This window comes from Tasmannia lanceolata, unplaced genomic scaffold, assembly GCF_043159265.1.
Source record: "Tasmannia lanceolata isolate RefF3 unplaced genomic scaffold, GAP_Taslan_0.1 ptg000012l, whole genome shotgun sequence".
NCBI lineage: Eukaryota > Viridiplantae > Streptophyta > Magnoliopsida > Canellales > Winteraceae > Tasmannia > Tasmannia lanceolata.
Genome location: NW_027518689.1, coordinates 30,678,269 through 30,822,447, shown reverse-complemented (window position 1 = coordinate 30,822,447; position 144,179 = coordinate 30,678,269). Strand labels below are relative to the sequence as shown.

Genomic DNA, 144,179 nt, shown 5'->3' with positions numbered 1-144,179 from the left:
GAAGGATGCGATGGAGTCGGGCTCCTATCTCATGTAGCAGTCGTTAGCGGTCTTTCTTAACAGGGAGGCAAAGGCTCTGCACATAAATCCATCCGATGCGCCCCGGAGCGTCATTACCCTTTTGAAAGTTTGGAGGAACTCAAGAGGGTCTGTGCTCCCATCGTACAGACCGAAACGGGAGAGGTCTATTCCTGCTTCCACTGGGGTTTTTAAGACCTCCGAGGTGAACGGGGATGCTGTTTCCCTCTCCCATTCGTCGAGGATGTCGTGGGCGTAAGGCTTTTTCATTTCCAGTTTTACTTCTCGGATTTGCCTCTGCAGGTCGGCTAGCGGGTCCAGTCCGGGGGGCTGCGCCGAGGTTGCTACCTCCTCTGTCTGAGCTGGGGGTGGTTCCTGGAGACCAGTCGTCCGGACAAGGGGAGCACGGCTTAGCGTAGCTTGCTTCCCGTCGTTTCGCTGGTGTCCCCTAGCTGTGGGGGGCAAAGGGCTATTTGCCGATGGGGAGGGCGTCCGGCGGGCTGGTACTCGCCTTCGCCGGGGATGACGCTCTCCCGGCTGTTCCTCGTCACCTTCATCATAGGCTTCCGTCTGGTCATCTGTTGTCAGGGGCCTCCCCAGGGCCGGAGGTTCCGGCGGAGGTAAACGTTGGAGTAGCTCTCGGCGGAGTTCGTTGAACATTTCCATGGTGGGGACCATTTGCGGTGTGCTGGAGGAGGGCTGGTGTAGGCCTGAGAGGGGCGAGTTTGGCTCCCGGGAACTTGAGGCGTGGGTCTGCGCGTGTTGGGCCTGGCTCCTGGTCATTACCCCTATTTCTTGCTGTTGGGTGTGGTTTCTCATCACCGTAAGGCGTTCAATACTCGACGAGTCCTACGGATGGCGCCAATATGATGGCGTCGGAATCCGGGTCTGTGATCGCACGGTCGGTAGAGAGCCTCCACGGGGTCTGCAATCACAAACAAAGGGGCGGTCCGGGGTGGGTCCCGGACGACCATTTCGACACCCAAGTCAGATTCCTCAACCAATCAATATAAAGGACAGCGAGAAGAGGAGAGGGTTCGATCAGGTTTACCAAGACCAAGGTGCAAGTTCTTTTCTTGGTGTGTGGGGTGGTGGATGGGTCGGAGGGGACTAATAGGGAGAGTGGGATTAAGTTCCCGGGCTCCTCTGCTGTTGCCTCGCCTCTTTCTTTCTTGGTTGTTTTTGTGGGAGATCTGAGGGAAGTCTTCCAAAAAGACAGATCCCTCTCTTCAACCCTTCTCCCCCTTTTAAGGGGTGTCGTGCGGACCTTTTCATCATTATGGAGAGAAAACATTCCTTTGCAGGATTGGGCCGTTCTCCTGTTCCGACGGAGCGCGTGGCTTTGCCTGATAATCCCTTCCATAATTTGTGATCATGAGGCTTGGACGGTGAGAAAGTGACACGTGTCGTAATCATACGGTCTTGCCGTTTCCCAGCGCCTTTCCTCATGATGATTTAGGTTTTGTTGGTGCATGGACGACACGTGGCGAAATTTGAGAGCAGCGCCGTATTTATGTCCCATCAATAAATGCTCATTTTTGTAGACCACTGATGGCTAGGATTATTTGATTAGCATAATTTTTTTCTTTATCCGTGAGATATCGAAAATGTGCTGCCCTAGTTTTTTTCCAATGGGGCCGAGCCCAAAAAAAGCTAGAGAAATTTCTTCCTTTCCAGAGACAGTAAACCAAATAGAAGACAAAAATTCCTGAGATAATATTTGTTTTTCAAGCTTTCTAAACTAAAGATCAAGAAAATGTTTTTTTTGTTTTGTTTTTGAATTTAGATCGTGAAAATTTAAAAAAAAAGGGATTTTTTTCTGCAAAAATGTTTCCTTACAATCAAAACAGAGCCGACACTAGTTGGGTTGCAACTCGCGTAATCTTTATGGGAAAACCCAACAATCCGAGATACCCGACCCTACCCGAGATAGTTTCTCGGGTCGGGTTGGGTTTTTAGTTTAGCTTAATATAGTGATTAATTTCAAAGATGCTAGCTAATAACAAATCTTCACACCAAAATTCTCTAAGTATAAGTTGTCAGTGCATAAATTTAAGAAGGAAACTACTTTGGGAAATGATATCACCACTACTGTATTTTGATGATTGCACTCCTCACATTATTAAAAAGTTTAGTATGGACCACACCATAAGATGATCCAAACTGTTCATTAGACGGGCCACAGCCTAAATAGGTTGTGCCCCCAATGTCATTTCCATAGGTTGATCTTAACCCTCCAATAGGGAGGGTTAGGACGAAATAACCCCCCCCCCCCCCCCCCCTCTCTGCTTCTACGTCTTCACTGTACAAAGATCATGTCAACAACCGGCCATACCCGTGGAAAATCTGAGTCGAGACGTCATATCACAGTTCTGAATCCCTAACGTGATGCAAATATTCTGGCAAGGCGTAATGACTGGCGTGCATTATGCGTGCGGCTATTAAGCTGCTCTGTGTAAATGGTGTCCAGCCCAGGTACCCCCACGGCCCCACCCTCTCTCTATTGTGCAACCCAAAAATACAGTGGGCCCTATATTGTTTGGGTGATCCAAACCATTAATTTGATGGGCCCTGACGCAGAAAGAGTGTGCACTGAAAAATCTTCTCTACAGGATGATCACTAAGAATACTATGATGGTCAAAAGGTGTGTTGGGCATAGTTGCGCATTTCTTTTTTTAATCAATTTAATAAGATATCTTTTCACTGCTGTTACCATTAAGAAAGTTAGTGCATTGCTTTGTTGCTTCGTAGTTCTTCTGATGATAAACAGAAACGACAAACAAAAGGTTATGGTATCAACAAAGAGATGCTAGGAAATATTTTTATTTGGGCAAATATTTGGTATTCATATTTGCCAAAAGTATGCTAATCATTCCGACAAAATGACAAATAATATTTTCATCTGGTAAAGTTGGAAATATTAAGAAAGGCTCTTGAGGACCATCCTGAGACAAGCATATCTTCTTATCATTTTTCTTTTATAAAGACACTATTGTCTTCACTTTATACCTTTCTAATTCACTGTTAACAGCTGTTTAAATTCCCAAGAAAAAAACTCCACCCGTGCGCCTTTAATTAAATCTCTAAGATCCAATCCAACTCATATAACCCGATTTTCCAAATCAGGTTGGGTTGGCCGCAGCTAAGTTAAGACAAAAAAAAATAAAAATACAAAGAAGAACCATAACCCAAAGATTTTGAAATTTAGGGAGATGATTTTTTTTTTCACCCATGTAGGATAATGCGCCCTCCTTTTAACGTGATTCCATGTTAAAAAGGGGGCACATTTCACGTTAAAAGGGTGGTGGCGCATTATCCTACAGGGGGCGAAGAAATCATCGTCCCTAACCCAAGTCAAAGTAAATCGGATCAATTTAGGCATGTCCCATCCATAGTGGAGCCCACCAGGTCAATGGTTTGGATCATTGAACAGGAGTTCCCTGTTGGATCGTGTGGCCATCAGCCCTTGATTGAACTTTTGACTGCTTCAATAAAGGTCATACTTAATATAGTAAGACAGTCAAACTTTGTTAATTTGTCATCGAGAAAATGCTGGCTTGGGGGCCATGAGAATAATGGTTGGGATCATTCAAAAAAGCTATCTTCACCTATAATCTTGGCCGTCAGAATTATATATTCACACGACACAATACAATCAATGTTCTGGTTTCAAACCCACCAAACATTGTAGTGATTAAACTCGTGAAAGTGAGGGTTAGAGAGAAGCTACGAGCATCGATTGATAGAAACTTTTGTAGGGAAAGTGAGGTGGTCAAAGTATGCGATCGTGTGGATGAAGATGCTGAACTTTAGGAAGGCTATAATTGTTAGCTTTCAAATCATTGCCTCCCATTTTCAGTAAAAAACTAAGTTTGACTGATGGTTGGAAAGTTTCAAGAGAATCTATTGACTACACTAGTGTAATATTGCTTAAATGTATGGTTTAGGGTATCTAGTCAAGCCCCTAAGTATTGAGATTAGGCATTTCTACTTATGTTTGTCGGTTTGTCTCATATGTAGAAAGATGGTGGCAACATATACAGTCGAATCGTTTGATCGGATTGGCGAGTTCATGTTGGCTCATTTCCATTGACCTCACTTGTTGGGAAGTTGCCTTTGTTAGAGTATCTTCAGAATAAAATGTGTTTTGAAGAGGTTTTGAAAATAAAAGTGTATTTTGTTTGTAAAGTTGCGTGCTTTTGAAAAGAGGTGAAAAGTGATTTGTGAGAATAGTCCCACATTCGAAACTTAAGGTGTAGGAGAGGGGTGTAAGAAGCTTTACCTACTTCTCTCTCCTGCTTTCTTGTACAATGGTTTTGGAGTGGTGGATCTCAGTGTACGCACGGCGTGGGCAACGGGTTGTAGGGCGCTAGTGGTGCTTTTTGGCGTATTTTGAACATTGTACGAGGCCGTTGATTGGTGATCTATCGGTTACGAGTAAGGACAGAGGTTTTACACAAACCAACAGTCACTCCAGAATCGATCTAAATTATAGAATCACAGATGGGCGCGATTGTAGACACCCCATTTTGACCGGACCCAAGTTCGCTATGCTTGGGAGAAACCCCATCCGATCATTTCCGCCATGTTTCGCATTTTTCCGTGAGAGGTTGAGAGAGATTATTCATAAGAATCCAAGCGAGGGAGAATTTGGACCCGTTTGGTGGGCCCGCATTGAACATTTGTTTAAAATTCGAATCAACCGAGGGCCCACATTGTGGGGCCCACGTTGTGGGGCCCGCGTTGTGGGGCCCACATTGTGGGGCCTCAGTAGGGCCTCTTGTGAGGCCTCTTATGAAGAACAATAATGATGGATTCTCCACTAAAGAAACATGATGGGCCCTCCACTAAGAAGAATGATGATGGATTCTCCACTAAGAAACATGATGGGCCCTCCACTAAGAAGAATGATGATGGATTCTCCACTAAGAAACATGATGGGCCCTCCACTAAGAAGAATGATGATGGATTCTCCACTAAGAGGGACAACATGATGAGCTCTCCACCAACACATCTCTCTCTCTCTCTTTCTCTCCCTATATATATCTTCCTTCCCATCCATAAAAAAAAGGGGAGAAAAGGAGAGATTTATCTTCCATTATCTTTTTCTCTTCCATTATCTCTTCCAATCACTCCCTCCAATCCCTTTCCCTATATTCTTCTTCCATTATCTCTCCCAATCACCTCCCAATCCTTCCCTCTAAGAGAAAGTGAAGACGGCGGAACGGATCGGCGGCAACATTTTTTTTGGGGGTTTTCTTTGCTAATTGAAAGGGTAAGACAAAGCGTATATCCGAGGATTACTTACCCTAGAGACAAGGAGAGCTAGCAAGGTTGGTATTCCAAAACCCTCTTTCATATATCTTAAACTAGAAGCATGCTAGGATTGAATTTGTGATTTATTTTTATTTTTTCTTATTGTTATTCAAAATATGTTTTTTTCAATCTCTGAGTGTTTTGAACATTAAGAAGTGTAGAAATCTGGAATTTCGAAGAATTTTGACTTCGTTTTGACCGTAATTTGACCTTTTGAACTTTACCCTCAAAGGGGTAAAATTCTAAAGATTGAATTTAAGAAGATGTCAACATAGATCCAAAATCAATGAAAATTTAAACATAACATAATTGTAAGATTTTGAATTAGTACGAATTTCTTTATGAATTCTTGATTTGATTTAAAGGGTTTAAAAATTCATTTAACTCTAGGGGTATTTTTGGAAAAAACCAATTTTCAAAAACTCTATAATGTTTTCAAAAGTGAAATTTGGATGAGATGCAAATTAAATCTAATCTAATCTCCCGTGAATTTTTCAAGATTTGTGGTTGCTGTTGGATATTTGTTTATGATTTTTTACGTAAAATCATGCATGCTGTATTAAATCTGATAAAAATAGTAAATTGCAATGAAAACTTCTGAAAATATTTGTTTGATAATTACTACGGGAATTACATGTTTTCATAAAGTTTAAACTGATTTGGATTTGATTTACTATGTGTTTCTTTGTTAATTCATAATCTGGATGGATATTTGTAAAATCGTAAATTAATAGTAAATCATTTTTAAAATTTATGAAACTTTTACAGTAATCCTTTCTTATTGTAATAAACATACTATAGAAATTTCATATTGTTTTGAATTGATTAGCTATACGTTACTGTGTTAATTCACAATCTGGACAGAAACTTTCAACATTGAAAAACTAATAGCAAACCACATTTAAAATCTATGAAATTTTTATTATAATCTTATATAATTAAGGAGAAGTTACTGTAAAAATTTCATCTTGTTCTGAAAAGATTTGTTATATGTTGATGTGTAAATCTACAATCTGAATTGAAACCTTTTAAAATCCTTGAGTAAATTGAATTAAAATCAAATTGTTTTAAAAATTTCCAGATCATAATATTCCATCACATATTCAATCATTAAATTATCAAAATAGAAACCTTAGGAATCACTGATTTCCTTTGTAAAATCCTGATGCTGTGATTAGTTTGTATGTTTTATTTTCTCATCACATTTACTCAAACTTAATCTAACAAAACCTGAAGGCATCATAGATTGCGCGAACTTATTGCACACACTTACATCACTTGCATCTAAACCCCTGCATCTCACATGCACACACGTCCTATTTTAGGAACCCGGAGTGTTATCTAGCATGGTTGACTGGGATTTCATCACCTGGTGCCTCTGTGCTAGAGAAGCATTCCACCCTTAGCCTAGTACCTTTATGGTACGTAAACGGATCTCTTGTTCACGTACTGATACGCCGGACACTGGTACAGTATATCGAACATGGATTCGCGCTAAGGGAACTCTTGGCCTTACCCCTAGATTAACCCACACATGCATGTAGTATACGAACACATGTGCATCACGTGTGTGAGCCTAGTTTAGGATATCCTACCCATTTGTGTCTAGATTAGGCCGTAGTCCATCTTCCAATGGCTACGATCGGTCCTAGGTACACAAACAAAGTCATGAGTCGAGATCCTTTCTCCACTCCGCTAGATTAGGGTTAGGGTTGATGCCTTCAGGTAACACTGATAAAATGTGTGAAGATTAAAAAAAAACTTTTCCTTTGGGGTTAGGATGTAAATCCCATTCATTTTCAAAGATCTCATAGGATTAGTCATTCATGATCCATCCGTTGAAAGCAATCTTATGCTATCTCATCTCATCTTGATCACATATTTTCAATCTTCTATTATCTGATTCGATCGTGTTTCCATCTCTTTTAGAGAGTCTTTTGACTCATCTGTCTTTAGTTGTTGTCAGTAGAGTCTTTGAGTCATGTTCCTTTTCTTTTAGGGAGTCTTTGACTCATATATCCTTTAGTTGGTGTTAGTGGAGTCTTTGACTCGTGTTTTCATCTCTTTTAGAGAGTCTTTGACTCGTTTATCCTTTAATTGGTGTTAGTGGAGTCTTTGACTCGTGTTTCCATATCTTTTAGAGAGTCTTTTGACTCATCTGTCTTTAGCTGTTGTCAGTGGAGTCTTTGACTCGTGTTTTCTTTTCCTTTAGAGAGTCTTTGACTCATATATCCTTTAGTTGGTGTTAGTGGAGTCTTTGACTCGTGTTTCCATATCTTTTAGAGAGTCTTTTGACTCATCTGTCTTTAGCTGTTGTCAGTGGAGTCTTTGACTCGTGTTTTCTTTTCCTTTAGAGAGTCTTTGACTCATATATCCTCCGGATCGGGGTCCACAGGCTGGCGACTCTGCTGGGGAGTTCTTGAAACATTGCCTAACTCTATAAAAATGCCATTTTTGCTAACTTTGGAGAAATTTGAGCTAAAATCATTTTAAATGGGAACTCTATCGTTAGAATCTAGGGGCGCCAGGCAGGTGCGTAATTAAAACAAGGGATTCACACACTACACATCATGCATTATCATATTTGTTTTTCCTTCTTGGCTCCACGGGATAGATTCAATGCGTGCCCGACTGGGATGTCTTCACCCTGATGGTACTGTTGAATCTATTTCCAAGCTATGCGCCAACGCTGCAGCCGTAAACACTCGGTGCACTTGTGTTTACAGCAGCCGATGAGCAATGAAGCATACTATGTATAACACTCGGTGCACTTGAGTTATACATGTTAAGTATGTTTCATACGCATGGTACCCATTAGATTGAGTCCGGAGCCCTACTTTGTTTTATATATTATATATATACTTACTGACCTAGTGAAGCCCAACTAGGAAGTACCCGTGTTTATATAAGGATATTGCATTCATATAGGGTCGAACATGTGTTGCTCACACATGTGGAGCCTAGAGTTAGGAGCTTTGCCCCATTTGTAGACTAGGGTAGCTCATTTTATATGGCTACAACATGGTCCTAGCACACTCATCAGTCTGTCTTGAGTCGAGATTTTCTCGACTCCGCTAGATTAGAATTAGGGCTGGTGCCCCTGGTTAGGATTTGTGTGTATGTGTATTTACTTATATATACTGATTATGTATATTATGGTTCTCCTCTTAGTCAGAGATTCCTTATTCCTTTCAGTCGGTTATATCCATTCCGAATTTAGATCTAGATCTAGTCAGTGGATTTTGACCGTCATTACCTTGGCCGGGTTTAGCCCTTGATCTGTTGATTATAGGGTTTGACCCATTGTTGTATATTCTCACCTTTGGTTAGTCCATCTGTTGATCACCCTTCTCTAGTAACCGTTATTCATACCTTTCGATTGAGCTAGGGTGATCCCTTGTATAGTCGTTATGCTGCCGGATTTTATCCAGAACATTTTGAGCATGACGGCTACTCTTTAGAGTCAGTTTACTTAGTCTGGACCTTGACCTCCTCGTATAGCCGTTATGCTGCTGGATTTTATCCAAAAGCATGTTAAGCATGATTGCTATCCTTTGGAGTCAGTCTGCCTTATCTTGATTCTCATATATACATCACTCAGTGGGATTAGATCCTTGTCTTTGTCTACCTGTTTTATCTTGAGACCTGGCCGATGGCTCTTTTGCTGTCCTTATGACCATGGTCTATCATTTCTGATCATATTGATCGTACAGTTGTTGATATCCATCATTCAGATTTTAGATCTGGTCTTTGACCCTACTTTTGTCATTCTTATGGCCATGGTCTATTATCTGAGCCATTGATTTTTTGATCCATGTTTACCTATCATATATCTTTTACCCTTGGATCATATCGAAATCATTAATGGAAAAGTTTGATCTTACCTGTATTCTTTGAGTGCATGATCATTGCTGAGATCGAAATTTATTTTGATTATGGATGTTTATCGTTCCTGACTCTTTCATTCCCAAAAAGAAGAGCAGTTATACTCAAATGAGACTTCAAGGTGTGGATTGAGAATTCATTGAAACCCTGTTGATGTAGGTCATAATATCACTGTCTATTTCGCTTTGACCTTCATAGACAATATTTCTTTGATTTTTAGAATAAAATACCCTTTGGTGTATTTCAAGATTACTCTTTTCTCTGTTTGTTCAGAATCTTTATCCCATGACTATTGATCTAGTGTGTGTGCTTCCAAGTCAAGAGTCTATGTTTAGCGAAAGACCATTTTTTCTAAAGACTGACTATTTCTAATCATACTTGATCCAGGCAGTCTATTGTTTTACCCACATTGTCAACATAAGCCTTTTGTTGCCCCATTTAACCTAGTGTGGGCGTGGGGCGCGAGCCGCCGCGCGCTCTCTCTTGGTCTCTCGTACCCACGCAATTGGCGTGTGCATTTTAATTATTGATTTGAATTTGTCTTTCCTGTAAACTTGGGATCACTAAGGCAATCCGAATTCCACACGAAAGAGACTGACAGAGTCGCCACCTAGATGTGAGATCTAGGACCCGTAATTAACCAGAAATCTAGACTCGCTACCTGGTTACAAGAATGGAAGGTATGGGGAGTTATCCACCACATGCACCATTCCTGCCCGATAATCGGTCTTCGATTCCAAAAGCTAACTCTTTTAAATTTATTTTAAATGGCTCATTCAACTCTATGTTAATGTGCGAACTAAGTGACATGCATCCTAGAATCTAATTTCAATGTGAATCCTAGATGTGTATCTTGATTTATTAATTTGTCTGGATTCATTCTAAGTGAAAGTTCTCCTAGAATTCTAATTTCATGGAAAACCCTAACTGATTTGATTAAGTATTTACAAGAAAATTAATATACAAAACACCACAATTTGTTGTGGTGCCGACTCGCGGGTGGTATGCCATCAGACATCCAAGCTGCCTACGTACCTGTAGACACCCCATTTTGACCGGACCCAAGTTCGCTATGCTTGGGAGAAACCCCATCCGATCATTTCCGCCATGTTTCGCATTTTTCCGTGAGAGGTTGAGAGAGATTATTCATAAGAATCCAAGCGAGGGAGAATTTGGACCCGTTTGGTGGGCCCGCATTGAACATTTGTTTAAAATTCGAATCAACCGAGGGCCCACATTGTGGGGCCCACATTGTGGGGCCTCAGTAGGGCCTCTTGTGAGGCCTCTTATGAAGAACAATAATGATGGATTCTCCACTAAAGAAACATGATGGGCCCTCCACTAAGAAGAATGATGATGGATTCTCCACTAAGAAACATGATGGGCCCTCCACTAAGAAGAATGATGATGGATTCTCCACTAAGAAACATGATGGGCCCTCCACTAAGAAGAATGATGATGGATTCTCCACTAAGAAACATGATGGGCCCTCCACTAAGAAGAATGATGATGGATTCTCCACTAAGAGGGACAACATGATGAGCTCTCCACCAACACATCTCTCTCTCTCTCTTTCTCTCCCTATATATATCTTCCTTCCCATCCATAAGAAAAGAGGAGAAAAAGGAGAGATTTATCTTCCATTATCTTTTTCTCTTCCATTATCTCTTCCAATCACTCCCTCCAATCCCTTTCCCTATATTCTTCTTTCATTATCTCTCCCAATCACCTCCCAATCCTTCCCTCTAAGAGAAAGTGAAAGACGGCGGAACGGATCGGCGGCAACATTTTTTTTTTTTTGGGGTTTTCTTTGCTAATTGAAAGGGTAAGACAAAGCGTATATCCGAGGATTACTTACCCTAGAGACAAGGAGAGCTAGCAAGGTTGGTATTCCAAAACCCTCTTTCATATATCTTAAACTAGAAGCATGCTAGGATTGAATTTGTGATTTATTTTTATTTTTTCTTATTGTTATTCAAAATATGTTTTTTTCAATCTCTGAGTGTTTTGAACATTAAGAAGTGTAGAAATCTGGAATTTCGAAGAATTTTGACTTCGTTTTGACCGTAATTTGACCTTTTGAACTTTACCCTCAAAGGGGTAAAATTCTAAAGATTGAATTTAAGAAGATGTCAACATAGATCCAAAATCAATGAAAATTTAAACATAACATAATTGTAAGATTTTGAATTAGTACGAATTTCTTTATGAATTCTTGATTTGATTTAAAGGGTTTAAAAATTCATTTAACTCTAGGGGTATTTTTGGAAAAAACCAATTTTCAAAAACTCTATAATGTTTTCAAAAGTGAAATTTGGATGAGATGCAAATTAAATCTAATCTAATCTCCCGTGAATTTTTCAAGATTTTTGGTTGCTGTTGGATATTTGTTTATGATTTTGTACGTAAAATCATGCATGCTGTATTAAATCTGATAAAAATAGTAAATTGCAATGAAAACTTCTGAAAATATTTGTTTGATAATTACTACTGGAATTACATGTTTTCATAAAGTTTAAACTGATTTGGATTTGATTTACTATGTGTTTCTTTGTTAATTCATAATCTGGATGGATATTTGTAAAATCGTAAATTAATAGTAAATCATTTTTAAAATTTATGAAACTTTTACAGTAATCCTTTCTTATTGTAATACACATACTATAGAAATTTCATATTGTTTTGAATTGATTTGCTATACGTTACTGTGTTAATTCACAATCTGGACAGAAACTTTCAACATTGAAAAACTAATAGCAAACCACATTTAAAATCTATGAAATTTTTATTATAATCTTATATAATTAAGGAGAAGTTACTGTAAAAATTTCATCTTGTTCTGAAAAGATTTGTTATATGTTGATGTGTAAATCTACAATCTGAATTGAAACCTTTTAAAATCCTTGAGTAAATTGAATTAAAATCAAATTGTTTTAAAAATTTCCAGATCATAATATTCCATCACATATTCAATCATTAAATTATCAAAATAGAAACCTTAGGAATCACTGATTTCCTTTGTAAAATCCTGATGCTGTGATTAGTTTGTATGTTTTATTTTCTCATCACATTTACTCAAACTTAATCTAACAAAACCTGAAGGTATCATAGATTGCGCGAACTTATTGCACACACTTACATCACTTGCATCTAAACCCCTGCATCTCACATGCACACACGTCCTATTTTAGGAACCCGGAGTGTTATCTAGCATGGTTGACTGGGATTTCATCACCTGGTGCCTCTGTGCTAGAGAAGCATTCCACCCTTAGCCTAGTACCTTTATGGTACGTAAACGGATCTCTTGTTCACGTACTGATACGCCGGACACTGGTACAGTATATCGAACATGGATTCGCGCTAAGGGAACTCTTGGCCTTACCCCTAGATTAACCCACACATGCATGTAGTATACGAACACATGTGCATCACGTGTGTGAGCCTAGTTTAGGATATCCTACCCATTTGTGTCTAGATTAGGCCGTAGTCCATCTTCCAATGGCTACGATCGGTCCTAGGTACACAAACAAAGTCATGAGTCGAGATCCTTTCTCCACTCCGCTAGATTAGGGTTAGGGTTGATGCCTTCAGGTAACACTGATAAAATGTGTGAAGATTAAAAAACTTTTCCTTTGGGGTTAGGATGTAAATCCCATTCATTTCCAAAGATCTCATAGGATTAGTCATTCATGATCCATCCGTTGAAAGCAATCTTATGCTATCTCATCTCATCTTGATCACAGATTTTCAATCTTCTATTATATGATTCGATCGCGTTTCCATATCTTTTAGAGAGTCTTTTGACTCATCTGTCTTTAGCTGTTGTCAGTGGAGTCTTTGACTCGTGTTTTCTTTTCCTTTAGAGAGTCTTTGACTCATATATCCTTTAGTTGGTGTTAGTGGAGTCTTTGACTCGTGTTTTCATCTCTTTTAGAGAGTCTTTGACTCATTTATCCTTTAGTTGGTGTTAGTGGAGTCTTTGACTCGTGTTTCTTTTCTTTTAGAGAGTCTTTGACTCATTTATCTTTTAGTTGGTATTGTTGGAGTCTTTGACTCGTGTTTCCATTTCTTTTCGAGAGTCTTTGACTCACTTCGTTTTCTTAGTTGGTATCATTAGAGAGTCTTTGACTCATTTGTTCTTTTGTGATATTACCAGGGAGTCTTTGACTCGTTGGTTCTTCCGTTGGTGTTATTTGGGAGTCTTTGACTCATTCCTCCTTTAAGTTGTAGTATTAGAGAGCCTGTGGCTCATTTGTCTTCTTGAGTGCTGTTAGTAAGGAGTTTCTCCATAGTCTTGTTGTCATTTCTTCTTCTTTGGAGACTAGCCCAGTCTCATTATAGCTTTGCTTTTTGAGATCATAGATCATTTTTGTTGTCATCGATAGTCTAGTTTGCCTTGTTTAGGGGTTTCCCCTATTTGCCCTAAGATTTGGTCCTAGGGTTTTGCTTTGTGTTTTCCCTTAGGTCTTTGACCAAAAGGGTGAAAACTCTTTACTTTAAAAACTTTTGAAAAACTTTAAAAATATGAAAAACAACTGAAAAACCTTAAAAAGCCTAAAGTGTTGAGTGTTTTAGAATCAGTAATTAGGAGAGTTTGTTTCGAACTACGTTGGCTTGATCCTCTTCCACGAGGTACGTAGTGCAGCTTGGGATCCACATCCCAAGTCCAGCCAAACCTTTAAAAATAAAAATTTTAAATCTTTCAAAGTTACAAAAATATTCAAACCATTTTCAAAAAGATCTTCCTCTAGAGTTAGGAGTATGTCCTAGCTGTTTAGGTAGTGTTCTAGAGTTAGGAGTTTGTCTTGATTTGTATTGATATGGTATGTCCTGTCGTGTGAGTGTCCCTAGAGTTAGGAGGCCTCGAGTCGATCGGTTAGACATTTAGTCGAACCGATGGCTAGACTAGGCATATAGTCATCCCGTGGTTTTCATTAGGTTGCACGGCCTAGTTACACATAGGATTGTAGGAACCACCTGCATTAGCTTAAGGCTAATCAATCTGCATTTAGTTAGGGCATATAGGATGTCCTAAAATCCACCATTCATTGGAATTTAAATAATAGTTCAAGAAGCTTTAATAACTAGTCCGGTCTTTTAGATCGAGTCTAGGATAGAGGTCTAGGTGTCTTAGGCATCATAATTTTGAATAGGGCATCGAACTACGTGGGCTCCGATTCTTCCCGAGGCCGGGATACGTAGCACAGCTAGGATGGATGGCCATTCTGGTCCGAGTCCAGTCCTGCATTAGAGTTAGGACTTGTCTTGTCCCGTCATACATAGCATAGATTTGTGTCTCATGTTTTGATATGTTTTCTTACTTTCTTGTACTGATACTATACCTTTGGTTGTAGCTTGCATGTGCGTGTCCACCAGAAACTTAGACACCCATTAGGCATGTCACTCATAACCTAGCTTTGCTTAGGTGACACATTTTTCATTTCATTTTACGTGTTTATTTCTCCATTCTCAGGAAATGCATGCTTAGGTAGACGATTCCTGAGGATTGTTCCCATTTCACATGATTTTTACTCAAACTTCTTTGGAATTAATGAAAATGGCATAAGAGACCAAGTGCTTGCACTCGGGCGAATTGGGGGTGCTCTCAGACCTTCCCCATTCGTAACCAGGCACGAACCCATATATATTTCTGGTTATCCATTGCACAGAGGATTTGATTTTAGGGTTCCATGGCCTATCCATGGATGGCGACTCTGAGTTATTATAGGTATGTCTCGGTTTCGAACCCCGGTTCCGGATCAAGACATATCCCTTTTTTTTATATCGCCACTCGTGCTATGCTATGAGGGTGGCATCCGTTTTGAGAGTTCCTTGGCAGAGCTCTCCTTCACACGTGGATGATCCAGAGGACGGTGCAGGGGCCTGTCTCCTCACCTCATCGTGTCCTCCGGATCGGGGTCCACAGGCTGGCGACTCTGCTGGGGAGTTCTTGAAACATTGCCTAACTCTTTAAAAATGCCATTTTTATTAACTTTGGAGAAATTTGAGCTAAAATCATTTTAAATGGGAACTCTATCGTTAGAATCCAGGGGCACCAGGTAGGTGCGTAATTAAAACAAAGGATTCACACACTGCACATCATGCATTGTCATATTTTTTATTTTTTTTATTATTTTTCATTGTTTTTCATTATTGGCTCCATGGGATAGATTCAATGCGTGCCTGACTGGGATGTTATTACATCCTGATGGTACTGTTGAATCTATTTCCAAGCTATGCGCCAGCGCTGCAGCATATTAAGTATGTTTCATACGCATAGTACCCATTAGATTGAGTCCGGAGCCCTACTTTGTTTTATATATATTATATATATACTTACTGACCTAGTGAAGCCCAACTAGGGAGTACCCGTGTGTATATTGCATTCATATAGGGTCGAACATCTGTTGCTTACACATGTGGAGCCTAGAAGAGCTTTGCCCCATTTGTAGACTAGGGTAGCTCATTTTTACATTGCTACAACACTGTCCTAGTACACTCATTAGTCTGTCTTGAGTCGAGATTTTCTCGACTCCGCTAGATTAGAATTAGGGCTGGTGCCCCTGGTTAGGATTTGTGTGTATGTGTATTTACTTATATATACTGATTATGTATATTATGGTTCTCCTCTTAGTCAGAGATTCCTTATTCCTTTCAGTCGGTTATATCCATTCCGAATTTAGATCTAGATCTAGTCAGTGGATTTTGACCGTCATTACCTTGGCCGGGTTTAGCCCTTGATCTGTTGATTATAGGGTTTGACCCATTGTTGTATATTCTCACCTTTGGTTAGTCCATCTGTTGATCACCCTTCTCTAGTAACCGTTATTCATACCTTTCGATTGAGCTAGGGTGATCCCTTGTATAGTCGTTATGCTGCCGGATTTTATCCAGAACATTTTGAGCATGACGGCTACTCTTTAGAGTCAGTTTACTTAGTCTGGACCTTGACCTCCTCGTATAGCCGTTATGCTGCTGGATTTTATCCAAAAGCATGTTAAGCATGATTGCTATCCTTTGGAGTCAGTCTGCCTTATCTTGATTCTCATATATACATCACTCAGTGGGATTAGATCCTTGTCTTTGTCTACCTGTTTTATCTTGAGACCTGGCCGATGGCTCTTTTGCTGTCCTTATGACCATGGTCTACCATTTCTGATCATATTGATCGTACAGTTGTTGATATCCATCATTCAGATTTTAGATCTGGTCTTTGACCCTACTTTTGTCATTCTTATGGCCATGGTCTATTATCTGAACCATTGATTTTTCATTGATCCATGTTTACCTATCATATATCTTTTACCCTTGGATCATATCGAAATCATTAATGGGAAAGTTTGATCTTACCTGTATTCTTTGAGTGCATGATCATTGCTGAGATCGAAATTTATTTTGATTAGGGATGTTTATCGTTCCTGACTCTTTCATTCCCAAAAAGAAGAGCAGTTATACTCAAATGAGACTTCAAGGTGTGGATTGAGAATTCATTGAAACCCTGTTGATGTATGTCATATTATCACTGTCTATTTTTCCTTGACCTTTATAGACAGTATTTCTTTTATTTTCAGAATAAAATACCCTTTGGTGTATTTCAAGATTACTCTTTTCTCTATTAGTTCAGAATCTTTATCCCATGACTATTGATCTAGTGTGTGTGCTTCCAAGTCAAGAGTCTGTGTTTAGCGAAAGGCCATTCTTTCTAAAGACTGACAATTTCCAATCATACTTGATCTAGGCAGTCTATTATTTTACCCACATTGTCAACATAAGCCTTTTGTTGCCCCATTTAACCTAGACCTTGTGGAGTTGCCTTTTCTGTGATTTCTACTCCGGGATTGAACTTTATAGTTATCATTATCATGAGGAAAGGTGTATCACCTATAAGCTTTCAGTGTCAGTTCACTACCTTTGAAGAAGTGTCCTGTATCTTTAGATTTGTCTTTCATTGAGTGTACATCAACTTTCTTCTCTCTAAGTTGAAAAAGTTCAGTTACGTAGATGTTAAAAAAAAAAAAAATGAAGTCATGTCTGTCAATCTTTCTTATACAGAGTCAGTATTCTGTTTTCTATCAGGACTGATGAAGAGCCCTTCGAGGTGTGTCAAAAATCATCAATGTACTTACAGTCCTCAATTCAATAAAATTGTTGATTTCGTATCTTTGATACTCTATGATTCACTCTTAGATCTAATGTTTAAACAACTAAAGACCCCCTTCTCGGATGAGAATGCAGACGAAATTCACCTCGAGATCTGAAAGATGGTCGAACGAGAGGAAGAGCGTCGAGCATAGCCACTTAAAGAAGAAATCAAAGCCATTGATAGTGGTATCGAAATCCGAAACTCGGGATGGATGGATTGGAAAAACTTTATCTCCTAAGGAGCGCAAAGAATTGATAAACCTGTTTAGAGGGGTTTGAGGTAGTCTTGCTTGATCCTATAAGGATAAACCAGGGGAATGCCCTGTCGTTGATCAAAGCAAGACTTCATCTGCATTAGACATCCAGTTGAGGAATAAATTTTTAAAGAGATAAGCGTCAGGCATCCTGTGGAGCTGATGAGATATTGAGAGAAGATTTTCAGACAGAGTTGTGGAATCTTGAGCATAAATTCAAGATCTTCGAGATGGGAGTGGAGCACAGTGGTTGAAGTTTTGCCAGAAAACCGCCAGACTCCTCAAAAAAAAAAAAATTTTCAAAGGCTTTGAACCTTAAACAAAAGGGCTTGTACATCAAATACATCAGGAGGCCATCCTTGATCGTTTGAGCTTTTATAGCCAAAATCCTAATGTTTTAAAATCCATTTGTAAACCCTTTGGGCCAAAAGCAAAATTAAAACAACTTCTTTTCAAACACATTATAAACCCGGGGCATTTATGCACCCGAACTACGTCGGACCTGATCCCCACCTCTTCAGGGGTACGTAGGCAACTTGATTAATTCAAGTTCGGTCAAACCTTGGGATAAAATCCCCTTTGAAAATTTTGAAGCTAAATGCTAAACCATTCTTTGAAAAATCCCAAAGCGAACTACGCGGATCTGATCCTCCATCTTTGGGGTACGTAGGTAGTCTGGCTAGACCAGATTCGGTTCAAATCTTTAGAACCTTAGGTATTCAACCCTTTCGAACCCAAGCCCACCTAGAAAGTCCTTCTGGTGAAACAAGCAAAGGTTCGAGGCGAATGAAAAGAAAAACAGAAAGAAAATAATGAGAGTCTGAAGACCCACTAGGTTGAAAACCCGAAAGGGCGGCCTAGAGATATACATTTGCTAAGTTAACAGCCAAAAGAGTTAGCTTATGCAAAAAGTCAGGGTAGTGGTCTGCTGGATTGAAAACTTGAAGAGGTAATCCAGTCAAGGGCAAAGACTTCCCATGAATAGTTGAGTTGAATAGAAGCAGAAGGAGTTCCTCAGTTACGTAGAATTCCCAAGTTTGAGTACAAGCAAAAGTTGAGATAAGTGGTCTTTCAGACTGAAAGCTTGGAAAGCAAAAGTTATGACTTCTTTTGAAGAGAGAAATCAGGGAGACGGAGAAGCCACCTCTGCACAGGGCAGAATCCTGGAATCCGAGTAGTGTCAGCGAGACTTATTTTGACACCTTTTTAAACTAGGGGCATTAAGACCGAGCAATCCGAAAGGGGTAACAACCATGACGGAGATCCCGATGGAGGAAATTAGGTCATCTTGACATAGTTTTTGAGACTACTCTAAGAGTGGCTGACCTTACCATTTAAAAAAATAACACATTTTATCTAAGGATGAATCAGAATTTAGTCAAGTCCCTTTAATATTGTAAGTCTTCTTTGAAAGAGTCCTCAGGAGTCTGTTCCTTGTTTATCATTATTTTCTTTTAGAATCAAAAGTGTTTGGCACTGAAGAGAATGGGTGTACACCTTCCAAAATGTAAAGAAAAATCTAGAGTAGATCCTGGTTTAAGAATCAAAGAAGGGCAAGAGATTTTTTATTCTGACCTGCCTGAAACATCAAAGCCTCAAACACTGAGCAAAATGAAGAATTCTTACGTTCAGCCTTTGTAGAGTTGGTTTTACCACTATACCAAAGAAAGAACCCATGCAAACTCAAATTTTTTCTACTTACCTTGGTTCTGCCTTCTTAAGACTTTGTCATGGAAGCACATCATACTAGGGGCATCTTTTATGACTTACGTCATAAAAGATATTACACAATGATAACTGGGATATCTATTCTTAGCAAATAGAAAGCAGAGAAGCTTGAACATGCTCTTTGAGTTGAATTCCTTGATCCAATTGTTTCTTTTGGAGTCAGTTTCAGAAACTTTAATTCCCAGCGGAGTATAAAATCTACTCCTGCATCCTTCAAACCTCATCAAAATGCTTCTCACCTGTTAAAGAGAGTCAGCACCTGAAAATCTCATCAATCTATTTGAGTTTTGCTTTCAGCAAAGATCATGCGCTCCTAGTTATTCTTGGTAAGAGATGACTGGCCCATTAGTGAAATCGATCAAAGATGGTAAATTCTTCATTCCTTTTGAAAGATTTTAACAGAGTTTGAAATTACCGAACTTGCGTTACGCGGTTTGGTCTTTTTGAAAGATTTTAACAGAGTTTGAAATTACCGAACCTGTGTTACACAGTTTGGTCGTTTTGAAAGTTTTTAACAGAGATAGAAATTACCGAACCTGTGTTACACGGTTTGGTCCTTTTGAAAGATTTTAATAGAGATGGAAATTATCGAACCTGTGTTACACGGTTTGGTCTTTTTGAAATGTTTTAATAAGGAAAATATTTCCGATCCTGTGTTACACGGATTGGTCTTTTCTTCCTTCTCCCGGGTATTTAGTACCCCGATGATTAGTAGTGTAATGTCAAGTAGTGACTTACCTAATCATCGTTCCGCAATGTGCAGCTTCTTAACGAGTTAGGAGTCATGTGTATCTGCGAAGAGGTTTGTAGGGGACTGTTTAGCAGGACCTACGAATTTGGGTTTATGTGGAACTGTTTAGCAGAACCGCGTGATCCAGAGTGATTCGCTACCTTGAAAGAGAGGAGTCAGAGTTACTCGGATAGTTAAACAGATTTATTTTCAGTAATGATCTGTATAACTATCGCTAGGCTTGAGACTTAGTCTCGCCTCTGGTACTTAGTACCCAGATGATTAGTAGTGTAATGTCAAGTGGTGACTTACCTAATCATCGTCCCGCAATGTGCAGCTTCCTAACGTGTTAGGAGTCATGTGTATCTGCGAAGAGGTTTGTAGGGGACTGTTTAGCAGGACCTACGAATTTGGATTTACGTGGAACTGTTTAGCAGAACCGCATGATCCGGAGTGATTCGCTACCTTGAAAGAGAGGAGTCAGAGTTACTCGGATAGTTACACAGATTTATTTTCAGCAATGATCTGTATAACTATCGCTGGGCTTGAGACTTAGTCTCGCCTCGGGTATTAGAAGTTTGAGTTTAGCTTGAATATTCGATTACCCTAATAATTGGTCGAGTCTTTGACTGATCGGCATGATTTAAAAAAAAAAAAAAAAAAAAAACTCTTTGAGTGTTTGGTTTTGAACTTGTTTTGGACGAGTTTCAATACATTGGTCTTTGGCCTATTTTTGTAGGTTTCTAAAAAGAAAAAAAACTCTTTGAGTGTTTGGTTTTGAACTTGTTTTGGACGAGTTTCAATACATTGGTCTTTGGCCTTTTTTTGCAGGTTTCTAAAAAGGAAAAACTGTTTGAGTGTTTGGTTTTGAACTTGTTTTGGACGAGTTTCAATACATTGGTCTTTGGCCTATTTTTGCAGGTTTCTAAAAAGGAAAAACTCTTTGAGTGTTTGGTTTTGAACTTGTTTTGGACGAGTTTCAATACATTGGTCTTTGGCCTATTTTTGCAGGTTTCTAAAAAGGAAAAACTCTTTAAGTGTTTGAGTTTGTGCTTGTCTTAGACAAATTGCAACGTGGTTTCTAAGAAAAAAAAAAATGAAAGCTCTTTGAGTAATTGAAGTGATTGGTTTGTTTGTTTGGTTTGTGCTCTTTGAGCAATTGTTATGTGTACTTTGGCTTAGCCTGATATATAAAAAAAAAAGAAAAAGAAAAAAATGTTTGTGTTTTTGTAATCGTTCGTTCGTTTTTTATTAATTAGTCGAGTCATGAGTATTAGGGAGAGACTATCTCTTTGAGATGTCTTAGTTGCCGAGTTAAGAGTCGGTGAGAGACTATCTCCCTATTGTTAGTAGAGTTTTATCTTTGTTAATATCGTTTTAAAACTGAAAACCCAAAAATTTGCTTTGTTTTGGTTTCGGGTCAGTCAAAATGTGTCGTCTGTTCAGCTTTGCCATTCGCGTGTTACACACGCTCTGCCAAAGAGGGGCATCTGTAGACACCCCATTTTGACCGGACCCAAGTTCGCTATGCTTGGGAGAAACCCCATCCGATCATTTCCGCCATGTTTCGCATTTTTCCGTGAGAGGTTGAGAGAGATTATTCATAAGAATCCAAGCGAGGGAGAATTTGGACCCGTTTGGTGGGCCCGCATTGAACATTTGTTTAAAATTCGAATCAACCGAGGGCCCACATTGTGGGGCCCACATTGTGGGGCCTCAGTAGGGCCTCTTGTGAGGCCTCTTATGAAGAACAATAATGATGGATTCTCCACTAAAGAAACATGATGGGCCCTCCACTAAGAAGAATGATGATGGATTCTCCACTAAGAAACATGATGGGCCCTCCACTAAGAAGAATGATGATGGATTCTCCACTAAGAAACATGATGGGCCCTCCACTAAGAAGAATGATGATGGATTCTCCACTAAGAAACATGATGGGCCCTCCACTAAGAAGAATGATGATGGATTCTCCACTAAGAAACATGATGGGCCCTCCACTAAGAAGAATGATGATGGATTCTCCACTAAGAGGGACAACATGATGAGCTCTCCACCAACACATCTCTCTCTCTCTCTTTCTCTCCGTATATATATCTTCCTTCCCATCCATAAGAAAAGAGGAGAAAAAGGAGAGATTTATCTTCCATTATCTTTTTCTCTTCCATTATCTCTTCCAATCACTCCCTCCAATCCCTTTCCCTATATTCTTCTTTCATTATCTCTCCCAATCACCTCCCAATCCTTCCCTCTAAGAGAAAGTGAAAGACGGCGGAACGGATCGGCGGCAACATTTTTTTTTTTTTGGGGTTTTCTTTGCTAATTGAAAGGGTAAGACAAAGCGTATATCCGAGGATTACTTACCCTAGAGACAAGGAGAGCTAGCAAGGTTGGTATTCCAAAACCCTCTTTCATATATCTTAAACTAGAAGCATGCTAGGATTGAATTTGTGATTTATTTTTATTTTTTCTTATTGTTATTCAAAATATGTTTTTTTCAATCTCTGAGTGTTTTGAACATTAAGAAGTGTAGAAATCTGGAATTTCGAAGAATTTTGACTTCGTTTTGACCGTAATTTGACCTTTTGAACTTTACCCTCAAAGGGGTAAAATTCTAAAGATTGAATTTAAGAAGATGTCAACATAGATCCAAAATCAATGAAAATTTAAACATAACATAATTGTAAGATTTTGAATTAGTACGAATTTCTTTATGAATTCTTGATTTGATTTAAAGGGTTTAAAAATTCATTTAACTCTAGGGGTATTTTTGGAAAAAACCAATTTTCAAAAACTCTATAATGTTTTCAAAAGTGAAATTTGGATGAGATGCAAATTAAATCTAATCTAATCTCCCGTGAATTTTTCAAGATTTTTGGTTGCTGTTGGATATTTGTTTATGATTTTGTACGTAAAATCATGCATGCTGTATTAAATCTGATAAAAATAGTAAATTGCAATGAAAACTTCTGAAAATATTTGTTTGATAATTACTACTGGAATTACATGTTTTCATAAAGTTTAAACTGATTTGGATTTGATTTACTATGTGTTTCTTTGTTAATTCATAATCTGGATGGATATTTGTAAAATCGTAAATTAATAGTAAATCATTTTTAAAATTTATGAAACTTTTACAGTAATCCTTTCTTATTGTAATACACATACTATAGAAATTTCATATTGTTTTGAATTGATTTGCTATACGTTACTGTGTTAATTCACAATCTGGACAGAAACTTTCAACATTGAAAAACTAATAGCAAACCACATTTAAAATCTATGAAATTTTTATTATAATCTTATATAATTAAGGAGAAGTTACTGTAAAAATTTCATCTTGTTCTGAAAAGATTTGTTATATGTTGATGTGTAAATCTACAATCTGAATTGAAACCTTTTAAAATCCTTGAGTAAATTGAATTAAAATCAAATTGTTTTAAAAATTTCCAGATCATAATATTCCATCACATATTCAATCATTAAATTATCAAAATAGAAACCTTAGGAATCACTGATTTCCTTTGTAAAATCCTGATGCTGTGATTAGTTTGTATGTTTTATTTTCTCATCACATTTACTCAAACTTAATCTAACAAAACCTGAAGGTATCATAGATTGCGCGAACTTATTGCACACACTTACATCACTTGCATCTAAACCCCTGCATCTCACATGCACACACGTCCTATTTTAGGAACCCGGAGTGTTATCTAGCATGGTTGACTGGGATTTCATCACCTGGTGCCTCTGTGCTAGAGAAGCATTCCACCCTTAGCCTAGTACCTTTATGGTACGTAAACGGATCTCTTGTTCACGTACTGATACGCCGGACACTGGTACAGTATATCGAACATGGATTCGCGCTAAGGGAACTCTTGGCCTTACCCCTAGATTAACCCACACATGCATGTAGTATACGAACACATGTGCATCACGTGTGTGAGCCTAGTTTAGGATATCTGATTGAAATATTAAATAACCGCAAGTGCACGGATCGTGTAAATACGGGTCGAACTCAAGGAAGAGAAATCTAGTTGTCAATCCTATTCTTTTACCGATTAGAATACTAACTATGATATAATGTTGCCTGGAATGGACTCAGGATTTCCGTGGACTTAGACCTCGGAGCCAACACTATATATAAGCTTATATTCTATTCAATCTAAGAATCAAATTCAACTATGATCTTGATTTGGAAATCTTAATTTAGGCAAAGTGTACCAAAATTCTAATGATCTTGATTAACTACTTATCTAATCTAATTAGAAAACTAAAATTCTAAAGGCCTAAGTTAATTGAAAAATTGCAAAAGTAATTTAGAATAGTGTAAAAACCTTAATTCAATATAAAAGATTACTTAGGGTTAGAATCCACCATGGGTTTGGATTAAATTGATTAATTAAAACAACTCTTGAATTGGGTTGAAAATTCGATTAACTAGTCAATAAGGAATAAGATCAAAGGGATGTCATTCCTTATAAGTAATTAATCAAATCCACTCTCCAATTTACATTGATTATATAGAACTTTATATTTGTTAATCAACAATCATTCATACGAAAGGGGAAAGCCAATGGCATGAATGATTGGGATTTTCCAAACACAAACTCCTACACAATTTTTTCAATTGAGTAGATTGATTTAATTGTAAATATTTCTCCTTCCCCATGGTTTCAACTAAACCCTAAGTAAATAGGATTTAGTTACTCATGAAGAAGGGAAGAAAAACAAAAATAAACGAGATAGATGGGAGAAGAATTGCCATATAGAACTTGAAAGAAAATTAAACAAAAACTAATTACTTCTTCACTAACTTGAATTGAAACAAAATTACATGAAATTGAACTTAAAATAAATAACAAAAATTAAATAGAACTTAGTCTTTTTCTCCTCCAACTTTGGTTGCATCTTCCTCCTTCAAGCTTTAATGTCACCTTGAGTTTGAATGGTGGTGATGATGCCTTGGATTGAGAGTTGAAAAGAAAAAGAAAAAGAAAAGAACAAGAAAACCTAAGGGAGAGAGCTTGAGAGTAGTGGAGAGAAAAAGAGAAAAAAATAGAGTCAAAAGAATGTCTTCTTTTTTCCCATATGTAGCTTTCTTCCCCTTCTATTTTTATCTCCAAGAAAAGACACAATCTTGGCATCTTTTGTATTTTTGGCAACCCCACCTGTCTTTGGCAATTTCTGAAACTTTTAGTATTTGTTGGTAAGAGCAAACTTACTCTTTTCTTTCTTCACAATTTCAGCAACTTAGCACCCATTTTTGGTAAGTTGTCTCTTCCTTTTTGACCTTCCAACGTAGGAATATGGGTTAAGATTTTTGCTACAAGACGAAATAGAATGATTATGCATATATTATACACCATATAAAATCTCATACATAAAGGGAATGAATTTTAGCAAATGCAAGTGGGTCCCACATAATTGAATATATATAAATTACATGCAATTAGAAAATACGTGGGAAAGGTGGAGAATTTGGCAACTCTTTGTTTCCTTCTTTGGTGGGTTCCACTTATATTATATAATATATATTGCAAGCCAAAAACCAAAAACGTGGGATGCTTTCCCAATCCAATAGAGAGAGCCACACGTGGGTCCCACCATTGCATGTAGAAAATTGCAAAGTATTTCTTTTCTTACAAATTCAAAAACGTGGGCTGCATGCATGCTATATTTTTACCCATGTCCAAGTGGGTCCCACGTGAGTATGCATGTGTAGCAATTAGGAAATATTGCCTTCCAAAAAGTGGCTGCATGTGATTTCTTGAAGCAAGAATAGAACAAGAAAATTCTATACATGGCATCTTGCTCACTGCCATGGTCAACAATTCCAAAGTTTTTAGAATTTTCAAATTAGTAACCACAACCCCTTTTTCCCAACGTTTTCTGAATTGAGGCAAACCTCAAGTGGGCCCAAATTATAAAAGTGAAGCTTCTATTTATCAAAGAATAGATATGCTATTTTCCATGTTCGAGAATGTTTACTTTTTCTTGATCCATCACTTTCTAAAAATTCCATCACTTTCTAAAAATGCTAATGTAGTTCCCTCTTTTAGAGAAAGTGAATTGCGCATCATGGCATGATCCAAACCACCAATATGAAAGTCTCCATAGTGGTTTTCATAGAGCAATCTAACCGTCCAAATAGTGGGCGATAATGTAAATTGGTTGTACTCCTCTAATTCATCTCCATAACTTGATCCGAACCATCAATTTTAATGAATGTTAGTAAAACCCCTCAAATCATTTCCCACGGCCGATCCAAACCATTCACTTTATTGGGACATTACAATTCCAATAATATGATCTTGTCCGGATATATCAACAAATCCAACAGTTGGGTTGCCCAACAAATGGTCTGGATCATCATATATAGTCAAAATTTCCACCCTCTTGGTCTCTTGTGAAATTCAGCCAACATTGGAAATTGGTTATTTCTCTTCAATATTTCATCTTTTAGCTTCAATTCCTTCAAAAATCCACTTAGAACCCTGAAACACCAAAAACAAGAAAATACCTTAGTAGCACTGCTTTAAAGGACAAAATATGTGTGTTTCCTATCACTACCATTCACACATAAATGTGTTCATCAAATTCCCCCATACTTGAGCTTTGCTTGTCCTCAAGCAAACAAAAAGAAAAACTAAAACAAAATAGGAATAAAATAAAATCCTAACTCACTTTCGTAGGAATCACGATTGCACTTAGCAGGTGCAATAAGCCTTTAAACCCCTAGGTTACCCTAGTGGACGAGTTTTGTCTCGTGAGTGTTTGCAGTGAATATACACCCAAAATTCTAAAAATAAACTTTTCTTTCAAATCCCACTATAGAGTAAAGCCAAAAAAAAATTTCAATCCTTTTTCTTTGATAAATTGCTCAAAATAGAAGAACAAGAATACCCCCATACTTAAACTTTGCATCCTATCCCAAGTTGAAAAAATTAGAAAAATATTTTAATCAAGGAATCCTCTTTTGAATTTGTCATACTTTGCTCCCTTAAACTTGCCTCTAATGTAATCGTACCATAAAAGAAATTTGATTCGGAAACTTCGTAGAAAACTTACAAATTTATATGGTCCACCATACTTTCAACTTTTCCCATAGTTTCTAAGAATAGAACTCTTTTTTTTTTTTTTTGTAATCCTCTACTGCTTTTGGCGTGAATGACATGCAGGGCATGCACCAGACACCCAGGCTACTAAGCAGTGTCCGACTAATCTTTGATTTGCATATGTCATAGACATTGATGCATATGAGTTCAAGCTTTACTTTTGATTACGTGCAATGCTTTGATTTATTAAGCTTTCTAATTGACCCATGTATGGAGTTTTCAGTCAGTTGCTCTGAAGCCAGTTGGCTTTAAGGAACTAGGCATAAAAACCCTTCAGACTTAATAGCTCAAGTCAACAAGGCTACAAATCAAAACTATAATCAAGAAGCAAACTTTCTAAAAATCATTCATTCTTTCTTTGTTTCAACCTTTCTTTCCTTTTTATCCATACCATATAAAAAGCAAGTTTCTATTTCTATTTCTTATTCAAATCCTTTTAAAAAGAAAGATTCCAAAAGAAAACAAAACTAAGAAAGGAAAGTATTCTTTCTAATTTTTCAAATTCCAAAATTAAAATATCCACTAACTTTATTTCTTAAAATAAGAGAACAACTTTCTTTCTAAGAATACCAAGTTCTTTCTAATTTGCGAAAAATTACCAAAAATAAAAAGAAAGGAAATTTTCTAACTTTAACTATAGAAAAGATTAGAAAAGAAAGTTTCTAAAAGCTACCCCCCCATACTTGAATCATGCAGTGTCCTCAATGCATGCAAAAATAGAAACAAGGACAATAAAGAGAAGAGAGGGGCATACCTTTTTCTTTTAAGAGAGATTTGAATAAAGAGGCTCATGAAGATCCATGACCTCTTCTAAATTAGATCTTGGTAACTCAACAAAGGACTTCAATCTGAGTAAATGAAACTTGTCCTTCCAAGTAGAGTCCTTATTTTCTTTTAAAAAATTAATTAACTCTTCTTCTTGGGTCGAGTTTAAGTCCATTTTGATTCTCACAGGAGATGTGCAAGTCTTACCCAAATATGCTTTTCTTAAATTTGAATGCAAAGGCGGCAAATTTAACTGTGGGGCCTTTTTGGGTGGAGGCTTGGGAAGGGGCGGAAATAGGGATGCTCCAAATTCTATTTGTTGGATGCTAAGGTCATCAGAAAAGGAGTCCCCTATATCTCTTACATTCTCCAAGCCTTCTTCATCCAGAGCTTCTTCAAATCCTGCATTCAAAATATTTTCACAATTAGTCTCAGGAGAGGAGTGCAACATATTAATTTCTTCTTGTAAATTAGGTTGCTTACCTAATCTAAAAACATTAAAGTCCATGGAAGCATTCCCAAAAGTTAATTTCATTAAACCATTTCTACAATCAATTAAGGCGTTGCTCGTAGCAAGGAAAGGCCTACCAAGAATTATAGGAATTTGATCCTTGATATTAGCAACGGGCTCAGTTTCTAGCACAATGAAATCTACAGGAAATAAGAACTCTCCTACTTTAACTAAGACATCCTCAACCATCCCTTTCGGTTTCTTCATTGATCTATCCGCCAACTGAAGAGTGACGGTGGTGGGTTTGAGTTCTCCTAATCCTAATTGTTTAAAAACAGAAAGAGGTAATAAATTCACACTGGCCCCTAAATCTAAAAGAGCATGATTAATATGAGTATTTCCAATAGTGCATGCAATGGTAGGACATCCCGGGTCCTTGTACTTAGCCACCATCTGTTGAGACAAGATGGAACTAATGTTTGCAGCCAAGAATGCCTTCTTGGGTACATTAGACTTGCGCTTTTGTGTGCACAAGTCTTTTAAAACTTTGGCATAAGTCGGGACTTCGGAAATCGCATCTAACAATGGAATATTAATTTGCACTTGTTTAAACATATTTAAAATTTTCTCCTTAGCAGCCACATTTTTATTATTAGCAAGTCTCCTTGGAAAAGGAGCTTTAGGCACATACTCTTTTTCAGGTGGAGAAACTGCCTGCTCTGTACTTACCTGTTCGGGCTCTTCTTCTGAACCAATGGAGGATGACTCTTTACTTACCTTAATTGGAGATTCTTGAGCATCTTTAGAAGGTTCGGATCTGCCCTCCTCCCTTTGATATTCTCTGCCACTCCTTAAAGCAAATACAGCGTTACAGTGATCGGAGGGCTCCTGCTGCGGCAAGTTTGGTTGCATGGCATTCAACTGATTTACCTGTGGTTGTTGATTCCCATTTATGGCCACATTCCTTGGATTAGGAACTGGTTGACTTGGCATCTTCCCCTTTTCCCTTTCATGCAAGGCCATGGCAAGTTGGGAGATTTGTTTCTCCATATTGTGTTGGCTTGTCATGAAAGTGCTAGTGAGAAGTTCTATGCTCTTTTCTAAGGAAGTTATGCGTGCCGACTCCCCTTGTTTTGGAAAACCCGGTGGTTGCTGATTTGAAACATTATTTAAAATTGGGTTTTGAAAAGGTGGAGGTGTGGTTAGGGGTGGTCGAACATTCATAGAAGGGAAGGTGGGCCTAGGTTGGCCAAATTGGCCTTGACCTTGGAAATTTGATGGCCCTCCTTGATAATTCCCTTGATTCCAAGAAAAGTTGGGATGATTCCTCCATCCCGGATTATATGTGCTACTATATGGATTATTTAAAAACATGGCACTTGCATTTTCATTAGAATTACCAAATTTAGCAAGAGTTGGGCACTCTTCCATGACATGGTCCGTGGCTTGACACCAATTGCACATAGGAACACTATGTGCAATTTGATGGACCTGTGAAGGTCCTTTGACAACTATTGCTTCTAGCCTTTTGATTAGGCTATCAAGATGGGCCTCCTTAGCCACGGCACCCTCTATTAGAAATCCCTTACCTGTGTTGGCTCTCTCACCTTCTTGAGTGGATTCCCACTCTCTTGTTTTTTCCGCCAAATCAAGTAAGAAGTTCCATGCCGCGGCCTCATCTGTGAAAGATGTAAAACCGTTAGGACACATGGACTCAAGAAGTTGCTTTGTTTGGTAATCTATGCCCTCATAAATAATTTGGCATAAATGCCACACATCAATTCCATGGTGAGGACACTCTTGGAGTAGGTCCTTGAACCTCTCCATAAACTTAGAAAATGACTCTAATGGCTTTTGTTTGAATTGTAAAATATCATTCCTAAGCTTATTAGTTTTATGTAATGGAAAAAACTTTTTTAGGAAAGCGACGGCGAACTCCTCCCAAGTGGTGATGGAGTTCGTTGGTAAGCCATAGAGCCACTTTTTAGCTCCCTCCTTGAGTGAAAACGTAATAAACCGCAACTTTACCGCATCATCGGTAAGTTGTTGCATCTTAATTAAAGCACATACATCTTCAAACTCACGCAAAAATAAATAAGCATCCTCCGAAGGGAGGCCATGAAAATGAGGAAGCAAAGAAATAAATTGCGATTTTAGCTCAAAATTATTGCCCTGCGCAACTGGCAATCTAATGCAAGAAGGTTGCGCGGTTCGGGCCGGATAGAAGCGATCGCGTAAACTTTTTGGCGGCTCTTGTTCTTCCGCCATGGCTACTTGATTTGGATTTGGTTCGATGTCTTCCTCCGTCTCTAACTGGTTTGCTCTTTCTAGTCGATTGGCCGAGTTCCGCACCCAACCTTCACTCATAAACACAGGAAAACCAAGTAAGAGAGATGGATAGCCAAGAAACAAAAAAAATATAACTAAAATAAAAATAACTACTAATCTAACACTTCGAATAATTAAGATTCTAATGCAACTCTCTTCCCCGGCAGCGGCGCCAAAAACTTGGTTGAAATATTAAATAACCGCAAGTGCACGGATCGTGTAAATACGGGTCGAACTCAAGGAAGAGAAATCTAGTTGTCAATCCTATTCTTTTACCGATTAGAATACTAACTATGATATAATGTTGCCTGGAATGGACTCAGGATTTCCGTGGACTTAGACCTCGGAGCCAACACTATATATAAGCTTATATTCTATTCAATCTAAGAATCAAATTCAACTATGATCTTGATTTGGAAATCTTAATTTAGGCAAAGTGTACCAAAATTCTAATGATCTTGATTAACTACTTATCTAATCTAATTAGAAAACTAAAATTCTAAAGGCCTAAGTTAATTGAAAAATTGCAAAAGTAATTTAGAATAGTGTAAAAACCTTAATTCAATATAAAAGATTACTTAGGGTTAGAATCCACCATGGGTTTGGATTAAATTGATTAATTAAAACAACTCTTGAATTGGGTTGAAAATTCGATTAACTAGTCAATAAGGAATAAGATCAAAGGGATGTCATTCCTTATAAGTAATTAATCAAATCCACTCTCCAATTTACATTGATTATATAGAACTTTATATTTGTTAATCAACAATCATTCATACGAAAGGGGAAAGCCAATGGCATGAATGATTGGGATTTTCCAAACACAAACTCCTACACAATTTTTTCAATTGAGTAGATTGATTTAATTGTAAATATTTCTCCTTCCCCATGGTTTCAACTAAACCCTAAGTAAATAGGATTTAGTTACTCATGAAGAAGGGAAGAAAAACAAAAATAAACGAGATAGATGGGAGAAGAATTGCCATATAGAACTTGAAAGAAAATTAAACAAAAACTAATTACTTCTTCACTAACTTGAATTGAAACAAAATTACATGAAATTGAACTTAAAATAAATAACAAAAATTAAATAGAACTTAGTCTTTTTCTCCTCCAACTTTGGTTGCATCTTCCTCCTTCAAGCTTTAATGTCACCTTGAGTTTGAATGGTGGTGATGATGCCTTGGATTGAGAGTTGAAAAGAAAAAGAAAAAGAAAAGAACAAGAAAACCTAAGGGAGAGAGCTTGAGAGTAGTGGAGAGAAAAAGAGAAAAAAATAGAGTCAAAAGAATGTCTTCTTTTTTCCCATATGTAGCTTTCTTCCCCTTCTATTTTTATCTCCAAGAAAAGACACAATCTTGGCATCTTTTGTATTTTTGGCAACCCCACCTGTCTTTGGCAATTTCTGAAACTTTTAGTATTTGTTGGTAAGAGCAAACTTACTCTTTTCTTTCTTCACAATTTCAGCAACTTAGCACCCATTTTTGGTAAGTTGTCTCTTCCTTTTTGACCTTCCAACGTAGGAATATGGGTTAAGATTTTTGCTACAAGACGAAATAGAATGATTATGCATATATTATACACCATATAAAATCTCATACATAAAGGGAATGAATTTTAGCAAATGCAAGTGGGTCCCACATAATTGAATATATATAAATTACATGCAATTAGAAAATACGTGGGAAAGGTGGAGAATTTGGCAACTCTTTGTTTCCTTCTTTGGTGGGTTCCACTTATATTATATAATATATATTGCAAGCCAAAAACCAAAAACGTGGGATGCTTTCCCAATCCAATAGAGAGAGCCACACGTGGGTCCCACCATTGCATGTAGAAAATTGCAAAGTATTTCTTTTCTTACAAATTCAAAAACGTGGGCTGCATGCATGCTATATTTTTACCCATGTCCAAGTGGGTCCCACGTGAGTATGCATGTGTAGCAATTAGGAAATATTGCCTTCCAAAAAGTGGCTGCATGTGATTTCTTGAAGCAAGAATAGAACAAGAAAATTCTATACATGGCATCTTGCTCACTGCCATGGTCAACAATTCCAAAGTTTTTAGAATTTTCAAATTAGTAACCACAACCCCTTTTTCCCAACGTTTTCTGAATTGAGGCAAACCTCAAGTGGGCCCAAATTATAAAAGTGAAGCTTCTATTTATCAAAGAATAGATATGCTATTTTCCATGTTCGAGAATGTTTACTTTTTCTTGATCCATCACTTTCTAAAAATTCCATCACTTTCTAAAAATGCTAATGTAGTTCCCTCTTTTAGAGAAAGTGAATTGCGCATCATGGCATGATCCAAACCACCAATATGAAAGTCTCCATAGTGGTTTTCATAGAGCAATCTAACCGTCCAAATAGTGGGCGATAATGTAAATTGGTTGTACTCCTCTAATTCATCTCCATAACTTGATCCGAACCATCAATTTTAATGAATGTTAGTAAAACCCCTCAAATCATTTCCCACGGCCGATCCAAACCATTCACTTTATTGGGACATTACAATTCCAATAATATGATCTTGTCCGGATATATCAACAAATCCAACAGTTGGGTTGCCCAACAAATGGTCTGGATCATCATATATAGTCAAAATTTCCACCCTCTTGGTCTCTTGTGAAATTCAGCCAACATTGGAAATTGGTTATTTCTCTTCAATATTTCATCTTTTAGCTTCAATTCCTTCAAAAATCCACTTAGAACCCTGAAACACCAAAAACAAGAAAATACCTTAGTAGCACTGCTTTAAAGGACAAAATATGTGTGTTTCCTATCACTACCATTCACACATAAATGTGTTCATCAATATCCTACCCATTTGTGTCTAGATTAGGCCGTAGTCCATCTTCCAATGGCTACGATCGGTCCTAGGTACACAAACAAAGTCATGAGTCGAGATCCTTTCTCCACTCCGCTAGATTAGGGTTAGGGTTGATGCCTTCAGGTAACACTGATAAAATGTGTGAAGATTAAAAAACTTTTCCTTTGGGGTTAGGATGTAAATCCCATTCATTTCCAAAGATCTCATAGGATTAGTCATTCATGATCCATCCGTTGAAAGCAATCTTATGCTATCTCATCTCATCTTGATCACAGATTTTCAATCTTCTATTATATGATTCGATCGCGTTTCCATATCTTTTAGAGAGTCTTTTGACTCATCTGTCTTTAGCTGTTGTCAGTGGAGTCTTTGACTCGTGTTTTCTTTTCCTTTAGAGAGTCTTTGACTCATATATCCTTTAGTTGGTGTTAGTGGAGTCTTTGACTCGTGTTTTCATCTCTTTTAGAGAGTCTTTGACTCATTTATCCTTTAGTTGGTGTTAGTGGAGTCTTTGACTCGTGTTTCTTTTCTTTTAGAGAGTCTTTGACTCATTTATCTTTTAGTTGGTATTGTTGGAGTCTTTGACTCGTGTTTCCATTTCTTTTCGAGAGTCTTTGACTCACTTCGTTTTCTTAGTTGGTATCATTAGAGAGTCTTTGACTCATTTGTTCTTTTGTGATATTACCAGGGAGTCTTTGACTCGTTGGTTCTTCCGTTGGTGTTATTTGGGAGTCTTTGACTCATTCCTCCTTTAAGTTGTAGTATTAGAGAGCCTGTGGCTCATTTGTCTTCTTGAGTGCTGTTAGTAAGGAGTTTCTCCATAGTCTTGTTGTCATTTCTTCTTCTTTGGAGACTAGCCCAGTCTCATTATAGCTTTGCTTTTTGAGATCATAGATCATTTTTGTTGTCATCGATAGTCTAGTTTGCCTTGTTTAGGGGTTTCCCCTATTTGCCCTAAGATTTGGTCCTAGGGTTTTGCTTTGTGTTTTCCCTTAGGTCTTTGACCAAAAGGGTGAAAACTCTTTACTTTAAAAACTTTTGAAAAACTTTAAAAATATGAAAAACAACTGAAAAACCTTAAAAAGCCTAAAGTGTTGAGTGTTTTAGAATCAGTAATTAGGAGAGTTTGTTTCGAACTACGTTGGCTTGATCCTCTTCCACGAGGTACGTAGTGCAGCTTGGGATCCACATCCCAAGTCCAGCCAAACCTTTAAAAATAAAAATTTTAAATCTTTCAAAGTTACAAAAATATTCAAACCATTTTCAAAAAGATCTTCCTCTAGAGTTAGGAGTATGTCCTAGCTGTTTAGGTAGTGTTCTAGAGTTAGGAGTTTGTCTTGATTTGTATTGATATGGTATGTCCTGTCGTGTGAGTGTCCCTAGAGTTAGGAGGCCTCGAGTCGATCGGTTAGACATTTAGTCGAACCGATGGCTAGACTAGGCATATAGTCATCCCGTGGTTTTCATTAGGTTGCACGGCCTAGTTACACATAGGATTGTAGGAACCACCTGCATTAGCTTAAGGCTAATCAATCTGCATTTAGTTAGGGCATATAGGATGTCCTAAAATCCACCATTCATTGGAATTTAAATAATAGTTCAAGAAGCTTTAATAACTAGTCCGGTCTTTTAGATCGAGTCTAGGATAGAGGTCTAGGTGTCTTAGGCATCATAATTTTGAATAGGGCATCGAACTACGTGGGCTCCGATTCTTCCCGAGGCCGGGATACGTAGCGCAGCTAGGATGGATGGCCATTCTGGTCCGAGTCCAGTCCTGCATTAGAGTTAGGACTTGTCTTGTCCCGTCATACATAGCATAGATTTGTGTCTCATGTTTTGATATGTTTTCTTACTTTCTTGTACTGATACTATACCTTTGGTTGTAGCTTGCATGTGCGTGTCCACCAGAAACTTAGACACCCATTAGGCATGTCACTCATAACCTAGCTTTGCTTAGGTGACACATTTTTCATTTCATTTTACGTGTTTATTTCTCCATTCTCAGGAAATGCATGCTTAGGTAGACGATTCCTGAGGATTGTTCCCATTTCACATGATTTTTACTCAAACTTCTTTGGAATTAATGAAAATGGCATAAGAGACCAAGTGCTTGCACTCGGGCGAATTGGGGGTGCTCTCAGACCTTCCCCATTCGTAACCAGGCACGAACCCATATATATTTCTGGTTATCCATTGCACAGAGGATTTGATTTTAGGGTTCCATGGCCTATCCATGGATGGCGACTCTGAGTTATTATAGGTATGTCTCGGTTTCGAACCCCGGTTCCGGATCAAGACATATCCCTTTTTTTTATATCGCCACTCGTGCTATGCTATGAGGGTGGCATCCGTTTTGAGAGTTCCTTGGCAGAGCTCTCCTTCACACGTGGATGATCCAGAGGACGGTGCAGGGGCCTGTCTCCTCACCTCATCGTGTCCTCCGGATCGGGGTCCACAGTACCCAAGCCTCACTGGGATCAGAGTCGACGTAGTTCGGTGCACCTAAGCTAAGCTACTTATGCCTAACTCAACTAGGACACCGACTTAAACGGATTTGACTGTTTCAACAGTTTTAAAAGTAGTTATTTAATTCAAGTTGAGGATTTTATTATCTTAGGATTTCATCTAAGATGCTGTATGATTCTTATCTAAATGCAAGTTGTTCCTTAGACTAATGCAGGTTTGCCTACATCCTAGTTTACTAGGCTTGTCTTAAGGAAAGATTGGGTGACTAGTGTAACTAGACCTATGGTACGGTTGCTATTCATAGCAAGCGTCCGTGATGAGGCTGGACTCCTAACTCTAGGACTCCCTAAAACCTAGGACACGGCACGACACCAGTGTTCCTAAATTGGGCTCTAATGGTTCTTAGATTGGAAACCATAATCCAATGGTTCCGAAAGACACAAGATAAATCGATTTAAGTTCTCGAGGTTAATGAGTTTCAGATTTCGAAGATTTTCAGTTTCTAGACATTTAAGGATTACCAATGGTTCTAGGGTTCACCAATTTCGGCCTTGAATGGCATCCAAAGGAGGGAATCGTGCGCTCTTTCCTTGTGCAATTTAATACTTAGGTTATAGCATCTTATTGCCTGGCAGAATCTCAGGATTTCCGTGGACACTAACCTCGGAGCCAACAACATGCTATAACTTAAATATTCAAATTGTCAAAGATCAAGTTGCAATTGGGATACGATTATGGATGCACGGGCCATTTTTCCAGGAAAATCTAAAGATCCTAAAATTTCTGTTTCAATGGATTAAGGAGTGAACATGTGACAGAATTTTAAAGTTCTTTAGGAATTTTTATATGATTTTCAATTAATTTCGAATTTTCCATGGATTTTATCAATTTTAAGCATATGAGCGGTTTTACAAGTGAAATTGTTGCAAATAAATTCGAAATGATTTGAAATTTCTACAGCAGCAAGATGAAAATGTATGTAGCTTACAGGATGAGTTTTGCATATTTTTACATTAAATTCACATTTAATCTTGATTAAACCATTAAATGTCCAGATTGCACAATTAACACATAAACTAGTAGAAATATAACTCTAAATTCTATGAAATTTCTACAGAAATACTATATGAATCAAAATAGCATGCAGTGAGATTTTCATGAATTTTAGAAATTATTTACTACCAATTTCGGATTTTACAATTTCCAGACCAGATTATAAATTAACACTACATCCCATATTAAAACAGATCCAAATCACACGACAATTTTACAGTAACAAGTAATATGGAGGATAAGACTACGGTAAAAATTTTATGAATTTTAATGATGATCTGATGTTAGTAAAAATTCTCCTAAAATCTGATAAGTTTCAAAGAAAATATTAAATAATATACCAAATAAACTCCAAAAATCTTTACAAATTCATGGTAAAATGAATCAGTAACATATTATTTTCCCACGAAATGTCATTAATTTTAGAATCTGTTTGGTATATAATTTAATTTTTCTTCGTCAAAAGATGTTTTTTGAAGAGTTTTCCATTTTTAAAACACAATTTGCGGAAAAAATCAGAAAAATTCGGAAAAATACAGAAATATTTTGAGAACAATGCACCTACCTGTGGTGAAGATCTCCGCCCAATCCAAAAAAATATAAAAAATCCTGCCGCCGCCGATCCGCTCCGCCGTCTTTCGCTTTCTCTGGAGTGTTTAGAGGGAGTGATTGAGGGAGTGAAGAGATAATGGAAGAAGAATATTAGGGAGAGGGATGGAAGACTATATTGAGGAAAGGGATTGGAGGGAGTGATTAGAAGAGATAATGGAAGAGAAAGAGATAATGGGAGATAAATTTCTTTTTTTTTTCTCCCCCTCTTATGGATGGGAAGGGAGATATATATAGGGAGAGAAAGAGAGAGAGAGATATATGTTGGTGGAGAGCTCATCATGTTGTCCCTCTTAGTGGAGAATCCATCATTATTGTTCTTAGTGGAGGGTGTAGACACCCCATTTTGTTTTGTTTTAATCAACAAAGAAATTAGTGTGTTAAATCCATGTGAGAACCCCCTCTATCATTGATTTATATGTTTTAGGTCATTAATATCTTGATCTGACTTTACGAATCATCAATCAGGACAAAATAAGCTAGGGTCACTTCATAGCCCGGACCCTGATTCCATTCCGAGACCCGATTTCCGTAAATCGTTAGATCAATGGCAGATCTTGACCTGGGTCTAACCATCCAAAACCACCTAACCTCTCCTCTCATCCTAACCATCCAAACCTCACCTAACCTCACATAACCTCTCCTCTCATCCTAACCATCCAAACCTCACCTAACCTCACCTAACCTCACCTAACCTTACCTAACCCCACCTAACCTTACCTAACCTCATCCTCTCATCCTAACCATCCAAAACCACCTAACCTCACCTAACCTCCTATCCCATTCTCCTATAAATACCCTCTCATCCCACCATCCAAGAGAAGAAAAAAAGAACCCCTCTCTTAGAAAATTCATCCCTCTCCCTCATCTCTTCAAGGGTTCGGCCATCCTTGCCGGATCGGGTGATTTTATACGTTGGGTGATATATATCAAAAGCAGTCATTATCAAGCAAGGAATCATCTTCAAGGAATTAACATCAAAGAAAAATCAAACACAAAGTGGGTTTCCAAAGAGGTAGGCATTTATTTCAATTCTATGTAGGGTCTGTTTTCATGCATATCTTTTACTTTAAAAGAAAAACCATGTTAGGAAGCATGTAGGGTCCGTTTTCCCCCTGGTTAGCCTCTGGTTAGACCCTGGTTGCACCCAGGTTCGCTGCTGGTTGCACCCAGGTTCGATGCTGGTTGCACCCTGGTTCCCTACTGATTCGCACCCTGGTTCCCCTGCTGGTTGCACCCTGGTTCCCTACTGGTTGCACCCTGGTTCCCTGCTGGTTGCACCCTGGTTCCCTACTGGTTCGCACCCTGGTTCGATATTGGTTCGCACCCTGGTTCCCTGCTGGTTCGCACCCAGGTTCGCTGCTGGTTGCACCCAGGTTCCCTGCTGGTTGCACCCTGGTTCCCCTGCTGGTTCGCACCCTGGTTCCCTGCTGGTTCGCACCCTGGTGCACCCTGGTCCGCACCCTGGTTTGTACCCTGCTTCCTCCTAGTTAGACCATGGCTAGTCTCGGGTTTGCTCCTAACTTAGACCCGACTCACTTGACCCTAACCATTAACCCAATCCAACCAAGTAATATCCCAACACAATCCGAGTCGCATGTCTGAATCCATTTGGCCGAATCTCATAAGCCCGCCCACTTTGAATTCCGAAAATTCAAACCCTTGATGATTCCTATATGCTCAATTCTTTGATGCAAATTCCCAATTCTAAAATCCCATTGCTAGATCAATGTTTCTGAATCTCAAGTCCAATGCTCAAATGCAAACCTGATTCCAGATACAAATACCAATTCTGTCTTCCAAAATCCAAGCAACCTCGCCAGTGGAACTACGTGTGGCTTGATCCCCATCACGGGGTACGTAGGCAATTTGGCACTCCCAAGTTCAGTCGCACCTTTCTCTATCTTTCCCATTCCCTCACACTATTCATCATCTCGATTCATCTCGTGTCTCTCGGAACCATTGGATTATGGTTTCCGTCGTAAGGACCCTTAGAGCCCAATTTAGGAACACCGGTGTCGTGTCGTGTCCTAAGTTTTAGGGAGTCTTAGGTTTTAAGGAGTCCTAGAGTTAGGAGTCCAGCCTCATCACGGACGTTTGCTATGTATAGCAACCGTGCCATAGGTCTAGTTACACTAGTCACCCAATCTTTCCCTAGGACAAGCCTAGTAAACTAGGATGTAGGCAAACCTGCATTAGTCTAAGGGACCATTTGCATTTAGATGAGAATCATATAGCATCTTAGATGAAATCTTAAGATAATAAAATCCTCAACTTGAATTAAATAACTTCTCCTAAAACTGTTGAAACAGTCAATCCCGTCTAGGTCGGTGTCCTAGTTGAGTTAGGCATAAGTAGCTTAGCTTAGGTGCACCGAACTACGTCGACTCTGATCCCAGTAAGGCTTGGGTATGTAGGCAGCTTGGATGTCTGATGGCATACCACCCGCGAGTCGGCACCACAAACAAATTGTGGTGTTTTGTATATTAATTTTCTTGTAAATGCTTAATCAAATCACTTAGGATTTTCCATGAAATTAGAATTCTAGGAGAACTTTCACTTAGAATGAATCCAGACAAATTAATAAATCAAGATACACATCTAGGATTCACATTAAAATTAGATCATAGGATGCATGTCACTTAGTTCGCACATTAACATAGAGTTGAATGAGCCATTTAAAATAAATTTAAAAGAATTAGCTTTTGGAATCGAAGACCGATTATCGGGCAGGAATGGTGCATGTGGCGGATAACTCCCCATACCTTCCATTCTTGTAACCAGGTAGCGAGTCTAGATTTTTGGTTAATTTCGGGTCCTAGATCCCACATCTAGGTGGCGACTCTGTCAGTCTCTTTCGTGTGGAATTCGGATTGCCTTAGTGATCCCAAGTTCACATGAAAGACGAATTCAAATCAATAATTAAATGCACACGCCAATCGCGTGGGTACGGGAGACCAAGAGAGAGAGAGCGGCGGCTCGCGCCCCACCCCTCTCGCGGGATCAGGTACCACAGTCTGGCGACTCTGCTGGGGTAAATGGTCTCGTCTGTGAACGGTGCCTCTTTTCTCGAGTCCATTTGTAAATGGTCTCGTCTTCTCCTTGAACCCGTTTGTGAACGGTGTCTCCTTTTTCCGAGTCCATTTGTGAATGGTCTCATGTTCTCCTTGAGCCCGTTTGTGAACGGCGCCTCATTTCTCGAGTTCATTTGTGAATGGTCTCGTCTTCTCCTTGAACCCGTTTGTAAACGGTGTCCCATTTTCTGAGTCCATTTGTGAATGGTCTCGTGTTCTCCTTGAGCCCGTTTGTGAACGGTGCCTCATTTCTCGAGTCCATTTGTGAATGGTCTCGTGTTCTCCTTGAGCCCGTTTGTGAACGGCGCCTCATTTCTCGAGTTCATTTGTGAATGGTCTCGTCTTCTCCTTGAACCCGTTTGTAAACGGTGTCCCATTTTCTGAGTCCATTTGTGAATGGTCTCGTGTTCTCCTTGAGCCCGTTTGTGAACGGCGCCTCATTTCTCGAGTTCATTTGTGAATGGTCTCGTGTTCTCCTTGAGCCCGTTTGTGAACGGCGCCTCATTTCTCGAGTTCATTTGTGAATGGTCTCGTGTTCTCCTTGAGCCCGTTTGTGAACGGCGCCTCATTTCTCGAGTTCATTTGTGAATGGTTTCGTCTTCTCCTTGAACCCGTTTGTGAACGGTGTCTCATTTTTCTGAGTCCATTTACGGTCTCATGTCCTCCTTGAGCCCGTTTGTGGACGGTGCCTTATTTCTGAAAAATCAAAAATTCATCAAATCCAATCCTATGTCAAATTCAAGTTCATGAAAAAACTCTAAATTCTTCGTTGTTGAGTTCATCAATCAAAGCTATCTTGTTTCTTTGAGCCCGTTTGTGAACGGTGCCTCATTTCTCGAGTCCATTTGTAAATGGTCCTGTCTTCTCCTTAAGCCCGTTTGTGAACGGTACTTCATTTTCTGAGTCTATTTGTGAATGGTCTCATGTCCTCCTTGAGCCCGTTTGTGGACGGTGCCTTATTTCTGAAAAATCAAAAATTCATCAAATCCAATCCTATGTCAAATTCAAGTTCATGAAAAAACTCTAAATTCTTCGTTGTTGAGTTCATCAATCAAAGCTATCTTGTTTCTTTGAGCCCGTTTGTGAACGGTGCCTCATTTCTCGAGTCCATTTGTAAATGGTCCCGTCTTCTCCTTAAGCCCGTTTGTGAACGGTACTTCATTCTCGAGGCCATTTGTGAATGGTCTCGTCTTCTCCTTGAGCTCGTTTACGGACGGTACCTCATTTCCCAAAAATAAAAATTTAGCAAATCCAAATCCTTACTTAAAAAAAAAAAAATCCAATCCTACGAAAAATCTCATGTCCTCTTTGAGCCCGTTTGTGAACGGTGCCTCTTTTCTCGAGGCCATTTGTGAATGGTCTCGTCTTCTCCTTGAGCTCGTTTACGGACGGTACCTCATTTCCCAAAAATAAAAAATTTAGCAAATCCAAATCCTTACTTCAAAAAAAAAATCCAATCCTACGAAAAATCTCATGTCCTCTTTGAGCCCTTTTGTGAAAGGTGCCCCATTTCTCGAGTCCATTTGTGAATGGTCTCGTCTTCTCCTTGAGCCCGTTTACGGACGGTACCTCATTTCCCAAAAATAAAAAATTTATCAAATCCAAATCCTTAATTCAAAAAAATCCAATCCTACGACAAATTCAAGTTCATAAAAATTCTCTTGTTTCTTTGAGCCCGTTTGTGAACGGTGCCTCTTTTCTCGAGTCCATTTGTAAATGGTCTCGTCTTCTCCTTGAACCCGTTTGTGAACGGTGTCTCCTTTTTCCGAGTCCATCTGTGAATGGTCTCATGTTCTCCTTGAGCCCGTTTGTGAACGGCGCCTCATTTCTCGAGTTCATTTGTGAATGGTCTCGTCTTCTCCTTGAACCCGTTTGTAAACGGTGTCCCATTTTCTGAGTCCATTTGTGAATGGTCTCGTGTTCTCCTTGAGCCCGTTTGTGAACGGTGCCTCACTTCTCGAGTCCATTTGTGAATGGTCTCGTGTTCTCCTTGAGCCCATTTGTGAACGGCGCCTCATTTCTCGAGTTCATTTGTGAATGGTCTCGTCTTCTCCTTGAACCCGTTTGTAAACGGTGTCCCATTTTCTGAGTCCATTTGTGAATGGTCTCGTGTTCTCCTTGAGCCCGTTTGTGAACGGCGCCTCATTTCTCGAGTTCATTTGTGAATGGTCTCGTGTTCTCCTTGAGCCCGTTTGTGAACGGCGCCTCATTTCTCGAGTTCATTTGTGAATGGTCTCGTGTTCTCCTTGAGCCCGTTTGTGAACGGCGCCTCATTTCTCGAGTCCATTTGTGAATGGTCTCTTATCCTCCTTGAGACCGTTTGTGAACGATACCTCATTGTCCGAATCCATTTGTGAATGGCCTCCTATCCTCTTTGAGCCCGTTTCTGAACGGTATCTCATTTTCTGAATCCATTTGTGAATGGTCTCATCTTCTCTCGTTGCCCGTTTGTGAGCGGCACCGCAGCGGGATTTTTTTTTTGCATTCCAAATTCCAGGATTTCATCTAGGGTATTGCATTATGTGAAGGTTGCATTATGTTAAGGTACATTGTGTCTAGAGAGTTCTTTGTCGATTAAAGCTACGCAAAATGGTTTTGTCATTTTTTGCTTTGGTATTCAATGACTACGTCATCTCTACCAAAGAGGGGCATCTGTAGACACCCCATTTTGTTTTGTTTTAATCAACAAAGAAATTAGTGTGTTAAATCCATGTGAGAACCCCCTCTATCATTGATTTATATGTTTTAGGTCATTAATATCTTGATCTGACTTTACGAATCATCAATCAGGACAAAATAAGCTAGGGTCACTTCATAGCCCGGACCCTGATTCCATTCCGAGACCCGATTTCCGTAAATCATTAGATCAATGGCAGATCTTGACCTGGGTCTAACCATCCAAAACCACCTAACCTCTCCTCTCATCCTAACCATCCAAACCTCACCTAACCTCACATAACCTCTCCTCTCATCCTAACCATCCAAACCTCACCTAACCTCACCTAACCTCACCTAACCTTACCTAACCCCACCTAACCTTACCTAACCTCATCCTCTCATCCTAACCATCCAAAACCACCTAACCTCACCTAACCTCCTATCCCATTCTCCTATAAATACCCTCTCATCCCACCATCCAAGAGAAGAAAAAAAGAACCCCTCTCTTAGAAAATTCATCCCTCTCCCTCATCTCTTCAAGGGTTCGGCCATCCTTGCCGGATCGGGTGATTTTATACGTTGGGTGATATATATCAAAAGCAGTCATTATCAAGCAAGGAATCATCTTCAAGGAATTAACATCAAAGAAAAATCAAACACAAAGTGGGTTTCCAAAGAGGTAGGCATTTATTTCAATTCTATGTAGGGTCTGTTTTCATGCATATCTTTTACTTTAAAAGAAAAACCATGTTAGGAAGCATGTAGGGTCCGTTTTCCCCCTGGTTAGCCTCTGGTTAGACCCTGGTTGCACCCAGGTTCGCTGCTGGTTGCACCCAGGTTCGATGCTGGTTGCACCCTGGTTCCCTACTGATTCGCACCCTGGTTCCCCTGCTGGTTGCACCCTGGTTCCCTGCTGGTTGCACCCTGGTTCCCTACTGGTTCGCACCCTGGTTCGATATTGGTTCGCACCCTGGTTCCCTGCTGGTTCGCACCCAGGTTCGCTGCTGGTTGCACCCAGGTTCCCTGCTGGTTGCACCCTGGTTCCCCTGCTGGTTCGCACCCTGGTTCCCTGCTGGTTCGCACCCTGGTGCACCCTGGTCCGCACCCTGGTTTGTACCCTGCTTCCTCCTAGTTAGACCATGGCTAGTCTCGGGTTTGCTCCTAACTTAGACCCGACTCACTTGACCCTAACCATTAACCCAATCCAACCAAGTAATATCCCAACACAATCCGAGTCGCATGTCTGAATCCATTTGGCCGAATCTCATAAGCCCGCCCACTTTGAATTCCGAAAATTCAAACCCTTGATGATTCCTATATGCTCAATTCTTTGATGCAAATTCCCAATTCCAAAATCCCATTGCTAGATCAATGTTTCTGAATCTCAAGTCCAATGCTCAAATGCAAACCTGATTCCAGATACAAATACCAATTCTGTCTTCCAAAATCCAAGCAACCTCGCCAGTGGAACTACGTGTGGCTTGATCCCCATCACGGGGTACGTAGGCAATTTGGCACTCCCAAGTTCAGTCGCACCTTTCTCTATCTTTCCCATTCCCTCACACTATTCATCATCTCGATTCATCTCGTGTCTCTCGGAACCATTGGATTATGGTTTCCGTCGTAAGGACCCTTAGAGCCCAATTTAGGAACACCGGTGTCGTGTCGTGTCCTAAGTTTTAGGGAGTCTTAGGTTTTAGGGAGTCCTAGAGTTAGGAGTCCAGCCTCATCACGGACGTTTGCTATGTATAGCAACCGTGCCATAGGTCTAGTTACACTAGTCACCCAATCTTTCCCTAGGACAAGCCTAGTAAACTAGGATGTAGGCAAACCTGCATTAGTCTAAGGGACCATTTGCATTTAGATGAGAATCATATAGCATCTTAGATGAAATCTTAAGATAATAAAATCCTCAACTTGAATTAAATAACTTCTCCTAAAACTGTTGAAACAGTCAATCCCGTCTAGGTCGGTGTCCTAGTTGAGTTAGGCATAAGTAGCTTAGCTTAGGTGCACCGAACTACGTCGACTCTGATCCCAGTAAGGCTTGGGTACGTAGGCAGCTTGGATGTCTGATGGCATACCACCCGCGAGTCGGCACCACAAACAAATTGTGGTGTTTTGTATATTAATTTTCTTGTAAATGCTTAATCAAATCACTTAGGATTTTCCATGAAATTAGAATTCTAGGAGAACTTTCACTTAGAATGAATCCAGACAAATTAATAAATCAAGATACACATCTAGGATTCACATTAAAATTAGATCATAGGATGCATGTCACTTAGTTCGCACATTAACATAGAGTTGAATGAGCCATTTAAAATAAATTTAAAAGAATTAGCTTTTGGAATCGAAGACCGATTATCGGGCAGGAATGGTGCATGTGGCGGATAACTCCCCATACCTTCCATTCTCGTAACCAGGTAGCGAGTCTAGATTTCTGGTTAATTTCGGGTCCTAGATCCCACATCTAGGTGGCGACTCTGTCAGTCTCTTTCGTGTGGAATTCGGATTGCCTTAGTGATCCCAAGTTCACATGAAAGACGAATTCAAATCAATAATTAAGTGCACACGCCAATCGCGTGGGTACGGGAGACCAAGAGAGAGAGAGCGGCGGCTCGCGCCCCACCCCTCTCGCGGGATCAGGTACCACAGAGGGCCCATCATGTTTCTTAGTGGAGAGTCCATCATTATTGCTCTTAGTGGAGGGCCCATCATGTTTCTTAGTGGAGAGTCCATCATTATTGCTCTTAGTGGAGGGCCCATCATGTTTCTTAGTGGAGAGTCCATCATTATTGCTCTTAGTGGAGGGCCCATCATGTTTCTTAGTGGAGAGTCCATCATTATTGCTCTTAGTGGAGGGCCCATCATGTTGTCTTAGTGGAGAGCTACCATCATTGCTCTTCATAAGAGGCCTCACAAGAGGCCCCACTGAGGCCCCACAACGCGGGCCCCACAATGTGGGCCCTCGGTTGATTCGATTTTAAACAAATGTTCAATGCGGGCCCACCAAACGGGTACAAATTCTCCCTTGCTCGGATTCTCACGAATAACCGTTCTCCGCACTTTAGCGGAAAAAATCAGAACATTGCAGAAACGACCAGAAAGATTTGAGAAAGCGTAAGGGACGAACACCGGAATAGAAAACACTGAAAAATTGACAGCGAAACCCTAATTTCTTTTTTTAATCAAAGCAGAGCAAAATGGGGTGTCTACACCTAGACCTTGTGGAGTTGCCTTTTCTGTGATTTCTACTCCGGGATTGAACTTTATAGTTATCATTATCATGAGGAAAGGTGTATCACCTATAAGCTTTCAGTGTCAGTTCACTACCTTTGAAGAAGTGTCCTGTATCTTTAGATTTGTCTTTCATTGAGTGTACATCAACTTTCTTCTCTCTAAGTTGAAAAAGTTCAGTTACGTAGATGTTAAAAAAAAAAAAATGAAGTCATGTCTGTCAATCTTTCTTATACAGAGTCAGTATTCTGTTTTCTATCAGAACTGTTGAAGAGCCCATTGAGGTGTGTCAAAAATCATCAATGTACTTACAGTCCTCAATTCAATAAAATTGTTGATTTCGTATCTTTGATACTCTATGATTCACTCTTAGATCTAATGTTTAAACAACTAAAGACCCCCTTCTCGGATGAGAATGCAGACGAAATTCACCTCGAGATCTGAAAGATGGTCGAACGAGAGGAAGAGCGTCGAGCATAGCCACTTAAAGAAGAAATCAAAGCCATTGATAGTGGTATCGAAATCCGAAACTCGGGATGGATGGATTGGAAAAACTTTATCTCCTAAGGAGCGCAAAGAATTGATAAACCTGTTTAGAGGGGTTTGAGGTAGTTTTGCTTGATCCTATAAGGATAAACCAGGGGAATGCCCTGTCGTTGATCAAAGCAAGACTTCATCTGCTTTAGACATCCAGTTGAGGAATAAAATTTTAAAGAGATAAGCGTCAGGCATCCTGTGGAGCTGATGAGATATTGAGAGAAGATTTTCAGACAGAGTTGTGGAATCTTGAGCATAAATTCAAGATCTTTGAGACGGGAGTGGAGCACAGTGGTTGAAGTTTTGCCAGAAAACCACCAGACTCCTCAAAAAAAAAAAAAAAAAAATTTCAAAGGCTTTGAACCTTAAACAAAAGGGCTTGTACATCAAATACATCAGGAGGCCATCCTTGATCGTTTGAGCTTTTATAGCCAAAATCCTAATGTTTTAAAATCCATTTGTAAACCCTTTGGGCCAAAAGCAAAATTAAAACAACTTCTTTTCAAACACATTATAAACCCGGGGCATTTATGCACCCGAACTACGTCGGACCTGATCCCCACCTCTTCAGGGGTACGTAGGCAACTTGATTAATTCAAGTTCGGTCAAACCTTGGGATAAAATCCCCTTTGAAAATTTTGAAGCTAAATGCTAAACCATTCTTTGAAAAATCCCAAAGCGAACTACGCGGATCTGATCCTCCATCTTTGGGGTATGTAGGTAGTCTGGCTAGACCAGATTCGGTTCAAATCTTTAGAACCTTAGGTATTCAACCCTTTCGAACCCAAGCCCACCTAGAAAGTCCTTCTGGTGAAACAAGCAAAGGTTCGAGGCGAATGAAAAGAAAAACAGAAAGAAAAGAATGAGAGTCTGAAGACCCACTAGGTTGAAAACCCGAAAGGGCGGCCTAGAGATATACATTTGCTAAGTTAACAGCCAAAAGAGTTAGCTTATGCAAAAAGTCAGGGTAGTGGTCTGCTGGATTGAAAACTTGAAGAGGTAATCCAGTCAAGGGCAAAGACTTCCCATGAACAGTTGAGTTGAATAGAAGCAGAAGGAGTTCCTCAGTTACGTAGAATTCCCAAGTTTGAGTACAAGCAAAAGTTGAGATAAGTGGTCTTTCAGACTGAAAGCTTGGAAAGCAAAAGTTATGACTTCTTTTGAAGAGAGAAATCAGGGAGACGGAGAAGCCACCTCTGCACAGGGCAGAATCCTGGAATCCGAGTAGTGTCAGCGAGACTTATTTTGACACCTTTTTAAACTAGGGGCATTAAGACCGAGCAATCCGAAAGGGGTAACAACCATGACGGAGATCCCGATGGAGGAAATTAGGTCATCTTGACATAGTTTTTGAGAGTGCTCTAAGAGTGGCTAACCTTACCATAACAAAATAACACATTTTATCTAAGGGTGAATCAAAATTTAGTCAAGTCCCTTGAATATTGTAAGTCTTCTTTGAAAGAGTCATCAGAAGTCTGTTTCTGGTTTATCATTGTTTTTCTTTTAGAATCAAAAGTGTTTGGCACTGGAGAAAATGGGTGTATACCTTCCAAAGTGAAAAGAAAATTCAAAGTAGATCCTGGTTTAAGAATCAAAGAAGGGCAAGAGATTTGTTATTCAGACCTGCCAGAAACATCAAAGCCTCAAGCACTGAGCAAAATGAAGAATTCTTACATTCAGCCTTTGTGGAGATGGTTTTACCACTATACCAAAGAAAGAACCCATGCAAACTCAAATTTTTTCTACTTACCTTGCTTTTGCCTTCTTAAGACTTTGTCATGGAAGCACATCATACTAGGGGCATCTTTTATGACTTACGTCATAAAAGATATTACACAATGATAACTGGGATATCTATTCTTAGCAAATAGAAAGCAGAGAAGCTTGAACATGCTCTTTGAGTTGAATTCCTTGATCCAATTGTTTCTTTTGGAGTCAGTTTCAGAAACTTTAATTCCCAGCGGAGTATAAAATCTACTCCTGCATCCTTCAAACCTCATCAAAATGCTTCTCACCTGTTAAAGAGAGTCAGCACCTGAAAATCTCATCAATCTATTTGAGTTTTGCTTTCAGCAAAGATCATGCGCTCCTAGTTATTCTTGACAAGAGATGACTGGCCCATTAGTGAAATCGATCAAAGATGGTAAATTCTTCATTCCTTTTGAAAGATTTTAACAGAGTTTGAAATTACCGAACTTGCGTTACGCGGTTTGGTCTTTTTGAAAGATTTTAACAGAGTTTGAAATTACCGAACCTGTGTTACACAGTTTGGTCGTTTTGAAAGTTTTTAACAGAGATAGAAATTACCGAACCTGTGTTACACGGTTTGGTCTTTTTGAAAGATTTTAATAAAGATGGAAATTACCGAACCTGTGTTACACGGTTTGGTCTTTTTGAAATGTTTTAATAGGGAAAATATTTCCGATCCTGTGTTACACGGATTGGTCTTTTCTTCCTTCTCCCGGGTATTTAGTACCCTGATGATTAGTATTGTAATGTCAAGTAGTGACTTACCTAATCATCGTTCCGCAATGTGCAGCTTCCTAACGTGTTAGGAGCCATGTGTATCTGCGAAGAGGTTTGTATGGGACTGTTTAGCAGGACCTACGAATTTGGGTTTACATAGAACTGTTTAGCAGAACTGCGTGATCCGGAGTGATTCGCTACCTTGAAAGAGAGGAGTCAGAATTACTCGGATAGTTAAACAGATTTATTTTCAGCAACGATCTGTATAACTATCGTTAGGCTTGAGACTTAGTCTCGCCCCAGGTACTTAGTACCCAGATGATTAGTATTGTAATGTCAAGTAGTGACTTACCTAATCATCGTTCCGCAATGTGTAGCTTCCTAACGTGTTAGGAGTCATGTGTATCTGCGAAGAGGTTTGTATGGGACTGTTTAGCAGGACATACGAATTTGGGTTTACGTGGAACTGTTTAGCAGAACCGCGTGATCCGGAGTGATTCGCTACCTTGAAGAGAGGAGTCAGAGTTACTCGGATAATTAAATAAATTTATTTTCAACAATGATCTGTATAACTATCGCCTGGCTTGAGACTTAGTCTCGCCTCGGTATTAGAAGTTTGAGTTTAGCTCAAATATTAGAGTACCTCGATGATTAGTAGTGTAATGTCAAGTAGTGACTTACCTAATCATCGTTCCGCAATCTACAGCTTCCTAACGTGTTAGGAGTCATGTGTATCTGCGAAGAGATTTGTATGGGACTGTTTAGCAGGACATACGAATTTGGATTTACATGGAACTGTTTAGCAGAACCGCGTGATCCGGAGTGATTCGCTACCTTGAAAGAGAGGAGTCAGAGTTACTCGGATAGTTAAACAGATTTATTTTCAGTAATGATCTGTATAACTATCGCTAGGCTTGAGACTTAGTCTCGCCTCTGGTACTTAGTACCCAGATGATTAGTAGTGTAATGTCAAGTGGTGACTTACCTAATCATCGTCCCGCAATGTGCAGCTTCCTAACGTGTTAGGAGTCATGTGTATCTGCGAAGAGGTTTGTAGGGGACTGTTTAGCAGGACCTACGAATTTGGATTTACGTGGAACTGTTTAGCAGAACCGCGTGATCCGGAGTGATTCGCTACCTTGAAAGAGAGGAGTCAGAGTTACTCGGATAGTTAAACAGATTTATTTTCAGTAATGATCTGTATAACTATCGCTAGGCTTGAGACTTAGTCTCGCCTCTGGTACTTAGTACCCAGATGATTAGTAGTGTAATGTCAAGTGGTGACTTACCTAATCATCGTCCCGCAATGTGCAGCTTCCTAACGTGTTAGGAGTCATGTGTATCTGCGAAGAGGTTTGTAGGGGACTGTTTAGCAGGACCTACGAATTTGGATGTACGTGGAACTGTTTAGCAGAACCGCATGATCCGGAGTGATTCGCTACCTTGAAAGAGAGGAGTCAGAGTTACTCGGATAGTTACACAGATTTATTTTCAGCAATGATCTGTATAACTATCGCTGGGCTTGAGACTTAGTCTCGCCTCGGGTATTAGAAGTTTGAGTTTAGCTTGAATATTCGATTACCCTAATAATTGGTCGAGTCTTTGACTGATCGGCATGATTTAAAAAAAAAAAAAAAAAAAAAAAAAAAAAACTCTTTGAGTGTTTCGAATTATACTTGTCTTGGACAAATTGCAATGTGGTTTCTAAAAAATTAAAAAAGAAAATGGAAGCTCTTTGAGTGATTGAAGTGATTAACTTGTTTCTTTGGTTGGTGCTCTTGGAGCAATTGTTATGTTTACTTTGGCTTAGCCTGATATATAAAAAAAAAAGAAAAAGAAAAAATGTTTGTGTTTTTGTAATCGTTCGTTCGTTTTTTATTAATTAGTCGAGTCATGAGTATTAGGGAGAGACTATCTCTTTGAGATGTCTTAGTTGCCGAGTTAAGAGTCGGTGAGAGGCTATCTCCCTATTGTTGGTAGAGTTTTATCTTTGTGAATATCGTTTTAAAACTGAAAACCCAAAAATTTGCTTTGTTTTGGTTTCGGGTCAGTCAAAATGTGTCGTCTGTTCAGCTTTGCCATTCGCGTATTACACACGCTCTGCCAAAGAGGGGCATCTGTAGACACCCCATTTTGACCGGACCCAAGTTCGCTATGCTTGGGAGAAACCCCATCCGATCATTTCCGCCATGTTTCGCATTTTTCCGTGAGAGGTTGAGAGAGATTATTCATAAGAATCCAAGCGAGGGAGAATTTGGACCCGTTTGGTGGGCCCGCATTGAACATTTGTTTAAAATTCGAATCAACCGAGGGCCCACATTGTGGGGCCCACGTTGTGGGGCCCGCGTTGTGGGGCCCACATTGTGGGGCCTCAGTAGGGCCTCTTGTGAGGCCTCTTATGAAGAACAATAATGATGGATTCTCCACTAAAGAAACATGATGGGCCCTCCACTAAGAAGAATGATGATGGATTCTCCACTAAGAAACATGATGGGCCCTCCACTAAGAAGAATGATGATGGATTCTCCACTAAGAAACATGATGGGCCCTCCACTAAGAAGAATGATGATGGATTCTCCACTAAGAAACATGATGGGCCCTCCACTAAGAAGAATGATGATGGATTCTCCACTAAGAGGGACAACATGATGAGCTCTCCACCAACACATCTCTCTCTCTCTCTTTCTCTCCCTATATATATCTTCCTTCCCATCCATAAAAAAAAGGGGAGAAAAGGAGAGATTTATCTTCCATTATCTTTTTCTCTTCCATTATCTCTTCCAATCACTCACTCCAATCCCTTTCTCTATATTCTTCTTCCATTATCTCTCCCAATCACCTCCCAATCCTTCCCTCTAAGAGAAAGTGAAGACGGCGGAACGGATCGGCGGCAACATTTTTTTTTGGGGGTTTTCTTTGCTAATTGAAAGGGTAAGACAAAGCGTATATCCGAGGATTACTTACCCTAGAGACAAGGAGAGCTAGCAAGGTTGGTATTCCAAAACCCTCTTTCATATATCTTAAACTAGAAGCATGCTAGGATTGAATTTGTGATTTATTTTTATTTTTTCTTATTGTTATTCAAAATATGTTTTTTTCAATCTCTGAGTGTTTTGAACATTAAGAAGTGTAGAAATCTGGAATTTCGAAGAATTTTGACTTCGTTTTGACCGTAATTTGACCTTTTGAACTTTACCCTCAAAGGGGTAAAATTCTAAAGATTGAATTTAAGAAGATGTCAACATAGATCCAAAATCAATGAAAATTTAAACATAACATAATTGTAAGATTTTGAATTAGTACGAATTTCTTTATGAATTCTTGATTTGATTTAAAGGGTTTAAAAATTCATTTAACTCTAGGGGTATTTTTGGAAAAAACCAATTTTCAAAAACTCTATAATGTTTTCAAAAGTGAAATTTGGATGAGATGCAAATTAAATCTAATCTAATCTCCCGTGAATTTTTCAAGATTTGTGGTTGCTGTTGGATATTTGTTTATGATTTTTTACGTAAAATCATGCATGCTGTATTAAATCTGATAAAAATAGTAAATTGCAATGAAAACTTCTGAAAATATTTGTTTGATAATTACTACTGGAATTACATGTTTTCATAAAGTTTAAACTGATTTGGATTTGATTTACTATGTGTTTCTTTGTTAATTCATAATCTGGATGGATATTTGTAAAATCGTAAATTAATAGTAAATCATTTTTAAAATTTATGAAACTTTTACAGTAATCCTTTCTTATTGTAATAAACATACTATAGAAATTTCATATTGTTTTGAATTGATTAGCTATACGTTACTGTGTTAATTCACAATCTGGACAGAAACTTTCAACATTGAAAAACTAATAGCAAACCACATTTAAAATCTATGAAATTTTTATTATAATCTTATATAATTAAGGAGAAGTTACTGTAAAAATTTCATCTTGTTCTGAAAAGATTTGTTATATGTTGATGTGTAAATCTACAATCTGAATTGAAACCTTTTAAAATCCTTGAGTAAATTGAATTAAAATCAAATTGTTTTAAAAATTTCCAGATCATAATATTCCATCACATATTCAATCATTAAATTATCAAAATAGAAACCTTAGGAATCACTGATTTCCTTTGTAAAATCCTGATGCTGTGATTAGTTTGTATGTTTTATTTTCTCATCACATTTACTCAAACTTAATCTAACAAAACCTGAAGGCATCATAGATTGCGCGAACTTATTGCACACACTTACATCACTTGCATCTAAACCCCTGCATCTCACATGCACACACGTCCTATTTTAGGAACCCGGAGTGTTATCTAGCATGGTTGACTGGGATTTCATCACCTGGTGCCTCTGTGCTAGAGAAGCATTCCACCCTTAGCCTAGTACCTTTATGGTACGTAAACGGATCTCTTGTTCACGTACTGATACGCCGGACACTGGTACAGTATATCGAACATGGATTCGCGCTAAGGGAACTCTTGGCCTTACCCCTAGATTAACCCACACATGCATGTAGTATACGAACACATGTGCATCACGTGTGTGAGCCTAGTTTAGGATATCCTACCCATTTGTGTCTAGATTAGGCCGTAGTCCATCTTCCAATGGCTACGATCGGTCCTAGGTACACAAACAAAGTCATGAGTCGAGATCCTTTCTCCACTCCGCTAGATTAGGGTTAGGGTTGATGCCTTCAGGTAACACTGATAAAATGTGTGAAGATTAAAAAAAAACTTTTCCTTTGGGGTTAGGATGTAAATCCCATTCATTTTCAAAGATCTCATAGGATTAGTCATTCATGATCCATCCGTTGAAAGCAATCTTATGCTATCTCATCTCATCTTGATCACATATTTTCAATCTTCTATTATCTGATTCGATCGTGTTTCCATCTCTTTTAGAGAGTCTTTTGACTCATCTGTCTTTAGTTGTTGTCAGTAGAGTCTTTGAGTCATGTTCCTTTTCTTTTAGGGAGTCTTTGACTCATATATCCTTTAGTTGGTGTTAGTGGAGTCTTTGACTCGTGTTTTCATCTCTTTTAGAGAGTCTTTGACTCGTTTATCCTTTAATTGGTGTTAGTGGAGTCTTTGACTCGTGTTTCCATATCTTTTAGAGAGTCTTTTGACTCATCTGTCTTTAGCTGTTGTCAGTGGAGTCTTTGACTCGTGTTTTCTTTTCCTTTAGAGAGTCTTTGACTCATATATCCTTTAGTTGGTGTTAGTGGAGTCTTTGACTCGTGTTTTCATCTCTTTTAGAGAGTCTTTGACTCATTTATCCTTTAGTTGGTGTTAGTGGAGTCTTTGACTCGTGTTTCTTTTCTTTTAGAGAGTCTTTGACTCATTTATCTTTTAGTTGGTATTGTTGGAGTCTTTGACTCGTGTTTCCATTTCTTTTCGAGAGTCTTTGACTCACTTCGTTTTCTTAGTTGGTATCATTAGAGAGTCTTTGACTCATTTGTTCTTTTGTGATATTACCAGGGAGTCTTTGACTCGTTGGTTCTTCCGTTGGTGTTATTTGGGAGTCTTTGACTCATTCCTCCTTTAAGTTGTAGTATTAGAGAGCCTGTGGCTCATTTGTCTTCTTGAGTGCTGTTAGTAAGGAGTTTCTCCATAGTCTTGTTGTCATTTCTTCTTCTTTGGAGACTAGCCCAGTCTCATTATAGCTTTGCTTTTTGAGATCATAGATCATTTTTGTTGTCATCGATAGTCTAGTTTGCCTTGTTTAGGGGTTTCCCCTATTTGCCCTAAGGTTTGGTCCTAGGGTTTTGCTTTGTGTTTTCCCTTAGGTCTTTGACCAAAAGGGTGAAAACTCTTTACTTTAAAAACTTTTGAAAAACTTTAAAAATATGAAAAACAACTGAAAAACCTTAAAAAGCCTAAAGTGTTGAGTGTTTTAGAATCAGTAATTAGGAGAGTTTGTTTCGAACTACGTTGGCTTGATCCTCTTCCACGAGGTACGTAGTGCAGCTTGGGATCCACATCCCAAGTCCAGCCAAACCTTTAAAAATAAAAATTTTAAATCTTTCAAAGTTACAAAAATATTCAAACCATTTTCAAAAAGATCTTCCTCTAGAGTTAGGAGTATGTCCTAGCTGTTTAGGTTGTGTTCTAGAGTTAGGAGTTTGTCTTGATTTGTATTGATATGGTATGTCCTGTCGTGTGAGTGTCCCTAGAGTTAGGAGGCCTCAAGTCGATCGGTTAGACATTTAGTCGAACCGATGGGTAGACTAGGCATATAGTCATCCCGTGGTTTTCATTAGGTTGCACGGCCTAGTTACACATAGGATTGTAGGAACTACCTGCATTAGCCTAAGGCTAATCAACTTGCATTAGTTAGGGCATATAGGGTGTCCTAAAATCCATAATTCACTGGAATTTTAATAATCATACAAGAAGCTTTAATAATTGGTTCGGTCTTTTAGATCGAGTCTAGGATAGAGGGCTAGATGTCTTAGGCATCATAATTTAGAATAGGGCATCGAACTACGTGGGCTCCGATTCTTCCCGAGGCCGGGATACGTAGCGCAGCTAGGATGGATGGCCATTCTGGTCCGAGTCCAGTCCTGCATTAGAGTTAGGACTTGTCTTGTCCCGTCATACATAGCATAGATTTGTGTCTCATGTTTTGATATGTTTTCTTACTTTCTTGTACTGATACTATACCTTTGGTTGTAGCTTGCATGTGCGTGTCCACCAGAAACTTAGACACCCATTAGGCATGTCACTCATAACCTAGCTTTGCTTAGGTGACACATTTTTCATTTCATTTTACGTGTTTATTTCTCCATTCTCAGGAAATGCATGCTTAGGTAGACGATTCCTGAGGATTGTTCCCATTTCACATGATTTTTACTCAAACTTCTTTGGAATTAATGAAAATGGCATAAGAGACCAAGTGCTTGCACTCGGGCGAATTGGGGGTGCTCTCAGACCTTCCCCATTCGTAACCAGGCACGAACCCATATATATTTCTGGTTATCCATTGCACAGAGGATTTGATTTTAGGGTTCCATGGCCTATCCATGGATGGCGACTCTGAGTTCTTTTTAGGTACATCTCGGTTTCGAGCCCTGGCTCCTGATCAGGATGTATCTCATTGTTTTGTATCGCCACTCGTGCTATGCTGTGAGGGTGGCATCCGTTTCGAGAGTTCCTTGGCAGAGCTCTCCTTCACATTGTGGAGATCTTAGAGGATTGCTGTGGGGACCTCGCGTCCCTCGCCGCACTCGTCCTCTCCGGATCGGGGTCCACAGCGATCTAACGGCCAGATGTACTGTCGCTATTGAAAGGTGCCCTATAGGGGTGCAATTTAAATAGAAAATACATCAGTAGCTCTATAAAAAGAGCAAATTTTACCCATTTACAAAAACATATGAAAATTCACTTTGGGAATTTGAATTCCAGTTATTCCAAAGCAATTTAACACTCTTGAAAGCCTTTCAAACTTGTTCTTTACATTTTTTTAGAAGTTTTGTTCTAATGTAATGTTTTCTGCAGAAACATACACTAGTGTCTCAAATACTTGTATTCCAACGGAGATTCGGGATTTGATTCCTCTCAGTGCAAAACGCCATCAAACGTTTGGTGAAGGATTCACCGGGCTTCATTGTATCTTGGAGGCAAATTCGTGGTTCCCCTTGCACACTAATTGGTGGGGGCGAATATCATCTCAAGGAAAGCCACTATGCGCCTTGAAGCATCTCATTCTATTTCTTTTCCCACCATCTCCATCGTCCATTTTCTCTAACAGCCATGTTTCCCAAGACTCATTGCTGATTATAACTAGGTTTCTAGTTATTCTATTTTGTGAGGACTCTAAAAAAAAGAAACTTGTGATTATGATTTCCGTAAAAGAGAAGAAAAACGTATGACATTTTGTGCCTCTTGAAACATACATTGAAGAGAAGAAAATCCTAAGGCATTGTGCCTTTTGCAAATTAAGAGACAGCAATGGAAAGGAGGACTTGCGAAGGTATTCTTCAAGGGAACTTCATGATTTCGGCAATATATTTTTCAGAGCAGTTGGAGGAGGAGGAGGACCCAAAGGCAGAGGTAATGGAAAAGAGGGGGAACCAACATGATCAGGTAAAACATGAAGATGAGTAGGAATCTGAGGGTTGGATACAATGTGACTGCTCTCGGCACGAGCAGTAAAGAAGGAGACTGACTCAAAGGAGGTGAAATCGGCGGAAATATAGTGGCAACGCAACGGAAGGCTATAACAACGATAACCCTTCTTGGTGCGAGAATACCTCAAACAGACACATTGCTCCGCCCGAGGATTCAATTTATCCGGATCTGATGAGAGGTTGTGAACCAAACAGACACAACCAAAGACCTGTAGAGTGATGGGAAAGGGGTCCCCTTTAGGATGAAGGATTGAGAAAGGGAAAGAACCATCTAAAATAGAAGTGGAGCTGATTAGCCAGGAAACATGCGGTAAGAATGGCATCGCTCCAATAGGGTTTCAAAACCCGCCTCTGAAAGGGAAGAGTGTCAACATTATCAAGGAAATATCAGAGTTTCCTCTTGGCTACACCATTTTGCTAAGAGGTGTATGCGCAAGAGGGCAGATGAACAATTCAGTGGGTGGATAAAAAGGTGCGGAAGTCAGAGAAGTACTCCCTAGCATTATAAGTGCACAAACATTTAATATTACAATTACATTAGTTAGTAATCTCAGCATGAAATGTGTGAAAGGCATGAAAAACCTCTGTAACAAGAAAGAGACATGGCCCTCTAGGGACCCCATACAGCTGAATGTACTAAATCAAAAGGACGCGATACTTTGGAACAGCCTTAGAGGGAAAAGACACACAGCAATGTTTCCCAAGTTTATAGGGCTCGTTGTGAAAAGACTGAAGAGAAGAAGAAATAATAGGTGATTATCGAAGCTTCTAGAGAGATGGGTAGCCAAGACGGCAGTGGCACATATATGGATTGATGTAGCTATGAAAAATAGCACGCAGAGGTCAAAGGCTAGGCGATAGAGTCCATCCACCTCATGACTTGAGCCAATCGTCTTCCCAGTCGAGAGATCCTGAAATACACAATAAGAAGGAAAGAATGAGATTGAGCAGTTAAGATTCTTAGTTATCTGACTAGCAGAGATCAAATTGAAGGGAGACTTAGGGACACACAGTACTGAAGATAAAGTAAGGCTAGAATGGGATGAGAGAGTGGCAATATCAGAGATGGGAATAGTGGTTCCATCGGCAAGAGTAACAGAGTGAGAAGTAGAAGGGCTAAAAGAACTAAGTAGAATTACTGGTCAAGTGGTTCGAGGTCCCAAAATCAGTAATCCAAGAACTAGAGCTAATGAGGAAGGAGGCAGCTGAATTACCTAAACTACCTGGCTGTGCAAAACCTGTAGCCGAGGGTGGCTACTGAGTCATAGGCACTGAAGCTCCTAATAGTCTGCCCCAGAGAGAGTAAAAGTATTACTGGGGGCTGCGGCTGGAATGGTAGAGGGGGCATCGAAGCATCAGGGAGATCAACATCAATGGGTTGGGCAGAGCGTGATAGACAAAATTCGGGATGGAGAGCATAACAAGTATGAATATGATGGCCCTCCCCCCTACAAAGAGTATAGTACAGGCGACCACAACCACCACCACCCTAGCCACCACCATAATCGCGGCCACCACCACTCTACCACGACCAAAAGAATCACTGCCATGACCAGACCGGTCAACACCATCATATGCCGCAAGGGCCGAGCCATCGACTAGTATGGCAAAAAAGGAATCGCCCAAGAGACACTGTTAGGCATAGGAATAAACCTCCGTGAGGGAGGGAAGAGAGCCGAAGCCAAGGATCTGCTGTCAGAGATGAATGAAGTCAAGACCCAAGGTGTCCAGGAGGTAAACCACGTGGAGCTGGTCTCGTTGTCATTCTAGAGTAACCAAGTCAGATGTGAGAGGCATGAAGACATCAAGCTGCTGGCAAAGAGAGAAAAACTGACTATAATATGCAGTGAGAGGGGTGTCACCATGTCGAAGGTACATCCACTCCGAGTATATAGAACAAATGCGGGTGAGGTTGTCAACCCAAGAGTAAAGGATAGAAATATGGTCCTAGATTTGCTTGGATGTTGGAAGGCACATCATGGTGCCAGCGATATGAGGAGCCAGACTTTGCCAGAGGAGGGTGCGGATTAGAACATCCTCCTGTTCCCACCGAGCATAGGAGGAATCATCGTAAGAGAGTGGATTATGCCGCATGAAATGGACATTGCCTCAAGCTAGGAGGTAGGTCTCGAGTGTCATTTTCCAATGCAGATAATTGGTCCCGTCTAATTTGACGGTAGTCTTCTGTGGGAATGACACGTACACAGAAAGAGAATAATTAGAAGATGGAGCCGAGGGTGAAGGATTCGAGCTAACTGGAGGATCCATGATGATAGAGGGATCAATGACGAAAGAGAAAAAAGAAGACTCCCAACCACCACAACGGAATGTGAATAAGAGGAAAAGGATAACTAATAGGTGGATGCCGCGGCTCCGAAGGGGAGAAAGGGAAGATGTAGACATGGTACAATGACCAAGGAGAAGAATTGAAAGAGATCAGAGCCACAGGACAGAAGTAAAAAAAAGACCAAAGTTGACTTAGGCCATGGAAAAGAGGGGTTTTAGAAGCCCGAGAAGCAGGAGTAAGAGAGGTTAACTAGAGGGTTAGATTGGGGTTTAGATTAGGGCCTAGGTTAGGGTGTGAGGTTGTAGGATTTTAGTGGTTTGGGTGGTGTAGGTTAGGGTTTCAGGGCCACGGAAGGGAAAGAAAGAGATGTGTGGGGGTGCAGTGTGGCGGGTGGGTGGAGAAGGTAGGGGACAACAAGGGACTGGGAGGCGAGGGAGGTGGGATGCGAGGGACTGAGCGGCGAGGCGAGGTGGGACAATGAGGTGGAGACAAGAGGAGATAGCAAGGGGGTGAGGTGGGAGAGGGTCAAGAGGAGAGGGATCGGCGAGCGAGGAGAGATAGGTGGAGGCGAGGTGGGGAAGAGAGGGGAAGAAGATGGGTGTCTTGCAATGGTGGTCCCTAGGATACCACAACCCTAGGGCTCTGATACCATGTTAGAAGAGAAGAAGGAAGAAGAGAATGTGAAATTAGTGAGTTGCAGAGATCTCCCCCTCACTTATGTATTTCTAAAAAGGAAGAAAGTGCAAACACAAAATTGCCCATTAGGCATATTACACACTTCTAACAAATTTAATTCGACTTCCAGGTTGCTTGGCTCATCGTTCCTCCTGCATGGATGAAGATGAGGAAAAAGAACAGGATGAGGAAGGAGAAAAGGACAAGGAACCATAGAAAACCGACTTTCTTAAGGATCATGTGCAAAAAGATGGATCTTAAGCGGATCCTCGAAGGGATGCCTTCTTGTTTGGCAATTATTTTTCAACAATGGAGATATGGGGCGAAGGTGGGTAAGTGGCTATGGAGATATGGGGAGAAACAATCTCAACAGTGGGCGAAAGTCATTGATAGTAAGTGTGGGACGAAGGTTCGTCATTGGGAATATGAGGATCTTTATGGAAAACAAGGTGTCACGGTGTGGCGTGATATTTTAAAAATGAGGCACCATTTCATTTTGGGTACTAGATTCAGGGTCTACTCTGGGACCGCATTAGATTATGGGAGGATGTATGGTGTTCGGCTACTCTGTTGAAACAGGTCTTTCTAGCCTTGTCTGTAGCAGCTAATCTAAATACGCCCTTGTGAAAGACTGTTTTGAAAGGAATGGGGAAAATTTGGTTGAGACTCCGAGATTCAGACGAAATTTTTACGATTGGGAATTAGATTTGATTGCATTTCTCTTTTAGATATTAGAGGGGTGCTACATCAAAAGTTCGGGGACTAATAAGAGGATTTAGATATGGGAGTCTACTGGGATTTTCTATGTTAAATCTTTCTATAATTATATGTTGCCTCTTTCTGCTTTCTCATTCTTGCAAAAGTATGGAAAATTGAGGCTCTTCCAAGAGTTTGCCGTTTTCATTGGCGGCTCTTAAAGGCCGGATTCAGACGATTGACTTTCTATGGAAAAGGGGGATGTTTTTGGCTGTTCACTGCCCTCTATGTAGTGAAGCGGAGAATCGATTCACCATATGTTCATTCATTGTAAAGTAGCTAGAGTGCTATGGAGTAGTGTTTTATCCATATTTGCTATTGAGTGTGTGTTTCCATCCAAGCTGACGGATCTTTTTGAAGGGTGGTAGGCGGCACCTTGGAAGATTAGAGGCTAGGTGCTTTGGAATACCTATTTGCTAGCTTCCTTATGGGTATTATGGAAAGAAAGGAATGATAGAAATTTTCAAGGTGTATCCAAATCTCTGTACTTCTTATTCAGTAAAGTTATTGCATTGGTTATTGAATCGGTGAGAAGCACCCCCTATTCAGATTTACTTCAGCATATGACCATTGGGAGGGTTGGAAGGAGGTTTGTAATAGTGTGGAGAGAAAGGAATCTTGCGCTCCATGTTGAAAAGCCCCTCCGGAAGGTTTGATGAAGTTAAATTTGGATGGTTCGAGCTTGGGTAATCCTGGTCCGGTAGGAATAGGGGGAGTTCTTAGGGATTCCAGTGGCATTGTCAATTGGATGTTTTCAAGTGCGGAAGACAACAGATGCTAATGAGGCACAAGTTAGCGCAGTACATCAAGGATTAAAATGCTTAGAGAGAGCTCTTATGGATAAGACAATTGTGGAAGGTGATTATTTGAATGTAATCCAATGACTATTTCTCTCTCTCTCTCTCTCTCTCACTTCATCTCCTTCTCTCTATTTCTCTCTCATCCATCATGTAGAACATCAACATGGAATCAGAGCTGATGGTGTGAGAGATCCACATCAACAAAAAGGTTCAATATTCCCTTCGTTGTCTTCGTTTTTCAATTTTTTTGGGCTTTTTTTTTTCAACCCTAATCATTTAGCCACACTAACCCAAACCGTCGTCAAACCCCATCCCTCTACCTCTCTTGGATTTTCTCCCTTCTTTTTTTTTTGTCTTACTCGAAAACCCTATTTTTTTGTATTTTGCCTCTTTTTTTTGGGTTTTCTCTTCCCATCTCCGTCAGTCGTCTTAACCTATCCCTAACCTTAGCCTCACTTTTCCCCTACCCCACCCTTTATTTTCGCTCATTTCTCTCTTCCCCATCTTGTGTTGTTCCCTCATTCCATACCCTACAAAATTTGAGTAAAACTCTAATGCTAGCTTCTCTGTGTAGTTATTTGAGACCTCTACACTCGAGGTGGGTGATTACCTTCTATCATCACTTTGCTTCTTTAAAAATTAGCACCTTCCATACCTTTTCTTTATGATTTAGACCCCTTTTTCGCATGAGTTCTTGGTTCGTGCTTATTATGATCACTGTGCTGGTGGGGTTGTAATTGGTCGTAGATGATTATTGGAGGGTACATGTATCGCCTGTGTGGTTGGTTGTTGTTGGTGTTGTTGGCGCAGTTGTGGTGATTGTCTTGTGGATGGCTTGCTACATATGTTCTGCCCTCTGTGTGGTTGCTTGTGATAGGGATTGTGATACTTATTGGTGGTGTTAGTGTGGCTGTTGCGGTAGGTTGTTGAGTGCGGTGTTGGAGGCTCTCTTTTTGTGTTGTGGTTGGATTATATTTGTTAGATGTGCTGTTGTGTTGCTCTTGGTATGGAGTCTGTGGACCCCTCCGCTCGGCAACTGTCTACTCTTAAGGTTGATGAGACTCGTCCTTCGTCATATGATGCTCAGTCTACTTTCATGTCGAGCCTCCTCTTTTGATGACGTCCATTAAATTGGATGGAACAAATTATCCCCCGTGGAAGATGGCTATCTCTACTTATCTACTTGGCCATAGGAAGATACATTTTCTCGAGCGCCCTCCTCCGGCTAGTACTGACAAGTCATATGAACTGTGGTGTGAAGATGATGCTTTGGTTCGCTCATTTCTATGGGGTTGTATGGAACCCCATATAACTACTTGCATGATGTATCTTCAGTCCTCGAAAGAAATCTGGGAGCAGGCATCTACGATGTATTCAGGGGTGGATAATCTGATCCGTATCTGTGATTGTTTTTCAGATTGGTTTGGTCTTCAGCGAGGAGACAAACCGGTAGCATTACATTGATTACCTTGCTCTCTGTCAGGAGCTTGGCTTATTGTATCCCTTTATTGTTGATCCTGAGGTTCTTAAAAAGCGTCAAGAAGAGATGAGAGTTATTCGGTTTCTTGATTTTTTGGGGTCTGACTATCTTCAACTTCGTCAGCATCTTGTTAGTTCTGGTTCACTTCCCACCCTGGTAGATGTCTTCTCCCGTGTGCAGCGTATGCGAGTGGTTCAACATGGTGACCCTATGGTGGATGGGTAGGCTGATGTGACATATATTGGGGCCGATCGTGGTCGTGGTGGTGGTCGTTTTGGGCGCGACCGCGACGGTGGTGGACGTGGTCGTAGCCGTGGCGGTAGTGGTGGCCGAGAGATAGGACGAGGCCGGGATGGTGGTGGCCGTGGACTTGGGTCCCGTTTTTGCACTCATTGTCGTATGGATGGACATACCATTGATTATTGCTACGATTTACACCCTAAGCTTCGTCCCTACAGAACCATGAATGCTCTTGCTGCTGTTTCTGATGGTATTTCTTCTTCTAATGCTCCATCTATGACGCCTGATACTCTGGTTGTCCCTCGTGCGAAATATGAGGAATTTCTCCGTATTCGGGACAAAGGAAAGCAGCCCACTGCCACGTTTGCGCATCAAGGTAGCCCCTCATGTTTTCTCTCTGGTAGTTCTTCTAGTCCATGGCTCATTGATTCAGGAGCCTCACACCATATGACTGGTAATCCTAACATTCTCTATTCTTTCCAGTCTGTTCGTCTATGGGTCCTCATACTGTTAGGACTACATCTTCTGTTTCTGGCATGGATGTAGTCTCCATCTCGACGGGTCTTTACTTGTCTTCCATTCTATATGTCCCATCTTTTCCTGTTAATTTATTATTTGTTCGTCAATTAACACAGTCTCTTAACCGTTCTGTTTCCTTTTTTTCTTCTCATTGTGTTTTTCAGGACATGAAGGCTGGGACGAGGATTGGCTTGGGCCGTGAGATTGATGGCCTTTACTTCCTTGATCAGGCTAGTGCTGGTGTTGCTCTTCGTACTTCGGTGGATGTCTATCAGTGGCATTGTTGTTTGGGACATCCATCTGTGGATATGCTTCAAAAGTCTTCGTTTGTTTCAACTCCAATTCCATCTTTTCATTACGAGTCCTGTGAGTTGGGAAAACACCATCGTGTGTCCTTCCCTTCTCGAGTTAGTAGTCGAGTGTCTCGTCCATTTGAGCTTATACATTTGTTTGAGGTCCAGCTAGAACTACTTCGTTACATGGACATAAATATTTTATCATATTTGTGTGGACCTCGATCCGAGAGAGGCGAGGGACGATCCCCCGAAAGTATCTAGATCATCCATGTGAAGGAGAGCTCTACCAAAGAAGTCTCGAAAGAATGTCCCTCACAGCATGAGTGGCGATGTAAGGTGAGATACCTCTCGATTCGGGGACCAGCCCAGATTCGAGACGTACCTTAAACAAAGAAGAGTCGCCATCCAAGGAAGTCGGCCCTAGATCCCATACTATGCTCTATTGCTCTGGATAACCAGAGATACAAATGATTCGTGCCTGGTTACAAATTTGGAAGGTCCTAAGAGCACCTCATCCATCCAAGTGCGAGCACCTGGTCTCTTATGCCATTTATTTATTAACTTTGAAGGGTCTTGGGCAAAAATCATGTGAAATTGGAACATATATCTCCGAGAAGACGTCTACCTAATCATGCATGTCTCGGAGATGAATAATAAGCACATACGAAATAAAGGAAAAAAATGTCACCTAAGAATAGCTAGGTCATGACTGTTATGCCTAAATGATGTCTAGGTTCTGGTGTGCAAACACATGCATGCTACAGCTAAAGGTATAAGGTCTGTACAAGATATAACAACATGATAAGCTAGAAAGATAAATGAGCTACAGCTAAGCATATGATCAAAATAAGCAAGCAGGTAAATGCTACAGCTAAGCATGTTAGTAGGTAAAAAAATTATCACACACTATCATAATCCTATGCAAGAAATCATAATCAATATACAAACATAAGCCCTAAAGTATTAACAACAAATCCTAAGACGCTAATGCCTAAACCCGAGTCTTTAGATGATCTAATGTTCATCCAAAGAAGCCTACGTATCCCCACCTCTACAAGAATCAGAGTCACGTAGTTCTTCGCACCTATTCTAGGCTATGATGTCTAAAACATCTAGACCTCTATCCTAGACTCGACCTAAAAGACCGGACTAGTTATTAAAGCTTCTTGTGCGATTATTTGAATTCCAGTGAATTGTGAATTTTAGGACACCCTATATGCCATAACTAAATGCATGTTAGCCCTAAGCTAATGCAAGTGGTTCCTACAACCTATGTGTAACTAGGCTATGTGTCCTAAGAAAAATAATGGGATCACTAACGCATCCTGGACCTAGTCATCAGTCGGCAATGTGAATCGCTAACTGATCGGACGGAGGCGTAACCTACTCCTAGCTAGGACAGACTCCAAACTCTAAAACAAACACAATCAGGACAGACTCCTAATTCTAAGACCCTAAACATCAAGGACAGATTCCTAACTCTAGGGGAAGATATTTTTGAAAGGGTTTTGAAGAATTTTTGTATTTTTGGAAGGTTTGAAATGTTTATTTTTAAAGGTTTGATTGGACTTGGGATAAGAATCCCAAGCTGCCTACGTATCCTGTGGAAAGGGATCAAGCCAACGTAGTTCGGAAACAGACTTTTCCTAACTACTCTCCTAATGACTCAAAACTTTGAAATGATTCAATGTTTTTGGGTTTTAAAATATTTCCAAAGTTTTTGATGTTTTTGACTCAAGATGACAGAATCCTATCATCATAAGGGTAGGACAGACTCCTATATGATGTAAAAGTTAGACTGAATCCTATACTTTGCAGGGATTGGACAATAGTCCATGATTTGGGTGAGAGGTAAGACAAAATCCTAACTCTGAAAGGGTTGGACAGAATCCTATGACTTTAAGAAATGGTGGACAGAATGCTAGCGCCCTATGATGATAGGACAGACTCCTGAAAGATAGACTCTCTAACTAAGGACAAACTCCTATAGCCATGACCCTAAGGAGGACTAACTACACTAAAGCAAGTCTCCTAGAAGAAGAGGAGACTAAGGAGGGTGCTAGTGAGACTGGGCAAGTCTCTTAGACACAGAGGTGGGCTCCAAGTATCTTTATCATTGCCCTTGCAATGATAAATGAAATTGCCAATTAATAGACTAAGTTGATGTTCAATTAGTAGAAGATGTTCTATTTGAGACTAGGACAGTCTCCTATGGGCAGACTCACTAATGAGATAAAGCCTGTCTCCAAAGGATGGATGACTTTTCTACCGAGACATAGCTTGTCTCTTAAAAGGGTTGGGCTCTAGATGACTCTTCCATTGTCCGTGTAATGAATAGGAAAACCTAATGTCTTAAGTGATACACATCTAAAAGACTGGGCAAGTCTTTTAAATGAAGGAGGGGAGTGCTATTTGGACTCAGCAAGTTCCCTAATGATGGGCTTGGGATGACTCCTTCATCGTCGTAATCCTTCTTTAAATCCTCTATATCAAGAAAAATTCTAAGATTTGAATGTTATATTATGCTACTCTGATGAACATATGCGGGTCCTAAACCCAAGAGATATGACTCAAAATAGGTAAAAAGAGATAAGGGTAATCCTAATTAATGACCAAAATTCATTCTTTCATGTAATGCATACTTCTAGTGAACAACAGTGCATCAATATTTAAGAATTCCAACGAGTCGACTGACATTTAAGAATCATTACATTCTATTTATTTATTTCCTTTAGCAAAACCATCATAATTACAGGATACAGATTAACGACAATACTAAAATATTTATCTATAAACACTTTTACTTATCTTTGCATTAGATATGAATACCGTACTTCATAAATTCCATTAATAAATTTGGATATACCGAATCTGATAATTGTGTAAGAAATAATTTCAAGCACAGATACCATGTATTCAATATGAGGGATCACAAATTCCTAAAATTACATGCAAATAAAGAATAATGGTGTCATTACCTTACTATTTATGCTAAAAAAATTCATATCCCAATAGTTAGACGAATAAAATGGGAGTTATAATGTGTCATGGATAAAATAAGATGAAATCATGTACACAATATATCATCACCTTACCCTAACAGTAGTTCACTAAAATAATCCTAAAGCAAAACTCTAAACAAATAGATAGAACATCTAACCGAAGTGATCAATCATTGAGAAACAAGAGTGTTGGCAAAATAGTCACTAGAGTTACTTAGGATCAACCACCAAGAGAAAAGCAACACCAAAACATTTTTTTTAAGTCCCTAAAGCATCTCAAATCTATTTGGAAGGCCCAATATAATAGATGCACTCATCAAATCAGTAAGAAGCCTAAAACTAAATTATGAGACTCTTCCCAGAAGATAAAACCAATGGTTACTTGATATGTTAAAAAAAAGCACAACACTTATTAAGAGTCACTAGAGTTACTTAGGATCAACCTCCAAGAGAAAATTAATTGAATTGGATAACAAAGAATAACTCCTGCATCCCTACAAAATGATGTGAAACTAAAGACAAGGGAGAACAAACTGTCTACTTGACATATTGGACAGGTGTGGACCCCGATACGAGAACGAGGTGAGAGGAACGGGTCCCTATTACCCTCTGGATCATCCACGTGTGAAGGAGAGCTTTGCCAAGGAACTCTCGAAATGGATGCCACCCTCATAGCATAGCACGAGTGGCGATATAAAAAGAAAGAGATATGTCTCGATCCGGAGCCAAGGCTCGAAACCGAGACATACCTAAAATAAACTCAGAGTCGCCATCCATGGATATGCCATGGAACCCTAAAATCAAATCCTCTGTGCAATGGATAAACAGAAATATATATGGGTTCGTGCCTGGTTACGAATGGAGAAGGTCTGAGAGCACCCCCAATTCGTCCGACTGCAAGCACTTGGTCTCTTATGCCATTTATTATTAACTCCAAAGAAGTTTGGGTAAAAATCATGTGAAAGAGAACAATCCTCGGGAGTCGTCTACCTAAGCATGCATTTTCTGAGAATAAAGATAATAAGCACACATAAAATAAAATGAAAGATGTGTCACCTAAGCATAGCTAGGTTATGAGTGACATGCCTAATGGGTGTCTAAGTTCTGATGTGCAAACGCATGCAAGCTATAGCTAAAGGTATAGGATCAGTACGAGAAAGTAAGAAAACACATCAAAACATGTAATAACAACACAATAAATCCTAAGAATCTAAAACATTAGCCTGAGTCCTCGGATGGTCTGGTATTCATCCAAAGAAGCCTACGTATCCCTGCCTCCACGAGAATCAAGGCAACGTAGTTCTTCACGCCTATTCTAAGCTATGATGCCTAAGACACCTAGCCCTCTATCCTAGACTCGATCTAAAAGACCGGACTAGTTATTAAAGCTTCTTGTACGATTATTTAAATTCCAGTGAATTTTGGATTTTAGGACACCCTATATGCCCTAACTAAATGCAGATTAGCCCTAAGCTAATGCAGGTGGTTCCTACAACCTATGTGTAACTAGGCTGTATTTCCTAAGGAAAACCAAAGGTGGACTAGCATATCCTACTCTAGTCATCACTCGGCGATGTGGATCGTCGACTGATCGGACGGAGGCGCTCCTATAACTCTAAAACAGACCCCTAACTCTAAAACAAGCACATAACAAACAAACAAACAAACAACCTATCAAAAGAAACTCCTAACTCTGAAACTCTCTATCTAGGAGAAACTCCTAACTCTAGAGGAAGATCTTTTGAAAACAAGGTTTTAAAGGTTGCCTATTCAAAAGATTTTAAAAAATGCTATTTACAAAAGTTTGGCTGGACTTGGGATATAAATCCCAAGCTGCACTACGTACCTCGGAAGAGGATCAAGCCAACGTAGTTCGAAACGAACTCTCCTAATTAATACTTAACAATCCAAAATATTTAAGGTTTTTAATGTTTTCAAATGTTTTTGACATTTTTAAAGTTTTCAAATGTTTTTGACATTTTTAAAGTTTTCCAATATTTTTGAAGCTTAAAGAGTTTTCACCCTTTTGGTCAAAGACCTAAGGGAATATACAAAGCAAAACCCTAGGGCCAAACCCTAGGGCAAATAGGGGAAACCCCTAAACAAGGCAAACTAAAGCAAAGACGAGGGAATGATCTAAGATCACAAATAAGAAAAAACTCTAATGAGACTGTGCTAGTCTCTAACAAAGAAGAACGACAACAACACTAAAGAGAAAAACCTAACTAAAAACACTACCAAAAGCAAAGGTAAATGAGTCAAAGACTCTCGAATAACACTCCTAAACACAAATGAGTCGAGGACTCTCTAATAGCACCATTAAAAAGGATAAATGAGCCAAAGACTCTCGAATAACACTCCTAAAAGAACAAATGAGTCAAAGGCTCTCTAATAATACCAACTAAAAGATGAGTGAGTCAAAGAGTCTCTAATAAAAAAAAACACTAAAGAAGACAAATGAGCCAAAGGCTCTCTAATACTACAACTTAAAGCAGGAATGAGTCAAAGACTCTCTAAAATGAGCTACTCTAATATAAGGCTGGGTAAGCCTTCTAAAAAATGAAAACCCTCTAAATGAGACAAGCTTTGTCTCCAAATAGGAGCTCTGTAAATGAGGCAAGGCATGCCTCCTATGGGTACACTATCTGTCAAAATCAAGACAACCTCCCAAAGGGTAGGCTCAAAATGAGGCTCGTCTCCAAGGGAACAAGGCCTAATGAGACAAAGCGCATCTCCTAGAATCATTTTACGCCACATACCGACAGAAGGATTTCATTTGCAACCTTAACTTGATTTGCATTTGCATATTATCAACTTAAAAGGAATCATTCGACAAAAGAAAGGCAATTAGCCCTGTTGTGAATCCTTTTTTATGATCTGATGGAATTAAAATCAATCACCCAAACACCCATTACCTGTAAATTTTATTACTATATCGAATTAACAACCAATTACACAGGTATTTTTTTTCTATTTCTTCGATGAACGAAATCACCATGATGAGACAATCTAACAAACCAACATATTCAAAGTAAAAAGATGCATGTCCTCCTATTTGGATGTAATTCACACCCCAAGGATTATCCTATTTAAAACGTGCATATCTTATGTCTTTGTCAACACAAATAATATGGCTATCGATAAATGCTATGCAACAGATCTTGTACCATCCTTAAACAAATTTTACATCATCAGCCACAACCAAACATCATTGTTAATCAAAATAAAACCAAACCTTGTTTTCCTCTACAAAACAAGTAGATTTAATGCCACAATCAACAAGATGGAATTTTTGATCAACAACCAGACAAGTAGACTTGATGCTTTTATCAAAAATAGAATCTCATTTTCAAATCTAAAAGTTTGCTGTAAAACACTAGAACCTATTGACCATTCTCCTCCAAAAGCAATTTAAAGACTTTGTGAGCTCATTAACAGCTGATTGCTAATATCCCAAATACAGAATTAATGCCTCCCCTATAACATTTCATTGGCATCACAACTGTACCAATGTGCAAACATCAGAATGAGATAGCACAAGTATTAACAAATATCAACTAATGTATGTTCTACATCATTTTCCAATTAAAAGATGAAGATGAGAATCCTCAATATACAGGCCTCAATTTAAGCCACTCAACAAGGAATGTGATCAAAGCTATGAAGTGACCCTTATAGGCATTCAATCAAACAAATTGCAAGCATGAGTACCACATCTCCATCATTTGCAATCCAAACCAAATATCATGAAACGAAAGGAATAAAAATAAATAAATCAAGAGAATGCAAGTAACCGGATGAGTAAAGAGTGTTGAGAATAAATTAAAGAAAAAAAAAACAAGAAAATTACCTGAGATTCAAACCTTGTAAACCCTACCTCTTGTCTTTCTCGGTACTTTATCTCCTCTAGCTTTGAACCTGCGCAGCCCTCAACACTTGGATTTCAAGGTGATAAGATGATCGGAGCATGGCCGGAGGATGATCGGAGGAAAAATTAATGCCGCAAACACCTCAGATGAAGAGCACGCTTGTAATCAGAGTTTTCAATTCTCAGATCAAGGAGAAAATAGAGAAAAAGTTATGGGATCTGTGACCGGAAATGACGACAGATCTCCCCGGAGAATAACGATTTGCCGGAGAAGAAACCTTGAAACGGCATTTGGAGAAAGAGGAGGTCAGATCCCAACCGTGGCAACGGAGGTAGCTAGATCTGAAGAAAGCAAAGGAATGGCTGGGACTCAGGCGAGATTGATCGGAGGATAAGAAAAAAATGAGAGTTAGAGTTTCAGACGAGGGTTTCTAGTCCAGATCTACTCTCTCTCTTCTCAGATCTGTGACAAAAAAACAATAGAAAAAAGTTCCGAGTCTAGGGTTTCATTGAAAGCTTTTAAGTAGAATTTGAAGGCGGGAGAGATAGATCGGATCTAAGCCGTGGTAGTGGAGATGGGAATATGACCGGAGCCTTGGGGGAGATGATCGAAAATCTACCGGAATATAGCCGGAGAAGAAGACTAAAGTTAGGGTTTCGGTGGGGAAAAGAAAAGGGGTTTTTCTCTCTCGTTTTCACTCTCTCCCTTTCTCTGCAATCTGCAAGAATAATGAGCCTCCTCTCTTTCTCTTTTCTCAGATCTGAGATCTGAGATCTGAGATCTGAGATCTGAGATCTGAGACTTCTCTGCTAGCCGGAGCTCCGTTGGGTTGCCGGAGAAGAAGATATTTGATTAGAAGGACTTTAGACAGAGCACCCGGCGATTGGAGCTCTGATTCCAGCCGGTAGATCCGCCGGAGAAGATGAAACCAGATGAGATCTACTCTCTCTCTCCTCTCTCTCTCTCTCTCACGAAAAATGAGAATCCCTCTCCCTCTGTTCTTCGTATTTTTTTATATTAAAAATCTGGATGCTGATATCCGCACTACCCATTTGATGGACGCACAAATGTTGATGGGCGCGCGAATCAAGCGCCGTCCGGACGGGATCATGTACCCCCTTTTACATATAACTGATATATTTACCTCTTTTTTCCATTGGACAACCTTCTTTTCAGATGAATTCACTCCCCTTTTTGGTCTGCATTGCACTCACTCTCCTGGCTCGTTCACTGAGCAAACGCGCTCGGATCTCGACGAAATTTTATGGAGACCTACGGGGGACCTTAAGCTATGCTGGGGTTAAATTTGGGACACCCATTCACTCTTTGGACGGGGTTTCGCACAGGTGACGCGAACTCGGGTCCGGTCAAAATGGGGTGTCTACAGATGCCCCTCTTTGGCAGAGCGTGCTTGTCACGCGAATGGCAAAGCTAAATAGACGACCCATTTTGATTGACCCGAAAACAGAACAAAGCAAATTTTTTGGGTTTTTTTTGTTCTAAGAACGGTATTCACAAAGGTAAGACTCTACTAAGAATAGGGAGATAGCCTCTCACCGACTCTTAACTCGGCAACTACGACATCTCAAAGAGATAGCCTCTCCCTAATACTCACGACTCAACTATTTAAACTAACTATCAAAGATGAACGAATAGTGATAAAAACACAAACACACTTTTTCTTTTTCTCTTTTTTTTTATATCAGGCTAAACCGAAGTAAACATAACAATTGCTCAAAGAGCACCAACCAAACAAACAAACAAATCATTTCAATCACTCAAAGAGTTTTCATTTTTTTTTTAATTTTTTAGAAACCACGTTGCAATTTGTCTAAGACAAGTATAACTCCAAACACTCAAAGAGTTTTTCCTTTTTAGAAACCTGCAAAAAATAAGCCAAAGACCACTATAGTGAAACTCGTCCAAAACAAGTTCAAAACCAAACACTCAAAGAGTTAAATTTTTTTTATGCCGATCAGTCTAAAACTTGACCAATTATTAGGGTATTCGAATATTTGAGCTAAACTCATACATCTAATACCGAGGCGAAATTAAGTCTTAAGCCTAGCGATAGATATACAGATCATTGCTGAAAATACATCTGTTTAATTATCCGAGTAACTCTGACTCCTCTCTTTCAAGGTAGCGAATCACTCCGGATCACGCGGTTCTGTTAAACAGTTCCACATAAACCCAAATTCATATGCCCTGCTAAACAGTCCCATACAAACCTCTTCGCAGATACACATGACTCCTAACACGTTAGGAAGCTGCACATTGCGGAACGATGATTAGGTAAGTCACTACTTGACATTACAATACTAATAACCAGGGTACTAAATACCCGGGCGAAAGAAAGAAAAATCAATCTGCGTAACGCAAGATCGGAAATATTTTCCTTATTGCAACCCTCAAAATGATCGAAGAAAAGACCAAACCGTGTAACACAGGTTTAGCGAGTTTCTCCATTAAAAATCTTTCAAAAAGACCAAACCGTGTAACACAGGTTCGATAATTTTCTATCTTTGCTAAAAATCTTTCAAAAAGACCAAACCGTGTAACACAGGTTTGGTAATTTTCATTTCTGTTAAAAATCTTTCAAAAAGACTAAACCGTGTAACACAGGTTCGGTAATTTTTCATTTCTGTTAAAAATCCTTCAAAAAGACCAAACTGTGTAACACACATTCGGTAATTACTATTTCTGTTAAAATCTTTCAAAAAGACCAAACCGTGTTACACAGGTTCGGTAATTTATCTCGTCGATCAGTCTAAAACTTATTCGACCATTTATTAGGGTACTCGAATATTCGAGCTAAACTCAAACTTGTAATGCCCGAGGCGAGACTAAGTCTCAAGCCAAGCGATAGATATACAAATCATTGCTGAAAATAAATCTGTTTATCTATCCGAGTAATTCTGACTCCTCTATTTCAAGGTAGTGAATAACTCTGGATTACGCGGTTCTGTTAAACAGTTCCACATAAACCCAAATTCGTATGTCCTGCTAAACAGTCTCATACAAACCTCTTCGCAGATACGCATGACTCCTAACTCGTTAGGAAGCTGCACATTGCGGAACGATGATTAGGTAAGTCACTACTTGACATTACACTACTAATCATCGGGGTACTCGAATATTTGAGCTAAACTCAAACTTCTAATACCCAAGGCGAGACTAAGTCTCATGCCTAGCGATAGTTATACAGATCATTACTGAAAATGAATTTGTTTAACTATCAGAGTAATTCTGACTCCTCTCTTTCAAGGTAGCGAATCACTCCAGGTCACGCGGTTCTGCTAAACAGTTCCACGTAAACCCAAATTCGTATGTCCTGCTAAACAGTCCCATACAAACCTCTTCGCAGATACGCATGACTCCTAACTCGTTAGGAAGCTGCACATTGCGGAACGATGATTAGGTAAGTCACTACTTGACATTACACTACTAATCATCGGGGTACTAAATACCCGGGAGAAGGAAGAAAAGACCAATCCGTATAACACAGGATCAGAAAATTTTCCCTATTAAAACCCTCAAAAAGACCAAACCGTGTAATACAAGTTCGGTAATTTTCATACTTCTTAAAAACACTGAAAGAGTTTTTGTCATTGAATTAAAACTTTGTCAAAGCAAACAAAAACCAAACTCTCAAAGAGTACAAATCAGATAAGTACACACTAATCACCCAAAGAGATTTTTTTTTTTTTTACATTTTGTCAAAACAAGTGCAAACCAAAGGTTTTTTTTTTTTTTTATAACGGAAGAAAATATCAAATCGTGTAACACAGAATATAGTAATTTCTTCCTTTATTGAAAACTTTCTAAAACCATGGAAGAAAAACCAAACCGTGGAACAAGGAACCATCAATTTCTATCCTTATTAAAAACCTTAAAAAAGAATGAAGAATTTATCATCTTTGATTGATTTCACTAATGGGCCAGTTATCTCTTACCGAGAATAACTAGGAGCGCACGATCTTTGCTGAAAGCAAAACTCAATTAGATTGATGAGATTTTCAGGTGCTGACTCTCTTTAACAGGTGAAAAGCATTCTGATGAGGTTTGAAGGATGCAGGAGTAGATTCTATACTCCGCTGAGAATTGAAGTTTTTGAAACTGACTCCAAAAGAAACAATTTGATCAAGGAATTCAACTCAAAGAGTATGCTCAAGCTTCTCTGGTTTCTATTTGCTAAGAATAGATATCCCAGTTGTCATTGTGTAATATCTTTTATGACGCAAGTCATAAAAGATGCCCCTAGTATGATGTGCTTCCATGACAAGGTCTTAAGAAAGCAGAACCAAGGTTAGTAGGAAAATTTTGAATTTGCATGGGTTCTTTCTTTGGTATAGTGGTAAGACCATCTTCACAAAGGCTGAACGTAAGAATTCTTCATTTTGCTAAGTGCTAGAGGATTTGATGTTTCAGGCAGGTCTGAATAACAAATCTCTTGCCCTTCTTTGATTTCTTAAACCAGGATCTACTTTAGATTTTTCTTCACATTTCGGAAGATGTACATCCATTCTCTCCAGTGCCAAACACTTTTGATTCTAAAAGAAAATAATGATAAACAAGGAACAGACTCCTAAGGACTCTTTCAAAGAAGACGCAGATTATTCAAGGGACCTGACTAAATTTTGATTCACCCTTAGATAAAATGTGTTATTTTTAAATGGTAAGGTCAGCCACTCTCAGAGTAGTCTCAAAAACCAAGTCAAAAGACTCTAATTTCCTCCATCGGGATTTCTGTCATGGTTATTACCCCCTTCGGATTGCTCAGTCTAAATGCCCCTAGTTTAAAAGGATATCAAAGTGAGTCTTGTCGACACTGCTCGGATTCCAGGATCCTGCCCTACGTAGAGATTGCTTCTCCGTGTCCCTGATTTCTCTCTTCAAAAGAAGTCACAACTTTTGCTTTCCAAGTCCTCAGTCTAAAAGACCACTTGCTTCAACTTTTGCTCTCCAAGTTTTCAGTTTAAAAGACTACTTGTCTCAACCTTTGCTTTCCAAGTCTTCAGTCTAAAAGACTACTTGTCTCAACTTTTGCTTGCACTCAAACTTGGGAATTCTACGTAACTGAGGAACTCCTTCTGCTTCTATTCAACTCAACTTTTCATGGGAAGTATTTACCTCTGACTAGATTGCCTTTTCAAGTTTTCAATCCAGCAGACCACTACCCTGACTTTTGCATAAGCCAACTCCTTTGGCTGTTAACTTAGCAAATGCATATCTCTAGGCCGCCCTTTCAGGTTTTCAACCTAGTGGGTCTTCAGACTCTCGTTCTTTTCTTTCTGTTTTTCTTTTCATTCGCCTCAAACCTTTGCTTGTTTCACCAGAAGGACTTTCTAGGTGAGCTTAGGTTCAAAAGGGTTGAATACCTAAGGTTCTAAGGATTTGGACCGAATCTGGTCTAGCCAGACTACCTACGTACCCCAAAAATGGAGGATCAGATCCGCGTAGTTCGCTTTGGGATTTTTCAAAGAATGGTTTAGCATTAAGCTTCAAAATTTTGAAAAGGGATTTTATCCCAAGGTTTGACCGAACTTGAATTAATCAAGTTGCCTACGCACCTCTGAAGAAATGGGGATCAGGTCCGACGCAGTTCGGGTGCATAAATGCCCCGAGTTTATAATGTGGTTGAAAGAAACATTGGCTTTAAATTGTTGGCCCAAAGGGTTCTCAAAAGGATTTTAAAACGTTAGGATTTTGGCTATTAAGGCTCAAACATCCAATGATGGCCTCCTGATGTATTTGATGTACAAGCTCTTTTGCTTAAGATTCAAAGACTTTGAATTATTTTTTTTTTCAGGGAGTCTGACGGCATGCGGGGCAAAACTTCAACCACTGTGCTCCACTCTCATCTTGCCTCGAAATCATAATGAAAATACACAGCCCAATTTTTTCTTTTTAGGGCTCAAATTTACAATACAACTTCCTTGCCTGAAAATCTTCTCTTAATATCTCATCAGCTCCACAGGATATCTGATGCTTATCTCTTTAAAACTTCACTCTTCAACTGGATGTCTAAAGCAGATGAAGTCTTGCTTTGCTCAACAACAGGGCATTCCCCTGGTTTATCCTTAGAGGATCAAGCAAGACTACCTCAAACCCCTATAAACAGGTTTACCAATTCTTTGCGCTCCTCGGGAGATAAAGTTTTGCCAATCCACCTTTCCCGAGTTTCGGATTTCGATACCACTATCAATGGCGCTTTGATTTCTTCTTTAAGTGGCTATGCTCGACGCTCTTCCTCTCATTTGACCATCTTTCAGATCTCGAGTTGAATTTCGTCTGCATTCTCATCCGAGAAGGGGGTCTTTAGTTGTTTAAACATTAGATCTAAGAGTGAATCATAGAGTATCAAAGATACGAAATCAACCATTTTATTGAATTGAAGATTGTAAGTACATTGATGATTTTTGACACACCTCAATGGGCTCTTCACCAGTTCTGATAGAAAACAGAACGCTGACTCTATATAAAAAAGACTGACAGATATGACACTTCTCTCTTCTTCTTCTTCTTTTTTTTTACATCTACATAACTGAACTTTTTCAACTTAGAGAGAAGAAAGTTGATGTACACTCAATGAATGACAAATCTAAAAACACAGGACACTTCTTCAAAGGTAGTAGATTGGCACTGAAAGTTTATAGATGATACACCTTTCCTCATGATAATGATAACTATAAAGTTCGATCCCGGAGTAGGAATCCCAGAAAAGGCAATTCCACAAGGTCCAGGTTAAATGGGACAACAAAAGGCTTATGTTGACAATGTGGGTAAAGCAATAGACTGCTGTATCGAATGAGTTCAGAAATGGTCAGTCTTTTGAAAGAATGGTCTTTCGCTAAACACAGACTGTTGACTTAGAAGCACACACACTAGATCAATAGTCATGGGATAAAGATTCTGAACAAATAGAGATATGAGTACTCTTGAACACATCAACGGGTATTTTATTCTGAAAATCAAAGAAATACTGTCTACGAAGGCCAAGGAAAAATAGACAGTGATAATATGACCTACATCAACAGAGTCCCAATGAATTCTTAACCCACACCTTTAAGTCTCATTTGAGTATAACTGCTCCTCTTTTGGGAATGAAAGAGTCAGGAACGCTAAACATCCCTGATCTAAATAAATTTCGATCTCAGCGATAATCATGCACTCAAAGAATACAGGTAAGATCAAACTTTCCAATTAATGATTTCGATATGATCCAAGGGTAAAAGATATATGATAGGTAAACATGGATCAATGAAAATCAATGGCTCAGATAATAGACCATGGCCATAAGAATGACAAAAGTAGGGTCAAAGACTAGATCTAAAATCTGAATGATGGATATCAACAACTGTACGATCAATATGATCAAAATGGTAGATCATGGTCATAGGGACAGCGAATGAGCTATCGGCCAGATCTCAAGACAAAATAGGTAAGGATCTAATCCTACTGAGCAATGTATATATGGGAATCAAGACAAGGTAGACTGACTCCAAAAGATAGCAATCATGCTTAACATGTTTTTGGATAAAATCCAGCAGCATAAAAGCTATACGAGGAGGTCAAGGTAAGACAAACTCATGGTTTTCCTAATTCTAAGAAATAGCGGTTATGCTCAAAATGTTCAGGACCAAATCCGGCAGCATAACGGCGCTAAACAAGGAAGTAAGGTAAGGTAAACTCATGGGTTTCTAACTCTAAGAGATAGCGGTCATGCTCAAAATATTCTGGATAAAATCCGGCAGCATAACGGCTAGACAAAGGATTCCCACAGCTCAACCAAAGGTATGTGAATAACGGTTACCAGAAAAAGGTAATCAACTAAAGGACTAACCAAAGGTGAGAATATACAAAAATGGGTCAAACCCTATAATCAACAGATCAAGGGCTAAACCTGGCCAAGGTAATGGAGGTCAAAATCCAATGACTAGATCTAGATCTGAATAAAGAATGGATATAACCAATTGAAATGAATAAGGAACTCTAACTAAGAGGAGAACCCTAATATATATAATCAGTATATATAGGTATATATATATATATATACACATAAATCCTAACCAGGGGCACCAGCCCTAATTCTAATCTAGCCGAGTCAAGAAAATCTCGACTCAAGACAGACTGATAAGTGCACTAGGACCGTGTTGTAGCCATATAAAATGAGCTACCCTAGTCTACTAAATGGGTCAAAGATCCTAACTCTAGGCTCCACATGTGTAAGCCACACATGTTCGACCCTATATGAATGTAATATAATTATATAAACACGGGTACTTCTTAGTTGGATTTCACTAGGTCGGTAAGTATATACATAATATATAAAACAAAGTAGGGCTTCGAACTCAATCTACTGGGTACTATGCGTATGAACCATACTTAATATGTATAACTCAAGTGCACCGAGTGTTATACATAGTATGCTTCATTGCTCATCGGCTGCTGTAAACACAAGTGCACCGAGTGTTTACGGCTGCAGCGCTGGCGCATAGCTTGGAAATAGATTCAACAGTACCATCAGGGTAAAGACATCCCAGTCGGGCACGCATTGAATCTATCCCGTGGAGCCAATAATAAAAAATAAGAAAAAACAATGAAAGAAATAACAAATATGATAATGCATGATGTGTAGTGTGTGAATCCCTCGTTTTAATTATGCACCTATCTGGTGCCCCTGCATTCTAACGATAGAGTTCCCATTTAAAATGATTTTAACCCAAATTTCTCCAAAGTTAGTAAAAATGGCATTTTTATAGAGTTAGGCAATATTTCAAAAAAAATCCCCAGCAGAGTCGCCAGCCTGTGGACCCCGATCCGAGAATGAGGTGAGAGGAACGGGTCCCTATCACCCTCTGGATCATTCACGTGTGAAGGAGAGCTCTGCCAAGGAACTCTTGAAACGGATGCCACCCTCATAGCATAGCACGAGTGGCGATATAAAAAGAAAGAGATATGTCTCGATCCGGAGCCAAGGCTCGAAACCGAGACATACCTAAAATAAACTCAGAGTCGCCATCCATGGATATGCCATGGAACCCTAAAATCAAATCCTCTGTGCAATGGATAGCCAGAAATATATATGGGTTCGTGCCTGGTTACGAATGGAGGAGGTCTGAGAGCACCCCCAATTCGTCCGAGTGCAAGCACTTGGTCTCTTATGCCATTTATTATTAACTCCAAAGAAGTTTGGGTAAAAATCATGTGAAATGGGAACAATCCTCGGGAGTCGTCTACCTAAGCATGCATTTCCTGAGAATAAAGATAATAAGCACACATAAAATAAAATGAAAGATGTGTCACCTAAGCATAGCTAGGTTATGAGTGACATGCCTAATGGGTGTCTAAGTTCTGATGTGCAAACGCATGCAAGCTATAGCTAAAGGTATAGGATTAGTACGAGAAAGTAAGAAAACACATCAAAACATGTAATAACAACACAATAAATCCTAAGACTCTAAAATATTAGCCCGAGTCCTCGGATGGTCTGGTATTCATCCAAAAAAGCCTACGTATCCCCGCCTCCACGAGAATCAAGGCAACGTAGTTCTTCACGCCTATTCTAAGCTATGATGCCTAAGACACCTAGCCCTCTATCCTAGACTCGATCTAAAAGACCGAACTAGTTATTAAAGCTTCTTGTACGATTATTTAAATTCTAGTGAATTTTGAATTTTAGGACACCCTATATGCCCTAACTAAATGCAGATTAGCCCTAAGCTAATGCAGGTGGTTCCTACAACCTATGTGTAACTAGGCTGTATTTCCTAAGAAAAACCAAAGGTGGACTAGCATATCCTACTCTAGTCCTCACTCGGCGATGTGGATCGTCGACTGATCGGACGGAGGCGCTCCTATAACTCTAAAACAGACCCCTAACTCTAAAACAAACACATAACAAACAAACAAACAAACAACCTATCAAAAGAAACTCCTAACTCTGAAACTCTCTATCTAGGAGAAACTCCTAACTCTAGAGGAAGATCTTTTGAAAACAAGGTTTTAAAGGTTGCCTATTCAAAAGATTTTAAAAAATGCTATTTACAAAAGTTTGGCTGGACTTGGGATATAAATCCCAAGCTGCACTACGTACCTCGGAAGAGGATCAAGCCAACGTAGTTCGAAACGAACTCTCCTAATTAATACTTAACAATCCAAAATATTTAAGGTTTTTAATGTTTTCAAATGTTTTTGACATTTTTAAAGTTTTCAAATGTTTTTGACATTTTTAAAGTTTTCCAATGTTTTTGAAGCTTAAAGAGTTTTCACCCTTTTGGTCAAAGACCTAAGGGAATATACAAAGCAAAACCCTAGGGCCAAACCCTAGGGCAAATAGGGGAAACTCCTAAACAAGGCAAACTAAAGCAAAGACGAGGGAATGATCTAAGATCACAAATAAGAAAAAACTCTAATGAGACTGTGCTAGTCTCTAACAAAGAAGAAGGACAACAACATTAAAGAGAAAACCTAACTAAAAACACTACCAAAAGCAAAGGTAAATGAGTCAAAGACTCTCGAATAACACTCCTAAACACAAATGAGTCGAGGACTCTCTAATAGCATCATTAAAAAGGATAAATGAGCCAAAAACTCTCGAATAACACTCCTAAAAGAACAAATGAGTCAAAGACTCTCTAATAATACCAACTAAAAGATGAGTGAGTCAAAGACTCTCTAATATAAAAAAAACACTAAAGAAGAGAAATGAGCCAAAGGCTCTCTAATACTACAACTTAAAGGAGAAATGAGTCAAAGACTCTCTAAAAGGAGCCACTCTAATATAAGGCTGGGTAAGCCTTCTAAAAAATGAAAACCCTCTAAATGAGACAAGCTTTGTCTCCAAATAGGAGCTCTGTAAATGAGGCAAGCCATGCCTCCTATGGGTACACTATCTGTCAAAATCAAGACAACCTTCCAAAGGGTAGGCTCAAAATGAGGCTCTTCTCCAAGGGAACAAGGCTAACGAGACAAAGCGCGTCTCCTAGAATCATTTTACGCCACATACCGACAAAATGATTTCATTTGCAACCTTCACTTGATTTGCATTTGCATATTATCAACTTAAAAGGAATCATTCGACAAAAGAAAGGCAATTAGCCCTGTTGTGAATCCTTTTTTATGATCTGATGGAATTAAAATCAATCACCCAAACACCCATTACCTGTAAATTTTATTACTATATCGAATTAACAACCAATTACACAGGTATTTTTTTTCTATTTCTTCGATGAACGAAATCACCATGATGAGACAATCTGACAAACCAACATATTCAAAGTAAAAAGATGCAAGTCCTCCTATTTGGATGTAATTCACACCCCAAGGATGATCCTATTTAAAACGTGCATATCTTATGTCTTTGTCAACACAAATAATATGGCTATCGATAAATGCTATACAACAGATCTTGTACCATCCTTAAACAAATTTTACATCATCAGCCACAACCAAACATCATTGTTAATCAAAATAAAACCAAACCTTGTTTTCCTCTACAAAACAAGTAGATTTAATGCCACAATCAACAAGATGGAATTTTTGATCAACAACCAGACAAGTAGACTTGATGCTTTTATCAAAAATAGAATCTCATTTTCAAATCTAAAAGTTTGCTGTAAAACACTAGAACCTATTGACCATTCTCCTCCAAAAGCAATTTAAAGACTTTGTGAGCTCATTAACAGCTGATTGCTAATATCCCAAATACAGAATTAATGCCTCCCCTATAACATTTCATTGGCATCACAACTGCACCAATGTGCAAACATCAGAATGAGATGGCACAAGTATTAACAAATATCAACTAATGTATGTTCTACATCATTTTCCAATTAAAAGATGAAGATGAGAATCCTCAATATACAGGCCTCAATTTAAGCCACTCAACAAGGAATGTGATCAAAGCTATGAAGTGACCCTCATAGGCATTCAATCAAACAAATTGCAAGCATGAGTACCACATCTCCATCATTTGCAATCCTAACCAAATATCATGAAACGAAAGGAATAAAAATAAATAAATCAAGAGAATGCAAGTAACCGGATGAGTAAAGAGTGTTGAGAATAAATTAAAGAAAAAAAAACAAGAAAATTACCTGAGATTCAAACCTTGTAAACCCTACCTCTTGTCTTTCTCGGCACTTTATCTCCTCTAGCTTTGAACCTGCGCAGCCCTCAACACTTGGATTTCAAGGTGATAAGATGATCGGAGCATGGCCGGAGGATGATCGGAGGAAAAATTAATGCCGCAAACACCTCAGATGAAGAGCACGCTTGTAATCGGAGTTTCCAATTCTCAGATCAAGGAGAAAATAGAGAAAAAGTTATGGGATCTGTGACCGGAAATGGCGACAGATCTCCCCGGAGAATAACGATTTGCCGAAGAAGAAACCTTGAAACGGCATTTGGAGAAAGAGGAGGTCAGATCCCAACCGTGGCAACGGAGGTAGCTAGATCTGAAGAAAGCAAAGGAATGGCCGGGACTCAGGCGAGATGGATCGGAGGATAAGAAAAAAATGAGAGTTAGAGTTTCAGACGAGGGTTTCTAGTCCATATCTACTCTCTCTCTTCTCAGATCTGTGACAAAAAAAACAATAGAAAAAAGCTCCGAGTCTAGGGTTTCATTGAAATCTTTTAAGTAGAATTTGAAGGCGGGAGAGATAGATCGGATCTAAGCCGTGGTAGTGGAGATGGGAATATGACCGGAGCCTTGGGGGAGATGATCGAAAATTTACCAGAATATAGCCGGAGAAGAAGACTAAAGTTAGGGTTTACAAGGTTTGAATCTTAGGTAATTTTCTTGTTTTTTTTTTCTTTAATTTATTCTCAACACTCTTTACTCATCCGGTTACTTGCGTTCTCTTGATTTATTTATTTTTATTCCTTTCGTTTCATGATATTTGGTTAGGATTGCAAATGTTGGAGATGTGGTACTCATGCTTGCAATTTGTTTGATTGAATGCCTATAAGGGTCACTTCATAGCTTTGATCACATTCCTTGTTGAGTGGCTTAAATTGAGGCCTGTATATTGAGGATTCTCATCTTCATCTTTTAATTGGAAAATGATGTAGAACATACATTAGTTGATATTTGTTAATACTTGTGCCATCTCATTCTGATGTTTGCATATTGGTACAGTTGTGATGCCAATGAAATGTTATAGGGGAGGCATTAATTCTGTATTTGGGATATTAGCAATCAGCTGTTAATGAGCTCACAAAGTCTTTAAATTTCTTTTGGAGGAGAATGGTCAATAGGTTCTAGTGTTTTACAACAAACTTTTAGATTTGAAAATGAGATTCTATTTTTGATAAAAGCATCAAGTCTACTTGTCTGGTTGTTGATCAAAAATTCCATCTTGTTGATAGTAGCATTATATCTACTTGTTTTGTAGAGGACAACAAGGTTTGGTTTTATTTTGATTAACAATGATGTTTGGTTGTGGCTGATGATGTAAAATTTGTTTAAGGATGGTACAAGATCTGTTGCATAGCATTTATCGATAGCCATATTATTTGTGTTGACAAAGACATCAGATATGCATGTTTTAAATAGGATCATCCTTGGGGTGTGAATTACATCCAAATAGGAGGACTTGCATCTTTTTACTTTGAATATGTTGGTTTGTCAGATTGTCTCATCATGGTGATTTCATTCATCGAAGAAATAGAAAAAAAATACCTGTGTAATTGGTTGTTAATTCGATATAGTAATAAAATTTACATGTAATGGGTGTTTGGGTGATTGATTTTAATTCCATCAGATCATACAAAAGGATTCACAACAGGGCTAATTGCCTTTCTTTTGTCGAATGATTCCTTTTAAGTTGATAATATGCAAATGCAAATCAGGTGAAGGTTGCAAATGAAATCCTTCTGTCGGTAAGTGGCGTAAAATGATTCTAGGAGACGCGCTTTGTCTCGTTAGGCCTTGTTCCCTTGGAGACGAGCCTCATTTTGAGCCTACCCTTTGGGAGGTTGTCTTGATTTTGACAGATAGTGTACCCATAGGAGGCATGCCTTGCCTCATTTACAGAGCTCCTATTTGGAGACAAAGCTTGTCTCATTTAGAGGGTTTTCATTTTTTAGAAGGCTTACCCAGCCTTATATTAGAGTAGCTCCTTTTAGAGAGTCTTTGACTCATTCCTCCTTTAAGTTGTAGTATTAGAGAGCCTTTGGCTCATTTGTCTTCTTTAGTGTTTTTTTTATTAGAGAGTCTTTGACCCACTCATCTTTTAGTTGGTATTATTAGAGAGTCTTTGACTCATTTGTTCTTTTAGGAGTGTTATTCGAGAGTCTTTGGCTCATTTATCATTTTTAATGGTGCTATTAGAGAGTCCTCGACTCATTTGTGTTTAGGAGTGTTATTCGAGAGTCTTTGACTCATTTACCTTTGCTTTTGGTAGTGTTTTTAGTTAGGTTTTTCTCTTTAGTGTTGTTGTCGTTCTTCTTTGTTAGAGACTAGCACAGTCTCATTAGAGTTTTTTCTTATTTGTGATCTTAGATCATTCCCTCTTTTTTGCTTTAGTTTGCCTTGTTTAGGGGTTTCCCCTATTTGCCCTAGGGTTTGGCCCTAGGGTTTTGCTTTGTATATTCCCTTAGGTCTTTGACCAAAAGGGTGAAAACTCTTTAAGCTTCAAAAACATTGGAAAACTTTAAAAATGTCAAAAACATTTGAAAACTTTAAAAATGTCAAAAACATTTGAAAACATTAAAAACCTTAAATCTTTTGGATTGTTAAGTATTAATTAGGAGAGTTCGTTTCGAACTACGTTGGCTTGATCCTCTTCCGAGGTACGTAGTGCAGCTTGGGATATATATCCCAAGTCCAGCCAAACTTTTGTAAATAGCATTTTTTTAAATCTTTTGAATAGGCAACCTTTAAAACCTTGTTTTCAAAAGATCTTCCTCTAGAGTTAGGAGTTTCTCCTAGATAGAGAGTTTCAGAGTTAGGAGTTTCTTTTGATAGGTTGTTTGTTTGTTTGTTTGTTTGTTATGTGCTTGTTTTAGAGTTAGGGGTCTGTCCTAGAGTTATAGGAGTGCCTCCGTCCGATCAGTCGGTGATCCACATCGCCGAGTGATGACTAGAGTAGGATATGCTAGTCCACCTTTGGTTTTCCTTAGGAAATACAGTCTAGTTACACATAGGTTGTAGGAACCACCTGCATTAGCTTAGGGCTAATCTGCATTTAGTTAGGGCATATAGGGTGTCCTAAAATCCAAAATTCACTGGAATTTAAATAATCGTACAAGAAGCTTTAATAACTAGTCCGGTCTTTTAGATCGAGTCTAGGATAGAGGGCTAGGTGTCTTAGGCATCATAGCTTAGAATAGGCGCGAAGAACTACGTTGCCTTGATTCTCATGGAGGCGGGAATACGTAGGCTTTTTTGGATGAATACCAGACCATCCGAGGACTCGGGCTAATGTTTTAGAGTCTTAGGATTTATTGTGTTGTTATTACATGTTTTGATGTGTTTTCTTACTTTCTCGTACTGATCCTATACCTTTAGCTATAGCTTGCATGCGTTTGCACATCAGAACTTAGACACCCATTAGGCATGTCACTCATAACCTAGCTATGCTTAGGTGACACATCTTTCATTTTATTTTATGTGTGCTTATTATCTTTATCCTCAGGAAATGCATGCTTAGGTAGACGACTCCCGAGGATTGTTCCCATTTCACATGATTTTTACCCAAACTTCTTTGGAGTTAATAATAAATGCATAAGAGACCAAGTGCTTGTACTCGGACGAATTGGGGGTGCTCTCAGACCTTCTCCATTCGTAACCAGGCATGACCCCATATATATTTCTGGTTATCCATTGCACAGAGGATTTGATTTTAGGGTTCCATGGCATATCCATGGATGGGGACTCTGAGTTTATTTTAGGTATGTCTCGGTTTCGAGCCTTGGCTCTGGATCGAGACATATCTCTTTCTTTTTATATCGCCACTCGTGCTATGCTATGAGGGTGGCATCCGTTTTGAGAGTTCCTTGGCAGAGCTCTCCTTCACACGTGGATGATCCAGAGGGTGATAAGGACCCGTTCCTCTCACCTCGTTCTCAGATCGGGGTCCACAACAGGAAACCGACAAGGTTGAGGTAAAAACCGAAAGCAAAGCCATACAAATTTACCCAGACCATCTAAACATGAGATGTACGACCTTTTCCATTTTCTAGCAATCAGGAAAATCAAGCTTATTACGAAACCATTCAATTCATTGGCACCCGCACAACCTTAACTCTATCATCATATTTGAAGGACTTTATTGGGAGGGTGAGGTTTAATAAAGAAAAGGCTTGAGGTTTGCAAATTTTGACCGAACCTGAACGAGCAGGTTGCCTATGTATCCCGGTGTAGGAATCAGGTCGCGCATAGTTCAGGGCAGATGCCCCTAGTATAAAGGTAAAATGGATTGATTTTTTTTTTTGAACTTTCTTTCTTCTCTCTTTTTATTGATTGATTTTTTATTGCTCTTTTTTTTTGGGAATTTTTTTGAGTGACCGCACTTGGATCAACGAAGTTGCTTACGTACCCCAGTGAAGGGATCAGGTCTCGCGTAGTTCATGGCAGATGCCCCTAGTATAATGGCTTTGAAAGGAAGATTTAGGCTCAAAGGGTTTGCAAATAGGGTTTTTCTTTATGCTTTTGGGTTATGAATTTTGGGGTTTTGTTTGGCCAAAGGAGGCCTTCCGGTGCTCAGGCTAAAAAAATTTCAATTTTAATGAGGTTCATCAGTTCTTATAATATTTTCCTCTCGGAGTTTGAGGGCTTTTCCAGGTAAGATTGATTCACACTGTAAGAGCTCGAACTTGTCCCTTTGGATTGAAAATGAGTGGTAAATATTCACTAAGTCTCCTTCCTTCAGGATTTGGATTGCACACTTTCTTGTTAAAGGCTTACTCTGATCTTGATGTCTTTAAATCGTTTACTCGAATTCCAACATCATGATTTGGATTTGACATCTACTTTGATATTTCACTAGTTGGTTCCACTAATTGATAGCCTTCTTGAACTTCTTTGTATAGAATTCATATCTGCATGACGAACTTGACAACCGAAACCGAGAATTGAAAATATAAAAGGCAGGCTCCACCCATGCCCCTTGTATAATGTATGTGTCATACATTCTTATTCCCTTGATCTTTTATTTCTCAGACCTTATCCTTCGTGTGAATTTATGTTGGACGATCTCTTCTATCGTGAATTCTCGAAGTAGGTTTACTAGTTCTTTGCACTCCTTGGAGGATAAGATATTTTCAATTAGTATTTCCTGAGCTAAGGTTTCAGTGCCCATATTTACTACTTCAATTTCTTCTTTGAAAGGCTGGGCTCGACGCTCCTCCCCTTGTTTGAGTAATCATTTTATTTCAAGGGGAGTTTCGTCGGCCTCCTCATCTGAGGAAGGATTGTTAATTTATGTCATTTTATCAAAAGCATACACAAGAATATACTCGAAACTGAAACTTTTATTAATTGATCAGAGAAATTACATCGACCATAGCATAGATCAAAGACTTGTCCTGAACAGGCCGAGGAACAAATGACTCGGACTGTAGAAATAAAACTAGCAACTGACACTTCTTACTTGTAAAGAAAAAAAAAAGACTCATAAGACTGACTGACTTTATTTGGACTTGACACCAATACCTGAGAAACCATGAAGGATGAGGCTTCAACTGAAAAAAATTTCTTCAACTGCAACACTCTGGCTCTGAGGAGCAACAACTGCTTCTTCTCTAACTGTTGCGACTTCTAGCTCAAGATATTCTGGCAAATTCTTCTCTGGCTCTGAACCTTCTATCAATGTCACAGACACTCCCTCCTTTCCCCCTTTCCCTGGATGAGAATAGTATGGTGGGTCAAAGGCCTGAATGGTGGTTATGAGGGTGGATGGATCAAACTCTAGGTGAACAAAGGAAATGCTGCCGACATGGGTGAAGGTTGTATCTGAATGGTTGGGTAGAGGATTCTGAATAACATCAGGTTTAGGTAGGAAAATAAGTTTCTTCTTATTAAGGAGATCTTGGATAGTATGCTTCAAGGACAAGCATCGATTGGTGGTATGGCCACGACCTTGGTGATACTGGCAATACTTGTTCTCATTGTAGGTTTTAGGAAGTGGATTAGGAGGAGGTTTAGGAGGAAGTAAGGTAAGGTGACCAATAGCTAGACATTGCTTCAATACAGCTGACGGTGAAACAGGGAGATAAGTGAATTCTCTTTTAGCCTTCTCCTGAGGCTTAGCACCCTCTTGATTGTAATTGAACACTATGGTTTTCTGAGGCTGACTAGTAGTGGAAACATTATTGACTTCCTTGGCAGGAGGAGAAGGCTTCTTGTAATCCTTTTGAAATGAAACATTCTTGGCCAGAATGCCTTTAGCTATGGCATCTTCGATCTGAATTCCCGCATTAATGAAGAGATCGAAAGTTGGGCAATACTGGAGCAACATATGTTGAAGCATTGTTGGGGTCAGATTGTTTAACATGATCTTGCATTGTTCCTTCTCTATAGGGCGGTCCATCATGGAAGCAGCAAGTTTCCTCCACCTTTTTACAAAAGTGGCAAATGTCTCATTGGGCTCTTGTTTAGTTGCCTCTAGATCACGGATTGTCACCTCAAATCCATCATCATAAGTAAACTGTTTAATGAACTGCTCAATAATCTCATTCCAGGTTCTGACCTTTGTCTTATCCAAACTCAGATACCATTTCCGTGCAGTGTCAGTCAAAGAAATGGGAAACAACTGAGCTATCTGCTCCGAATTCAACCCTTGGGACTGCAGCCGTATGATGAACATTTGTAAATGAGCAGTAGGACAACCTGTACCATTGTATTTATCAAAGTATGGAATCTGGAAGTTTGGAGGGAGACGAACATTCAGAAACAGAGTCACGTCATCAAGATTAAAACTGCTTGACTCTCGGCTCTTAATGCCCTTAACTTCTTGAAGCAACAGTTCAAATTTCTTAGCAAGGGATTTCTCTTCAGGATAAGAAATTGGAGTGCAATTTTCCTTACCATATTGCTCTTGATCTTCAATGGTGAGTGGATACAACTTGGGTTGTAGGTGAACCTCAGATATGGCTGCTATAGATTTTCCTTTTGAAGTGGGAGTATCGAATTTTTCCTTCCATTGAGCCTTCATGATCTTATTGAAATTCCAAGGGTGGTCCCGAGTACGGCAACTATGAGGAGTGAAAATTATTAGGTTGCTAGCAAGTTTTAGCCTTTTGAAAAACTCAAACCTAATTTGGAAATTAAGAGATCAACAATGAAATTCAAGCACACAAGTTAAATCTAAAGGTGAATGCAAATAAAGAGAAAAAGTTCAAGAGAGAGTGCACCCGAGATTTAAAGTGGTTAGGTCCTCAAAATGCGAGGCCTACTCCACTCCACAAACCAACCCGTTGGTGGCTTCACTATGTGATCTTCTTAACTTCGGCGAAGATCGGTGCCGATTATAATTCCGATTACCTTTAACCTTGGTGGCAATCTTCACCACGGAGAGTGGGCTACGCTTCTCAGAACACTCGCCCGATACAAAGTTCTTAATAAGAAAGAAAGAACAAAAAACAATCCCTCACAAGGGTTTACAAAAATGTAGAAGATGTACAAATTGAGCCTATGATTCAAATCCTAATATTTAGAGGATGATAGGCATAATCAAGTTTGATTCACTCTTTTGATGTTCAAATGAATTTTTAGAGTGTTAGGATTCTTTCTTGAAGTTTAGAATGCCCATATATATAGGAAAACCAAAATATGACCGTTCAGTGGCATTGTGGTAATTCCTGGAAAATTCTCAACGGCTAAAAATTCGACCGTCATAGTGTTCTCGGAGTTCCGGGAATACAAACAGAAGTGAGAAAAATGTTACTAGACCATTTCTCGAAGCTCCGAGGAATCTCTCGGAGTTCCGAGAAGCCTATGTCAAGCAGATTTTCACTTCTTGTTTTTGGGCTTCCAACTTTACACCAATTTAGGATTGTTATGAGGGTTCCACATTGTTGGAACACCACAAGGATAATCTTTTATACATTTAGGGTGTGTGAGATTAACTTAATTATGCCTCTTAAAATCTAAAACTAAGATTGGATCTTATACATTCAAATATGACTTTGATCTTCAATGGATTCTTCAAGTCTTCATTTGTCTTGGACTTCGATGTCTTTAGCCTTCATGATGTGGTCCAATGAGATCTTCTTGGCCTCAATCCAAGCAATGTTGTCTTAGCACCAATGTGATCTACAACTTAGACAATCAAACACATTAGTGATCATAAATCACTTGTGTATTGGAATCATCAAAATAAGATGGGAATGCCAAGGTGGAAGCCATTGGGCTTACACTTATTTTCTTCGCGAAGTAGGCTCATTTGACGGGTGGGTTCGACCAACATATCATCAATGCAAGGAGGCTGAGAGTTTTCAGTTGGTTCAGACATTGAGAGGACAGTGGGAGAAGATGGAGGTGGAATTCTCACAAGACGATTGGAAAGTCGAGTCCAAGTTGCTTTTGGATGATCAATGGTGAATACAAGAACTCCTGAAAAAGTAAAGATTGGAAGTTTAGACACAGTAGTGTTCTTGATTGAAAACGTGTATTGGCTAGAAGGACTAAGTTCCCACACACATTTGAGACCGATAAATTTTTCATTGAAAAAGATGGTCTTATTTATTTAAAAATTGAAAGAATGGGACCAACGGATGGGTGAGGCATGAACCTAATAGGGGGTGACATTTTAGGAGTTTTAAGGATACACTCGAAGAAGATGCCCCTAGTTTCAGGGGAGAAAAATCCTAGGCTAGAGTTATGAGATGAGTCCTTAAAAGGGAACCCTAACCTAAAGGATATCAACCCACGATAAATGAATCGTTGATCAATGAGAGATGTGATTTCCTAGATCTAAGAGTAACGAGATTATTATCCCAACCTCAAAGGGATTTTCTTTTTGTGATTTACTTGGAGGACGCAATTCCTAACCCTTAATTTAGCGGAACCAGGTGGTTTGATTCGTGACTTTGTTCGTGTTCCTAAGACCGATCGTAGCCATTGGAAGATGGACTACGGCCTAATCTAGACACAGACGGGTAAGATATCCTAATCTAGGCTCACACACGTGATGTACGCATGTTTGTGCAATATGCATGTGTGGGGTAAACTAGGGGTAAGGCTAAGAGTTTCCTTAGCGCGAATCCGTGTTCGATATACTCTACCGGTGTCCAGAGCAACAGTACATGAACCAACAGATCCATTTACGCACCTTAAAGGTACTAGGCTAAGGGTGGAATGCTTCTCTAACACAGAGGCACCGGGTCATGACCTCCCAGTCAACCATGCTAGATAACACTCCGGGTTCCTAAATAGGACGTGTGTGAATGTGATATGCAAGGGTGTAGATGTAAGTGTGTGCAATTTGGGGATTCTCATCTAATGCCCTCAAGTCCTTTAATTAATTTTTTTGAAGGTTTGGGTGATGGCTTATTGTTCTCACTTTTTGTTTTCATTCAAGTAAGCACATAACATCTTTTTTTGTTCTTTTTTTGGCTTCTTTTTTTGAATTTTTGAGTTTTTGAATTTTGTGTGTGTTTTGTTTCACATTTTCCCCCTTTAGTGAAAATCTAAATGACTAAAGCTTTTAAAAGTTATAAAGTTAGGTAATTTAGTCCCCAGCAGAGTCGCCAGTCTGTGGATCCCGTCCCGGAGGGGGTGGCCCACGAGTGTGTCTCTTTATGTATGGATCCCGTCCCGGACGGGGTGGCCCACGAGTGTGTCTTTTTATAATGATAGAGCATTTTTCCATTGGATTTGAATATGGTTGCCTTTTCCATAAATTTAGGATAAAAGTCCTACCTTTACGAAAGAAGCAACTGACCAGATTCGCCACCTAGATTAGGGATCTAGGACCCATGATTAACTCCGTATATTTGGTCTACGATTTAAATTCTGGGTAAGTTATCTGGTTATGAGATCGGAAGGTGTACCGTACGAAGTATACAGCATCGATCTTGCCTGACGAAAGTCAAACTTCACATTTTAAATGCTTTAGTTGTTTAAGTTTTAAACAAAGAGGGTAAATGTGAGTTTTATATGGAAAATCTAAATATTACGAATGATTTGGCCGTTCACAGTTTAGACTCATGCGGGGCAGGAGTGCATCCTACATGCAACTAGATGCCTATGTGCCTATGTGATTGTTTTGAGATTGATGAGATTTGACTTGAGTTGAATTTGATTAATTGATTTGAGGTGAAGTGACCTATGCTATATGAACCTAGATCTAATGCACTGGACCTAAGTTGGATTTTTAGTATTTTTGTGAAGTTTGGGCTCTAAAAGTTCTATGGTGAAACCTAGAGTGAAATTTTTAAGTTTTGGAACCTAAGGTATTTATGTTCTTGGAATATAAAATTTTGGAATAGTGATTTTCCAATGAATGTGAGTTCTTAGGTTCTTTTAGATTTTTTAATTCTTTTAGAGTTTCAACAGCACAAATAACTAAGCATACAAACAATTATTCTAACAGAAACAAACAACCTAGCATGCGAATTCTAAGCATAACAAGCAAGCAACATATTATTTCTAGCATAGGATGAGAACAATTATCAAACAAAGAAATCTAAACATTCAATTACTCATGCGACTAGAATATAAAAATAAACATCTAGCATGCAAAAAGGTTTAGGGAAAAGGAAAGGGTGAAAAGGGGAATGAAAGAGATGAGGAAGGGTGTAGGAGAACGAGAAGGATGGAGAAGGGTGCGACTGAACTTGGGAGTGCCAAGTTGCCTACGTACCCCATGGTGGGGATCAAGCCACACGCATGGTGGGGATCAAGCCACACGTAGTTCCATTGGAGGAGTGTGGATTTGGAAAAGGGCTATGACTCGGTTGGAGTCATAAGGGCACAACTCAGGTTTAGGACTAGGGATACAACTCGACTGGAGTCATAAGGATGTAACTTGGGTGAGTTAGACATGTGAATCGGTCTAGTTGAGGAAAGGGTGACTCAGTTAAGTTGAAGGTGACTCAGTTTGGATCGAGTTGGTGTAGGTTAGTTGAATCCATTAGGCGAGTTGGGTTGGACCCGACGCTTCCGATTTGGGTTGACTCGGATTGTGCGAATTGGGTTCAGGTGGGTCGGGTGCGTGACGAGCATGCACAAGTGGGGAGAGTTGAGTGTATGCATTGCTAGGTGCTAGCTTGTGTACAGATAGGGTATATGATTATGCAATCATGGGGAACAAGATTTTGAGCATGAGGTAAGTGATTGGTCTGATGGAGGATGAGGCTAATTGGGATGGCCGAATGAATATTTGGGTATTGGTGGGATATGGCTTTGGTATATGGCATCGATGGTGAGAATGTATGGGTGTATGGAGTGTGTGTGGCTGGGATATGAGATGTGGGGTATGTAAAATATAGATGTAAAAGGGGATGTGAGTTGTGATGTGAGTATGGAAAATATGGATGGGCATGGCTATAGGTACAGGGTTGCTCAACTATGGCTCGACCAATGGGATTTGGGTAATTATTCAACCAAAATATGGGTCAAAGTGTGTCCAACTTTGGGTTGGGTTGGGTTGGGTTGAATTGAGTCAGGTTAGGCTCGGGTTAGACCCGGGTTGGCTCGGGTTGAGCTGAGTCAAACCCGGTCGGGCCGGGTGGGCTGGGTTGATAACTTGACTCGGGTTAGCTTGGACTGGACCTGGGTACATGGAACCGGCATGGGTTTGGGTGGAAATAGTTCTGTTGGGATGGCGTTGATTGTGCACATTACATGCATGATTAACATCCCATGATTTGATTTCCGACTTCAGTTCGGTTGGGATGAATCCAAGCATGTTTGAGGTCAGCCTAAGCTCAGTTAGGGGTGGAACCCATATGGGTTTGGTTGTGCTGGGCCAATTAGGTCCGGTTGAAATAGTTTGGGTTGGGTTTAATTCTTATTCGGCGGTGAGATGGGATACTAACTATGGGTATAGGGGTAATAGGTCTACGGCCATGGGGATGGGGTAATGGACCTGTAGTTAGATGATTTACTGTTGAGGATGGAGGGGGAGAGCATATGTATCATGAATGGGTATACGAATTACAAGGGTGCTGCATGGGTTTGATGAAGTACACGGACGGGTGTTGGGTCATTGGATGAGAGATAGGGCTGTAGGTAGATGACCATGGGATGTTATGATGATCATGTGGTGGTGGGGTGCGAGCTGCAAATTCCGAGTTCGGGGTCGGGTTAACCTTGGACCGGGTGGGTTAAATCGAGTTTGGGGGGCTGGTCTGGGCTGGGTTGGGTTGAACCCGGTTGGTTCGAATTGAGTCCGGGTTGAACCGGGATGACTCGGATTGGTTCCGAATTGGACCGGGCTAACTTGGATTGAGTCCGGATTATACAGGCTGAACCGAGTTGACTTGGATTGGACCGAGGTAGTGGGCGAGGTGAGGCCGATTAGGGCTATGGATGACGTACTACGGGATGGGGATGGGCTATGTGGCTGTAAAATATATGGCTGTGGAATATGGGATGGGGATGAGGGCTGCTCGGTTGGGGTTGAGATTGGGTTCCGGGTCTGGGTTGAACCGGGTTGGGGCTGAACCGGGTTCGTTCAGGTTGGCTTGGGCTGGACCGGGTTGGGGCTGAACCGGGTTTGTTCAGGTTGGCTTGGGCTGGACCGGGTTGGGTCCGGGATAACTCTGGTTGGGTTGGATTGGCTTGGTTGAGGGATTGAGTTTTGGTTTGGTGTAACTTGGATCCGGTTGGGAGCAGCTCGGGTTAGACTCAGCTTGGGTGCAGCTTGGGTAAGACCGAGTTGGGATTGGCTGGTTGAACCGGGGTGAGTCGGGGTTGGATGTGTGTGACTCGGGTTGAGTAGGGATTAGACCGGTTGGATTCAATTGGGATTTTTGGTGGTTAAATGTGCACAGCACATGTAATTTGGGGAATCACACGGTGTGCTTGAATATTTCAGTTTGGTTTGCTTGGGTTTGGATAGGGTCGGGTGGGTGCAGTGCTAGAATTAATGGGTGGGGGGCATGTGAATTATGGATGTATGGATATGGGTGTGGATATTAGGATTAATGGTCGCGAGTGTGGATGTGTTCTGATGGAATTAATGGGTAGGTAATAGATGTGGAGGTGGGAATAGATAATGGATGTAGATTGATGTTCGGCTATGGATATAGAGGACGGGGGATGATGGGATTAATAGACATGGCATAGTCTGATGGGGTAGGCGTTGGGGTTGGGTTGATAACCATAGGCCAGTTGTTGGACGAGACCACTAGGATGGCAAGTTTGGTGGCTTATGGCTATGGGGGGTAGGGCGCATACTCGAATTGGTTGCTACAGGGATGTGACGTTAATGAAGGAGTGCATGTGCTGTTTGGTTATGGGTGGGAGACATGGGGTATGATTTAAATGATAAGAGGGCTGATGGCACATGGTTAGGTGGTATGGTGCTATGGATGGGCTGATGGTATGAATGGGATGAGAACATGGGCCATGGGATGTAACATTTGGGATTTATGCCATGGGTGAATGAGGTAGCTGAAGTTAGCTATGAGGTTATAGCTACAGGCATGTGATGGTTATGGGATTGGACGATGGAGATTGTGTGGGGTTGGGATTTAATCTAAGCCGAGGGGGCTGTTGGGTTGGATGTGGGACCCTAAAGCATAATCGAATGGGGATGGGACCCTAAGAGGTTTTGGATTTGGTTTGGCTCGGGTTTAACTCGAGTTGGGGTGCGGTTTACGGGTGCGGGTTAGGGGTGCAGCCTAGGAGTGTAGTCTTAGGGTGTGGCTTTGGGGTGCGGCATACGGTGTGGGTTGGGGTTGGGTTTAAGGTGCGGGTGAGGGGTGCGAGGTAGGGGTGCGGCTTAAAGTACAAATTTGATGTATATGGAATTTATTTGCAGGAACAACCATCATATGTACACAATGCATAGGTTAGAATTTGAGATACATGGCCATTTGACTATTGCACTGTCTTTGGGATTTTAGAAATATGAGTTTCATAGCTCTATGACCTTTCACAAGTGGGTTTTGGGATTTTGAAGTTATGAACATTGGGTTTTGGGCTTGGGCAACATGTCCGAAAGGTTGGGGTTGGGAAATCTAAGAACACTATTCCAAAGTTACAAAATCATGTAAACCCTTTCCATCAAAATCTTATAATTTCTAGATTAATTCTTCATTGGAACTTGACTAACTATCTCTTGGTTTAAGAATTTTGATTTTATGAACTTTCCTACTTAGAGATTAGGAACTTTCACAAAGTCAAAAATCTTCAAAAAATTAGAAGAGTTTACATGCTTTTCACAAATAAGATAAAAAATTGAACTTTGGATGGCCTACCTCACTATGATGCTAATTCGATCCTCGCCTTTTGATGTAATCCGACGGAACCCGATCCTTTGATGAAATTTTGCCGAGTTGGCCAAGGTGTGCGGGGTGGGGGTATGGAGGTTTGCTTATGGAGAAAGAGAGAGAGAGAGAGAGAGAGAGAGAGGGGCAAAGAGGATTGCACGAATTTGGGAGAAGGTGAAGAGAAAAATCGTGGGCTCTTGGAGTATTCAGTTGTCGAGAGAAGAAGAGAGCATGGGCATTTATAGGTGAAGGGTGAGCTAGGTTGCCTTCTTAGGAGCCTAAAGGTGTAAGGTAGAGATTGAGTGATGGAAAAAGGAAGGGGAAAGAATGGCCAAGATGGAATTTTTCTAGAATATTCTCCCTCTTCTTTGGCATCTTCCATTTAAGCCATGGCCATGTTTAACATGGCAAGCATTTGTGCGGCCAGGATCGAGCACTAAAGATTCCTAATCAATTCAAGGCCCAGGATGATGCCATTTATCCTTGGAATCTTTTTGAATATGGAAGCAAATTTTAGGACAAGGAAAATGTCTAATTTGGTTGCCTTTGAAGAGAATGGCAACGATTTGGATGGCTGCGATTAACTGCAATCTCCATGTGATCGAAAGAACGGGCGAGATGGGGTCTCCAAATATCCTGAAATCTTTGCAAAGATATGGACTAAGATTGAGTGGTTGAGATCAATTGCAATCCTTAGGGGATCAAAAGAATGGATGAGATGATGCCTCCAAATCTCCTAGAATCTTTGTGAAAGATTTTTCGAATATTTTGAATGTGAAAATCGAAAAACGTTGTTTTCAGGAGATTTTGAAGTCTGATTTCGATAATTCTTTCGCCGTTGGAATCGTTGATTTTTTTCTCTTTTAAGCCAAATATTGCCGTAGAAATACTGATTTTGAAATTTTCGACCAGTGAGGGCCCCCGATCTCCGCCTGTAGATCGTTTTTCCCAAGATCAAGCAAATCGGCGATCTAAACAAACCAACCGATTTGATCAACTTTGGGTCAACGGTTAAAAGCATGATATTGACAATGATTGAGACATCAAAAAGTTCTGCTATCAATGATTAAATGGGATGATTTTGACGGATCTCGCTTTCCCGCCTTGATCCGTGACTTTTCACTAGTTTTTTTTCTTAGTTAAGTAACCCAATGTTGAATCCGAATTTGAGATTAAGCTTGATTGATATTATTTTGACTAAATGATCACAAATCCTTAGTAAAGAAAGACACTCAGGTCAAGATCTGCCCTCGATCTGAAGATTTACGGAAATCGGGTCTTGGAATGAAATCAGGGCCCGGATTGTGAAGTAATCCAAGCTTATTTTGTCCTGATTGATGATCTGTAAAGTCAGATCGAGATATTAATGCCCTAAAACATATAAATCCATGATAGAGGGACTCTTATATGGATTTAACACTCTAAAGTCACCAATCAGAGTATTTTTCTAATTTTTCGGATCAAATCATCTTACCAGGCTCTTTATCATTTTGATTTCCAGGGAATGTGAGGATGCATATTTTACTAGTGAAATTTCACGGATCAATATAGTAGGCTATTGTTGGTTAAAGTGTAGCAAAATGAGGGTGTCTACAATACCCCACATAGCGAAGGGGATCAGATTCATCATGGGGGTAAATTGAATGGCCGGCTGATGCGGTACCGAGGAGAACTTCTAGCACTTCTGAAATTCTTTACAAAGTCCTAGGAGTCCTTCCTAATGGTCGGTAGAAAAATTCGGGCCTTAAAATCTTCTGTGTGAGGACCTTGCCGCACGACTGATCACAACGGATACCTTCGTTTGGTTGTTTGCTGCCCTCTGTGTAGTGAAGCGGAGAATCGATTGACCATATGTTCATTCATTGTAAAGTAGCTAGACTGCTATGGAGTAGTGTTTTATCTAGATTTGGTATTGAGTGGGTGTTTTCATCCAAGCTCACGGATCTTTTAGAAGGCTGGTCAGCGTGACCTTGGAAGATGAGAGGCAGGGTGCTTTGGAATACCTGTTTGCTAACTTCCCTATGGGTATTATAGAAAGAAAGGAATGATAGAGCTTTTCAAGGTGTATCCAAACTTCTGTACTTCTTATTCATTAAAGTTCTTGCATTGGTTATCGCATCGTTGAGAAGCCCCCCCTATTCAGATTTACTTTGGCATACGACCTTTGGGAGGGCTGGAAGGAGGTTTGTAATAGTATGGAGAGAAAGGAATCTTGTGCTCCATGTTGGAAAGCCCTCCGAAAGGTTTGATGAAGTTAAATTTCGAGGGTTCGAGCTTGGGTAATCCTGGTCCGGCAAGAATAGGGGGAGTTCTTAGAGATTCTAGTGGCACTGTCAATTGGATGTTTTCAGGTGCGGCAGACAACAGACGCTAATGAGGCACAAGTTAGGGCAGTACATCAAGGATTAAAATGCTTAGAGAGAGCTCTTATGGATAAGACAATTGTGGAAGGTGATTCTTTTAGTGTAATCCAATGACTAAGAGGCTTAGTCGTCCCTCCTTGGAGATTTGCCCATTTCTTTGACGAGATTCAAGATAGAGTAGGGGGTCCTCAATCATCTTCAACCATGTTAAGATGTCGGCGAATAGTGTGGCGGATAGCCTTGCTCGGCAAGGCGTAGTGAAACCTGGATTGGAGATATTTGATTTTCTCCCTCGAATTTTAGCCTTTTCTTGTTGTATCCTCTGGTTTCCCTTCTTTTCTTCTTCTGTTTGTTCTTTGCAGTTGACCATCTATGTCTTCTCTTTTTTTTATTAATGAAATTGCTATCGTTCAAAAAAAAATATTTTTCAACAATGACCCTCAGAACTGTGCCGAACAAGTGGGTTTCCTTGTCGGTTAACAAAACTTCCAATCTTATTCCTTAGTTTCGATACTTCCTCGGATCAGAGAGCATTATAATTTTGAAGCTACGTCGTGGGCATGAGTTGAAGCTTAGAGCAATAGCTAGAAAAGGGATTGGAGAAGACCGTGCCAACTGATCGTTTGCGACAACTGTTACATTTATGTGCGAATCAAACATTCATATCAATAGTTAGCTACTATATTGTATTTTGGAAAGGCTCGATTCGTGATGAGCCCATCTTTTGTATATGGCCTCGAAGCCCTTCATTGTATGTAATATCCCGAAAATACCCCTTTACTGGGGCGGCATTTTTGCCAAAAATAATTAAAGTTTAATTAGGGCTTTTCTTTTTAGACCTATAAATATAAGTTTTGGGGGAATAGGGAAACTAAAGGCAACCCTAATTCTTGCTGCACTGGAGAGAGAGAGAGAGAGAGAGAGAGAGAGAGAGAGAGAGAGAGAGAGATCTACATGGAGAAAGAGGAGAGGATCAAGAACAAGTGCTTTCCGACACAAATCGAGGTAAGAATCTTATTTCGATTGATCGTATGTTTGCTCAGGATTCTAAAACAAGGGTTGGGTTGATTAAAACTGAGTTTTCATTTCGATTACGAACCCTACGTCTGATCTTTTGTTTTTTCGAAGGATCCATCTTGTTTTAGTAATCATCATCGTATCCAAGACCTAGATCATATGTTTTGGAAAAGTAGGTTTTGATAATAAAAAAAAACCCAAATATATTTTACATCTTTGATCTGATAAGATTTGAGTCGCGAGATTGAGTTTTGTGGATTCATCTCATCGTCATGAATCCATCGGATCCAACATTGCGCAAATCGGAGTTGAATGGAAGGAGTTACAAATTTTTGAAGACTATCGATTTAGAACTTTAAGGCCCTTCTAGGGAAACCATAGAAACGATGTATGAGTAGGGTCTGAATCATTTAGAGTAAAAAAATGACATTGATTTTCTGAACCTCATATGTAGGTGATTGAACGACCGATCGAAAGACAGCTTTAGAATCTGATCGAGGTAAGTAACACGGTTTATACTAACGGGTTATATTGTAAGAAACTTTTGGAGCTTTGCTATTTGTTCAATTGAATTTGAATATGAACCAATTTTGACATCTATTGAGTACAGCCTTAGTTTATACTCTTTATTGGACACAACCTTGAGCGTTGTGCTTTTGAACTCCTATTGAACTATTGAACTATCGAATTTATTTTCGATCCTTAAATTATTGAATTCGTTGATTCTTCGGGATCCCTGGACCATTGAATCATTGAACTCTACGCCATGATTATTGAACTATTGATTATTGAATTCTTGGAATGCTAGCTCATTCTTGGACCCTTATGCCTTCGGGGAATGCATAATATGTTGGCAGCTAGATACCATTTGGCCAAATTTTGGACCCCTAGTGGGGAAAGCATAATACACTGGAACTTCCGATTTATCGCAATTAATAAACTAAGCAACTGTGCATCCAAGAATTATCAAATCCACCCATTTCGATTTTTGAACCATAAGAACTCTGCTTGAATATGCATGATGTTTTGGAGCCATGCTTATTTGTATATGGATCATGCCTTGATCTTATTATTATTTCGGTCACTTGCTTTATCATCTGTTAGTGTAGTCTTTATTATTCACAATCGAGCTTTAGTTCACCCGGGTTTAACAAATTTCAGGTCAAGAAGATTGACTCCAACCTGAAGCGGAGTACCAAGAAATGCACGATTAGAGCCTTCTTTTATTTCGTTTCATATCTAGTTGTTTAGGTAAGCAAGTGGTGGACTGATTATACTTCAATCTTTTATTATTATTTATTGTGGGCTGTGAGTGAGAGAGAGAGTTTGATACTCAATATTTATGTTGTTTAATGGTTGACTTGAATGGATGGAATGGAATTTAGTTGTTGAGTTTAGTTAAGCTTGGTTTTGTTATTGCTAGCCTTGCATGCATGTAGAGTAACCCTCTATTAGCATGTGGCGTTGTACTGTTCCAACCCACGATTGTGGGGGTGGTTTGGGGCGTGACATTGTAAAACTTGTTATTTATAAGGAAGTACTTCGTTTCTTTTCACTTCCATGTATATGGATTTCCTTGTTTATGCTAAGTATTAGCGTGGTTTAACAAACTTCGTTCCTTAGCTTACTTAAAAGTAAGCAGGGTGATGCTATGTTGGAGAAATCCCTGGATGAACTGTGCTCTGGCTCTTCAATCTTAAGAAGTTGATGCCGAGCTCACCCTTTAGTTTTGGCTCAGTAGAAAGGAGGAGGGCGTCCTCTATTGACCTTGGCCAATGTATAGGCATTTCGCTCCGCGTTTGTGTGCGTGAGCTGGTCGTTCTCTGAGTGATCAAATTGGAGATGGCCAACTCCCTTTGTCCTTAAGATGATCAGGTTTTGATTCCAGAACTGTCTAGTGAAGGTTTCCGGGTGATCAACCTTTGATCTCAATACATACTTTTGGGTTCAGATCCGTAAATCCTTTTGCATTGGAAGTCCAGTCAGGTCGACATAAAGGTTCAGGCCAGACAGTTTACCATCGCGTACCCTGCTAGATCAGCTTAAAAGATTGGTTAGGTGGGTTCTAACTTGAAGAAGTCTTCCATGGTCCGTGACCTTTACCTCTTGGGTGTATGGTCGATCCTCTCACCTCTGGTCATCCAGAGGAATGAAGATTGTCAGGGAAGAGCAAGTTCACATTCAATTTGGAGAAAAATCTAACTTTCATTCATTGATAAAAGGATGAGAACAAACTACACTCATGGAGATGGGCTAACCGTGCAAAAAAAAAATAGCATAAAGGAAAAGAAACTATACCTAGGGAATGAAAGAGAAACAAACTACTTCACTGATAGAATTTCTTCAGATTTTACAGGTTCCAAGTTCTGGGGATCGGATCTCCTGAGAGAGTCTCTAGTTCATAGGTGCTTGGTTTGATAAACCTAGAGACTCTGTATGGTCCTTCACAGCTGAGGGCGAGCTTCACTGAGTTTCTTGGATCGGATACCTAGGCCCGACTAAGAACAAGATCGCCAATCCATAAGGCCCTTTCCTTCATCTGGCAGTTGTAGTATTTGGCGACCCTAAGTTGATAGGCGGCGATCCGAACTCGAGCTTGTTCTCTTGTTTCCTCAAGCAAATGAGATTGTTTCTTATGAGATAGGCATTCTCTTATTCGTTGAAACTTTGAATTCTTGGAGAAGGGAGCCAAATTTCTACTAGGATCAAAGCCTCAGCGACGAACACTAAGTTGAATGGAGATTCACTAGATGCCGTAAGTGAGTGGTACGGTAGGCCCAGAGGATGTTTGGTAGCTCATCAGCCCATGGAACCCTCAATGCACTTCTTAAGACTTTGAAGAAGAATTCGGTTGGTGACTTCAACATGTCCATTTGCTTGGGCATACCTGACCTAAGTAAATTGGTGGTCAATGCGTAGCCCTTCACCAAATTCTTTGAACTGCGTGCTGGCAAAATGTGGGATGTTGTAAGTAATTATTATACGAATGTGCTTACTGTCATACAACTTAGTTGTAGAAGAACTTCTCAGTGGGTTTATAGTCTGTCTTTCCTACAGCTTCAGCCTCAACCCATTTGGTGAAATTGTTAATAGAGACGAACAACATTGTGCACTGCCTGCTGGCATGAGGGAACAGGCCGAGAAGAGCCATACCCCACATAGCGAAGAGGATCAGATTCGTCATGGGGGTAAATTGAGTGGCCGGCTGATGCGGTACTGAGGAGAATTTCTAGCACTTCTCAAAATTCCTGACAAAGTCCTACGAGTCCTTCCAAATGGTCGGCTAGAAAATTTTGGGCCTTAAATCTTTTGTGTGAGGACCTTGCCGCACGAGTGATCGCAACAGGTACCTTCGTTTGGTTGTTCACCGCCCTCTGTGTAGTGAAGCGGAGAATCGATTGACCATATGTTCATTCAATGTAAAGTAGCTAGAGTGCTATGGAGTAGTGTTTTATCCAGATTTGGTATTGAGTGGGTATTCTAATCCAAGCCCACATATCGTTTTGAACGGTGGTTGGCGACACGTTGGAAGATGAGAGGCAAGGTGTGTTGGAATACCTGTCTGCTAGCTTCCCTATGTGTATTATGGAAAGAAAGGAATGATAGAGCTTTTCAAGTTGTATCCAAATCTCCGTACTTCTTATTCATTAAAGTTATTGCATTGGTTATCGCATTGGTGAGAAGCCCCCCTTATTCAGATTTACTTCGGCATATGGCCATTGGGAGGGCTGGAAGGAGGTTTGTAATAGTGTGGAGAGAAAGGAATCTTGCCCTCCATGTTGGAAAGCCCTCCAGAAGGTTTGATGAAGTTAAATTTGGATGGTTCGAGCTTGGGTAATTCTGGTCCTGCAGGAATAGGGGGAGTTCTTAGGGATTCTAGTGGCATTGTCAATTGGATGTTTTCAGGCGCGGCAGACAACATATGCTAATGAGGTACAAGTTCAGGCAGTACATCAAGGATTAAAATGCTTGGAGAGAGCTCTTATGGATAAGACAATTGTGGAAGGTGATTCTTTGAATGTAATCCAATGACTAAGTGGCTCAGTAGTCCCTCCTTGGAGATTTGCTCATTTCTTTGACGGGATTCAAGATAGAGTAGGGGGTCGTCAATCATCTTCAACCATGTTAACAGGTCGGCGAATAGTATGGCAGATAGCCTTGCTCGGTAAGGCGTGGTGAAACCAGGATTAGAGTTGTTTGATTTTCTTCCTCCGTGATTTTTAGCGTTTTCCTGTTGTGTCTTCTGGTTTTCCTTCTTTTCTTCTTCTGTTTGTTCTTTGCAGTTGACCATCTATGTCTTCTCATTTTTTCTTAATGAAATTGCTACCATTCGAAAAAAAAAATTTTTTCAACAATGACCCTCAGAACTGTGCCGAACAAGTGGGTTTCCTTTCGGTTAACAAAACTTCCAATCTTAATCCTTAGTATCGATACTTCCTTTGATCAGAGGGGCATAATAATTTTGAGGCTACGTCGTGGGCATGAGTTGAAACTTACATCAATAGCTAGAAAAGGGATTGGAGAAGACCGTGCTAGCTGATCATTTTCAACAACTGTTACATTTATGTACGAATCGAACATTCATACCAATAGTCAGCTACTATATTGTATTTTGGTGAGGCTCGATTCATGATGAGCCCATCTTTTGTATATGGCCTCAAAGCCCTTCATTGTAAAACTTGTTATTTATAATCAAGTACTTCGTTTCTTTCCACTTCCATGTATATGGATTTCCATGTTTATGCTAAGTATTAGGGTGGTTTGACAAACTTTGTTCCTTTGCTTACTTAAAATTAACCAGGGTGATGTTTTGTTGGAGAAATCCGTGGAGGAACTGTGCTCCGGCTCTTCGACCTTAAGAAGTCAAGGCCGAGCTCACCCTTTAGTTTTGGCTTAGTAGAAAGGAGGAGGACATCCTCTATTGACCTTGGTCAATGTATAGGCGTTTCGCTCTGTGCTTTGTGTACGTAAGTTGGTTGTCCTCTGAGTGATCAACTCGGAGATGGCCAACTCCCTTTGTCCTTAAGATGATCAAGTTTTATTGTAGAACTGTCTAGTGAAGCTTTCCGAGTGATCAACCTCCGATCTCAATACTTACTTTTGGGTTCGGGTCCGCAAATCTTTTTTGCACCGGCAATCTAGTCTGGTGGACATAAAGGCTCGAGCCAGACAGTTTACCATCGCTTACCCTACTAGATCTACTTAAAAGATTGGTTAGGTGGGTGCTAACTTGAAGAAGTCATCCATGGTCCATGACCTTTACCTCTTGGGTGTATGTTCGATCTGCCCACCTCTGGTCATCCCGAGGTATGGAGATGGTCGGTGAAGAGCAAGATCACATGCACTTTGGAGAAAAATCTAACTTTTATTCATTGATAAAAGGATGAGAACAAACTACATTCATGGAGATGGGCTAACCATGCAAAAACAAAAACAACAGAAAGGAAAAGAAACTATACCTAGGGAATGAAAAAGAAACAAACTGCTTCACTAATAGAAATTCTTCAGATTTTCCAGGTTCCATGTTCGGGGGATTGGATCTCCGGAGAGAGTCTCTAGTTCATAGGTGCTTGGTTTGATAAACCTAAAGACTCTGTATGGTCTTTCACAGCTGAGGGCGAGCTTCACTGAGTTTCTTGGATTGGATAACTCGGCCCGACAAAGAACAAGATCGCCAACCCATAAGGCCCTTTCCTTCATCTGGCAGTTGTAGTATTTGGCGACCCTCTGTTGATAGGCGACGATCCAAACTCGAGCTCGTTCTCTTGTTTCCTCAAGAAAATTGAGATTGACTCTTATGAGATTGGCATTCTCTTATTCGTTGAAACGTTGAATTCTTGGAGAAGGCAGCCCAATTTATACCAGGATCAAAGCCTCAGCGTCGAACGCTAGGTTGAATGGAGATTCACTAGATACCGTAAGTGAGTGGTGCGGCAGGCCTAGAGAATGATTGTAGCTCATCGGCCCATGGCACCCTCAAGGCACTTCTTAAGATTTTGAAGAAGAATTCGGTTGGTGACTTCGACATGTCCATTTGCTCGGGCATACCTGACCTAAGTAAATCGGTGGTCAATGCTTCGCGCTTCACAAAATTCTTTGAACTGCGTGCTGGCAAAATGTGGGCCGTTGTAAGTAATTAGTATACGAATGTCCTTACCGTCATACAACTTAGTTGTAGAAGAACTTCTCGGTGGCTTTATAGTCTGTCTTTCTCATAGCTTCAGCCTCAACCCGTTTGGTGAAATAGTTAATAGCGACAAACAACATTGTGCACTGCCTGCTGGCATGAGGGAACAGGCCGAGAAGATCCATACCCCACATAGCAAAGGGGATCAGATTCGTCATGGGGATAAATTGAGTGTCCAGCTGATGCAGTACGTAGGAGAACTTCTAGTACTTCTCAAAATTCTTGACAAAGTCTTAGGAGACCTTCCAAATGGTCGGCTAGAAAAAGTCAGGCCTTAAAATCTTCTGTGTGTGGACCTTGCAGGAGTGATCACAATAGATACCCTCGCGAACCTCACTGAGTGCGTAGCTGGCTTCTGAAGCACTGAGGCATCTCAAATAGGGCCACGTATAAGATCGCTTGCAATGATCGTCTTCGATGAGTGCATGTTTGGCGGCCCGGGCGATCAGTCTCTGGGCTTCCTTCCTATTTTGGGGGTGAGTACTATTCCCGAGGTACTCTAGGAAGCGGTCCATTCAACTCGGCTCATGGTGGACTTGCATTATTTGTTCTTCGCAATGAGAATTTTGTTATAAATCATACCCAGGTCTGGGCTTTTAGAGGATGCCAATTCGTGAGAAGGCATCAGCCTGGAAATTTTTCGATCTTGTAATTTGAACGATCACAAAAACTTCAAACTTAGAAGTATTTTCTTGTACCATTTCTAGGTACTTCAACATCCTCGGATCTTTAACTTCATAAAGATTGTTGACATGCCCAATGATAACCTAGGAGTCACTATGAGATTTTAATCGGTCAACATTCATCTCGATCATGTGGTTCAGGCTGGCAAGGAGTGCTTCATACTCAGCTTCGTTGTTGGAGGTTTTGAATTTGAAGCGAAGGGCATATTCTAGTAGGAGTTCATCGGGACCAACCAACATTAGCCCGGCATTGCTCCCACTTGCGTTGGCTGAACCGTCAACGAATAACATCCAGGAAGGCTTCTTGTTGGTTATCAGTGGGAGCCTCCTGCCCCCCTATGGAGTCTTCGATCGGTACTGTACTTTCCACAATGAAGTCAGCTAGAACATGTGACTTTATGGCTGGACATGGCTTGAAGTGTGGATCAAATTCACCTAATTCGACTGACCAGTTAATTAGCCGTTCGAAAGTGTCCGGCTTCTCGAGAATCTTTCAAAGTGGTTGGTCAGTCGATACAATAATGGAGTTAGTCTAGAAGTAAGGGCAGAGTTTTCGAGTAGTGGTGACTACGGCAAATACGAACTTCTTTATCTTCTGATACCTTGTTTCGTCGTCGTGGAGGACTCTGACGTAGTAGATTGGTTGGCCGTTTCTTCCCTCTTAGTGAACTAATACGGCACTAACAACAACCAGACTTATGGAAAGGTATAAGAGATCTTCTGGTTCCGGCTTTGTAGGCAAAAGTAGTGAACTGAGGTAGGTTTTGAGTTGATCAAAGGAAATCTGACATTCCTCGGTCCATACGAATTTCTTCACGTCCCGCAGTATTTAAAGAATGGCAAGCACTTTTCCACATATTTGGACATAAATTTTCGTAGAGCAGCAACCCATTTGGTGACCGTTTACATGTTCGATATGTTCTTCAAAGGGGTAATGTTAAGGACGGCTTTGATCTTTCCGGATTAGCCTTGATTCTTTGTTGGCTAACCATGAAGCCGAGGTTACCCCAAAGGCACAATTGGACTGGTTGAGCTTCATCTCGAACTGATGTAGAACAAAGAGCATTTCTTCTAGATCAAAGATGTGACGTTCAGCTTTGAGGCTTTTGACGTGCATGTCGTCGGCATAGACCTCCATATTTCTACCATTCTGGTGTTTGAAGAGTTTATTGTTGACTCTCCTTTGATATGTTCCTCCTGCATCCTTCTGCCCAAAAGGCATTACTCTGTAGCAGAATAGTCCTTGCTCGGTGATGAAGGACATTTTGGGGAAAACAGGGCCGTACATTTGAATATCGTTATATTTGGAGAAGGAGTCCATGAAGCTCAACATCTTGTGGCTAGAAGTGGCGTCGATAAGGAGATCTATGCGGGGAAGAGGGTAGTCATCTTTGGGCAGGTGTAGTTAAGGTTGGTAAAGTCAATACAAATATGCCACGTCCCGTTAGCCTTCTTGACCATTACCACGTTTGCGAGCCATTGTGGGTAATATATTTTGTATATGAATCTAGTGCGAAGGAGCTTGTCAACCTCTTCCTTGATGTGCATCTACCTCTCTAGGGAAAAAGTCTGCTTCTTTTGCTTCACTGGTTTGAAGCATAGATTAACACTGAGCTTGTGAACGACAACCTCGGTGGGATGCCCGCCATGTCCACTACTGACCAAGCTAAGCCATCTGCATTTGCTCTCATGAAATTAATGAGATCGGTTTGTGGCTTACCTCTGAGCAGAGAGACGATCTAAACTGTTCGATCATCGTCTTCCTTGAAGAGACACCTCTGCAAGTTCTTCAGAAGGTTTTTTTAATGGTAGTTCTTAGCAGGTTCTCCTCGGATAATCCGAGGCTCGTCTCTGAGGTCTGCACTTTGATAGAGAAGGGCTCTTTAGCCTTATTAGTGCCCTTGAGGGCATCGACATATCATAAACAAGATGTCTCTTGATCATCTTTAACCTCGCCTATACCGTTATCCATGGGTAACTTCATCTTAAGACGACTGGTGGAGACTATGGCCTTTAGAGTTTCGAGCGCAGGTCGACCGATGATGGTGTTATAATCCGAAGGCACTTGAACAACCAGAAAGGTTTTCATGATCATTCTTTAGAGAGGGTCAGTGCCGACAATAACAGGAATCTCAATCAATCCTTCAACTTTTCCTGCGCCTCCTGAGAACCCATAGAGGCACCAATCCACGGGAGTGAGTCGGTCCAATCCGAGCATCATCTCCTTGAATGCATCATGGTATAAGACATTGACCAAACTTCCATAATTGACAAGGATTTTTTTAACATGGAAGTATCACATTTACAATTTGTAGATGACACTTTAATTTTTAGTAAGACGACGGACGATAACATTATAAAGCTTAAGTTCAAGGGAATCCTCTGTTTATCAACTTTTCAATCTCCTCTTTCTGGCGCCTGTAAGCCCAATGGTTCCCACCTTGGCATTCCCATCTTCTTTTGATGATTCCAATACACAAGTGATTTAAGATCACTAATGTGTTTGATTGTCTAAGTTGTAGATTATAATTGTGATAAGAAAAGATTGCTTGGATTGAGGCTAAGAAGCTCTCATTGGACCACATACGGAAGGCCAAAGACATCGGAGATCCAAGACGAATGAAGACTTGAAGAATCGCATTGAAGATCGAAGTCTATGTAGAATGTAAAGATCCAATCTTAGTTTAGATTTTAAGAGGCATAAATTAAGTTAATCTCACACACCCTAAATGTATAAGAGATTGTCCTTGTGGTGTTCCAACACTTTGGAACCCTCATAGCAATCCCAACTTGGTGTAGAGTTGGAAGCCCAAAGAATAAGAAACATGGAATTGAAAATCTGCTTGACATAGGCTTCTCGGAACTCTGAGAGAATTCTCGGAGCTCCGAGCTCGGAGTTCCAAAAAATGATCCAGTAGCTTTTTTTCAATTTCTGTTTGTATTCCCGGAACTCCGAGACCACTATAACGGGAAGAAATAGAGTCGTTGGTAACTTTGCCAAATTTACGACAATGCCACCAAACGGTCATATTTGGATTTTTCTATATATATGGGTATTCCCACCTTCCCAATCATCAATCCTAACACTCAAAAACTCTACTTGAATATCCTAAGAGTGAATCAAAGCTTGTTTGTGCCTCTCATCCTCTAAGATTAGGATTTGGATCATTGGCTCAAAGTTGTACATCTTCTACAAATCTTATAAACCCTTAAGAGGGATTGTTTTTAGTTCTTTCTTTCTTTATCAAGATTGTATTTGGGCAAGTGTTCAGAGAAGCGGAGCCCACTCTCCGTGGTGAGGATTGCCACCAAGGTTAAAGGCGATCGGAATTGTAATCGGCATTGATTTTCACCGAAGTTAAGAAGATCAAATAGTGAAGCCATCAACGGGTTTGGTTGGTGGAGTGGAGTGGGCCTCGTGTTTTGAGGACCGAACCACTTTAAATCTCTGGTGCACTCTCTCTTAAACTCTTGCTCTTTATTTGCATTGCACTTAGGATTTAACTTGTGTGCTTATTTTTCATTCTTGATCTCTTAATCTTCATAATTAGGTTAGAAGTTTTCAAAAGGTTAAAACTTGTTAGGAACCTAATTTTTCCTCTTAAGTTGTCGTACTCGGGACCACCCTTGGAATTTCACTTGGTAGTACTCATCCGTCGTGTGGCCCTGATCTTGGTGAAAATGACAATACTTGCTTGTATCATGTTTCTTGTTGTTATTGTTTCTCATCTTCTTCATCCACTAGATAATATTTTGACGAGCCACCTCTAAGAGAATGCTAGAAATAAAAGTATTGAGAGGAGTGTACCTTTCAAACCTTGAAACTGAGCTTTTGTTACTGGTCGAAGATCGGTTGTCCTGATGGGATTGCTTGTTCTAGCCATTGCCTGGCTTAGATTCATCCTACCCCTTTCACTTTTTGCTAGTTCGAGCAATCTCAACCCCTTTCTCCATAGTGAGGGCTTCCTTTGCTTGAGTGTGCTTGTCTGCTCGAGCCAACAAATCTCGGATAGTTTTAGGCAGATATAAGGCTAGGGAGGGCTTCAGATTGTGGTTACGTACTCCCATCTTCATGGACTACATCTTGATTGACATCCGTGATCTTGGATAGCTCAACGTTAAATCCGCTCAAGGTCTCTTAAGGATTCCCCTTTTGCTTGCTTGAGGGTATTAGAGAATTAGTGATTGTGTCTGGGCCGGTTGCTGGCGAAGTAAGCTATGAACTCCCGACCAAGTTCTTGAAAAGAAGAGAACGAGGCCGAACGTAGCCTAGAGTACCATCTATTTGCAAACTTTTTTAACATGGATGAGAAGGCCTTGCAAATGAACCCATCTAATGCGCCATGGAAGGTCATGGTTTCGCAGAAAGTTCGGAGATACTCAAGAGGATCCACCGTACCGTCGTAAAAATCTAGGTGCTGCATCTTAAAGTTTGTGGCATTTGCATGGCCATGACTTCTGCAGTGAATGAGGAATCAGTTTCAGCTTCCCATTTATCGAGAAGATCTTTATCTTTAGGCTCATTGATCTTCCGCTGCATCTCCTTGATTTGGCGTTGAAGATCGACGATAGCCGGATTAACAGGAGCCGTATCCATGGTAACTCGGTGCATAGCGGCGGGGCCAGCGATTGTGTCCTGATTCTGCGGTTGGGTTACAACGGGACTGGACGCAGATGCCAAAGGGTAGTCTCAAACTTCTCGGATTTCTTCCTGGGGGTGCTTGATCCTCAAGATCTTGCATGATGGTTCTAGCCTGAACATCAGCTACTCATGGTGTAGGTTGAACGACGGGTGCAACTGGAGAGACGGTTGTGTTGGAGATGAGGATTTGTAAAATCCTCGTTATATCCATAAACGGGTAGGGCAACTCGTTAAACTGATCGAGGGTAGGTCCAGCCAGAAGAGGTGTGTAGTCGAAGGTGGAGATTCCTCAACGTGAGGGAGGTGACCTTCTCCCGCCAGAGGAGCTCTCTTAGAACCAGAGTTCTAGTGGGCTTATTGACTCCTAGTGACCATCTGTGGGACCCGATCCCGCGAGAGGGGTGGTGGCGCGAGATTGGCGTGTGCCTTTTATTATTAATTTTAATTCATCTTTTATGTGAACTTGGGATCACTAAGGCAATCCGAATTCCACACAAAAGAGACTGACAGAGTCGCCACCTAGATGTGGGATCTAGGACCTATAATTAACCAGAAATCTAGACTCGCTACCTGGTTACAAGAATGGAAGGTATGGGGATTTATCCACCACATGCACCATTCCTGCCCGATAATCGGTCTTCAATTCCAAAAGTTAACTCTTTTAAATTCATTTTTAATGGCTCATTCAACTCTCTGTTAATGTGCTATCTATGTGACATGCATCCTATGATCTAATTTCAATGTGAATCCTAAATGTGTATCTTGATTTCTTAATTGGTTTGGATTCAATCTAAGTGAAAGTTCTCCTAAAATTCTAATTTCATGGAAAATCCTAAGTGATTTGATTGTTTCAACAGTTTTAAAAGTGATTAGCCCGAGTCCTCAGATGATCTGGTATTCATCCAAAGAAGCCTACGTATCCCCGCCTCCACGAGAATCAAGGCAACGTAGTTCTTCGCGCCTATTCTAAGCTAGGATGCCTAAGACACCTAGACTTCTATCCTAGACTCGATCTAAAAGACCGAACCGGTTATTAAAGTTTCTTGTACGATTATTTAAATTTCAGTGAATTGTGGATTTTATGACACCCTATATGCCCTAACTAAATGCAGATTAGCCCTAAGCTAATGCAGGTGGTTCTTACAACCTATGTGTGACTAGGCTGTATTTCCTAAGGAAAACCAAGGGTGGACTAGCGTATCCTACTCTAGTCATCACTCGGCGATATGGATCGCCGACTGACCGGACGGAGGCGCTCCTATAACTCTAGGACAGACCCCTAACTCTAAAAACAAGCACACAACAAACAAACAATCAAACTACCTATCAAAAGAAAAACCCTAACTCTAAAACTCTCTATCTAGGAGAAACTCCTAACTCTAGAGGAAGATCTTTTGAAAATAAGATTTTAAAGGTTTTTGAAGAAAGTTTAAGATATTATTTACAAAAAAGGTTTGGCTGGACTTGGGATATAAATCCCAAGCTGCACTACGTACCTCGGAAGAGGATCAAGCCAACGTAGTTCGAAAACGAACTCTCAAACTACGCTTCTAAAAGAAACACTCACACTTCAGATTTTTTAAGGTTTTTTTTTTATATTTTCAAATGTTTTTGATATTTTTAAAGTTTTCAAATGTTTTTGAGTTTTAAATTTCTAATGTTTTTGGATTTTAAAGCTTTTCCAATGCTCAGGACCTTTAGATGAATTCACTCTTACAGAGAACAAACAAGCATAACCATAAACTAGGGCAAAGCCCTAAAGCAAAAAGGGGAAACCCCAAACAAGCAACTAACGCCTCAAAGAGACGAACCACAACAAGAAAGATAGCGTCCCAAGAAGAGAGAAAACGATCCAAGATCCCAAGCAAGCAAAGCTTTAATAAGACTGAGTTAGCCTCTAATCAAAGCGAAGTAATCAACAACTCTAAAGGAGAAACTCCGAACTAACAACACTAAAGAGGGGAACAAATGAGTCACAGACTCTCTAATACTACAACTTAGAGGAGGAATGAGCCAAAGACTCCCAAAAAACGCCAACAGAAGAACCAATGAGTCAAAGACTCCCTAGTAATACCACAAAAGAACGAATGAGTCAAAGACTCTCTAATAATACCTACTAAGAAAACGAAGTGAATCAAAGACTCTCTAAAAGAAAAGGAAACACGAGTCAGAGACTCCACTAACACCCACTAAAGGATAGATGAGTCAAAGACTCTCTAAAAGAAATGGAAACATGAGTCAAAGACTCCACTAACACCAACTAAAGATAAATGAGTCAAAGACTCTCTAAGAGAAAAGGAAACACGAATTTGAACATTTGGCAGAGGTAAAACACCCAGCCGGGCCGGACAGCTACCTAGCCCTAGGGTGCAACAAATGTGCAACCCAATACCCATAAGGGTAGGGGTATGAAGCCAAGCCGAGTAGGGTGTTCTCCCAAAACCAAACGGCGCACAAAGAGGACTAACGAGAGAATGAGACCTGGCGGGTCTCCCAAACACACACAAAGATGGGCTCCAAGTAACCTTATCATTGCCCTTGCAAGGGGGAAGCAAGGCTAAGACAACTAATTGACCAAATTGATCTCTAATTAACAGAGGCACAAATTGAGGTGCAACCTCAGAGAGGATTTTACAAATGAGGCAAAGCAGACCTTCTTAAGGAATTAAGATGTGACAGAATTTAAGGTCCTTTAGAGATTTTAAGATGATTTTCAATTAATTTCGGATTTTCAATGAATTTTATCAATTTTAATCATATGAGTGATTTTACAAGTGAAGTTGTTGCAAACGAACTCAAAATGAGTTGAAACTTCTCCAGCAACAAGATATGATGAGATGTAACTTACTGGAATATTTTTACAGATTATTACATTAAACTCATATTTAATTTGGATTTAAAAATTAATTGACCAGATTGCAAAAATAACACAAAAACTACTAGAAATAGAAATCTAAATTCCATGAAATTTCTACAGTAGTAAGATATAAGTGAAAATAGCATGCTGTGAGATTTTCATGAATTTAGAAAACTATTTACTATCAGTTTCGGATTTTTCAAATGTCAAACCAGATTATGAATTAAGACTACAGCTCATATGAAACAAGATCAAAATCACTTGAAACCTTTACAGAAGCAAGAAGTATAGAATTTAAGACTACTGTAAAAATTTGGAGAATTGTATCTGTGATTTGACATCAGTAACAATTCTCCCAAAATCTGATAATTTTCAAAGAATGCGTAAAATAATATACCAAACAAAATCCAAAAATGCTCACAAATTCATGGTAGAATGTATCATTATCATATTATTTTCCCACGAAATTTCATTATTTGTGGAATCTGTTTAGTATATCTTTTAGTTTTCTTCGTTAAAAATCATGCAAAAATCCGAAAATATACCAAATAATTCTAAAAAATTCCGAAAACAGTGTACCTACCTGTGATGAGTTCCTCGCCGAATCCAAGAGCCGAAGAAATCCAAAAATCCGGCCGACGTGCGATCCGCTCCGCTTCCTTCTTTGTTTTTATATTTTCCTCTCTCTCTTTCTCTCTTATTTTCTCTCCCTCTCTTCTTTTTTTTTTCCCTTCTCCTCTTTTTTTTTTCTCTTCTTTTTTTTTTCTCCTCTTCCTTCTCTCCTTTTCTTTTTTCTCTTATTCTCATCACCTCTCTTTATATAGTGAAAAACTTAGTTGAGAGGTGGAAATAAATAATGAGAATGGTGGGTGTGGTGGAGAATAATGGAATATATAATGGTAATGGTGGGAATGGTGGTGGGAATAATGGAATATATAATGGTAATGGTGGGAATGGTGGTGGGGATAATGGAATATATAATGGTAATGGTGGGAATGGTGGTGGGAATAATGGAATATATAATGGTAATGGAGATAATGGTGTTATTTTAAAGGGAAAATGAAGTTAGTGGAAATGGTAGAGAAAGTTAAGTCATGCTAGTGGTGAGTCCCACTTTTGTGGGTTCCGCACAAGCGGGTCCCACATCAGCGGGTCCCACACAAACGGGTCCCACACCAGCGGGTCCCATATCAGCGGGTCCCACACAAACGGGTCCCACACTAGCGGGTCCCACACAAACGGGTCCCACACCAGCGGGTCCCACATTCTCTTTTGCTCGGATTCTCATGAATAACCCTTCTCAATATTCAACAGAAAAATACGAAACATGGCGGAAACGACCAAAAATATTTAGAAATGTAACAAACGGACGTGGAAAGGAAAGACATTGGAAAACCGATGGAAAAACCCTAATTTCTTAAGGCAGAGCAAAATGGGGTGTCTACACGTCCAAGCATAGCGAACTTGGGTCCGGTCAAAATGGGGTGTCTACAGATGCCCCTCTTTGGCAAAGCGTGTGTAACACGCGAATGGCAAAGCTGAACAGACGACACATTTTGACTGACCCGAAAGCAAAGCAAATTTTTGGGTTTTCAGTTTTAAAACGATATTCACAGAGATAAAACTCTACCAACAATAGGGAGATAGCCTCTCACCGACTCTTAACTCGGCAACGACAACTCAAAGAGATAGTCTCTCCCTAATACTCATGACTCAACTGTTTAAATCAATACGCAAAGACTCTATTAAAGCAAACACAAACATACTCTGTTAAAACAAAGCTTTTAAGAAAACGAACCCAATAAAATTACCTCAAAGAAAGCAGACCACTATCGATGCAGACGTAAATCAACCCTTCAAAGAATATCAAATCAAATTACTCAAAGAGTATGTAACACTCATAGAGTCTCAAATCAAACACTCAGAGAGCTTCAAACACATAGAAATCTTTATACTCAAAGAGCCTCAACCACCCGAAGAGTCTGTAATACTCAAAGGGCCTTAACTACTCAAAGAGTCTCAAATTAACGCGAAACATTTATACTCAAAGAGTCTCAACTACCCGAAGAGTCTGTAACACTCGAAGGGTCTCAACTACTCAAAGAGTCTCAAATCAACACAAAACATTTATACTCAAAGAGTCTCAACTACTCGAAGAGTCTGCAACACTCGAAGGGTCTCAACTACTCAAAGAGTCTCAAATCAACACAAAACACATTTATACTCAAAGAGCCTCAACTACCCGAAGAGTCTGCAACACTCGAAGGGTCTCAACTACTCAAAGAGTCTCAAATCAACACAAAACACATTTATACTCAAAGAGCCTCAACTACCCGAAGAGTCTGCAACACTCGAAGGGTCTCAACTACTCAAAGAGTCTCAAATCAACACAAAACATTTATACTCAAAGAGTCTCAACTACCCGAAGAATCTGTAACACTCGAAGGGTCTCAACTACTCAAAGAGTCTCAAATCAACACCAAACATTTATACTCAAAGAGTCTCAATTACCCGAAGAGTCTGCAACACTCGAAGGGTCTCAACTACTCAAAGAGTCTCAAATCAACACAAAACATTTATACTCAAAGAGTCTCAACTACCCGAAGAATCTGTAACACTCGAAGGGTCTCAACTACTCAAAGAGTCTCAAATCAACACCAAACATTTATACTCAAAGAGTCTCAATTACCCGAAGAGTCTGTAACACTCGAAGGGTCTCAACTACTCAAAGAGTCTCAAATCAACACAAAACATTTAATACTCAAAGAGTCTCAACTACCCGAAGAGTCTGTAACACTCGAAGGGTCTCAACTACTCAAAGAGTCTCAAATCAACACAAAACATTTATACTCAAAGAGTCTCAACTACCCGAAGAGTCTGTAACACTCAAAGGGTCTCAACTACTCAAAGAGTCTCAAATCAACACAAAACATTTATACTCAAAGAGTCTCAACTACCCGAAGAGTCTGTAACACTCAAAGGGTCTCAACTACTCAAAGAGTCTCAAAACAAATCAAAATATTTATACTCAGAGAGTCTCAACTACCCGAAGAGTCTGTAACACTCAAAGGGCCTTAACTACTCAAAGAGTCTCAAATCAACACAAAAATATTTATCGATCTTATATCGAGTTCATTGATAGCATAGCGATCTCCTGCCGAGAATAAATGGGAGTGCATGATCTTTGCTGAAAGCAAAACTCAAGTAGATTGATGAGATTTTTAGGTGCTGACTCTCTTTAACAGATGAAAAGCATTCTAATGAGGTTTGAAGGATGCAGGAGTAGATTATATACCCCGCTGGGAATTGAAGTTTATGAAACTTTGACTCCAAAAGAAACAACTTGATCAAGGGAATTCAACTCAAAGAGTATGTTCAAGCTTCTCTGGTTTCTATTTGCTAAGAATAGATATCCCAGTTATCATTGTGTAATATCTTTTATGACGCAAGTCATAAAAGATGCCCCTAGTATGATGTGCTTCCATGACAAGGTTTTAAGAAAGCAGAACCAAGGTAAGTAGGAAAAATTTGAGTTTGCATGGGTTCTTTCTTTGGTATAATGGTAAGACCACCTTCACAAAGGCTGAACGTAAGAGTTCTTCATTTTGCTCAGTGCTTGAGGCTTTGATGTTTCAGGCAGGTCTGAATAACAAATCTCTTGCCCTTCTTTGATTCTTAAACCAGGATCTACTCTAGATTTTTCTTTACATTTCGGAAGGTGTACACCCATTCTCTCCAGTGCCAAACACTTTTGATTCTAAAAGAAAACAATGAGAAACAAGGAACAGACTCCTGAGGACTCTTTCAAAGAAGACTTATAATATTCATGGGACTTGACTAAATTTTGATTCACTCTTAAATCAAATGTGTTATTTTTAAATGGTAAGGTCAGCCACTCTTAGAGTAGTCTCAAAAACCATGCCAAAAGGCTCTAGTTTCCTCCATCAGGACATCCGTCATGGTTATACCCCTTCGGATTGCTCGGTTTTAATGCCCCTAGTTTAAAAAGGTGTCAAAGTAAGCCTTGCTGACACTATTCGGATTCCAGGATCCTGCCCTATAGAGGTTGCTTCTCAGTCTCCTTGATTTGTCTTTTCGGAAGAAGTCAAAATTAATGTCTTCCAAGTTTTCAGTCTAAAAGACCACTTATCTCAACTTTTGCTTTCCAAGCTTTCAGTCTAAAAGACTACTTATCTCAATTTTTGCTTGTACTCAAACTTGGGAATTCTACGTAACTGAGGAACTCCTTCTGCTTCTATTCAACTCAACTTTTCATGGGAAGTATTTGCCTCTGACTAGATTGTCTCTTCAAGTTTTCAATCCAGCATACCACTACCCTTACCTTCTGATAAGTCAATCATTTTGCTTGTTGACTTAGCAAGAAAAACGACTTTCACCTTTCTCTAGGCCACCCTTTCGGGTTTTCAACCTAGCGGATCTTCAGACTCTCATTCTTTTCTTTCTGTTTTTCTTTTCATTCGCCTCGAACCTTTACTTGTTTCACCAGAAGGACTTTCTAGGTGGGCTCGGGTTCAAAAGGGTTGAATACCTAAGGTTCTAAGGATTTGGACCGAATCTGGTCTAGCCAGACTACCTACGTACCCCAAAAATGGAGGATCAGGTCCGCGTAGTTCGCTTAAGGATTTTTCAAAGAATGGTTTAGCATTTAGCTTCAAAATTTTGAAAAGGGATTTTATCCCAAGGTTTGACCGAACCTGAATTAATCAAGTTGCCTACGTACCCCTGAAGAAATGGGGATCAGGTCCGACGTAGTTCGGGTGCATAAATGCCCCGGGTTTATAATGTGTTTGAAAAGAAACATTGGCTTTAAATTGTTGGCCCAAAGGGTTCTCAAAAGGATTTTAAAACGTTAGGATTTTGGCTATAAAAGTTCAAACGCCCAAGGATGGCCTCCTGATGTATTTGATGTACAAGCTCTTTTGTTTAAGGTTCAAAGCCTTTGAAAAATTTTATTCGAGGAGTCTGGCGGTTTTCTGGCAAAACTTTAACCATTGTGCTTCACTCCCATCTTGCCTTGAAATCATAATGAAAATACACAGCCCAATTTTTCTTTTAGGGCTCAAATCTATGACTTCATTTCGAGAAAGTCTTCTCTCACTTCTTCATCAGCTCCACAGGATATCTGAGACTTATCTCTTTAAAATTGTACTCTTCAACTGAATGCCTAAAGCAGATGAAGTCTTGCTTTGCTCAACGACAGGGCATTCCCCTGGTTTATCCTTATAAGATCAAGCAAGACTACCTCAAACCCCTCTAAACAGGTTTATCAATTCTTTGCATTCCTCGGGAGATAAAGTTTTGCCACTCCATCTTTCTTGAGTTTCGAATTTTGATACCACTATCAATGGCTTCGATTTCTTCTTCAAGTGGCTATGATCGACGCTCTTCCTCTCGTTTGACCATCTTTCAGATCTCGAGGGGAATTTCGTCTGTATTCTCATCCGAGAAGGGGGTCTTGTAGTTGTTTTAAACATTTAATCCAAGAGTGAATCATAAAAATTTGAAGATACAGACTCAAATGCTTTATTGAATTGAAATACTTTGAAGTACATAGATGACTTTGAACGCGCCTCAGTAGGCTCTACATTGAATTTAATCAAAAAGCTAAACACCGACTCTGAACGAGAAAGACTGATTGACATGACACATTTTCTTTTCTTTTTTTAACATCAACATAACTGAACTTTTTCAACTTCGAGAGAAGAAAGTTGATGTACACTCAATGAAAGACAAATCTAAAGACACAGGACACTTCTTCAAAGGTAGTGAACCGGCACTGAAAGTTTATAGGTGATACACCTTTCTTCATGATAATGATAATTACAAAGTTCGATCCCGAAGTAGGAATCCCAGAAAAGGCAACTCCACAAGGTCTAGGTTAAATGGGGCAACAAAAGGCTTATGCTGACAATGTGGGTAAAGCAATAGACTGATGTATCGAATGAATTCAGAAATGGTCAGTCTTTTGGAAGAGGGGCTTTTTGTTGAACACAGACTTTTGACTTAGAAGCAATCACACTATCTCAATAGTCATGGGATAAAAATTCTAAACAAATAGAGAAAAGAGTAATCTTGAAATACATCAACGGGTATGTTAATTTGGAAAGAATCCTCAATCTATTCCTTAAGGTGTTCTTTGGATATAACCGTTCTTCTTTTGGGAATGAAAGAGTCAGGAACGATAAACATCCCTAATCAAAATAAGTTTCGATCTCAGCAACGATCATGCACTCAAAGAATACAGGTAAGATCAAACTTCTCCATCAATGATTTCGATATGATCCAAGGGTAAAAGATATATGATAGGTAAACATTGATCAATGAAAAATCAATGGCTCAGATAATAGACCATGGCCATAAGAATGACAAAAGTAGAGTCAAGGGCCAGATCTAAAATCTGAATGATGGATATCAACAACTATAGATTAATATGATTAGATCAAGATGAGATGAGATAGCATAAGATTGCTTTCAACGGATGGATCATGAATGACTAATCCTATGAGATCTTTGGAAATGAAAGGAAAAGTTTTTTTTTTAATCTTCGCACATTTTATCAGTGTTACCTGAAGGCATCAACCCTAACCCTAATCTAACGGAGTGGAGAGAGGATCTCGACTCATGACTTTGTTTGTGTACCTAGGACCGATCGTAGCCATTGGAAGATGGACTACGGCTTAATCTAGACACAAATGGGTTGGATATCCTAAACTAGGCTCACACACGTGATGCACATGTGTTCGTATACTACATGCATGTGTGGGTTAATCTAGGGGTAAGGCCAAGAGTTCCCTTAGCGCGAATCCATGTTCGATATACTGTACCAGTGTCCGGCGTATCAGTACGTGAACAAGAGATCCGTTTACGTACCATAAAAGTACTAGGCTAAGGGTGGAATGCTTCTCTAGCACAGAGGCACCAGGTGATGAAATCCCAGTCAACCATGCTAGATAACACTCCGGGTTCCTAAAATAGGACGTGTGTGCATGTGAGATGCAGGGGTTTAGATGTAAGTGTGTGCAATAAGTTTGCGCAATCTATGATGCCTTCAGGTTTTGTTAGATTAAGTTTGAGTAAATGTGATGAGAAAATAAAGCATACAAACTAATCTAACAAGCATAAAAGAGATAGAGTTTTCATGAGCCAGTTGAAATAGATTCAAATGAGTTATCCTTTGGAATTGTAATGAAGTTAGGTTGTCCCCAGCAGAGTCGCCAGTATGTGGGACCCGATCCCGCGAGAGGGGTGGTGGCGCGAGAGCCGCCACGCACTATCTCTTGGTCTCTCGTACCCACGCGATTGGCGTGTGCCTTTTATTATTAATTTTAATTCATCTTTTATGTGAACTTGGGATCACTAAGGCAATCCGAATTCCACACAAAAGAGACTGACAGAGTCGCCACCTAGATGTGGGATCTAGGACCTATAATTAACCAGAAATCTAGACTCGCTACCTGGTTACAAGAATGGAAGGTATGGGGATTTATCCACCACATGCACCATTCCTGCCCGATAATCGGTCTTCAATTCCAAAAGTTAACTCTTTTAAATTCATTTTTAATGGCTCATTCAACTCTCTGTTAATGTGCTATCTATGTGACATGCATCCTATGATCTAATTTCAATGTGAATCCTAAATGTGTATCTTGATTTCTTAATTGGTTTGGATTCAATCTAAGTGAAAGTTCTCCTAAAATTCTAATTTCATGGAAAATCCTAAGTGATTTGATTGTTTCAACAGTTTTAAAAGTGATTAGCCCGAGTCCTCAGATGATCTGGTATTCATCCAAAGAAGCCTACGTATCCCCGCCTCCACGAGAATCAAGGCAACGTAGTTCTTCGCGCCTATTCTAAGCTAGGATGCCTAAGACACCTAGACTTCTATCCTAGACTCGATCTAAAAGACCGAACCGGTTATTAAAGTTTCTTGTACGATTATTTAAATTTCAGTGAATTGTGGATTTTATGACACCCTATATGCCCTAACTAAATGCAGATTAGCCCTAAGCTAATGCAGGTGGTTCTTACAACCTATGTGTGACTAGGCTGTATTTCCTAAGGAAAACCAAGGGTGGACTAGCGTATCCTACTCTAGTCATCACTCGGCGATATGGATCGCCGACTGACCGGACGGAGGCGCTCCTATAACTCTAGGACAGACCCCTAACTCTAAAAACAAGCACACAACAAACAAACAATCAAACTACCTATCAAAAGAAAAACCCTAACTCTAAAACTCTCTATCTAGGAGAAACTCCTAACTCTAGAGGAAGATCTTTTGAAAATAAGATTTTAAAGGTTTTTGAAGAAAGTTTAAGATATTATTTACAAAAAAGGTTTGGCTGGACTTGGGATATAAATCCCAAGCTGCACTACGTACCTCGGAAGAGGATCAAGCCAACGTAGTTCGAAAACGAACTCTCAAACTACGCTTCTAAAAGAAACACTCACACTTCAGATTTTTTAAGGTTTTTTTTTTATATTTTCAAATGTTTTTGATATTTTTAAAGTTTTCAAATGTTTTTGAGTTTTAAATTTCTAATGTATTTGGATTTTAAAGCTTTTCCAATGCTCAGGACCTTTAGATGAATTCACTCTTACAGAGAACAAACAAGCATAACCATAAACTAGGGCAAAGCCCTAAAGCAAAAAGGGGAAACCCCAAACAAGCAACTAACGCCTCAAAGAGACAAACCACAACAAGAAAGATAGCGTCCCAAGAAGAGAGAAAACGATCCAAGATCCCAAGCAAGCAAAGCTTTAATAAGACTGAGTTAGCCTCTAATCAAAGCGAAGTAATCAACAACTCTAAAGGAGAAACTCCGAACTAACAACACTAAAGAGGGGAACAAATGAGTCAGAGACTCTCTAATACTACAACTTAGAGGAGGAATGAGTCAAAGACTCCCAAAAAACGCCAACAGAAGAACCAATGAGTCAAAGACTCCCTAGTAATACCACAAAAGAACGAATGAGTCAAAGACTCTCTAATAATACCTACTAAGAAAACGAAGTGAATCAAAGACTCTCTAAAAGAAAAGGAAACACGAGTCAGAGACTCCACTAACACCCACTAAAGGATAGATGAGTCAAAGACTCTCTAAAAGAAATGGAAACATGAGTCAAAGACTCCACTAACACCAACTAAAGATAAATGAGTCAAAGACTCTCTAAGAGAAAAGGAAACACGAATTTGAACATTTGGCAGAGGTAAAACACCCAGCCGGGCCGGACAGCTACCTAGCCCTAGGGTGCAACAAATGTGCAACCCAATACCCATAAGGGTAGGGGTATGAAGCCAAGCCGAGTAGGGTGTTCTCCTAAAACCAAACGGCGCACAAAGAGGACTAACGAGAGAATGAGACCTGGCGGGTCTCCCAAACACACACAAAGATGGGCTCCAAGTAACCTTATCATTGCCCTTGCAAGGGGGAAGCAAGGCTAAGACAACTAATTGACCAAATTGGTCTCTAATTAACAGAGGCACAAATTGAGGTGCAACCTCAGAGAGGATTCTACAAATGAGGCAAAGCAGACCTTCTTAAGGAATTAAGATGTGACAGAATTTAAGGTCCTTTAGAGATTTTAAGATGATTTTCAATTAATTTCGGATTTTCAATGAATTTTATCAATTTTAATCATATGAGTGATTTTACAAGTGAAGTTGTTGCAAACGAACTCAAAATGAGTTGAAACTTCTCCAGCAACAAGATATGATGAGATGTAACTTACTGGAATATTTTTACAGATTATTACATTAAACTCATATTTAATTTGGATTTAAAAATTAATTGACCAGATTGCAAAAATAACACAGAAACTACTAGAAATAGAAATCTAAATTCCATGAAATTTCTACAGTAGTAAGATATAAGTGAAAATAGCATGCTGTGAGATTTTCATGAATTTAGAAAACTATTTACTATCAGTTTCGGATTTTTCAAATGTCAAACCAGATTATGAATTAAGACTACAGCTCATATGAAACAAGATCAAAATCACTTGAAACTTTTACAGAAGCAAGAAGTATAGAATTTAAGACTACTGTAAAAATTTGGAGAATTGTATCTGTGATTTGACATCAGTAACAATTCTCCCAAAATCTGATAATTTTCAAAGAATGCGTAAAATAATATACCAAACAAAATCCAAAAATGCTCACAAATTCATGGTAGAATGTATCATTATCATATTATTTTCCCACGAAATTTCATTATTTGTGGAATCTGTTTAGTATATCTTTTAGTTTTCTTCGTTAAAAATCATGCAAAAATCCGAAAATATACCAAATAATTCTAAAAAATTCCGAAAACAGTGTACCTACCTGTGATGAGTTCCTCGCCGAATCCAAGAGCCGAAGAAATCCAAAAATCCGGCCGACGTGCGATCCGCTCCGCTTCCTTCTTTGTTTTTATATTTTCCTCTCTCTCTTTCTCTCTTATTTTCTCTCCCTCTCTTCTTTTTTTTTCCCTTCTCCTCTTTTTTTTTCTCTTCTTTTTTTTTTCTCCTCTTCCTTCTCTCCTTTTCTTTTTTCTCTTATTCTCATCACCTCTCTTTATATAGTGAAAAACTTAGTGGAGAGGTGGAAATAAATAATGAGAATGGTGGGTGTGGTGGAGAATAATGGAATATATAATGGTAATGGTGGGAATGGTGGTGGGAATAATGGAATATATAATGGTAATGGTGGGAATGGTGGTGGGGATAATGGAATATATAATGGTAATGGTGGGAATGGTGGTGGGAATAATGGAATATATAATGGTAATGGAGATAATGGTGTTATTTTAAAGGGAAAAATGAAGTTAGTGGAAATGGTAGAGAAAGTTAAGTCATGCTAGTGGTGAGTCCCACTTTTGTGGGTTCCGCACAAGCGGGTCCCACATCAGCGGGTCCCACACAAACGGGTCCCACACCAGCGGGTCCCATATCAGCGGGTCCCACACAAACGGGTCCCACACTAGCGGGTCCCACACAAACGGGTCCCACACCAGCGGGTCCCACATTCTCTTTTGCTCGGATTCTCATGAATAACCCTTCTCAATATTCAACAGAAAAATACGAAACATGGCGGAAACGACCAAAAATATTTAGAAATGTAACAAACAGACGTGGAAAGGAAAGACATTGGAAAACCGATGGAAAAACCCTAATTTCTTAAGGCAGAGCAAAATGGGGTGTCTACACGTCCAAGCATAGCGAACTTGGGTCCGGTCAAAATGGGGTGTCTACACCATCATGCTACTTGCACATGAATATTTAGACTCTTCAAATTAAGTCTTGAAGGTCCCACGAACGTCGCTAATCTGTTAGTGCTGAAATCCGCTCTTAGAGATGATGCTTTGGAAGAGTTTTGATTTGTGCTCGTTCTGCGCACAAAGAACACACATTAGGGGTCCTGGAGTTTGGAATCTGAGAGACCACTCTGACGCTAAAGTAATAAATCGGTAACAAGTAGGAAATCCAATCAGTAATGGAGAAGAGTAACAGAGCTAGTGAATTATAAAACACTGAAGAAGATGCGTACCTTTGAGCATATGGGTCTATTTATAGGAGAGGAGTCCAAGGTAGTTTGTCATACTTGCCCATGTAGGAGTCTTTTCTTATCAATCGACTTCCCTATGTAATCAATTTCCAAGTTTATCATGATAGGTACCGAGTGGTTTCTATATTGAGAGACCGAACTACTAGGAGAGTTGCTGTGCTAGGTTCGGTCTTTCCCCTAGGGCACTTTCCTTTTTGCCCGAGGCTTCTAATTGTGGAGACATAGAGTCCTTCATGCCCTTGTTATCTAAGAGGCAAGTTTGGTTACTTAATTGGGCTACGTGCCATGTGTCCGGTTGGTTGCATGGTTTTTACCCTGACACCGTGTTAGGTGTCTAGAAAAATTTGGTATCTAGAGACTTAATGGGATTTGAGTTTTCAACTTGGAAACAAAACCCTCATAGAAATCAAGTGTGAACCTAAATTCGAGAGTTTTGAGTCTTGTTTTATGCAAGCTATAGGGTGAATGAAATAAAAAAAACAAGTTTTTGAATGCAACTTAGTAGATGTGATGTTTATATTAGTCTTGGTGTGACTCCTTAATTTCCTATGTGGGAAAGGTTTTAAATTTGAGTTTCGATTTTGATTTTGATCAGTATGGACAAAAAAAAAATTTATTTTCGTTAAAAAATTCTGTAAAATCTTATAAAATTGAAGAAATGTATGCAAACAATGAAATTTTAAAATGAAGCTTCGTAATATACTAGAATAAGTACATACTTTAAGACCATCACATAAAAAACAAATTAAGTCATCCATAATGGGCTAGCATCGAACACCTATTAACATACACAATCGTGCCTATCTAAAATAACAAGGTTCATTCAAACTCAAAATGTACACCACCATATAAATGTAGCTAGGAAATAAAAAAAATGTATGAAACCATTCATTCTTCACAAATCTCATAAAAAGCACAATATAATGAAATAGTACAATAAAGACGGGGTAATATAACTATAATGCAAGGAAAAAAATTTACATGTATAGGGTTACATCTGTGGCATTTGACATTACATTTATATTAAATGTGATAATAAAATTTTACATTTATAAAGTGTGTTTACATCCTTTATAAAGTGGATCATATTCTAATTTTTGAGCATTCATTCAGAAGGTGGCCCCTTGGATTATGCGTCCAACTTAGTAGATTTTACTAAATACATAAGGTTGAAATAAGTGAATGACTATAAATTATTGCATATAAAATGAAGGCGATTGGAATAAAAAATAAGCAAAAGATGGAGAAAATACAAATGACTTATTCATAGTCAAATTTTGTGGGACATGATCCCGCGAGAGGGGTGAGGCGCGAGCCGCTGCACTCTCTCTCTTTTGGTCTCTCGTACCCACGCGATTGGCGTGTGCATTTTAATATTGATTTGAATTCATCTTTCCTGTGGACTTGGGATCACTAAGGCAATCCGAATTCCACACGAAAGAGACTGACAGAGTCGCCACCTAGATATGGGATCTAGGACCCGTAATTAACCAGAAATCTAGAATCGCTACCTGGTTACGAGAATGGAAGGTATGGGGAGTTATCCGCCACATGCACCATTCCTGCCCGATAATCGGTCTTCGATTCCAAAAGCTAACTCTTTTAAATTTATTTTAAATGGCTCATTCAACTCTATGTTAATGTGCGAACTAAGTGACATGCATCCTATGATCTAATTTCACTGTGGATCCTAAATGTGTGTCTTCATTTCTTAATTTGTCTGGATTCAATCTAAGTGACAGTTCTCCTAGAATTCTAATTTCATGGAAAATCCTAAGTGATTTAATTGAGCATTTACAAGAAAATTAATATATAAAACACTACAATTTGTTGTAGTGCCGACTCGCGGGTGGTATGCCATCAGACATCCAAGCTGCCTACGTACCCAAGCCTCACTGGGATCAGAGTCGACGTAGTTCGGTGCACCTAAGCTAAGCTACTTATGCCTAACTCAACTAGGACACCGATCTAGACGGGATTGACTGTTTCAACAGTTTTAAGATGAGTTATTTAATTCAAGTTGAGGATTTTATTATCTTAGGATTTCATCTAAGATGCTATATGATTCTTATCTAAATGCAAGTTGTCCCTTAGACTAATGCAGGTTTGCCTACATCCTAATTTACTAGGCTTGTCCTAGGGAAAGATCGGGTGACTAGTGTAATTAGACCTATGGCACGGTTGCTATTCATAGCAAGCGTCCGTGATGAGGCTGAACTCCTAACTCTAGGACTTCCTAAAACCTACAACGTGACGTGAGTGTTCTTAAGGGGCTCTAAAAGATCCTACGATGGGAGACCGCAATCCAACGGTTCCAAAGACATGGATTAAATCAATTCAGTTTGTTGAAATGAAAGATTTTCAGTTCTTTAAAAGGTTTCTGATTCCTAACATCTAAGGAATACCAAAGGCTCTAAGGCTTGATAAAATTCATGCTTAGATCGCATTCATGAAAGGGAATCGTGCGCTCTCACCTCGCACAATTTAACATCTAAGTTATAGTACGTTATTGCCTGGCATGTTTCTCAGGATTTCCGTGGACAGTAGACCTCGGAGCCAATATCGTACTATAATTTACATGCTCAAATTGTCAATGATTGATCACAATTAGTATACGATTTTGAATGCGATTTCAGCCATTAAACTATCACAGCATCAGGATTTTACAAAGGAAATCAGGGATTCCTAAGGTTTCTATTTTGATAATTTAATGATTGAATAGGTGATGGAATATTATGATCTGGAAATTTTTAAAACAATTTGATTTTAATTCAATTTACTCAAGGATTTTAAAAGGTTTCAATTCAGATTGTAGATTTACACATCAACATATAACAAATCTTTTCAGAACAAGATGAAATTTTTACAGTAACTTCTCCTTAATTATACAAGATTATTATAAAAATTTCATAGATTTTAAATGTGTTTTGCTATTAGTTTTTCAATGTTGAAAGTTTCTGTCCAGATTGTAAATTAACACAGTAACGTATAGAAAATCAATTTAAAACAATATGAAATTTCTATAGTATGTTTATTACAATAAGAAAGGATTACTGTAAAAGTTTCATAAATTTTAAGAATGATTTACTATTAATTTACGATTTTACAAATATCCATCCAGATTATGAATTAACAAAGAAACACATAGTAAATCAAATCCAAATCAGTTTAAACTTTACGAAAACATGTAATTCCAGTGGTAATTATCAAACAAATATTTTCAGAAGTTTTAATTGCCATTTACTATTTTTATCAGATTTAATACAGCATGCATGATTTTACGTAAAAAATCATAAACAAATATCCAACAACAACTAAAAATCTTGAAAAATTCACGGGAGATTAGATTAGATTCAGTTTGCATCTTATCCAAATTTCACTTTTGAAAACATTATAGGGTTTTTGAAAATTGGTTTTTTCCAAAAATACCCCTAGAGTTAAATGAATTTTTAAACCCTTTAAATCAAATCAAGAATTCATAAAAAAATTCGTACTGATTCAAAATCTTACAATTATGTTATGTTTAAATTTTCATTGATTTTGGATCTGTGTTGACATCTTCTTAAATTCAATCTTTAGAATTTTACCCCTTTGAGGGTAAAGTTCAAAAGGTCAAATCACGGTCAAAACGAAGTCAAAATTCTTCGAAATTCCAGATTTCTACACTTCTTAATGTGCAAAACACTCAGAGATTGAAAAAAACCAATTTTGAATAAAAATAAATAAAAAATCATAAATTCAATCCTAGCATGCTTCTAGTTTAAGATATATGAAAGAGGGTTTTGGAATACCAACCTTGCTAGCTCTCCTTGTCTCTAGGGTAAGTAATCCTTGGATATACGCTTTGTCTTACCCTTTCAATTAGCAAAGAAAACCCCAAAAAAAATCGCTGCCGCTGATCCGTTCCGCCGTCTTTCACTTTCTCTTAGAGGGAAGGATTGGGAGGTGATTGGGAGAGATAATGGAAGAAGAATATATTAGGGAAAGGGATTGAGGGAGTGATTGGAAGGGATAATGGAAGATCAAGAGATAATGGAAGATAAATCTATTTTTTTTTCTCCTCCCCTTCTTATGGATGGGAAGGGAGATATATAAAGGGAGAGAAAGAGAGAGAGAGAGATATGTTGGTGGAGAGCTCATCATGTTGTCCCTCTTAGTGGAGAATCCATCATTATTGTTCTTAGTGGAGGGCCCATCATGTTTCTTAGTGGAGAGTCCATCATTATTGCTCTTAGTGGAGGGCCCATCATGTTTCTTAGTTGAGAGTCCATCATTATTGCTCTTAGTGGAGGGCCCATCATGTTGTCTTAGTGGAGAGCTACCATCATTGCTCTTCATAAGAGGCCTCACAAGAGGCCCCACTGAGGCCCCACAACGCGGGCCCCACAATGTGGGCCCCCGGTTGATTCGATTTTAAACAAATGTTCAATGCGGGCCCACCAAACGGGTACAAATTCTCCCTTGCTCGGATTCTCACGAATAACCGTTCTCCGCACTTTAGCGGAAAAAATCAGAACATTGCAGAAATGACCAGAAAGATTTGAGAAAGCGTAAGGGACGAACACTGGAATAGAAAACACTGAAAAATTGACAGCGAAACCCTAATTTCTTTTTTTAATCAAAGCAGAGCAAAATGGGGTGTCTACAGATGCCCCTCTTTGGTATAGATGACGTAGTCATCGAATACCAAAGAAAAATGACAGAACCATTTTGCATGGCTTTAATCGACAAAGGACTTTTGACAAAATGGAACATAATATAATGCAAGGCCCTAGCTGAAATCCTAGAATTTGAATATCTATCAAAATCATTTACTCTAAACACTATGAAATGACAGTTTAGAATAACGGAGAATCGGGTTTACTCTGGGTGCAAAAATCTTTGCAACCAAAAGTAAAAGATGATTATGATGTGGCGCCGTTTTCGAACGGGCAACAAAAGAATGGGATACCATTTTCAAATGGATATCCGGAGGGGAAGGAAGACAGTTTTTGAATGGTTTCCGAGGAAATGAGACGCCATTTAAAATGGTCTCAGAGAGAATGATTGCTGACTTTCGAAAGATTTTTAATGAAGACGAAGCATCATTTTTGAATGAGCTCAGACAAATTTACATAGATTCAAAGGACACGAGACATCGCTTTGAATGGATTCAACAAGAATGAGGTCTAACACATGTATGAGGTTTAAGGGTTAAGAGACCGTATTTGTACGGGCTTGATGAGAGTGAGACCCTGTAGTTGTACAAGCCCTCAAGGAACGGGATATCAGAATGAGATACCGTCCCCGTACGGTTTCCCAAAGAGTGAGCAACCATATTTGTATGGATCCCAAAGGAGAGTAAGGGACTATTTTTCAATAGCCCAATGACGGATGAGATACCGTATTTGTACGGTACTCAAAAGAGTAAGAGACCATTCTCTAATGGACCCAGAGAGACTGAATCAACATATTTATATGAATTCCACAGAAGAGAGACATCATACCTGTATGATGCTCAAAGAGAAGATTTTTTTTTTTTTTTTTTTTTTTTTTTTTTTTAGAAGAGAATGGAATACCGTATTTTTACGGAGTTCCAAGGAAATGAGGTATCATATTTGTATGATGCTCGAAGAGAATAAGAGAACATTTTTGAATGGACTCAGAATGAAATACCGTATTTTTACGGCTTCCAAGGAAATGAGACATCACATTTGTATGATGCTTAAAAAGAACAAGAGAACATTTTTGAATGTACTCAGAATGAAATACCGTATTTTTACGGCTTCCAAAGAAATGAGACATCATATTTGTATGATGCTCAAAGAGAATGAGAGAAGATTTTTTTTTTTTTTTTTTTTTTTTTTTTATTTTTTTTTAATGGGCTCAGAATAAAATGGAATACCGTATTTTTACGGAGTTCCAAGGAAATGAGGTATCATATTTGTATGAAGCTCAAAGAGAATAAGAGAACATTTTTGAATGGACTCAGAATGAAATACCGTATTTTTACGGTTTCTAAGGAAGTGAGACATCACATTTGTATGATGTTCAAAGAAAATAAGAGACCATAGTTATATGGATTTGGAGACAATGAAACAACATATCTATACGGCTTTCAAGGGAATGAGAGACCATAATCATATGATGCCCAAAGATAAATCAGAGATAATGGACATCGTATTTATACGAATGCCAAGGAAAACGAGACATTATATGTGTATGATGTTCAAAGAAAGAAGACCACTTTCAAATGGACTCAGAGAGTATATGATAATTTGAATCTTGACAGAGATTATCAGGAAAGGGGGAACTGGAATCTCCAATTAACAATTTTGGAAGCAAAGAATTCAATACCACCATGCAGCAAGGGACTTTCAAGGCTTGAATATGAGACGCCACATCATTAGCAACCTGCCCCAGTTCGAGGCATTCTAATCTTCTTCTATTCATTGACCAGAGATCATCTTTTCAAAGATTTTCTCGCCATTCTTGACTGTCTCACCTTTTCCAAGTTTCTCAGAACCTGTTAATGAACCTGCTTTCAGAGTGATTGCACCCTACAACAATTCTTAAAATAGCATTCGTAAATTTTTCTACAAATAAAATCACAGACATTTGTAATATATAAAAAAAACAAAATAAGAAGGATTACTCCAGTAATCTCGTGATGCTTCTGACTTATCAGTATTTTCTTTTGGGTTAGGCTTGCCTCTTTTTTTTTTAAAGAATGTTTCTCCATTGATAAACACCTTCACTTATTTTTAAGACAGTAATACTTCATATATCTTTCTATCAACTTTCGGATTGCTTTGAAATTAATGCCCTTAGTTTCGGGAATCATTGTTATTAGCTTTACCTGACCTACCGCGATTTCAGAGACTGTTGCAATTCTTCTGGCGCGAACCCAATCTTACCACGACCAAGTCTTCCCTTTTGGATTTTCAACTTGGCGGACCGTTCGGCCTTAACTTTTGCCTGAATCGCCTTTTCAGGTTTTCGACTCAGCAGGCCACCCCCTCAACTTTTGCCTAAGCCGCCTTTTCAGGTTTTCAACTTAGCAGGGGAATGATCCTAAATTTTGCCTAGATCGCCTTTTTAGGTTTTCAATCTAGCGGATCTTCAAGCTCCAATTTTTTTCATATATATATATATATATATATATATATATATATTTTTTATTTTTTTTTTTGAACACCGAAAGGACTTTTATAGGTGGGGTAGGGCTTTTCAAAGAATGGCTTAAGGTTTTACAAAGATTTCGACCGAACCTGTGAACAGGTTGCCTACGTATCCCAGTGTAGGAATCAGGTCATGTGTAGTTCAGGGCGGATGCCCCTAGTTTGAGGGTATTTCACTTTTCTTTTCTTTTCAGATAACATGGATTTTTTTCTTTTTCTTTTCTTTCTTTTTGGAATGATCGATTTTCTTCTTTTGAAACAACCGAACTCGGTTTGACCGAGCTGCCTACGTACCCCGGTGTAGGGATCAGGTCATGCGTAGTTCAGGGGGCGAATGTCCCTAGTATATTGGGTTTTGAAAGAAAATTTTATTTAGGCTCAAAAGGGTTTGCAAAAGGTTATAAATTTTTTGATTTTGGGTTATGAATTTGGGATTTATTTGGCCAAAAGAAGGCCTTCTGGTGTTCAAGCATAGAACCTCTTGAGTTGATCAAGGTTTGTTGGTTCTGGTAATATTTCTCCATTTAAATTACGGAGCTTGACGGCTTTTCCGGGTAAGATTTGGTCCACAATGTATGGTCCTGACCAATTTGGTTTGAACTTGCCCCTTGGGTCAAACACTGGTGCTCGATTCTCTTTCAGAACCAGATTGCCTTCTTCTAAATCTCTGACCTTAACCTTTTTATTAAAAGCCCGGGCTATTCTGCGCTGGTAACCTTGTACATGGTAAAGCGCCTTTAACCTCTTCTCATCTAGCATGTTCAGCTCTTTATATCTGGCATCTGCCCATTCATTTTCTGGCAATTTGACTTCAGTCAATACTCGAAGCGAAGGTACACGGATTTCAACAGGTAGCACTGCCTCCATCCCGTAAACAAGAGAGTAAGGTGTTGCCCCAGTTGAAGCTCTAATTGATGTTCTGTAAGCCCACAAGGCGTACGGCAACTTATTCGACCAATCCTTATAAGTTTCTGACATCTTGCTAATGATAGTCTTGACATTTTTGTTTGCAGCTTCCACCGCTCCATTTGTCTGCGGCCGATAAGGTGAAGACTTATGATGCTTAATCTTGAACTCTTCGCAAAGAGTGATAACTTCTTTCTTGAAATGAGATCCGTTATCTGAGATAAGTTCATGGGGAATTCCATATCTGCATATGATGTTGGTTCGTATGAATTTAGCAACTGATGCGGATGTAAGCTTTGCATAAGAAGCTGCCTCAACCCACTTAGTGAAGTAGTCAATTGCAACGAGTATGTACTCGTGACCACTGGATGACTTAGGGGAAATTTTGCCAATAATGTCAATTCCCCATACCGAAAATGGCCAAGCAGAAGTAAGAGAATGCAATTCAGTAGGTGGTACATGGATGAGATTCGCATGTATCTGACATTTATAGCATTTCTTCACAAATGTGTGACAATCTGCTTCCAATGTTGGCCAATAGTACCCCAGACGTAGGATCTTCTTTGACAACATCTTCCCATTCATATGAGGTCCACACACCCCTTCATGAACATCTGCGAGAATTTCTTCTGCCTGATCTTCAGTGACACATAAGAGTTGAATTCCATCGAAAGACCGTCGATATAACTCTCCTCCACAAATGACAAAATTAGTTGCCAATCTCTGCAAAGTCCTTATCTCTTTATTCGACGCCTCATTGGGATGCCCCTGGCCCGAGATGTAGTTCTTTATGTCCGTATACCATGGCTTACCATCGGGACATCTTGCAGCTATTTCTATAACATCAACATATGCAGGAGCCCATTGCTCTTGAACCGTGATGGGCCTCATCTTCATATTGTGAGGTATGTCAATCATAGAAGCTAATGTCGCTAAAGCATCGGCGAATCTATTCTTCAACCTTGGCAAATAACTGAAAGTGATGTGCTGGAATTGCTTAGCGAGAACATCCAAGTATTCATGATATGGCAGCAACTTTTCTTCTTTGGTTCTCCATTCTCCTTGGGTTTGGCAAATGATTAACTTTGAATCTCCATATACGTCAAGATTCTCTATGCCTAAGGCCAATGCAGCCTCAAGCCCAACAATGCATGCTTCATACTCTGCCATATTGTTGGTGCAATTGAATTGTAACTTAACGGCAAGGGGGACATGCTCATTTCGGGGTGACACAAGCAATGCCCCTACTCCTTGCCCTGTTTGGTTTGCTGCTCCATCGAAATAGAGGGTCCAACCAGTTTCTGGATATTCATCTTCTACCATCATGATCTCTTCATCTGGGAACATCGTCTTAAAAGGCTGATTTTCTTCTCGGGGTGCTTCTGCCAATTGTTCAGCAATGGCTCGGCCCTTTACTGATTTTTGGGTTACATGGGTGATGTCAAATTCAGACAACAATAACAACCATCTGGCAGTCCTACCTGTCAGGGCTGGTTTTTCGAAGAGATATTTTAGAGGATCCATCCTTGATAGGAGCAAGACCTTATGTGATAAAAGGTAATGCCTGAGTCGCTGAGTAGCCCAAACCAAAGCTAAGCAGGTTTTTTCTAGGACAGTATACTTCTGTTCGTACTCCAACATCTTCTTACTAAGATAGTATACAGCCTTTTCATGCTTGGTTTCTGGATCTTGCTGTGCTAACATACAGCCCATTGTGGTTTCTGTTACTGACAAGTAAAGTAGCAATGGATGCCCCGGTATTACTGGTGCTACTATCGGTGGTTCAGACAAACTTTGCTTTATTTTCTCGAAGGCCTGTTGACATTCCTCCGTCCACTCTTTGGAAGAGTTTTTCTTTAATAGCTTGAAGATAGGTTCACAAGTTGAAGTCAGATGAGCGATGAATCGTCTTAGGAACTGTATCCTTCCTAGGAATCCCCGTATTTCCTTCTCGGTTCTAGGCGGCGGCATCTCCTGGATAGCCTTAATTTTCTGAGGATCCACCTCTATGCCCCTTTGACTCACCATGAATCCAAGCAACTTACCAGAGGTAACCCCGAATACACACTTGCTAGGATTCAAGCGAAGCTAGTATTTGAGTATTCTTTCAAAGAACTTCTTGAGGTTCGGGATGTGATCTCTCCTTTCCTTGGCTTTTACAATCATATCATCGACATAAACTTCGACTTCTCGATGTATCATGTCATGGAGTAAGGCTGTAGCTGCTCTTTGATATGTTGCGCCAGCATTCTTAAGACCAAATGGCATTACCCGATAGCAATATGTCCCCCATTGTGTAATGAACGAGGTTTTAGCCATGTCTTCGAGTGCCATCTTAATTTGATTGTAGCCCGAGAAACCATCCATGAAGGATAGTAATTCATGCCCGGCCGTATTGTCTACCAGGATATCGATATGTGGTAGAGGGAAATCGTCTTTCGGACTTGCCCTGTTCAGATCTCTGAAATCTACACACATTCTCACCTTTCCATCTTTCTTCGGTACAGGTACTATATTTGCAAGCCATTCCGGATATTCCACCACTTGCAGGAACCCAGCATTCAACTGCTTAGTAATCTCTTCTTCTACTTTCAAGACCCACTCGGGCTTCATTCTCCTTAGCTTCTGCTTTTTAGGTTTAATTCCTGGCAACAAAGGTAGCTTGTGCTGAACAATGTCTTCGCTCAACCCGGGCATATCTTTGTAGGACCAGGCAAAAACTTCCTTATATTCCTTAAGTAGGTTTATTAATTCATCGCGCTCTTCAGAGGATAGAGTATTTCCAATTCGTATTTCCTGTATTAAATCTTCTGTTCCGATGTTTATAATTTTGATTTCATCTTTAAGAGGCTGGGCTCGGCGCTCCTCCTCTTGTTTGAGCATATGCTGCAATTCAAGGGGAGTTTCGTCGATCCCTTCTTCCTCGTCTGAGGAGGGAGTGTTATCATTATTAAAGTCAGAAGCAAACACAGAGACATACTGAGAATCGGATTTCATTGAATTGAAAGAAATTACATCATTATTCTTGGACTCATCCTGAACAGGCTCAGGATTCATATAGTAAATAAACTCAGAAAACGACTCGCCTGGACTAGGCACTGACACTGATTCAGTTGGCTTGACTAGACTTGACTTAGCCGTAAAATAAGATGGAAAAATATCAGAACTCCAGTTGGAAAGATTTTCTGTTGCAGGTGCAATCTGACTCTGAGGTTCAGTAAAGGTAGCATCGCCCTGAATAACCGCCACTAGCACATCTTCACAGTCAGTCTCTTCTTGCTTTTTAGAATGATCTAAAACGGGCAACTCCTGACAAACAACATCAGGCACATCTTCTTCGAACAAAGACCCCAACATATCTGGCTCAAGGCAGACTATCCAATCCTCAACAGTTTTTTCAACACAATATACCGGCGGTTCTGTTTCTGGGAGAGCAAGGCCACTGAATATTTCAAAACCCGGTATCATGATCCCTGTTACTGAGTCATACCATGGTTCAGAAAACCCATAGTATGGAGAAGTCTCACCTTCTTTGATAAAGTGACCATTCATTGATAAGGAATATGGAGTCATCGGGAGTATCCTTCCAGTGCGGCGGATTTCTTCCTTCAATTTCAACAATTCTTTCATGGATTCCTCCTCCTCCTCAGTAGGTATATACCCAAGACCGAAAGCTCCAGAGTTTGCTTTGATTGGGCGCCAGTGAGACGCTTTGCTTGGATCACGGCCTAAATTCATACCCGGAAAGTGCCTGGCATTGAAACACAAAATTCAGGACGAGATAGATGGAGACTCTTCCCTTCTTCCTGAACTCTGTGCTTTCATGAATTATGCACCGGTTAGACCTATTCAACCCTTCAAAGGTTCCACCACCTCTGTTTATGCTGCATCAAAGCAGAGGGATGAACCGAAAGGGAAAGAAAAAATGTCAGAATGTGAGCCTCCGAAGAATGTCAGGGCAGAGAGCATGATGCCACCAGCAGGTTTTCAAGGGCAGTTTGGGCCAGGTCGACAAAACTGCATGGGACCGCCTCTTCCGAGATTCCTATACCAGGACCGAAACCACTAGCCGACAACATCATGGAGGAAGACGTGTACTTCTGAACTTCAGTGCCTAGTCCTTGTCCGCGTCCAAGTGTCGTGTTTCAAGTGAGGTGTTCCAAATGTCATGTTTCAAGATTTAACTTCTATCGAGTGTATACCAACTCTTGTGTTGAAGGTTGGTGAGTCATAGTGTCAATGTCAAAAAAAAAAAGAAAAAAAAAGAAGGGGGTGTCCTGTTTGTCAGTCTTTTTCATTTAGAGTCGGTGTTTTATTTTCTGTCAAGTCTGATGAAGAGCCCACTGAGGCGTGTTGAGAACTATTGATGTACTTGAAAGTTTTCAATTCAATAAAGTTTGATTTCAATATCTTCAATGTAAAGTTTGATTTCAATATCTTCAATGTTTTATGATTCACTCTTGGATCTAATGTTTAAAATAACTAAAGACACCCTCCTCGGACGAGGATGCCGATGAAATTCTCCTCGTGATTTGAAAGATAATCAAACGAGAGGAAGAGCGTCGAGCAAAGCCACTTGCAGATGAAATCGATACCGTGGATAGTGGTATCGAAATCCGAAACTCGAGAAGTAAGGATTGGAAAAATCTCCCGAAGAGCGCAAAGAATCGATAAACCTATTTAGAGGGTTCAAAGAAGTGTTGCTTGGTCCTATGAGGATAAACCAGAAGCGTGCCTTGGCATCGTTCAATGTGAGTCACCCTCGGCTTCAGACAGGTCAAAAAAGCAAAAAAATTCAAATGAAGAATACCAAACATCAAATGCAGTGAATGAAAAATTGAGAGAAGACTTTCGGACAACAAAGTCATGAGCATAGAGCATGAACCCCAAAAAGAATACTTGGGCTATACATTGCGATGGAATTTCAAGTTAAAGCATTCCAGGCGTAGGGGCATTCCCCACATCCAAGCAAAAAAATAAAAATCAGAATGAACAAAGAAAAATAAGATAGAATCCAGAGAAGAAAGGACAAGGGAGCATGCCCCGCGTCAACTCCTCAAGAGCATCAGAATCGCAGGAAGCGGAGTCGATAAGTAGATTGAAAATTTCAAAATCTTCAGCATTCAGAGAAGACCCAGAGTCGTAGAATCCCAAATATCAGTGCGAGATCCCAAAGAAAAAGTGGGAATTCAATCAGTCTAGCTCGCACAGTGCAGATGAAGTCTTGCCAGGAAATGCCGCTAGACTCCTCAAAAAAAAAAAAAAAAAAAAAAAAAAAAAAAGTTCAAAGCCATTGAACCTTAGCCATTCAAGAAGCTTGTATGCCAAAACATCAGAAGGCCATCCTTGGACGCCTGAGCCTTAAACGCCAAAAATCCCAAGTTCAAAAAAAAATCCTTTTGCGAACACCTTTGAGCCTCAACAAAATCAAACATTCTTTTCAAACACCCGCAAACCAGGGGCATTTCGACCCGAACTACGCGGACCTGATCCCCAACTCTTCGGGGGTACGTAGGCAACTTGATCAATTCAGGTTCGGTCAAATCCTTGGGGATAAAAGCTAAATTATCCCCTTTTCAAACTTTTGAAGCTAAAAAGCTAAACCATTCTTTGTTAAACCCAAAGCGAACTACGCGGATCTGATCCTCCATTTTTGAGGTACGTAGGTAGTCTGGCAAGACCAGATTCGATCCAAATCGTTTGAACTTCCGATATCTAACCCTTTTGAACCCAAGCCCGCCTAGAAAGTCCTTCTGGTGAACAAGCAGAGGTTCAAAGTCAAGAAGAAAAAATGATGGAGTTTGAAGACCCGCTAGGTTGAAAACCCGGGAGGGCGGTCTAGGCAAAATTTAGGGTCATTTACCCGCTAAGTTGACAACTGAAAATTCAGCTTAGGCAAAAGTTAGGGTATCGAGCCCGCTGGATTGAAAACCCGAAAGGGCGAACCAGGCAAAAGTTAGGGCAAGCGGTCCGCCAGATTGAAAACCTGACAAGGCAATCTGGTCAATGGCAATGACTTCCAACGAAAAAGCGAATCATTGAGGTGGAGAAACAGTCTTCAACCAGGGTAAAATCTTGGAGTCCAAGTAGTGCCAGCAAGCTTACTTTAACATTCATCTAAACTAGGGACATTGAAACCGAGCAATCCGAAAGGGATAATAATCATGACATAAACACCGAAAAAGGAGAATAGTGCCTCTTGACACGGTCTTCGAAATACTCTAAGAGTGGCTAAGCCATACCCTTGAAAAATAACACATCAGATCCAAGAGTGAGTCGAAAGCGAGTCGAGTCCTCCGAACAACAAGAATCTTCTTTGACCGAGTCCTTGGAAATCTATTCCTCCTTCATATTTGTGTTCCCTTTCCTTGCAAAGTCCAAACTGTCGGGTGCTAGAAGAATGGGAGCGTGTCCTCCAAATTGCGAAGAAAATTCAGAGTAAATCCTGGTTTAGGTATCAGAAGGGGCGGGAGACATCTTGTTCAAACCTACCCGAGACCTTAAGCCTCCAAAAGTGAGCCATGCGAAAGAAGAGATTTCCAGACTCAGCCATCATGGTTATTGTCCTATTCTCTCCATACAAAAGAACTTTGCATCCTCGAGCCTTCATGAAACGAAGCATCTTTTCTTCAACCATCATTGCCCTGCCTCCTTAAAACTCCTGTCATGGAAACACAATATACTAGGGGCATCTTTTATGACTTGCGTCATAAAAGATATCAAGCACAAAAGGCAATCAGTGCCAATGTCTTCAGTAATTTGAGATAAGAGATGTACGAGTATATCTCGAGCCAAACTTCAAACTTCTCAGACGAGTGCACTATCTAAAAGGTCTACTTCCCCAGAAAATCAGTTTCCCAAGCAGAGTCTAGAATTTGCTCGCGCAGCCTTCAATCCCCGGCAAAATCAGAAAAATGGTCAATACTCAAAACTCAGCAAGTTACCTGTGTCTGGTTCTCAGCAGAGATCGCACACTCCTAACGTTCTCGGCAAGAGACAATCAATCATGTAATGGAATCGATCGAAATCTCGATTTCTTGAATCAAAATTGTTCCTCCTTGAGTTTCGTGCTCTTGATTCTTAGAGTGGTTTGATCATGATAGCTGTCTAATCATTCCGCCATGTTGATCTGTCAAGATGCTATCTTCCCATATCCCAATTTAGGTATGATCATGATAGTTGTCTAATCATTCCGCCATGGTGATCTGTCTAGATGCTATCTTCCCAGATCCCAATTTAGGTTTGATCATGATAACTGTCTAATCATTCCGCCCTGTTGATCTGTCAAGATGCTATCTTCCCAGATCCCAATTTAGGTATGATCATGATAGCTGTCTAATCATTCCGCCATGGTGATCTGTCTAGATGCTATCTTCCCAGATCCCAATTTAGGTTTGATCATGATAACTGTCTAATCATTCCGCCCTGTTGATCTGTCAAGATGCTATCTTCCCAGATCCCAATTTCGGTTTGATCATGATAGCTGTCTAATCATTCCGCCGTGTTGATCTGTCAAGATGCTATCTTCCCATATCCCAATTTAGGTATGATCATGATAGCTGTCTAATCATTCCGCCATGGTGATCTGTCTAGATGCTATCTTCCCAGATCCCAATTTAGGTTTGATCATGATAACTGTCTAATCATTCCGCCCTGTTGATCTGTCAAGATGCTATCTTCCCAGATCCCAATTTCGGTTTGATCATGATAGCTGTCTAATCATTCCGCCGTGTTGATCTGTCAAGATGCTATCTTCCCAGATCCCAATTTAGGTTTGATCATGATAGCTGTCTAATCATTCCGCCGTGTTGATCTGTCAAGATGCTATCTTCCTAGATCCCAATTTAGGTTCGATCATGATAGCTGTCTAATCATTCCGCCATGGTGATCTGTCAAGATGCTATCTTCCCAGATCCCAATTTAGGTTTGATCATGATAGCTGTCTAATCATTCCACCATGTTGATCTGTCAAGATGCTATCTTCCCAGATCCCAATTTAGGTTTGATCATGATAGCTGTCTAATCATTCCGCCCTGATCATCTGCCAAGATGCTATCTTCTCAGATCCAAATTCAGGTTTGCATATCTTCGACCTTTCGGTTCATTCGCAACCAGGTCAATCCTTGAGTTTTGACTCATTCGCAGTCTCGCTCATATCCTCGACCTTTCGGTTCATTCGCAACCAGGTCATAGGTTTGATCATGACAACTGTCTAATCATTCCGCCCTGATCATCTGCCAAGATGCTATCTTCTCAGATCCAAATTCAGGTTTGCATATCTTCGACCTTTCGGTTCATTCGCAACCAGGTCAATCCTTGAGTTTTGACTCATTCGCAGTCTCGCTCATATCCTCGGCCTTTCGGTTCATTCGCAACCAGGTCATAGGTTTGATCATGATAACTGTCTAATCATTCCGCCCTGATCATCTGCCAAGATGCTATCTTCTCAGATCCAAATTCAGGCTTGCATATCTTCGACCTTTCGGTTCATTCGCAACCAGGTCAATCCTTTGAGTTTTGACTCATTCGCAGTCTCGCTCATATCCTCGACCTTTCGGTTCATTCGCAACCAGGTCATAGGTTTGATCATGATAACTGTCTAATCATTCCGCCCTGTTCATCTGCCAAGATGCTATCTTCTCAGATCCCAATTCAGGTTTGCATATCTTCGACCTTTCGGTTCA

The 144,179-nt window shown here is 39.7% G+C and overlaps 1 non-coding gene across 1 annotated transcript; it reads left to right on the top strand.

The window, feature by feature from the left end:
- Nucleotides 1-30,188: 30,188 nt before the first annotated feature.
- On the top strand, nt 30,189-30,295 carry LOC143889022 (small nucleolar RNA R71). Its single transcript, XR_013254647.1, has one exon. It is a non-coding gene; the product is annotated as a small nucleolar RNA R71 (small nucleolar RNA).
- The last annotated feature ends 113,884 nt before the right edge of the window (nt 30,296-144,179 follow it).